At 39.9% G+C, this 143,066-nt stretch overlaps 6 protein-coding genes, 4 long non-coding RNA genes and 4 other non-coding genes across 18 annotated transcripts; 5 read left to right on the plus strand and 9 right to left on the minus strand.

The window, feature by feature from the left end:
• Positions 1–12,863: 12,863 nt before the first annotated feature.
• LOC124197404 lies at positions 12,864–13,308 on the minus strand. The gene is made up of 2 exons (XR_006876125.1): positions 13,134–13,308; positions 12,864–13,071 (listed from the first exon to the last, which is right to left on the minus strand). It is a non-coding gene; the product is annotated as an uncharacterized LOC124197404 (long non-coding RNA).
• A 430-nt stretch (positions 13,309–13,738) lies between these two features.
• Positions 13,739–14,001, minus strand: LOC124197405. The gene is made up of 2 exons (XR_006876126.1): positions 13,923–14,001; positions 13,739–13,864 (listed from the first exon to the last, which is right to left on the minus strand). It is a non-coding gene; the product is annotated as an uncharacterized LOC124197405 (long non-coding RNA).
• A 26,854-nt stretch (positions 14,002–40,855) lies between these two features.
• On the plus strand, positions 40,856–41,776 carry LOC124197456 (endocuticle structural glycoprotein SgAbd-8-like). The gene is made up of 3 exons (XM_046592941.1): positions 40,856–40,883; positions 40,992–41,224; positions 41,327–41,776. The coding sequence occupies exons 1-3, from the start codon at positions 40,875–40,877 to the stop codon at positions 41,664–41,666; spliced, it is 582 nt and encodes a 193-aa protein (XP_046448897.1). The 5' UTR covers positions 40,856–40,874; the 3' UTR covers positions 41,667–41,776.
• Positions 41,777–46,292: 4,516 nt separating this feature from the next.
• LOC124197457 lies at positions 46,293–47,727 on the minus strand. Its single transcript, XR_006876144.1, has 4 exons — positions 47,615–47,727; positions 46,964–47,525; positions 46,640–46,880; positions 46,293–46,573 (listed from the first exon to the last, which is right to left on the minus strand). It is a non-coding gene; the product is annotated as an uncharacterized LOC124197457 (long non-coding RNA).
• Positions 47,728–48,415: 688 nt separating this feature from the next.
• Trnat-cgu lies at positions 48,416–48,524 on the minus strand. Its single transcript has 2 exons — positions 48,489–48,524; positions 48,416–48,451 (listed from the first exon to the last, which is right to left on the minus strand). It is a non-coding gene; the product is annotated as a tRNA-Thr (tRNA).
• A 246-nt stretch (positions 48,525–48,770) lies between these two features.
• On the minus strand, positions 48,771–48,876 carry Trnat-cgu. Its single transcript has 2 exons — positions 48,841–48,876; positions 48,771–48,806 (listed from the first exon to the last, which is right to left on the minus strand). It is a non-coding gene; the product is annotated as a tRNA-Thr (tRNA).
• Positions 48,877–49,059: 183 nt separating this feature from the next.
• On the minus strand, positions 49,060–49,170 carry Trnat-cgu. Its single transcript has 2 exons — positions 49,135–49,170; positions 49,060–49,095 (listed from the first exon to the last, which is right to left on the minus strand). It is a non-coding gene; the product is annotated as a tRNA-Thr (tRNA).
• A 604-nt stretch (positions 49,171–49,774) lies between these two features.
• Positions 49,775–54,760, plus strand: LOC124197455 (endocuticle structural glycoprotein SgAbd-4-like). 3 transcript variants are annotated; one of them, XM_046592940.1, is made up of 3 exons: positions 49,775–49,810; positions 49,940–50,172; positions 50,275–50,738. In XM_046592940.1, exons 1-3 carry the CDS (start codon positions 49,802–49,804, stop codon positions 50,612–50,614), a joined length of 582 nt encoding a protein of 193 aa, XP_046448896.1. In that variant the 5' UTR covers positions 49,775–49,801; the 3' UTR covers positions 50,615–50,738. The 3 variants fall into 3 exon arrangements, with proteins under 3 accessions (XP_046448896.1, XP_046448895.1, XP_046448894.1); XM_046592939.1 differs by lacking the exons at positions 49,940–50,172; positions 50,275–50,738 and adding exons at positions 53,945–54,207; positions 54,311–54,760 and having other exon boundaries at positions 49,779–49,810; XM_046592938.1 differs by lacking the exons at positions 49,775–49,810; positions 49,940–50,172; positions 50,275–50,738 and adding exons at positions 53,765–53,836; positions 53,945–54,207; positions 54,311–54,760.
• Positions 52,713–52,836, minus strand: Trnat-cgu. Its single transcript has 2 exons — positions 52,801–52,836; positions 52,713–52,748 (listed from the first exon to the last, which is right to left on the minus strand). It is a non-coding gene; the product is annotated as a tRNA-Thr (tRNA).
• Positions 54,761–55,448: 688 nt separating the features above from the next.
• Positions 55,449–56,347, plus strand: LOC124197580 (larval cuticle protein 65Ab1-like). The gene is made up of 3 exons (XM_046593096.1): positions 55,449–55,600; positions 55,711–55,847; positions 55,918–56,347. The coding sequence occupies exons 1-3, from the start codon at positions 55,589–55,591 to the stop codon at positions 56,237–56,239; spliced, it is 471 nt and encodes a 156-aa protein (XP_046449052.1). The 5' UTR covers positions 55,449–55,588; the 3' UTR covers positions 56,240–56,347.
• A 66-nt stretch (positions 56,348–56,413) lies between these two features.
• Positions 56,414–58,075, minus strand: LOC124197579 (BTB and MATH domain-containing protein 38-like). The gene is made up of 3 exons (XM_046593095.1): positions 57,868–58,075; positions 57,642–57,803; positions 56,414–57,565 (listed from the first exon to the last, which is right to left on the minus strand). The coding sequence occupies exons 1-3, from the start codon at positions 58,010–58,012 to the stop codon at positions 56,499–56,501; spliced, it is 1,374 nt and encodes a 457-aa protein (XP_046449051.1). The 5' UTR covers positions 58,013–58,075; the 3' UTR covers positions 56,414–56,498.
• A 1,088-nt stretch (positions 58,076–59,163) lies between these two features.
• LOC124197679 lies at positions 59,164–61,824 on the minus strand. 3 transcript variants are annotated; one of them, XM_046593213.1, is made up of 7 exons: positions 61,648–61,824; positions 61,348–61,439; positions 61,213–61,266; positions 60,890–61,150; positions 60,615–60,813; positions 60,379–60,554; positions 59,164–60,312 (listed from the first exon to the last, which is right to left on the minus strand). In XM_046593213.1, exons 4-7 carry the CDS (start codon positions 61,064–61,066, stop codon positions 59,272–59,274), a joined length of 1,593 nt encoding a protein of 530 aa, XP_046449169.1. In that variant the 5' UTR covers positions 61,067–61,150; positions 61,213–61,266; positions 61,348–61,439; positions 61,648–61,824; the 3' UTR covers positions 59,164–59,271. The 3 variants fall into 3 exon arrangements, with proteins under 3 accessions (XP_046449169.1, XP_046449167.1, XP_046449168.1); XM_046593211.1 differs by having other exon boundaries at positions 61,590–61,824; XM_046593212.1 differs by having other exon boundaries at positions 61,543–61,824.
• Positions 61,825–91,467: 29,643 nt separating this feature from the next.
• LOC124196698 lies at positions 91,468–93,519 on the plus strand. The gene is made up of 7 exons (XM_046591868.1): positions 91,468–91,756; positions 91,819–92,276; positions 92,340–92,447; positions 92,509–92,662; positions 92,726–93,042; positions 93,108–93,300; positions 93,388–93,519. Exons 1-7 carry the CDS (start codon positions 91,528–91,530, stop codon positions 93,492–93,494), a joined length of 1,566 nt encoding a protein of 521 aa, XP_046447824.1. The 5' UTR covers positions 91,468–91,527; the 3' UTR covers positions 93,495–93,519.
• Positions 93,520–95,420: 1,901 nt separating this feature from the next.
• On the plus strand, positions 95,421–96,675 carry LOC124196703. The gene is made up of 4 exons (XR_006875795.1): positions 95,421–95,858; positions 95,947–96,270; positions 96,328–96,421; positions 96,540–96,675. It is a non-coding gene; the product is annotated as an uncharacterized LOC124196703 (long non-coding RNA).
• Positions 96,676–143,066: the final 46,391 nt, after the last annotated feature.

The raw sequence follows: 143,066 nt of genomic DNA on the forward strand, positions 1-143,066 counted from the left end.
GGGATACTAGCCTTAGAAAAATTCACATTCGTGAACTTCTCGTAGAACCATCGTCTTGAATTAATTTTTGTTTCCTTTGCCCAAATCGTTTGAAGTTTTTTCTCGTCGCCAGGGGCGATAGCGTGGTTTTGCGTAAAATTCATTTGGTTGCCGGTGGCGACAGCGTGGTCGCCCGGACTTAAGATTTTTTTTTCTCTTTTTTGTTTGTTCTTTCAATTTATTTAATTTTTGTGGTATTTATGACGTCGAAACGGGTTGCTGTAGTTCCTCCAGTAGATTATCATATTAGGACGCGAAGTGCTTCGAGAAATCTGTCCCAAGTAGTCGATTCCCCTCGATTAGTTGCATTGATCCCTGATAACGATTCAGAAAGTGAAGAGAGGCCCTCACGTCGATTAAATTTTGATATCTCGCCTGTCAGAGAAGAACCGGAACAAGTAAACGTACCGTTCACCATGGACTCCGACCTAGCCCAAGCTCTAACAAATTTTGCAAATGGCGCTGCTCAGGATCGGCTACAGTATCAGGGGCGTCACGATGCGTTAATGAATCTTCTTGTGGCCCAGCAACAAGAAAGTGCAGCTTTGCGTGCACTGGTAACTGCTCAGCAGCAACAAGCGGGTGCGGCGCGTGGACATATAAATAATGCAGTTGTAGAGTCAGTCCCTATGTTTGAGGGTAAATTAGGAGAGTCCGGTAGACATTGGGTCCGTATACTCAATCAGGTTGGTGATGCGGAAGGGTGGACAAACGCACAGAAGCGACAAGTGGCCGTCAGGCGTCTAGGAGGAATTGCCCTTCAGTGGCATTTGCAATCGGGCGCCAATTATCCAAATTGGCAAAACTGGTCCACTGCGCTGGGGACTAGTTTTACACAACGTTTATCACCGTCGGAGTGGTACAAATTGATCGAAGAAAGAGTTCAGAAAGCGGGAGAACAAGGGATCGCGTATGCAGTAGAAAAATCTCGTTTGCTTGATCTTTCCCCCCATGTCTTGACTAATGTGCAGAAGGTTTCGTATCTGATTGGTGGGTTGGCGAATTGGCAACACGTGGCGGCCATGATGAATGACACACCGGAAGACGTCGACGAATTTATGACGAGGTTGAGAAACCTTGAGACGTCCTTTTCTACATTACGGTCAAATGTGTCCCCCTTCCCTTCAAATAATCCGTTTTTTCAGCCGGCTACGTTGCCACCAGTGCCGATGCATCCACCACCAGCTCCGACACCCCTGCCTCCGGCAGCACCACACATTGATGTCGGATCGGCACTGTTGTCAATGGGAAACCAAATCGCTGGATTGACGGAACGACTGAATGGATTGACGCTGGGAGGAGGCCAGCGCCAAATGCAGCAACAGCCAGATAATCGTGGTTGCTTTCAGTGTGGAGCGATCGGACACATCAGGAGAAATTTTCCTCGTGGCGCGGGAAACGGCCTGGCCCCGTCGGCTGGCCAAGGCCAGCGCTGACGGGAAAACACATTGATGAATCGTCCCAACCAACTCAACTGCCTGTCATCCGCGTTTTCATTCAAGGAGTTGGTGAGACGGACGCCTTGCTGGACACAGGATCCAGCATAACAACAGTAAGGTTACCAGTAGTAAGACGAATTGTTAAGAATAAGAGTACTCGTATCCTTCCAGGGATAAGGGGAATAGATAATAAGGTTGTAAAAGTAGTAGATGAAATTCCTTTACAAATTTGTTTTAAAGACACTAAAGTGTCTCTTGAAAATGTCGCAGTTGTTGAAATGGCCCCCTTTCCTTTGATTTTGGGAATAGATTGGCTGGTGAAAGCCAATATAAATTTAGTCTGTAAGGATAATCAAATTATTGTTCCAGTGTTTATAAAAGATGTAGAGCAGGAAGCTGATATTGCCAAGACCAATGCATCGATTCTGGAAGAAGAAAAAAGATCGCTGCCGTCGGAAGAATTTTTTCAGGATTTGGCTAGAGATTTGCCGGCGGTGCGACGGAAAGGATCCATTAGATTTAGAATAAGGAAGGCCGTTGAAGTTCCAGGAGAATCGCTTCGCATGTTAAAAGGATCAATCCCAATTAATTTCACCAGAACGGGCATCGTGCGGTTCGGATTTTCAGCAGAGCCATCAAAAACCTGGGTGGTGCCTTCCGCTTTAGTTTCGTTCAAGAACGGGAAGGCCAAAGTTCCGTTGTTGAACTTGGAAACAAAGTCAGTAATATTAAAACGAAGAAATTGTGTAATTTTCATTGATCTTGATTTAGATGCTCAAATCGCCGTCATTCCAACGGAACAGAAAAAGAAATCGAATGACAGAGCAGCAAAGCAAGCGCGGATGGTGAGAGGATATTTACGAGCGGCCATTCGTGGAGACGTCAACACGGGACCTACTCTATCGCCAGCCGAAAAGGATAAAGTCCTCGAACTGCTGGACCAGCATCGTCGCTGTCTCCCTTCCGAAGAGACCCAGCTAGGCAGAGCATTGGGCATCCAGCACAACATCGATACTGGTAATTCTCGTCGAATCACTAGCCGCCCGTATAGAATTTCACAGTTTGAAAGAAGGATAATCTCAGAAAAGGTGAATGAGATGCTAAAGAGTGGGGTAATTCAGCCATCCAATAGCCCGTGGTCATCACCTGTAGTTCTTGTAAAAAAGAAATCCGGCGGGTATAGATTTTGTATTGATTATAGGAGGTTAAATGCTGTTTCTAAACGGGACGTTTATCCACTGCCACGGATAGACGATGTTTTTGATAGGCTCGCAGGAGCAAAATATTTTTCTACGTTAGATCTTGCTAATGGATACTGGCAGGTACCAGTTGCGGAGAAGGACCGCCAAAAAACAGCTTTTGTAACGCCCGATGGGCTATTTGAATTTAAAAGAATGCCGTTTGGCTTGGCAAATGCGCCGGCCACATTTCAGAGATTAATGGATCAGGTTTTAAATAGGCTCAAATGGACGGCATGTCTCGTCTACTTGGATGACATTCTTGTTTTTGGTAAAACTTTTGAAGAGCATCAGAGTAGGTTAAATTTAGTTTTGACGGCCCTGGGCGAGGCTAATTTAGTTCTTAATATGAAAAAGTGTCTTTTTGCAGCAGACGAAGTTAATCATATAGGTCACATAGTCAAAGCGGATGGAATAAGGCCGGACCCGGAGAAAGTATGTGCCTTGGAGAAGATGGAAGTAAATTCGGTGAAGACACTAAGGGCATTCCTGGGCCTTGCGTCATACTACCGAAAATTTATCCCGGAGTTTTCACATTTGACTGCGGCGCTCGTGACCCTGCTGAAAAAGAACGCCAAGTGGAATTGGGGTGAGAAGCAGAAGAAAGCCGTTCGTGCCCTTGTCCGTCTATTATCGGAAGAACCTTTGTTGGTGCATTTTGACGAAAGCCTTCCGACGGAGATCCATACAGACGCAAGTAATTTTGGATTAGGAGCCGTCCTTGCTCAAAAAGTGGACGGAGAGGTAAAACCGGTTGCTTTTCTTAGTAGAGCGTTGTCTGACGCTGAATCGAGGTATCATTCAAATGAGCTGGAATGCTTGGCCTTAGTATGGGCATTGAAAAAATTTCGGTGTTATGTGTATGGAAGACCTTTTACCGTCCGTACAGACAACTCTGCAGTAAAATGGTTGTGGGACAAGAAAGAGTTGTCGGGAAAATTTTCAAGGTGGATTTTGAGCATTCAAGAATACGATTTTAAAATTGAACATGTGAAAGGTAAAAACAATGTGGTCGCTGATGCTCTCTCGAGGAATCTTGGCGGAAAAGAGGAATGCCGAAAATCCTCGACAGAACATCGCGTGAGCTGTGTATTAAATCTGATGGTTACACAGCCAAGGAACTTGCATTTTTGCAGCAAGTGGACAAAGAATTACGTCCAATTACTAACAAAATCCTAACTAACAAAAAAGACCATGATTTTGGGTTAAGAAAAGGGGTTGTCTATAAAAAAAAGTAAAAGTAATACGGGTAGGAAATTGCTTTTGATGGTCCCTCCAATTCTACGTAGAGATTTAATCAGTAAATGTCATGACGAGCCGCAGGCTAATCATTTTGGGATAGAAAAAACTTTGGCTCGAGTAGTAGAAAATTATTGGTGGCCACGGATGGAGTCGAGTGTGCGGCATATGTGTTATCATGCATCCATTGTCAATTTCATAATGTTCGTCCAGGAGCCCCTGTTGGTTTTCTGAATCCCATCCCTCCACCTACTAGACCATTCGACACCATCGGATTCGATCATCAAGGCCCGTTGCTAAAAACTCCATCTGGGAATCGTCATATTTTGTTCGCGATCGATTATCTCACCAAATGGGTTGAGGCGGTTGCTGTGCCAAGTACCGTCACATGTCATGTGATAAAGCTGCTTAAGGAGATCATCAATCGACATGGAGTGCCGAGCCGAATTATTTCTGACCCTGGATCGGCATTCACTAGCCGTGAGCTAACCATGGAGCTGGACAAATGGAAGATTCGACACGTCATCGCCACTGCGGAGCATCCCCAGACGAACGGATTAGTGGAGAGGCTGAACCACACAGCCGCCAGAGCCATCGCTGGATTTATTTCGCCTGACCATCGAGATTGGGACGAGCGGCTGTCGGATGCTGTGTCCGCCATTAACTCTGCTAAGCAGTCAACTACGAAGCATTCGCCGTTTCAGCTTGTCTATGGACGACTCCCCAATAGACCGGATAACAATCTGTTCGAGTGGCCGGAAGATGGACCAGTGTCCAGGAGAAGATTCATCAAACGAGTGGAACAGATGAGAAAGGCGGCCAGATTCAACATTATCCGCCACCAGGACAGGACGAAATTGCTGTGCGACGCTCGCAGGAAGGCATCTAAGCCGTATCATCGAGGTGACCTTGTGCTAGTGCGTCGGATGTTAAAGAAAAAAGGATTGACAAAAAAGTTCCTGTCAAAATATATCGGCCCATTCCAGATCGTCAAGAAAGTGGCAGAAACCACTTATCGAGTGGAAGAGTTGCCGTCTAGAAGAAAGAAAAAAGTGGTACGAAGGTTTAACGCTCATGTTGTGCAACTAAAGCCATTTCGAGCGAGAAGTGATGAGTGGCATGTTAGCGAGATCGACGAACCGACCGGAAGTGAAAACGACATTGAAAATAGAACTGAAGCCGAAGTTACTCAAGTTGCCGTTGTTCCAGTCATGGAAGAGATTCTGGCCCAGCAGTTACCCGTCCCTGAAGTTCCCATTCACCCGCCTGTGAGAACAAGAAGCGGACGAATTTCCCGTCTCCCCACTATCTTTGAAGATTTTGATTTGAATTAAGAGTTATGATTTTGATATTCATGTGTGTCATCTGATCCCGGAATTTGCTATTCAATGGTTTTGTTTTTGTTTTTGCGCTTTGCCTCAACGGCCCATAGTTTCCCCCATCCGTGAGCTATTTTAGTTTAGTCTTGATTTTTTTTCTCCCACCCAGAAGTAGGAATTGAAGGAATACGAAGGGAATGGTAGAAATTTATTGGTTGAATGGGTTGGGTGTAGCTTAGTTATAAGTTTAGTTTATAAGATTGGTCTTTTTTTTTCTCTCTTTCGAGTAAGATGTGGCAAGAACCTTCATTGTGTGTGTTATGTGTGTTCAGTGCCTTTTGACACGGGTGAAATTATTGTTGGTGTTATGTATTGTTTATTGTGTATGTGAATCGTGCAAAAGTCGCAGGCCAGGAAAGGCCGAATGTAGCGGGGATATCCCAGATACCCCGCTGGCATTAAGACAAGCCCCTTTTCCCGCTGATAGATGTCACGACTGTGACCCTCCCCCACCCTCTTCTTGTCGTGTCACCCCCCTCTCGAGCAGTCTCTCTGGTTCGAGCTGTCAAGCTGTACACGTCTCCCCCCGTCGGCTAAGATTGTGTCATGTGGGTGCCGTTTTAGGCTCCGTCGTGTTGAAAAAGTATGAAGTACATTCGATTTCCCCCGTGATTATTTTGCATTCGTGTCTTATTCATGCGAGAGACGATAGCGTCTTATTAGAGCAGACTTTTGTGGGCGTTATCCCGCAACACGAACAAGCAAATCGTTTCGGTAGTGCATGGCCACTGTTGAATGGCGACTTACACACGGGACTTAAAGTGACGTGGGTTTTCTTCGAACTTGTTTTTTATCTGTTTTTTTCCGAATTTGGGTCATCCATTTGAGAAAACACAATTAAGTTGGGATCGATTCGGAATTAAAATTTAATATCTGATTCTTTATTTCACAAGATTATTTTGGATGAAGAGCTCTAAAGCAATGCACACGTGGAAACTGAAGCAACAACAGAGTGGACTGCATGCACACAGGTCGTCACCTGGTGGTCCATCAAAAACAAAAGCTCCTGTTCAAGCCAACTGGTAGATGGAAAAACATACTCACGTTATATTAAAAAATCCGTCGTTTGATCGTTTTATATTAAAATTCGGGAATATTACATAAAAATTTTGGTTGCTTTATAAGTAAAAAATGTGTTATATTATATTAAAATTTGCGTCCATTACATAAAAAAATTTATATTATATTAAAAATCTGGTTCCATTATATAAAAAATGTATAACAAATATTATATTTGTAACACATTTTTTATATAATTGCCATTTTATACCAGATTTTTTATGTGTTTGCATGACGCAAATATAATAACTAATGGTTCCATTAGTAAATTAAAAATTTGTTTATATTAAAAATCAGTTTGATATTATTTGAAAAACAACATTACATTTTATTTAACAAAGTGACAAAAACGGCGTTCCGTATAAATGATCCTCAATAATAGGAACATTACAAAACATTCCGTGGTTCAAAAATTTGTAGAAACAAAAGAAAAATCTGGCGTTCCCAGGTAGTCACCGTTCTTTTTTAACTAGTTATATTTTAATGGGAGTGAAAATAGTAACTTATGTGGGTTTCAGATGTATTAAAGGTATACTCTTCTTCTTTATGGTGCTTGTTCATAGACAAGAGAGTGGAGAGTGGGCGCACTTGTCTTGATTCCTCTATAACTCTTTTCAGCCTGGAATCAAAACAGTTTTCCGACGCAAGACGCGTGTAAACATGGTTACAGGGACATTCCCTACATGGATTTGTTCCAACAGGCTTTAGAAATTTTTAGCCGATTCATCCAATTTGTTCCGACGGTAGATAAAGGGATAAGGGAGACAAACTTTGGAACGATAGACCATACTCTCTATGAAATATGTCGGTAATGTTACCGAGAATCCAGCATTCAATGTCGGTATTTTTTTACCAAAATAAAAATCGGAAAAATACCGAATACTATTGTCGGTTTACCTCTGAACCACCCGAGACTTATTATCGGCTTTTGCCGTCTGTAGAATCGTGAATACAACCCCTTATTATTTCCAAGGCTCATCTGTTTGGTCCCTCTCTTTCTCTAGTCTTTTTTCCAAGGACTGTCTAGATATATTTATTGAGATGACCTTCTTTACTTTACTGTATTTAAATAGGACATATTGTGTAATAGATTATTTTAATTGTTATTTAATAAAATTATTAGTTTAATTCGATGGCATTTTAGAAATATTCAAATGGAGACTTCCTTCCCTATACCTTGTATGTACGTTATTGTTTAATTTTATAGAGACTAAAGCAAAGAGTAAAAAATAAATTTTTTTTTTGAAATGCTCCTTGTATTATTCAGTCATTGAAAAATTCATACACAAAATGTCACTGCTGCTGATTGGAGATGCCCGCGTGCTTAAAAAGCCATTTTCCGACTTCAATATTGATGCTACGGTCGCTTTAACTGAATTTAGCGTTATTTTCACCCAGTCGGGAAAAAACGCATCAATGCGACTTTTGCTCCCGCAATTTATCTTTACTATGTCACAGATTGGGAAGTAATCCTCGTAACTGGGAAATAAGTAAATATTAAAATGTACGAGCCCATTTCTAACTCATATACACTTCTGAATTCCCGAATCTCGGGCATTATTGCAAGGAGTTTCGCATTCATCACTTGCGCCACTTTCCGACGACGTATCATCAGAAATGACGACGGTAATTTTTACGGTACGACCGACAGAACACAGGGAAGAAAAATCCCCCACTGCTGCCACAGAAAAATCATCAAAATGGAGTTCGAGAGAATCAAGGGAGGTTTCAAACCCGTCTGGAACTATTAACAAAGCAAGAAATACCTCACTTGAAGTTATTTGGGATAGGATCAGCATAAAAAAAATAACTATTTACTCTTTTGTATTAAATCCAAGAGCGTATCTGCATTAAATATCCCCGTTAGTCCCCTATTTTTCAAACTCACTTTACAAAGATGCATTCCTAATATTTTTTTACTGTAATACAGTCTTCGGAGCGATTCAACTCTATCGGCGGGAGGATCAGCTACACAGACACACACACATACAAAGGGACAATTCGGACAGAGGAGTTTGCTGCTGATTTCCATAATCAACAAAGTAGATGATTGCAATTTCTTCAACGATACTAATTATTTTAGCCCGGTAATGCAGGCCGTCCTCCGTAAAACGGGCAACGCAAGGTGATCCAATAGTTGGGTGAGGCTTGTGCAATTCGGCGGGAATTGACGAATACAAATTTTCAAAATCTGTCAAAAAGGACTAACAAAAACAAACACAATTAATTCTAACTCAGTATTTTAATATTTTTCAAAATTACTTACATGATATGCTACGTCAATCGTACTCAAAAAGAAACTTGCTGGATTTAAAAAAAAAACATAAAAACAACAACGACCCTGGTTGGTGCAGCAGGAAAGTTGCGTTTTTTGCACCCACTGAGTGGTTGGGTTCCCAATTGATTTTGCAACTCATCACGACTTCTCGAGCTGCTAAACAGATCGGTCATCGTCAATGGGGGGTCTCTCTTTGCTGACTCTCTCAGAGTCCCTTTGTATGTGTGTGGTTCTGTGTAGCTGATCCTCCCGCCGATAGAGTTGAATCGCTCCGAAGAACCCAGGTCCTACGTTCCGTGTGTGTGTGTGTCTCTTCTTTTTTTCTTCCTTTCTTTCTTTCCATCCCCGTGTCCGCGTTATCGATCGCTCTTTCTTGTTTGATGGATGAGGCACACAGGATGAGAGACAGTCTCTCTCTCTCTCTCTCGGTAACCGTTGGATAACACACGCGTAGACTTATGCAACTCCGCCGAGTTGTAGTGCATTGTAACAACAGGCCGCAGCTAAAACCCGGAGCCGAGAAACGGGAAGGAAGGAGGAGCCAGGCGAAGGCGAAATGTGGGCAGTTCCGACAAAATGGAACCCCCCATTTGCGTTGGATTCCATTCCGATGGGCAGAAAAAGAAAAAAGAAGAAAACGGCGTCGTGCATTGTGGACGACGTTCGCCTCCTGCGACACTAGGCGACACATTAAAGAGATAAATAACAGATGGAAACAGCCCAAAAGAATAAGAGCTGGGGAGCGAACCAGGACGATGAAGATCTCCAAATAGTTGAGACATGTTATGTAAGCAGAAAAGTAACGTAGGAAATTTGTTTGTTTGTTTCCCCCCCCCACACCTTTTGTCGTCGTTAAACAATTCCATATTTTCTCCTGTTCAACCATTGAAAGTGGTTTTTAATACTTTGTGCAGATTTTACGCGTCACGAGAGAGAGAAGAGAGGCAGCAACCCGAAAATTGGTGTGTGTGTGTGTGTGTGTATAGGCTAACTGCTGGGCTGGCGTGAATTTATGGCCGAGGCAAGCTCGCAGGTCGGCGCGAGCTCGCCTAGAGGCATCCCAACAACAACAACTTACAGACATTCAACAGCTGAATAAATAAAAAATAGAGTTGGTCGATTATTTAAATATAATTTTATTATATTATATTAATTATAATTAATATTATTATATTTTATGTATAATTATATAATATAATATTATTTAAAGTAAGTTAAATCATTTACAGAAAGAAGTAAAAATAATAAAACAACGGAGAAAATGGAATGGAAAAACTCTTGGGATAGAAAGGTTCATTATTTTCATTAATCATAATTACCTATGCAACGTATGGCACCACCACCATCTAACCAAATATCAAATATAGAAACGGGCATAGATGGTCTTCCCTTAATGATTCTGTTACTTCTCTTGTAACGATTCAAATTGGGGCTATCTGCGAGGCTGTTATCGAACAGATAACGATAATGATTTAGTATCCAGAAATTTAACCAAATCAGGAATTTCCGCCTGTGATGAAGTGTAGTGCGGTTTTAGACGACCAAGTGGCGAAAAAGGTTATCGTTCCAGTTAGCGAAGCTCCAGAATGGGTGGCCCCATTAGTAGTTGTTCGGAAGGCGAAAACTGGAAAGATTTGAATATACTTAGCAAAGAAGCTGAGGACATATTATAGATCCTACTCAGGGACTAAATAAATTCAATAATTTAGTCAGGGGTATGAAGACCAAGCACAATGACAAATTTAATTTATTTGTGTATTTTCTGCTGTTTTTTTTCAAATTTTTAACTCCTTTGAGTTTCCAGACCTTGCTGAGTTTTGGATAGTTTTGAAGAAAAAAATCGATCGATCCTTTATAATTTCTCATCTGCAAGCAGTCATTTTTTTAAATAAATTACATTTTTATAACATGCAGAAGGGAATCTTGGTCAAAATCAAGGTTTCTTAAGAATAACTATACGGTAAAGACACACGAATTATCACATTTTTTCATCGCAGTACCACTTTAGTTTCATTCAGTTGTTATTTTGTAGTTGTTGGTTTGTTGCTATTTCTTTCTAATATTTTGTTGCCTTGTGTCTGATTTCAAAAAGTAATTCTCGTCCTCAACGCACTTGTTCTTAAATTGTATAACCTTGAAGTGGCTTCTGTTAAAGAAATTAAAAGTTACGACGATAATAACTTCCACGTCACGGTAATGTTTAATCAGGTTTGTTTATCTCTCTATAGGTCTTATGAAATTGTCTTTCATTTAGGTAAAAAAATGACAATCTCTTGCCTGATATTCATGATGCCGATGCATGCCTTCATGGCTATGTCTTGGAAGTGCTGAATTCCCTTAATTCAAGTAAAAAGTCATATTTTCAGCGGTCTCCGAACAAGACTTTACCCTATCATATTTTAATATAATAAAACAAGTATTATTAGAATAGAAGATGTCAAAATTACAGCATCTCATAAATAATAATAATATCAGCCTTCCTCCCATTTGGTATATTAAATTTCATTTATTTCAAGAGGGATATTGCTATATTTAAAACACGTTGATTATTTAGGCTTGATAAAACCTGGAGAAACTTTAGAAAAAATCTCGAAATCGTTCATGTTTTACCCACAGTTGGGATTCACCTCAAATAAATTTACACTGCGTTTACTCGGATCTATTTGTTGTAAATCTGTACAGTTCTGTTCCAAATATATTGTCACAATTCCTTCTCCCATTCTAAAAAATGAAAATGGCGTTTCTGCTCTGATGTTGACAGCGGAGAAAATGGAAGAAATATCTCCCTATTTTTCTCCTTTTGCAGTGCCGCAGCCCCGGTACGAAGATCAAAACCACGTCAAAAACGAAAATCCTGTGTCTTGTAACGCGAATGATCTGTATTCCAATAAAGAATTGCTGCAAATCAAACTTCTCAATTGACTTTTAATTTTTACACTAAAAACAAAAAAAAAGAGAAACACGTAGCGTAAACCATGGATACGCTTACCCATTAAAACACCCATTATAACACCCACCCATTAAAACACCCATACGCTTACAGGAATCAGGTCGTTGAAAGGCGTTGCGCCACCACTTTGAGGTTGCTGAACCATTCAAATAGGAACTTTCTCCAGAAAAAATTTGAACATTCCCCAGCAAAAAAGGAAAAAGGGGAGTTTTTTGTTAAAAAAGGTTAATTTCCCCTAGGACTTTTGAAGTTTTGTCACTTCCCGGTAGATCATGTTTAGTCTTTTCTCTATTTATTTCAAACTGTTTTGAGGGTGGCACCCAGGAAAGTTCCTCTCTGAAACGCCGGACCCCTTGGGGTAACATGGAATTTGGTGATAAATAATTCCCTTAGTTGTCTTTGAATTATTACCACAATTTATTATGTCACAAGACCTAACCATTTCTTTTTTCAAAATAATTAAATGTAAGAAAATTACGAAGTTAAGTAAGCTTTGTCTGCTTGTGATGTCAACTGTTTCACTAAGTGACGATAAACACAGTATATTCATTTAAACAATGGATTTGCGTTCAGTTAAAAATATCATTTTATTTTTTCCATATTTCATTTGGGATTTCTTAACTTACATATTGTTTTAATTTTTTTTTCAACTACTAGGAATATAGTTTGCGATCTGAGCGCTAGATGTGCCACTTCCCACTTTTTTTGATCGGTAGGGGATGGGTAGAAAAAGCTATAGACTATGGAAGAATAGCTCGAAGCGCCTGAGGTTAAGTAGGCCAAAGGACTGGCCGCACGTATTGTCCCAGAATGGAGTAATAGAGGGACGCCGGCGAATTCAACTGTCTTTCAAGCCAAGCCAAGGGACATTAGAAGCTAACTGCGTTATTGAAAAGGATTGGGTCTCACATTCAGATCCTTCGGTAAAGTTGGCAATTCAATATTTGATTTGCTTGCCTGCGTCAAAGGCCATATCTAAAAATCACTAATATGAAGTCAGTCCCCTAGATGAATGATAACACAATTAACATTAGAAAACATTAATTTAAACATACCTACTCGTGTCAGTTAGATACAGCCTTGATCTCCATTCCTTCCTCCTTATATATTAATTTCGCGCAAAAAACTACGTTTGCATGTGCAACACAGGTGAAATTATAATTGATGCCAGGTTGAAACGACTTGGCTCATCGAATAACGAAAAGTACCCTACAGGTAGATAAGGTAAGGGAAATGATTCAATAATGGTTTCTTTTTTATTGTTTATATTTGGATGGCTCTCAAAAAATATGTTTGCAACATCTTCAACGATAATCAAGATTTTTGCACGATAATGCAGGCCGTCGTCCGTAAAACAAGCAACGCGAGGTAATCCAGCGGTCGGGTGAGGCTCGTGAAAATTGTCTGCGGGAATTGACGAAAAGAGATTTTCGAGATCTGTCAAAAAAGACTAACAAGTAAGAACAAAATTAATTCCAACTGAGTAGCTTAATACTTTTCAAAATCAATTACCTGATATCCTACGTCAATTGGACTCAAAAAGAAATTAGCAGGATTTTCAGAAAATCCAACGACGACCTTGGTCGGTGTAGCAGGAAAGTTTCGTTTTTTATACCCACTGGGTGGTTGGGTTCCCAATTGATTGGGCTTTCCATTTGTCATTAGCAGTAGATTCGAACCATAGTCGTTGATAATCCTCCTTAACTTCGTTGCGACCGTTCCATTGACACTGTCACTAGTGAAATTGACCAAAATTCTTCCATTTAAACGTGGTCCAATGTTGACTTTTATCCATGTCGCTTCGATGATTAAACACACCCATTGTCTGCAATTTAAAATTTTTTTTATTAATATAAGGTAAGAAAATAAATTGAATTTTCGATTTTATTTAGGATGAACGTTTCGGCTTTCGAGTGACAAGATACAAGTTTTTTCAACTGAACTGTAAGGTACAGCGACAGTTTTTCGATGGAGTGTGGAGCCTGTGCAGCAACGGGAGCATCAGAATCCTCATCAGACTCGAGAGATGAATCTGAGGATGACGCCTCTTCTTGTTCATCCACCTCATCTTCTTTTTCCTCTTCGTCATCTCTATCTTCCTTCGGTATCTTCTTTTGTTGTTTTTTTCCTTCTTTTGTTTGTTGTTTTGTGTTTTTTTGTAAGCAGGTGTAGTTACTTGTTGTAATCCAACTAATTAATAGCAACTACTTTGGAAACAACCCCATGTTTTTATGTTCACTTTCCTTTTAAAAATGTTTCTAAAAATTAATTGTTAATTTTTTTTTTCTATCGTAAAACTACCGTTTTTAGATGATAGCTCTTTCATGCAATGTCGGAAACAAAGATTGAATTATTGTATCCCAGGCAATGTTTGTAAGCTGGAATATTTTGGAAAAATAAAGAAGAGTTGATCAAGAAGAAAGAGTTTGCTGGGGAAAATATTTTCTTCAGGGGTTTTCCTTTTACATGGTTCACATAGCTATAGGTTAAATGTAGAATTGATCCATATCGGTAAATTCCTCAAATGGGAACATGTATTGACGAAAGAATCACCATACTATTCCAAAATATCACTTAAAGATAATTTTGTGGCTGGCCGCTTACCCCCAACTTTCCTTGCAGTGACATTACTTTTGTCAAATCCTAGATTAGTTACTTCTCCTAAAAATAAAAATAAAGTAATACTGAGATTACTACATTTCTCGTAATTTGAATCTTAGTGAATACATACCATGCAATAAATTCAAAAAATGAACAAAAATGGTTGCTTTTATGAATGCATTTCGGTCACCTACCGGAAAACAATTAAAATGTGATTCCATTGTTATCAATAACACTCTGTGCTCACACAAAAAAATCAATCTCTCTATCACAGGGCAAGATATGCTGAACACAAATAAGAAGAACGATTTTGGAGATAAAGCGTCTAACATGTTCGTTTTAATTTAACTAGAACACTATATCACTAACACTCTGTATCAATCTTTATCAAACATGGTCAGATATGCATAACAAAAAATAAGGAGAACGATTTGGAGAAGTTTGATTGAATGAGCTGTCAATGCAACTGAAACAATACTACAGCATCACATTTGAGCATGCCCAATCCTAAAGAGCCTTTTTTACAGCAACCGACTCAACCACAACCGACTCCTTCATTTCGTATGACCACAATCCCCGGATCAGCAACAGCAAGGTTGTGGTGTTGGTGGTATAACTACCATCCCAATTCTGTATCCTGCAGGGCTAGAATTTGTATCTTCACTATGGCCATCATAGGCCATTCCAACGACAAGCATATAAATATATAATTATTTATATTCAAAAAAATGTAATTGCTATCTATAGGCTTACCCATAATTTTATTTGCTACCATCATGGTTTTTTGTTTTAACTCTTCATAGGGTTTTTTCCGTTCCCTTGTAAGCGCCAATCATCGAAGCAATTGATAACTTATGTGCTAGTTTTTGCCCTTTTATGCTAAATGTCTATAAATAGAATTTTTTATGATTTTTTATAATATTTATAGTACAAAGTTTATTGGAACATACCACAAATTCTTTTCGCAAATCATTCATCATACTGTGTTGCTTGAATTTACGTTTTCCAAAATGTTCCTGAACTTTTCCTACACATCCGACTGGGGAACAGAAATTTATTGATTTTACGCGCTTGAGAAGAATTTCCATTTCGGCAGTGTAGTCTTTGTATTCATCCCACAGTTCCTGTTTTGAAAACATATAAAATGTTAATTTTTTCGGATAAAATTTTTGGAAGGGAAATACAAGGCATCCATGAGCTGATGGATAACAAAAATAAAGAACAGCTACATAGGAACTTTTATATGTTTCTTTCTCTCTTTTTACAAGTCGTCGTGAATTCACGCAAAAAGATTTCCACCACCTAAAGTCTATCACTAGTCTTTCGATCGTGAGTGATTGTAAGCATCTGCGACCATTGCATAAGCCGGAAATTCTTTCCCCTTCACTAGAGCCACCAACTGACTTGATGGACTGACTGACAGACGGACTCAATGATCCATCATAATCCACAGATACATAATTTGCTACAGCAACAGGATGTGGTGGTGGAAATAATGGATCCCAGTTATTGTTTTCCGTTCCAGGCTCGTGTGCTACATTGTGTAGAACTATTTCATCAAGATCCAGATAACTCGAATTTGAGTTATCGTCGTTTTCGAGGGATTCTTCTTTTTCTGATTTGGAGAACCTAAAATATAAGAAGGGATGTACGAAAAATTAACTGTTTGCGAGATTAAGAATAGGTTTTGGTTAACTTTAATTTTTTACGTGGTGGTGGTTGTAGTGGACGTTTTAGTGATACGAATTATAGCATTGGCTGCTACACTTGGAGCTATGACGGGGATCCTTGGATTTGTGTTCCTTCTGATTGCCGCTTGTTCCATGTAGTAGTTATTACATTATTACATTATTCCATCTCATAGCAGTAAATAGCATCGCGGAAACAACAGACGTGTTCGTCGTTCCCCAAATTAATATTTTCTGTCGGAAAATTTATTGGCCGCTGCTAAAGAAGAATTGGAGTCATCTTGCTGATGTTACCCTTCCCCCAATCGACACCTCGTTAGTTAAAATTTTAATTAGCATTGCCCAAGTTTACGCACACAGGTACCTTGAAGTAAGAAGACCCGTTGAAGGCGAGGTTGGTCCAATAGCCATTAACACGCCTTTTGGTTGGGCAATTCCAATGGCAATGGCAACCCACAGTTCTGGTTGCCAGACCAAGCAAAAAGAAGAGCATCAACATCAAATCAATATATCTCAGGCCTTTTCCCTGTCAATCCTCACTGATTCACCTCACGGAATCATTAGGCATCGACCTGAAAGTTCCGTACCTAATTTCCTTCGAAAACTCACAGGCGCTGAAGGAACTTGAAACATCTATAAAATTCATTGGCTGCGGTTGGAGAGTCGACTTATCTGTTCGTTCCCCCAGTCTGAATTTACCGAATAATCGTAACCAGGCAAAATCTCTCTATTTTGGCATGGAGAGAATATTGTTCAAACCAGAAAATCTTGATATCTCTCCAAGCTTTATCATTCAATTATGACAAAGCTAATAAAATCCGGTGTAGCAAAACTTTCTTGATCAGAAATTGATGCACCGGAAGGACTGATTGGGTATACTCCATCATTGTGTGGTCTAACCAAACAAAACTGGAAAAATCTAAGTGGTAATTGATTGGGATGTTCAATATTCAAACTTCCTACTGAACAAGCCATTGTATCCTCCTTCATTGATTCCAAGTCTCGTCGGTATTCTATTTCGTACGCGATAATTCCGTGTGGTGGTTTCAGCAGACATTGAGGCATTTTATCATCACATTGGTGTTTTGGTCTTTTGGAACAACATCAGTTTCTTCAGCGTTTCACTTTCAAGAATTTTGCACAAAAAAACCATTGTTAACCTCCATTGTTACCAATTCACGATCGTGATCGTAAAATTAAGTGTAAAATTCATTTATTACTTTACAGTGAATTAAAAATTGAGAAATTAACTTATGTTTTAAAACTTCTCTTGAATCGGTAAGAACTTGAACAAATGAGTCATCGTCTTCACTCCCTGGGTTATTTTTAGTTATTCTATTACAGGTCGTCCTCCTCTTCTTACTCTTTTGTTAGCCAGGCAGATGGTAGGCAGTCTGTTCGTCACACTGTAAAACCTTGGGAATATTGACGATTTCACTGACGTCAAAACTGGGTAGCACTTTCATTATTTCCTGAATACTGTAAGGCTGAGGTTGCGATTTAACGTTCGTTTGATTGAACCTGTATGTATGTAACGTGAATTAAAGTTCTCTCCTTATTTTAAATTAAATTTCGCATTATCGATGAAGAAGACGCATAGGATTTCATTGATGAAATCGCTTTTGTCGCAAACACACCGAGCAAAACAAAATTGTAATATTGCATTAGCTTGATCTTCATTTTATGCAAACCTGATCTGTATTCCATGAAAGCCCCGAAGTTGAATCAAGACTGGCATTTTTCTGTGAGAGCAAAAGAATTGAGAATACTGCATCATAGGGATTGCCAGGCAGCACAAAGCAGCTACTACAAGCAGTTACACACACACAACCACCACCGCTACTCTAAAACACACACCAAAACACTCATTTACACACGCTATAACACACTATAACATGCTACGACACCGTATGGAAAGATACATTTGCAAAATCTAAGCCTAGCTACAAACAATAACCAAACTGCTGAACTTTATACGATGAAGATGGACCATAAACTCTGAACTTTTTTGTATTGTCATAGAAATCGGACAACCGATTTTTTGAGGGGTAAAAAAAGAATAAGGTGAAATGTTGGTTCGAGTTTTTTCTGTGAGGAGGGCCTTTTTCTGTGTCTGTGTCGAAAGATTAGACCTCTAAGCTGTGGCTCGATGAAGGTACTTTTTGAAACCCGAAAACAAAAAATTGAAAAAACTACGTACATGTTGATTATGATATCAAAGACAAAGTGTTGAAAAACGTCTTGTATCCGGATAAAGTAATATAATGTTCGGTGTTTCATTCGATTTAATAAAAACAACTTATCATTTGGAAAAGTTAGTTGTGTGTGTAGGAAAAAAAAATTTACGATTTCTTTCAGTGCCACCAATGGAAATTACATTTAAAAATAATACAAATATCATTAGACACACTGGTGCAGCAATGGGCACAGCCCATCATTTCCGAGCCGAATGCTTGTACTATAAATAATATGTTTCCCGCTTTGTTTGTTAGAATTTTTAAGCGTAATTTCACTTCAATAATTTTGATGTAAAGCAAGTTGGGGTTGAATGTAAAATTTGGTCTACCTTTTAGCGCGTAACGTTCTTAAAATATTTAAACCTAATTCAGTTTCGATATTAAGCAACTTGTGGGTAGAAAAATTGCTTAGCTTAATTACATAATTTAGATATTAAGCAACTTGATAGTAGAAAATTTGCTTAGCTCAATTTAGTCTTAAACGTAAGTAATCTTCTTAATGAAGAATCTTCGATTAATTAAGCAATGGGTAGAATAATTGCACTATATTTTCTTGGGTGTAGCATGAAGGGAAAGGAAAAAAATCAACAACAGTTTTAGACAGATATATATTGCTCATTTTGACGCCTTTGCCGATGCGAGACGCTCCATTTGTCAATTATATGCTAATGTTTCAAATTCCCAATCTCCCAAAATCTAACCTGTTGGATTGCATATCGGTAAAATATCACCCTGGAGCAAGGATTACAATTCTTCTTATCCATTCGGCTAACTTTACTTTCAGCCCATTTCATTTCCCAAGATGAAATTCATTTAATTTAAATCCAATAACGTTTTTAAAAAATTTTCGGGTAGATTTTTACTTCGTTCCAAAAAATTTTGGGTTCCTACCAGCTCTGTTTTCTTTTTCTGCTACGGATCGCAAGTGCAAATGGAAAACAAGTTATTTGCAACCATTCCATGCAAGACTTTCTTTTTTTGGAGAAAAAATTCTGTGTGTCTTTTCTTAGTTCCATGTAAAACCCTGTGTGGAAAAGTATACCCCAACAGTGAAAGAAATTCTTACTTCAATGTTTAACGGTAAATTTTTTTCCTTATAAATTTTATTCCTTATTGGTTTCTCTAAGTGATACTTTTTGAGACGAGCAATTTTATGTAGAATATTTTTTTTTGTTAGTCCAATTCACCTACTTTTAGGGGAAGTTACCCTGCTCCGAAAGGTTGAAGATCATATATTCTCGAACCAATCTCCATAAATGATAATTTATTTGATTCGTAAAATATGGAATTTCTGTCTTGTTTCTTCTCTGTTTTGCTTACTATTGGCTTTGCCAAACCATTTACGACCTCAGGGGCGTGATTTGTGTCAAATTTTTCATTTAAAAATGTTTTGTTTTCCTGCATTTCATCTGTCCTAATTTCAAACGGTAGATCTGTGCTTTTAATTCTTGAACAAGTTTGTTTTTTCTTATTCAGAAAAATAAATTTTATGTAGTAAAAAAAAGTGGGAATTTATGTTGTTACCCGATGGGTTTCTAGTCACGCTTTTTTGCTGGTATGGATGCGTTTAGTACTCAAATGCCCACTAGGTGGAAAATATACAAAATCATAATTTTTATATGTGAAGGATAGAGGTATAGGGATAGAACTAGGATAAATTTTTTTTTATTCGAAATTATGATTAGTTTAGGGTCACTACAGGGTGATTGATGAGTATTATTGTTTCATGAGCCTTATTAGTGAATCTGTTCATAATTCGTGTCGCTATTCCTCCTCCAGTCCTGCTTGTTGTTTCCGGTGCTCTCTGGACTTTTGTCTTCCGAACCCATCAAAGCTGGTCCGTCGTCTCTGTCATCAATGTTGCAACTCTAACGAAACATCGGATTACTTTCTTTTCGAATGCCCCCTGTACAAGGAACAAGATTTCAGCTCTACTCGCTAACAGAATGCGATGCTTGGCCCCCACCACTCTCACTGATTCCGCAAAACGTTGCAGAAACACATCTCTGCTGGAGAGACATGATGCGCTTTGTAAAGTAGTCAGGGTGTTTTTACCGTGATGCACTCTCTCTTGGATAGCTCCTCAAAATTGGGGCGTTGGGTATCGCTTATCTCAGGGCCCTATCAATCTGTGGCTATACCAAAGGACCTCATTTGAGGATCTTGAAGGATCAAACAAGTCGGGCAGGCACAAAAAAGATCAGCCTTTTACGTCATACGCCGGCTTTATAACCCTACAACTACACCACTAACCCTCTTCTGGTCTAATACCATCCAGAGAATTCGATTGAACGTTTTTTATGTTACATGAGCAATGCTTATCGTCTAGTAGCTAAGCATGGCAGGGGTAGCCCTGGCCATTTTTGGCTCTTTTGGGGTAGAGCCAAAGCGTTTGCCTAGGCCACGGAGACTGTAAAATGACTGTAAAAACACACACCACAAGATTCTATTATTCCCCAAAGTAAATGTTTGGAAAACAATTACATTTTGTATGACAAAATAGGAGGGAATAATGGTTTAAAATGATGAATCTGATTGAAAAAGATTTCACAAAATTAAGATTTGAGGTGAACCTGTCTTTTTTTATTTTAGGTTCTCGTTATCATTACTATCACTTGTTATTTCATTCAGTTTATTCCTAAAACGCAACCAACTTATTTTTCTTACTAAATATATTGATTGGTAACCAACATGATGATCGAAATTCTAATGGGATTTCCACTATTCTCATAAATAGTCGTTAAACTACTAAAATGTGTACAAAAAAACTACAATTGTTGAGAAAACATATCTGGCAAGAGAAGTGTTCAAAATCCAACTCAAGAAAAAAAAAGTTCTGCTGTAAGAACATCTGATTCGAAGAAACGCTCATCAAGTACTCCATCACCATCAAAATCTCATAATGGCTAAGTTATGAAATCCAAACTCAAGAAAAGTCTACATTGTAAGTCAACGTCAAAGAGACAAGCTCTGATATGTCTGCTTCAGCAAGACCCTATATCTCCTCTAAAGAACAAATATTTGAAATTAAACATTGATCCATGCTATTTCGATCATCAGAAGTATTGGAAAATGAGAAAATGGAAGAAGCTAAAAATATGGAGTCTGTATTGCAGGATGACGATGTATTCCGAAAATGAAAACAATCTTAGCTTAAGAAAGGTTTCAAAGAAACAAAAGTTTAATGTTGGAATATCCGAAAACATCTTTGTGTACCCAAGAACAGTAAGAATCAAGCCGAAGGATATTTAGATTGAAGTTGGAGGAGAGAATATCAAGTCATCACCATCCGTCCGTAACCTAGGATTGGTACTTGATGCAAATTTCACTCTTGAGAACCATGTCAAATGTATCTGCATGCGAGCTTAGTTTCATATTCACAGTATCATCCAAGGAAATACCACGATCGTGATTCAGCAACACGCCTGATTTCTGAATTTGTGTTCTCACCTTTAGACAATAGGAACTCCTTCCCTTTCAATTGCCTGATAAACTTCTTAACAAAAGACAGTCAACATCTAGCAGCACGCGTGATTAGTGGGCAAATGAAGTTTTACCACATCTAAGATCCTGAAAAGTCATCAGTGGCTGCAGGACCAGTTCCGTATCCAATTTAAAGTGGCAACACTGGTCTACCGCTGCGTAAATGAAATGAAATATGCGCTTACATGCCGTCGTATCATAACCACGGAAGAAAAAATGTGGTGAACAATCCTTCATACGATCAGAGCCACTGATTTACAACAACTTGCCGCTTTCAATTCGATCGTGTCACAATTTGTAAGGCTTCTGTGCAAAATGGAAGACGTAATTATTCACAAAATCGTTCAGCTTGTGTCTTGCAGAATATGTCTGTCACCACCATCTGTGTGCCGGATGAGCAATGTTGAACATTTAGTTGCATAAGAAACGCCATATGAACCAGGAGGTTCCGGCGGCAGGTCTCTCTTGTTCTTTTTTTGTGTTTGTGTGTGTCGTCTGCTTAACGATCGAATCAGAGCAATTAAGTCAATGGCTCTGATCTGGCTTAAACAAAACGAAAGCAGACGATGCTTTAACTATAGGGGGGAAGGGGTATGGTGTGAAAAATCAACGCCCCACCAACTCTTTTCCCATCCAAATATTTACACCTTCCCATCCACCCCCTGCCAAAAAAATTGACCCCCTTCCCTAAACCCAAACCTAAAAAAAAGGCGGTTTAATCGCCAGCGCTCATGATCCGCTGAACAGATCGTGATTATTTTGACATCAAATTGTTCGTCCCAACAAGTTTAATTGTGTCTTCCCTGAAAAGACAACATCTAAGTAAAAAATCCCACGAAACCTGCAAATTTTCTGAAAAAACCGACGAAAATCCATTCCTAATAACACCCCCCCCCCCCAGGATGTTCTTTGAAGCCAAGAAGAAATAAATTCATAACATTACAAATCATCACATCTTTTTTTAGAAATAAAATGCCCAATTCATTTTCTGAAGATTCTGCTTTTAAATTGTTAACTAGATATTTGTATCCAGAATCTAAATTTGTTTACAACTGTTTCTGTTGGTAGTAAACATCACACAAACAGAATTAATTCTGCTGGGATTTTTCTTCAATTTATAAATAATTTATTAAATTGTAAAATTGTAAATATACCTGCGTTGGATTTCGTCTTTGTTACTGAGTATAAGTTCAATGTCAAATTATTTTACCCTTGAAATCTTATTGGTTGAGATGTAAAAAAATATGTTCTTGCAGACATGTGAAAAGTCAAAAATCATTAAATTGGAAGCATTGCAGTTATTCGATATAATTCAATTGAATTAATCGGTAACATAACATTATTCTTTATCAATATAAACTTTTTGGAACATTCAGAAGATAGTATTAGTAAAAATAGCTTATCTGGTTCTATAAATTATATACATTGATGTACCTAGATGACTACAAGTAACCCAACCAATCCCAAAGTTAGAAAATTGCTGACTGTTTTCTGCAATAAAATGATTGATTACACATGGACTTGATCACATTCTCTAAATGAAAACTGATAATGTTTTTCACTTGTTGAAAGCATGTTCAAGTATTTCACTCACTGCCCACCAGACACCCTGTAAAATCCCAGAAACTTTAAAAATTGCCAGCTGCTATCTGCTATAACACATTTTTACACACACACTTAGGCCTTACAACATTTGGCTACGGTTACCTTGCTTTAAGGACCTTCATCAAAATTGCTCAATGACGACCAGTCATCCTGTGTATCTGCAATCACAAAATGAGAAATCGACTGCTGCTGCAATGAAGCGGCTGGGGCTGCAATGAAGCAATATGTGTTACACACGGAATAGGGGACGATTCTATTTTTAAAAGTAGCTGACCTCATTCAAAGCATGTACATGGTTGTGGCGGAATGATTACCAGTCACCATGGCAATCCCAAATTTATAAAAGGCATGTTGTTTTGCAACAAAACAATGATTTGAAAAGTACGAAATTGAGATTTATTATTAATGAAAGCTAATAAGTTTACCTGATTGTAGCATGTACAAGGATCTAGTTCCCTGACCAACAGTCACTCTCTCAAATTGCTAATTTTGAAAATATTGCTGACCGCTTTCTGCAATTAAACATGGTGAATGATTGTGTTTGAGACGAATTTTAAAAAAAGGGTGGCGTTCAGGCGGATGAGCATTCGACCCAGGTTCAGCCGCTCACAAGTAATCTCTTTTTTTAAACTTACTAAACTTAAAAAAAAAAATAATGTTTTTTTATATTTTTATTGACAGGTTTGCGAATGTAAATCCGGTTTACGAGAAGCCCTTACTGAGGCTGCATACCGCTTGTACTTCGCACTTCCAAATCACGGCATCCGACGTCTCAAACTTCAACTGGTGGCGTTGGTTTTCTGGTGACAGAGTAGCTGTGACCACCTACCAGCCCAGCCCAGCATCGAAGACAAATGGCGTTCAGCACCACAGTTTATCGGAACCAACCATGGCGCCCAATCTTGTTTTAGACATTAGTTAACCAAATTTACCGCATGGCCCATCTACTTCTACCTATCTTGGTCGGAAAGCGTGGTCCATGAAAAAAAATCAGGAATTTCACTTATGTCTGGATTATCGAACGGTTAGCAGTGTGAGTAATAGGGGCGTTTATCAACTTCCACGCGTTGACGACGTTCTCGACAAATTGGCAGGTACTGGTTTCAGTAAATGACGGTGAAAATTACACTTTCATCACGCTAGGTGGTCTGTACAAGTTTACTCGAAATCCTCAATGAGTTCATAATATGGGCCTTCAGGTTTCCAGCGCTTATTGCATATATTGTTGCATCATCTTAAGTGGTCAATGTGCCTTGTTTTCTTATATTACTGTCTTGTATTTGGATCCAACTGTGACAAATTTTTGGAGATACATAATCTTTTTACTAAAAACAATCGAAGACGCCAGCCTCACTATCAACCATAGAAAGTGTTTATTTGAAAGATCGTGTTTTTCATCTTGGCTACGTCATCAGAGCAGAAGAAATACGACTAAAATCAGAAAAAAGTTAATTACCTTTCCAAAATGGTGGTGAAATCCATGCAAACGCTGCAGAGCTTCGTCGGTAAGACAGCCTTTTCGGTATTTTGTTTCTGGGTTTTCTTTCATCACTGCAACCCTTATTCAAATTAAGAAAGAAGAATGTGCCATGGGGCTGAAATTCCAAGTAAGAGGAAGCAAAGATGAAGCTGATCGAGTTATTAACGGCGGAACCAATTCTTTCTCATTACAACGAGGATATGAAGATGGTGGTCTAGACCGAAGAAATTCAGCAGGAGAGCCAAGGATAGTGTTTCAAGGCGACGGGACGTGCCTCGGCTTATTACATCTATTAGTTTGGGCCTGAAAAATGTTGAAAAGAGGCAGCAACGAGCTTGATTGCCATGTAAACAACAACCCAACCAACTAGAGGCAGACGAATTTTGACGTCTTGTACTTATTTCATTACAAAAAACTAAACATAAAAATCTAAAATTTCTTAAACAAAAGGCAAATAGATTTATATGATCCTGTTCAGTTTTTAGGCTAACATTTCTGTAAGTATTACTATACAACTCAAGCTAAAAATAAACAGTGTGACGTGGGGTGGCGGGCGAAGCCTTCGCTTTACCAAAGTCGCACTAGTACTACTTTAAATCTGTGATCTGTGATAATTTTATGGTTTATATTGATTTCTAATCGATATTACAACATTGTAAATACTTCATTGTATATTTCCTACGGGAATTTTTCAACCCAAAGCGTTTCAAGAGTAAGTAATGCCAGTGTAAAAATCCAGTTTATTGACTAGGAACTCAAGGAACACGGGGGAAATATTGACCCGAAGGTAAGGGAACCAAAGGAATCTTGTTTTGTTTTGAATTTCAACAGTAATAAAAGTTTTTGATGGCAAAAATCAAGTAAAGGAAATTTAGAGGAAGGAATGAAAACTATAATTTCATTTGTTTGTGTGTATTCTTATTATTGGAAACACGTGTGGTGGAAGAGAGAAGTACGTTTAGAAATGTTTTAACAGTCCACCACTCAATCAGGCCAAAATTGGGGGTTTTGGGGGTTTACAATTTTCGGAAAAGGGTGACGAAGGCATCGCTGCTAGTCCCCGTATAAACCATTTTGTGCAGAATTTTACGGAAAACACAATGGTGGAATCCGCAATTTTCTAGCTAGTATAGTTTTTAAGTTATTTAATAAAAACTAAGGAACCCCCCAGAAATTCTAGCGTTTTTACTGATTTTTGACATCAGTTTTCGGGCAAACCAGCCCTTTAAAAAAATCTAATTTTTTAGAATGAAAGATTTTGCCCCCCCCCAACTCGACATCTCGCCCCATTAGCAAAATATTGGCAATTGAAAATCTTGAAAATTTTTCGTCATTTTCTGAAGATTTTCGCCATTGACAGACGTCATTTCACCACGCCATTTAGCGGCCGATTTTGAAAACAGCCAGGGAGATCTATTCTTCTCGCCATAATTTTTTTTTCGAACTCCAACTATCGATACCTAACCAAACCTAGCTGTAGTACATCGATACCATTCTTTTCTCAATCATTCCGCGCAGTCACTGTCTAAACAACAACAACAAGGTTGAAATGTCCTCGCAAGAAGATTATTCTGATTTTGAATTTGAACCAGAAAATGGGGAAAAGTTAGATGACGAGTGCTGTGAACGTTATGCAGCTGTCATTTGGAGTTCTCCAAAGTTTGTTGAGAACGACTATAACTGTGTTGACATTAGGAAAATTTCTAAAGACATGCTGTTGAATGGAGAGCTCCACGGCCCAATTGTTGTAAACGTAAACATCAATGTTGGTTGTTTACAATCAGTGACTACAGAAACGTACATTGGAAGACTATTTGCTACTGGAGGTTTAAAATATGCATATGTTATCCCATGTCAATCGTTAACATTTTTATTCTTGTGTCAAAAAAATGATAAAAAAATCCTGAAATCCCTTCTTGAGGCAGAAATTAGAAGGATGAAAACACAAGACAAGGCTAACACTGAAATGTATTAGAAACTTAATACACGCCAGGGAATGAAATTGTTGTTTTATAATATTTGAATTATCGTCTTTAGTAGTTGCCAAAGTCTGTGACTTTCATTTCCTGAATCGTTTTGAGGGGGCTTGCGTGACAAGAGGCGACACACTTCACGATATTCATTAGTAATGCGATGGCGATCCTATTGGAATTTAATGTTTTGAAATTCAGTTCATGTTGTGTTCCATAGCTCAATTTCAGAATTACCTTGTAGTGGGTTTCTTGGCTGACTGGGCAGAGCCGGGCGCTTGTGACGGAAGTCAAATGGATAGATTTCTGAGAGGATTTGCTACGGGAGCTTCACTGGAATGTCGTGTACGGATGCCGGATATCATATTTTCACCTTTCATACGAACTAATTAAGAAATAAATATTAATGGAACGTAATTGTTTTATGAAATAAGATTTTTTCGGTAATGTAAGCTGATCACGCGGAGTTGGTGCTTAGAAATTTACAAGATCCATGGAAGTTGGTCCCACTGGGCCAACCGATAATTTTTCTTTTGGTTTTTTCTTCCGTTTCTTACCCTTACCCTTTCATTTCCTTTGTTTTACGTTACCCATCCTGTGACGTTACACTTGACCAAAAAGTTCAAGGTAAAGAGGGATGGTAATAAAAACAAAAAGTAAAGTTAGTTGCCAGGCATGCTTATCCAAGTGGAGTAGAGAAATGGCAGGCCTCTTGTGTAAATGTAAATCAGCAGTTTGCGATAGTTGCAATAATTGCAGACGGTGTAATTGTGAGTGTCAAGATGCAGTACAAAGTGATGTGCCGTCTTCAATTAGGCGAAGAAATGAAGTCCCACTAGGGCAGCATAGACAGGTGTGTGAAAATGTGAATACCGGCACAGATTTTTCCAAAAATCCGCGCGGCATGTACACAGCATTAGGTATGGATCCAAATTCTCCAATTATACGGCATTTGCCTGCTAAGGCAAAGCGCTCTTGCGTTACGACATGAATGGATAACTCACCACAAGCTAAATCCATGAAAACGAGAGTATTCAAAGTTTACAAAGAAATGTTTACTTTCATTTCCAATATTTTGTGTGGCGAAGCAGCAGAAATTTCCTTGGTGGCAACTGTAAAAGAATTCAGAGAGAAAGGAGTTACAAAAAAGTCAAGTAAATCCGTTTCGCATGTCATGATTAAGACTATGTCATCAGCAGTAAAAAAAAAAACAGTAGAATTGCGGACAACCAGAGCTTTGCTTTGCTCTTCACTGACACGGGCGGAAGTTAAAAAAAATGTGTGACAAGAATGGAAATGTGACTATAAGTAAAGACGGATTCCGAAAGGGGAAGTGCGATATGCAAGAACTGTTATCCGGGAAGACACTTACACCCGCGCTACGAAGTGTTCGCCGCTTTCGATCTGTCGCTGTTGACTCGGCCATCACTTTCATACTCTCTTCCGAAAATGTTTCCTTCTTTTCATGGGGAACGAAATTTTGGAAAGTAGATGGAGTTGAAAAATTTTTTCCCGCTGTATCTCGAAAAACCACAAGAGCAAACATGTATTGTAAATACATCGCAACGCAAGAAATTCCTGAAGTGAACAAGGTTAAACGTTCAAGTTTTTTATGATCGCAGATACCCTTACTCATTCTGATGCAATATTGAGACGAGCTGATTATGTTACTGGGTTTTTGGTGAATGACAGCTTGAAAAATTGAAGGTTCCGGATTTGACGCAGCACAATCAGCTATGAAGGCTTTGATCGGCTGCGAAGAAAAGGCCATGCTTTATATGGGTCATCGAATGCGCGTCACCAACCAGCAAATGTCAATTCCAAAGATTTTTGATCACATGAAAGACGAATGTGTGAATAACGGGTAAAAATTGTGTGTGATCACTCTCGATTACAAAATGAAACTTGATCCACTTTATTTCAGAGAGAAAACCGTGGATCACTACCAAGAGAGGCATGCGCTGGCATGGATCAATGGTCCAGTATTACACAATTGAAAACTTTGAAGATACTTTAGCTCCCTTTCTCAATAAACTGTACCTGGATCACATCGTTGACAACGAAAATAAACAAGACAAACTTGCCGTTATCTCTATTTTGGAGGCTGTAATATTAGCCATCAGAAAACATCTACCGAACATCGATCAAATAATTTTACAGTCCGATAATGCGGGGTGCTACCAGAATACGATGTTGATGTTGCTGATACCATACCTATCCTATGCTCATGGTATAGAAATTTCACGCATTATCCATACGGAAACGCAGGACGGGAAATCGGTTCTCGACGCACATTTCGCTCGTTCTATGCAACGTATAATATCATGGTGTAAAGAAGGTAATTACATAATGTGTGGCCTAATTGTGAAACCTAATAACATTATTTTCTCTGAAAGGTCACAATTGCGTCACTCCTGCTCAAGATGTTGTTGCTCTCAAAGCTCACCAAAATATCAGTGAAATGGAAAAAGAAAACTATTTCATCTGCGGTTACAATTGTCCACTTCCTAAATCGTCATAAAGACATGAAAACTTATGCTATGAAAAGAGCACTACAGTTACAAGATGCTGGTGATATTGTCTTTCGCTCAATATCAGATAACGCGGATGTTTCTACAGATTCCTATCTCACGACTCAAGAAGATTATCTCGATCCTATATTCCGTTGTGGCTGGGCAAAGAGACCGAAAGTAGGGCAAGTGTACGGTACGAAGTACGTGGAAGATTATCGGAGTGACATTAAAAGCCTCTACAATTCCGGAGAAGACGACAAGAAGAACAAAAAGAGTCCTGCGCAAATGCTTGAAATTTTGGAGTCGCGATATCCGAACGAATTTTGCCTGCCATCTGGAAATGATATTCGCACCAAAAAAAACAAACTCCAAACACAAAAAAAATCAGCGGCGAGAGATAACCGGCCAAGAGGATCGAAAGATGACGATGAACAAACAAACTTCATTAAAGAGCTTGTTCTAAGCAACCCATCCCTGAAACCCACCGCTGAAGTTACAGCCCTTAAAGATCGATTTGCTGTTGTCCCCCTTACGGACGCTCAAATAAAGAACAAATTTTCCTACTATAAGGCTAAAGCGAATAAAAACACGTGAAACCTACCAACAATTGCAACACTTATTGTCCCTTTCCCAAGAATTACTTTTTATGATCGGATGAGTAGTTGAGACAGACGCGTTAACTTGCCTAATTGCGCAAAGAGTGTGTCTGTGCTGTTTGCAAGACGTTTCAAACAACATGGTAACTATGAAAGATGTAAACCAGGAAACTGGAATAGTCAGAAGAAATTGCATGGCATTTGCAGAACCTGGGCCATTGTCATCAAAAGAAATCCCAGTGAAGCAGAGAGCTAGTCAACAAACATAAAGAGATAAAAATTAGATTCTCGCAACAAGTAAACATGTCTTACAGTTATGTTACCAGAGACTCCATACCAGTGACTTCATACCAGTGACGTCTAAAACAAATCCCAGTGAAGCAGAGAGCTAGTCAACACACATAGAAAAATAAAAATTAGATTCACGCAACAAGTAAAAAAGTCTGACACTTATCTTACCAGAGACTCCATACCAGTGACTTCATACCAGTGACGTCTAAAACAAATCCCAGTGAAGCAGAGAGCTAGTCAACACACGTCAACAACGGAACAGGTATGTAGTACAGTTATAACCAGAATAATGCATTACTGAAAAAAAAACAGATCTGGAACAGATTTGTGAAACAAACTTTTACCAGATCCTGAAAAACAGAACAATTCCAGACAAATTTCCTGTAAAACAGAGCTGTAACAAGCCTATTACGGAGCTGTTTCACAAATATGTGAAACAGATAAGTTACAGGATTCTGTAGCAGATCTGTGTGCTACGTGAAAGTTTTCTATTTCCTCACAACAGATTTGATGAAATACGATATTAAGATGCGGGAAACATTGTTGATGGAGTTTGCAGGTGTTCTTCCAATGGTTAATTGATTCTTAGTAACTTATTTTGGGCTCGCCTTGAATGTTGGTAACTTTTTGAAAATGAATTTTTCTTCTGTGTTGAATACGCAAAGATAGTAGCGTTTGATGCCTATATTTCTGTTGTTGTTTTCCGAAAAAATTTACTCCATCTGTTGTAATTCGAAACAAATTTGAACATTTTTATTTTTTGGAGGGGTTAATTTGTTTAAATCTCAAATAGCGCTGTCGAAACAGGTTAGGAAGTTGGGTTCGCATCCTCGTTTACCCTCGTTTCTCTGTATTCGCCTAACGAATCCATTTTCTTAATTAACTATTACTTCAGTTTTCTGGTTTTGGTTTCTTTTTACCACACAACCAATTTTCTCGCGCGATTCTTTTATGTTGTTTTTTTTTGTTGTTTTTTAAATTGGCAAATTCAGACCCTTATTCGTCGGATGGAATATGCATGATGTTTGAAAAGAAACGAATTAATTGTAGTTGGTTGGCCTACTGTTTTTGTTTGACGGGAATAGTTGTGCCGCGGTTATCGTTTTATACGCAAAACTAGGGAAAACGGTTTTTGATTTGCAGCCTCCTGAATGCTAAATCTTCTTTTCGTGATTGGAACATTGATTTCATAGAAAAATGACCTCTTTCTCTGAAATTGTCTGTCAATGTGATTCTTAAGTGTCGTAATAGAGAAAGTAAGAATATTTATTAATATTTTTTTCCCACTTGCATCGAAATATATTCTCGGCATCCGTGACAATTACTGATTTTCTGTCAATTCTTTCTAGGTTGTTTTTCGTAAAATTGTAGGAATGTTGACACTTTCAGTTCGCAGGAAACATGGTTTATTTTCGTTTCAATCCCTTTTATTATCAATGTTTCCATATTGATTTGTAAAAATCAACGATTTTCTTTCTTTTTCCTATTTTGGGGATATGAAAGATTTTTTTAATAATTTCTTGGAGTTGGACCAGTATTGACATGAACAAAGATGTTTCTTGTGAATAGTGAAGTTAAAGAGATTCTTCTATGAGAAAATGTAATGGTTAAGAATATGTAGAACGTATTTCAATGCGTTGATTAATGGTTGCAATATAAAAGTGAGTTTATGTAGTGTTCGGTGGTTATTGGTTTCAGTATAGTCGGTAGATTTGTTACTATGATGTTGTCGTCAGTAAGCGACTTGTTTTCCTTGGAAGACGTTATGGAAGAAGACACTTTGTTGCGAAAAGATGAGTTTGAATGCGACGGAGAAATTGAAGAAGGTGGTAATGGAGTGAGCATTGAACCTATGTCTAAAAAAATAAAAAAAATTTCTGCTCATACGCATTTGATCAGGGATTTGTCTATTGATTTGTAAAGTAGGTGTTTAATTGTAGTACTGTGAATGAAAGTGATTAACTGCTGAATTGTCTTTTTCTTTTTTTAGTTAGACGACTACAGCGCAGCTTATTATAAATACATTTGTCTCTTCCAGTACTAATTATATGAATACGATTTTTCGGATGGTGTTAAAATGTTTCAAGGGGGTTGCTTATCGAAATCTGTGTAGTAAGTTAGAAATGCAATTAGAATAGGGTACAACAAAGACGTTAACCAATTGCCAACTGAAAGCATACAAAAAACCCATACACAATTTACCTGTTGGATTTCCAGGTTAATTTTTCTGTTAATACGGAGGTGAGTTTTTAATACTTTTTTCATTGATTTACAATTTTTTATGTTCTAGATATATTTGATGGATAGTAACCCAATTTTCACTCCTCATTATCCGATATCTGTCACTTTTTTTAGGCAAGCTTAAGATTTAAAACAAAACACGGTCATGGGTAAGTTTTCAAATTCTATTTTGCTTTATTTGTTTTAGTGAAATTTTGTTTTTCACATTTAGATTGCAATGAGATGTAGATTTAAGCGTGATGAGTGAAAAGACGATTCAGCAGTGAAGCAGCGTGATCTGGCGACGAACGGAGTGACAAAGTATTAGTGTTGAACGGAAAAAGCGGGATCTGTGTGATCAAACGCGGTGCTACCTGGGTGGTGCACGGGGTGCATGAGGTTGCACGTCGACCCGATGAACGAAGTGACGTCGAAAGATGAACAAGATAAACACAATGAACGGGAACGACAAGAAAACGATGAAAAAACTGGAATTGGCTATGCGCACGGCAACAACTGGCAACTGCCCAGCACTTGGTGAGCGGAGCGCGTTGGTCTGGAACCTGCCATGCGGGACTTGGATAACAAAACGCGCCAAAAATCACGAGAAGATATGGGAGCGAAAGGCTAGACGCAACCAAAAAAAGGCAACTGCGAAAAAAGAAGCGAACTGCTGTGAAAAAAGACACATAACGCGCGGAAACACAAACAGAGAAAGCTAGACACTACCAAGAAAATGGCGAACTGAGCCGCAGACCCAACCGAAATTTACGACGGACTTTCACAGCAAAATAAATAAACACAAAAAAACCATATCAAGGTACATGTATCAAGGGAGACCAGACTTAACTAAAAATGGCAGATTGCGTAGAAAAATATATGACCAAATGACAAAAACCAGACCGCAGCCTCGCTTGGCAGCAATCAAACATCACGACTTTAACGACGATCAAATTTATAAGACGAAACGTTACCAATCAAAAAGCGGACTGGAAAATAAACAATAATACAGAAAATTCAAGGGTTCTATCGACGGATGGTTTCAGAAATAATACTGATAACTGCAATGATACCATTTTGTTTCAGGCCATAGGAACATTGGCAGTAATTCTTATCGTTGAAATTCTACAAGCAGTTGATGGCAAAAAATAAGATTTCAAATAAAGAGTTAGTATTGTTCGAAGAACTGTTGGACTTGCTAAACTGAACGGAATAGAGTGGTCAGAGGAATCACCCTGAAAGCTGTGAGTCTGTGTCTTTGCTATTGCTTTGGTAAAGTTAGAACCCGACATCCGTTTCTTGTTTTCTTTAGTTAGTATTGGTCGAAACACTACTACTGGACTTGCTAAGCTGGATGGAATAGAATTGTCAGAGAAATTACCCTGAAAGCGGTGAGTCCATGTCTTTGTGATTTCTTTGGTAAAGTCAGAACCTGACAGCCGTTTCTTTTCTTCTTTAGTTCTTCTTTAGTATTTGTCGAACAACTGCTGGACTTGCTTAACCAGACGGAAAAGAGTTGTCAGAGGAATCATTCTTAAAGCTGTGAGTGGTGCCTCATCAACACTGTTATTTTCGATTTATTTGCTTGAGATGGTACTTTATCGTTACATTTTTTTCTTAACCCTACTCCTCCGACTACCTTGAGAACTTACTGCAGGTGTAATAACTTCTTCGAGTGGAAAATTTCCTAGGAGGTAGCCAAACCTTAATTATCAACACTTTAAATATGGCTTTTGAAGACATCTGCCACTTGGATGTGGCGTTTACAGGATCCAGTGACGGAAAAACGTTTTGGGGGCAAATCAGATATCTAGGATAAATTTTTATGAATTTTTCAAAAAATATGTTGGAATTGCGATAGCGTTCTCTTAGGAATTGAAGGTTAAAAATCAGTGATTCAACGTTTGTTCTTGGTGCTGTAAGTGCTTTTATGTTCATTTGCGTTGCTGACCGTCACAGATATCTCGTGTGTTTTACTTGCTTATTTGATTTTTTAGATGTTCTTGCTGTTGTTTCATCTGTGGTCATGCAAAAAATGGAAATCAAGAACATTGATGACACCATACGAGATGCCGTCTATCTTAAAGTCAAATTTGTGGATCCCAGTTTGAAAGTGGATGAAGTAATAAGACTATTGTGTACACGTCGTATTTTATTGAAGGGTCTTGGTTTTCTATTTAGGTTCTAGTCACTTTCTGGGGTCCCACTGCTAACGATGTGCTTCCCCATCCTGCTGGTTTTACCATTAAATTTAAAGCCGCTGTTGTCATAAGTCACGAAGGACGTCTTAGTTTAAAAGCTTCTCAGTTGACGGATGTCAAAGTTTGTTCAAATTTTATAGATATGTTACTTGCGTTTTTTAATCGTACATATGTTGTCCAGTTTGATCCTAAGACTGATGCTGCTCAAAATTTAATTCGTTGGTTTTATGGCGGAAAAGCGTCACAGATTTGAGTGATCGCTATAATGAAGATGTTGTATTCATGGATTCGAGAGAAAAATTTGTTTCGCTATACTGAAGATGTATTCATGGAAGGTGAGGGTTCAAGAAAAAATTTTGGTTTGCTATACTCAAAATATTATATTCGTGGAAAATGAGGGTTCGAGAAAAAAATAAAGTTTTTTATGAATCGCGTCGATTTCATACATCAGTCCTTGCGAACTATTGCTGGGTAAATTCCTGAAAGAATCTTAAACATCCCTTAAACCTGTTGACACCTCTCTGCTTCTTCGTAGAGATAAATTACTTCGCTCAGAAATTCTTAATCTATGGAATGAAATTTGGTCTAAGACTTCAACTGGAGCTCAAACCCGGCTGTTCTTTCCCTCAGTGGAAGCAGATTTTATCCTAGATTCGTCGTTTACCCCTTTTTTCTATGCAATTCTCTCCCAGGTCACTGCTGCTCCCTAAAAAAGTTCCTATTAAAGATAAAAAGAAATTCATCGCCTCTCTGTTCCTGTTTTTCAGGTGATGAAGAAAATATCAATCTTGTCATCTTTGTCTTTACCAAGTAAAACGTTTCCAGAGAGGTCCTTATTGCATGAGCAACCAATCTGATCCTGTTGTGGCCAGTCACACTTTAAGCTTTCTCTGATCGCAAATCCCGTTGGTCCTCCTAAATCATTTTTTGATCACTAACTAAACACTTTAAACTTCAGATTTGATCTCTCTCTTTCTTCCATCTTCTTTCCTCTGGCTACCATAGTATCAGGGTACATCCTAGCGGGGCCGAATCTATCTAATCGATACTGGGACGATTTATGGCGAGTACCATAACTCCAATAACTCAGACTTAACAAACTTTCATTCTTAAAATTTCGTTCTGTAGTCACGGGTTCGGCCATCTTTGGCCAGAGCAGAGTCACTCTTAAGAGAGCAGTTCCCTTTCTTGACGAGGAGCCAGGTTTGTTTCCTGGAAACGGCAGTTGTTAGTACTGATTTCGCTACGCTTGCTTTTGCACAGGTATTACAAATACCTGTCTTTTTCTCTTCTCTCTATCTAATCCCAGCTTCGCTTCGACCTGAGAGGACTGGTTGCACTAAACTGCCCAGCTAACTCCTGGACGAGAAGCACGCAAATCGTTCTTCTCTTTATCCTGTACGCCTAATCTCTACATCCCAAATCCAATCCAAAAGTTTTTCTGATCCTCTACCAATTGTTAGTGTGTCTCGTTACTTTTATCGTCAATAATCATGTGTATGATTATTATTTTGCATGTGTACACAGGCAACACTCGTCCTACGAGTATACGCCTTTTAATTTTAAAAAAAATTAATCGGGAGTGTTGGAAAGGAAAAACTCAGAGTGGAATCCTTTTTATGTGCATCATATAGATGCTTTTGGCGCGTCCAAGTTGCCTACGACGTCAAACAGCTAAACAATAGCTACCAGTAAACCACAAAAAATCCATCGCCAATTTCGATTACAAACACAATTCAATCAATTGATTCATTTTTTAATCACGTGCATTCAATGTAATTAGCATTGGGTTCGGGATCGCAAACACTTTTACTCCACAACCATACTTTACAGAAGTCCTTAGGGAACCTATCAAAGGATCCTCGACACATTGGTAGCAGTCAGACATGTGAAATTAAAGAAAGAAAATACAATAAAAGGTTGGACCTAGTGGAAAACTCGCGAGCGAAATGTAGGATAATGCATTCACCATTCACCATAGGCTACCATATCTAATACAAATATTGAAATGTATATCTTGAGTTTAATATTTCATTTCAGATTTTATTTTACTTCACATGTATTAACTTATTTTTATTCCCTACGGGAATCTCGCTCACCGTAGAGAGTTAAACATTTAAATTGTGAAGTTGTCTCTTATCTTTTTTCTGCTATAAATCAAAATCTGAATATAGTTGGCTAACCAAAGTTGCCAGCACGATTAAATCGAAAAAAAAATTGACTAGAATAGGGCTAGTCCTGGAGCTAAATGGACAGTTTTTTACATGAGTTGCTTACATTATTTTCTTTTTAACATAGTTCGATCGGGATGGGCCAAAAGCGAAAAATGACCACACACTTTTTTAAGTTAATCAATGGATTTGTCAATAAATTTTGCAAAAAATTTATTGCTTAACGTTTACAAATTGTATTTGTATACTTAGTCAAACGAAAATTGATAAAATAAAAAAATTTATCGATGTTTAAAACTCATAAAACAAACTTTAATATATTAAGATTAAGAGATAAGATATTAAGAGATTAAGATATTAAACAAACTTTAAGAAATTCCCTAAATTTCTTAATAATCTTTTTTTCTACAAGCAGTGAAACGTCAATGCTGTGTTCTTAAATGTACGTTTAGACTACAGGGTTTTGAGTGGTTTACGTTACGGCCGTGGGGAAGATTAGATTTGGAGGGGGGACTCAGATAAACAGAAGATGAACAAGACATGACGTGAACGATGAACACGGGATGACAGTCGAGAAATTTTTTTAAAAAACACCGTTCCTTTTTTAATGCTACTAGAGCGATTGGATGTACCGTGATAAATGAAAATAACTCACCCAAACGGTGAAAGAGCCAATTGGGTTAAATGTTCACTTGGAATCATTTGCGCAAAATATTTGCACCAAACGGTGCTACAGCGGGGTTGGAATCCCGCATAGTAAACGTCAACAGCCATCTGTTCCGGGAAAGTTGAGTTTAATGAGAAAATAGGCCGCATGGTGATGTGGTGATAATGGTGTGTGCCGGAAGACGAAGGGAATTGGAGAGAGCAGCACTGCAACACATACGGAAATTTATGAGCACATCAGAATTTTGAATTCATTTACATCACATCAACAGCAACAACAATTGAAAAAAATTGAAAGTCTAAGGTTTGTGTAGTCTATCGCTACAGCGTGACAAGAGTTGACAAGAGTTGTTGGGTGACAAGTGCGTGTGCGTGACAAGGAACTATATAGTTATTAGCGAAAGCGTCGCTCGAAGACACTTTTAAGGATCATCGTTCGATGTAGATGACCTAGGTAGTGCACTTGTGTAATTGATTGGCGTGCGCTGATGCACACGAAACCAAATTGACTTTCAGAAAGGCAAACTAACATTTTCAACAATTTTTTTTTAATTATTATTATTATTATTTCGTTGCACCGACGGCAGCTCGACCTGAAGTCACGTACGTGAAAGTAAAAAAAGAGTTGTCCTTTTGCCCTTTATCCATCTCGCCCGGCTGCTATAAACCCCTCGCCGAAGGAGATTTGTCTAACTCTTTACTCTCGTTGGCATTCTAACTTCCCGGTTTGTTTGTTTTTGTTTTTTCTTATCACACCCTTATAACAATTACAAATTTTTCTGATGACGTCAATTAAAAATGACAATCATTTCCCCTATTCAAACGTTGTCGGTTGTGCCAGTTGTTATTGGAAAACGTTTAACAAGCAGCGAAATCAAAGTCCCTCATCATCGCCAAAGTGAAAAATGGGAGACAAAACGAATGCAAACTAATAGACTACTAGTACTACAGACTAATAGTAATTGCCGTATTGCGGCAAGAAGCTATGATATATCTGGTGTGGAGATCTCAAGGGCCCGTCAGAGTTTTGCCGTCAATTCATTGGAATTCACCACGTGGAACACGGCTACATCTACTGGATGAGAAATGGCAAAAACAGAGGGGGGACTCTTTTCTCATTCATTACAATAGCGAAACACGGATAATGAAACCCCCCACCCCATAAACAATGCTTGGCGACGACATGTCAACATGGAACGCCATTTATAACAGACAAAGCACTGTAATCTAACGAACAAGTTACTTAATCTAATGAAGCACATCACTGCCAATGCGATTTTACTGCTGCCGGTCGAGGGTGGTGATGCGGTCACTGTTGGTCGTGGTGTTGTACTGTATGCTCGGTGAGTGTTCCGCATTCCAATGTGTAACGCCCCGTTTACAAGCGGTTTAGACTGAAGCACTGCACGTTGAGAAGGTTGGTGAAGGATGGGAAAGCTGTACTGTCTGCTCACTCTGTAGCGAGAACGTTCGGCAACATTGTGAAAGGGAAGTTTCTTTCTACGGTAACTGTTAAACACGGCGATGTTGTTTCATTCATTTTTGTCGGGAAAGGTCCAAGGTTCACGTTTCACACTGACATCTCTACCAGTTCTTCAAGCAATTTCTGTGATTTCGTTAATTGGTAAGAACGGTTATTTTCTTTAACATTGTCTTTTCTCTATTTGTTTATGTGTTTGCCAATTTTTTGCGAGCGTTCACTTCCACGGGTATAATTGGTGTGTGTGTGTGTGTTTGTTTGTGTGTTTCATTTTAGTTTGGGTGATGGAGATGGACTGGTTGGTGGTTGGCAGTCGTGTGACGCTGGCGAGCTACCAAATGAGGAACAAGTTGTGAAATGCTGAGCATTGTTGGCTGTGATCTGCTGCTGGTGAGTGTTTCAGTCTCAAAATCTGTTGTTAAGACGAAAGTCATGGTGTTTCTACTTGCAGTTGCCGTCACTGATTACTAACCACTGATGTCGACTGCGGCGACCAAGAACAAGAGACGACCAAGAAGAAGACTGAGGGTGGAGATGAACCTTCTATTCTACAGCGTTCAATTATTTTTTGTTTCTGGCCCTCTAAACGAAACGGTTTTCACAAAAATTTACAACAAAATATCGCCATTTCCTACCCCAAGGGAAGAATGAAAAGAAGAAACTATGTAAGAAACTAATAGGAAACAAAGTGGTGCGCAGGGTTCTCTCTTTCCTCTTGGCAGGATATGAACTTTGTAAAAAAGGCCTTTTTCTTAAACATTAACAATAAATATACTACAAAGAATATCGTATAGTGAATATGGCCTACTGGATGAATGCCGAAAAAAAACACTTTTGTTTATCGCGCGCCAGTCGATCTATTCTCATTGGTTAAAACCGACCATTGCTTATGCACCAAGAATCACGTGATAAATAGGCCACCTCCTGCGTTTTAGAGGCGGGTCACGGAGTCCAAACTTTAAACGTAAATAACCCGTAAAGTAAATTTTTCCCAGCTATAGTATGATTGGGAGATATTTTTTTTTTTCTCTTTTTTTTCTGTATGTTTTATTATTTTTTTATTTTTTTGCACCATCCCCTATTGATATTTTTCTTATTTTTAAAAGAAACACGACAGTTCTACATTAAAAAGTTATTTAGTTATCAATTTATTTATTTTAAAAGCACCCTGTGGGGTAAGCTGTCAGATATTTTGAGGGGCATGTTGGCATGCAGATAACTCACCAGAGGCTGAGTTGCAAGTTTTCAAAATTGGACGTAGAAATTTTGGAGCAATGGAGTATCGTCAGTAGCCAACTTACCCCGTAGGTGGGGCAAGTTGACAGACTTTTTTTTTTGCAGTTTTTCTCGATTTCACAATTTCGTGTAAATGAACATTGTAAACAAATACGAAAAATTCATAGAGAATTGAAATCTGAATCGGATTCATTCATTCATTTTACCAGTAGTATACTCAAAAAATTCAGAAAAAATGCACCTGCCAACTAGCCCCCCTCTCCCCTACACCAGATTAGCAATTGCATTCGCTAATCAAAAAGTTCCTTAAACAGATCAGCACGATTAGATAATCAAAACATCTGTTAACAGATGTTAATCAGCTAACTTAGCTAACCACGAAATCGCTGTGAAAAACCACGCTGTGAAAAACCAAAATTATCTTGCGCTGCCAGTCTGCTACTCACTTTTTTTAGCAAGCAGGGATAACATATTTGTTTTTGATAAACCTTCCCCAAAACCTTCAAAATTCAAGGAGATCAAGTAGATCCCTAGCAAAATATGATTCCTTCTCAAGCGACAAATGTTTCCTCAATTCAATTAGAGAGAGAACTGACGGAAAGAGATGGTTTCATTTGCACCTGACACCTAAGTAAAATGCAAAAGTAAAATCAAAACTTTTTTCCGTTCTTGACCCAATTGGCAAAGAAGAAACCAAATTCGAACATACCCAGACCCCTCCCAAACGAATAATTTTTGTCCCTTCACCCAACTATAAAAGCCCCGATAGGGAAGATGTAAAGTATCAGTTGTTCTACAAATCAACCGAATTCAACATGAAGCTGGTAAGGAGACGACACGCAAGGCATTTAATCAGTCAACAGTCGTCGAATTCATTTGTGCTTTAATTGCCTCAGACTTGGGACTAAACTATGTGAAATATGATTTTCTAGTTTGTTATCGCCGCTGTCTTGGCCGTCGCTGCCACTGCCCCTTCCAGCTACAAGCCGGAATACAAAGCCCCAGCTTACGCTGCCCCAAGTTACTCTGCCCCGGCTTACGCTGCCCCAAGCTACTCTGCTCCGGCTTACGCTGCTCCGGCCTACGCCAAGGATAACAAATACGCAGGTATCACCGTCACCAGCCAATCTGATGAGCGCAATCTCGACGGCAGCAGCCAGTGGAGGTAATAAAAATCAACGAAATGTTAATTCTACTTTATTTACTAGTTATAACCTTGATGGATTCAATCGGTTAATCATTTCTTGATATTGATTAATTTGTGCAGCTACGCCCAGTCTGACTACACGACCCGCGAGGAATCGCAGGTGCAGAAAAAGATGCAAGGCGTCGCCTACGACTCTTACGGCAAAGCAACTTACGAGGATGTGATGGGTAACACCAACAAGGGATCTTCTTACTGGGTTTCCCCCGAAGGCGAGAAATTCACTTTGACCTGGGTCGCTGATGAGCAGGGATTCAAACCCAAGGGCGACCACTTGCCCGTCGCTCCCGTTCACGTCTACGAACTCCCCGTCGCTCCCGTCCATGAATACGAACTCCCAGTTGCTCCCGCTCTCCCCTACAAACGCACCGGACTCGGTTATTCCGGCAACAGTTATTACTAAATTATTAAATTATTAGACCAATGGATGCATAAATGATGTCATATTTGATGTTGTCTTCGCGTTAATGTTGAGTGTGATTGTATAAAAAATATAAACCATCAAAGATTAAAGCAAGTTTTCAGAGTTCTACTTTCACTTTTTACGAACTTGTAGCCGAGACTTTATAGTGATAAGACTACTGTTACTGTCCAACTTATTTTAAATTAATTTAAAGGTTTTATTTAAGGAGAATGGAGACACACATCCGGGAAACACTTTACGTGATTCGATAAATCAATTTTGTTTTATTATATTTTATTCGAAATATTTCATTTGTTTGAGTCGTTTCCTATTTTTCAGATTGGCTTTGACTAATGACTAATGTAAGAAATTGAATAGCGCTGAAAAGACGCAATCCGACACAATTTGCCAATTTCTATTTCACGAAACGGATATATTTCGGAATGGGTTGATGCCATTCAAAATGACTCTTTATCATGGAGGCATGAACAAACGAGAAACGTGAAAATCAAAAGTTGATTTCATCAAATAGTTTCTCTCCAGAAAATTGCGATTCTTTATTTCTCATCAATAAAACGATAATCGGCTCTCCCCTACAAACGCACCGGACTCGGTTATTCCAGCACCAGTTATTATTAAGTTAAGAAATTATATTAGACCAATGAATGATTGAATGATGTCATATTTGATGTTTTCTTTGCGATAATGTTGAGTGTAATTGTATAAATAAATACAAATTAGGCTATCTACAATTAACCAAGTTCTATTTTTACGAATTCATCCGAGAATTTAGTGATAAGCTAATATTCTCCAAATAGTAGACTAGCGGTAAAGAATTTATACAAGGGACAAAAAAAAATATTCTTCAGTTCTTCCGATTTTATCTAATATGAAAAGGAAATTAACATTTAATAGCCTATATTATAAAAATAGTTTCGGTATTTTCCGATATTTTCGGAAATTTTTCTGAAGTTCTTCGGCTGTAACTGAAATCGATTGGCGATAAGAATCCTGCCTCTGCTGATGCAATCCGCCCATTTTTTAAATATTCGACCAAACGGATTTATTATGCTCTATCTGTGCGAATATTTCACGAGTGTACAACATACAATAAATGGTGACTTGAAAAAAAAGGGAGAGCGTGAAACTCAACAGGAAAGACTTATTCACCAAAGGTTCTATACACGTGTTCTTCTGGAATCTTTCTTATCGACCAATCGCAATCGACGAAGGACGTTTTAAAATTATTATTTTGGGAGTAACGTGCGCGTTCTTAGATAAATAAATTTTGGAATCCCATAATTGTATCATAAAGTCTTGCGATAAGTGATATCAAAATGTTGTTTTGAAATTGCGCTCAAGGGCGTTGTCTGACAAAGCTGCGGGGAAATGCTTGCGCATATATAGGTGAATTGGCTTTGAGCGACTTTGAGTTCGTTACGAATCACTTATAACCAAAAGAAGAAACACAAAAGAATGAAAACGAATAACCGGAAACCGGCCGCTCTCTCTTATTACTGGAATCTGATTTTGTACCATATAGGAGGACCTAATCTATTCCAGACATATTTCAGTTGTTAAACTCGTTCAACAAATAACATGAACACTCAGGTAGCCAATAAACAGGAATTCTTCATGGATATTTCGCAACGCATATTGGAACTTGATCTGCTTGAAATAATGTTTGACATATAAAACCCAAATAAAAATAAGAAATTTCCGAGGATATTTCTTTTTCATGTTTAGACTGTTTACACTCACTCCTACTTCATAAAATGTTATTTGACTAAAAGATACTGTCCCGCGGAGGCCGGAACGTCCACAACATTATAATAGGGTGCAGAGTGCTGTAAACATTTATAGTCTCTGACTTCCATTTGCTGGACTTATTTCTTCCAGTGACCTTTAAAGGGGTTGGACAAATAGTAATGGCTGAAAATTACAATATGACACATTAAACTACTTGTCGCTGTTTCAAATGTTTGAAAAATGTAGTTGGGTCAAAAACTGAGTACTAATTGATCTGCCACATTATTAATGAATTTATTTGTATTTGTAAATATTTTGAAGCTTGATCATCTGCTGTGGAGTGTAGACGCATTTTATTTGTCGCCTGGTGTTCCATTAATCGAAATTAAAGTGATTTTGTAATTTTTGTAAGAGACATAACTGTGACTGATTATGCAAGGCAACGCAGATTTGAAATGAAATTACATTCTTTATTAGTTCAAATTTCACTGCTATAATTGGTCGGTGTGTTTGCTAATCAACATCCACCAATATTGTTGTTCCTAGTACTATACAATAACACTGCGTTTCTGTTAAACAGTTGTCCATGTGCAGCAAAGCGTCGAACCCGTCGAACCATTGATGGAACTGCCGGCAAGGGATTCGATAGTCAGCGTGTTGTCCGTCGACGTGCACAGCACTGTGCCCACAGTGGGTGATCCGGTGATGATGAGGGTTGTTCGCTTGTTCCGCTGTTGCTGTAAAACTGCCCAAATAATTGTGTTTATCAAAGAAATTGTGCTGCAGCATTATTTGTATCACAATTCACCGTGGTGTACGTGCCAGCCTGCGTATATATTAGACGGTCGTACAACTCATTTGAATTTTGCTCCCAACGGCTACCGTGATGGCTAGACACTGTGCCGTTTGTGCCCCGGGAGTTCGGATGGTTTTGCACGATCCAGTCGTCGCAGTCGTCGTGGTGGAGCACGCGACTGCCAAGAGATTATAATCTCTCATTGTAGTTTTCGGCGGCGTAGTAGTTGTCGGCGTTGTTGTTGTCGTCGGAGTAGTAGTTGTTGAAGTTGTAGTTGTTGTTGGGGTTATTGTTGTGTTTGATGTTGAAGTTTTGTTGACTTTGTGGTATCCTCCTGCACGACCAAAAGTGGCGAAATGATTGAAATGAGACTCAATTTCCCGAAGGCCAAGCCAACGGACCTCAGAATCATGCAGACTCGCTATCCAAATTATCTTCTTTCGATGTTCAAATTCTCCGTCTGAAAACAATGAAATTAATCAACCAGCATTCCAAGAATTAATATATAGCGACTATTATGTACAGTGTACTAAATTTAAAGTCTCATTCAATCAACAATTTGTACCTATATCATTACAGTTCAGGTTATTATTCTCATGATGATTTAAATTCATTTCGTCGTCTGAAGGTGTTTCGGTGTATATTTGATTTCATAACGATCGTTGGATAATATTTCCAATGCTTTATTGCGAAACTTATCGAGGTATTGAATTTGTTTGCTGACAAAATTATGGTTATAACAGCACTGCTGCTGGAGGCGTCGTTTTCCCATCGCTCGTGATTTATTCGTCGCTGAGTGCTGGACATTCACAGCTAGAGATGAAGCTTGTAGCAGACCGGGGAACAGAATTTTTATTTAAATGAACAATTTGAGATAGTTGGAAATAACAGCAAGCACGTCAGTTGAAAATTGTAAGCGCGCATAATATAAAGTTAAGTTTAAGTAGGTTAATATAAATTTTAAATTACCGAGAAAGTAGCCGATTGAATAACACTATTCATTATATTGATGAACTTCTGCATTTTGTTGAAGCGGGAGACGAATTACGAGGGTTATCACCAAGAAATCTGTCGTAAACTTTATTGGTTCTTAACTGGCGATACTCATTCACGAACTGATATTCTCGTATGGTCGCCTCACCGAACGATTTTCCTTCCTATACTTGCTCATAACGAAGCTATAATAAGGAAGAATATCTGTGTCATATAGGCACCAGAGCGTATAGGCTAATCTTTTTTATACGAACACGTATACATATTATTTACCGCTACGGTCTATGGTCTATGGGCTGAATAAGTTTTTTTTTGTTAGTATTTTCTTTTTCTCACTTATGGTTACTATATGTGCTGAAGTAGACGCGCAATGTTGTTATAAAGCTGCTGAAATACTTGTGCTAATTAAGCTGCATCTGTTATAGCATATTAAGGATACAAATTATACTCTTTATAGTACAAAAGAATAATTTTTTTTGTAAAATGACTTTTATGTTAGAAACAGAAAGAAACGGCTCACTTAATTTGGCTTACATGCTACTTAATCGAAGTAGAATTCAAACGTTCCAATCCGGCAATTCCACAGTTCTATCCGGGTGCAGACGAAAGTGTCAGATTTAGCATGATTCACCATATTTATTGATAAGAAAACTATCTTGATAAGGTGGAATTGCTACCCTTCGTTTTACTGCAGTTCTTATTCAAGTCTTGGTTAACATACGAGGAAATGGTTATGGGAATGAACATCTATTTTTCTTCACAATTTCCTGAAACACAAAAATAGAATTGGTGTCTAAAAATGGGACAAACATTTTTGTCACAAATTCAGTCACGGGTCACGGTTTGCCCTGATCAGCAACAACAGCAGGGACCTGAACAGGAGCTGACAATGACAGGCTCACAATTACAGACTAAAAACGCGGATGCCTTTTTTACGATTAGACAGGCAGCAGCGGGCAGCAGTTTGTACTTTGATTGGTAAGAGAAAATTTCGAAATAAAAATGACCTTAATTTATTCGAGCTAATTAAATCGAAAATAAATTGTGAATAACCTTCTTAAGGCAGAGAACTGACTGCTTTGCATAGGTTTGTTAAAAGCACAAATGTATTATATATGTTTAGCAAAATGATTATGTCAAGTAAATATAGTAAGGTCAATCATTCATGCGAATTAAATAATGTAAAATTAAAAAGTAAAAACTGCACGCGATCACTGCAGTAAAAAAAACATTTGCATACGCTTCAGTTGGAACCGAAACTGCAGATCGATCGGCAACCGTCTCTCGGTCGTTTCCTGTTGGCGAGTATGACACTCCTGCGTCCTGCAGCAACAACATCTCCAGCTCCGGCGTACTGCATCATCCAAGTCTATACAACAAGCCAAAAAATTTATATTATGTCAATTTGACAACCTAAAACTGAATTGTGCCCAACCTCTCCGCCATCCGGCCGTCTCATCAGGAGATAAAAAAAAAAGGTTCAATGATGGAGGGCTCGCTTGGGTTGGGCTTGGGCCCCCCAAAAACTACGGAGCACCGGCGTATTGGACGTACTGCTGGCCAGCAGCTCCGTATCCAGCGGGATAAACTGCATATTGTTGGGAAGCAACACCCTGGTCAACAACAACAGCAGGGACCTGAACAGGAGCTGACAATGACAGGCTCACAATTACAGACTAAAAAATGAGAAATAAAATACAATGAAAAGACTAAATAAAATAATTTCACAGATTTACTGTATGCAAACATTTGTTGATACCTTCATTTTCAATATGAGTTGGAAGAGACGGGAGAAGAGACACTTCCAGCATATCAACTAATTTTACCGAATTGTAGTACCAACCATTGGACACTCCGCAACTGTTGAAAACTGCCACAGTTCAGACGTCAATTTCCGCCCAAGCCCAAGCCCAAGCGAGCCCTCGATCATTACACCTGTTTTTTTCATCTCCTGATGAGACGGACGATGACGGAGAGGCTGAAGCGCGACGTAAACGGCTCTCGTTGCCTCTTTCTGAAAGCGGTGAATGTTGCTGAATCGTCGTCCAATCGTATGAATCGTGACGTCCATCCGTCACAATTCCATCAGAAGGTGTAAGTGCGGGAGAGAAGGGCAGAAATCGGTCGGCAACTGCTGAGGCCGTGTCATCAGACGCGTACATCGGAACGTAGACCTTCTTGGCTACCAGAATCACTTTACGTGAATTCGGTGCTGACCTCACTTTTTCTGCTGTGTCAGATTTGCCGGACTTGAGATTGAGGAACCACGCCTCTGAAACGACGACCAACAAGCTCAACACTGACCGGCTCAAAATTACAGACTAAGAAATAAGACCATAAAACACAATGAAAAGAATAAATAAAATAATTCACAGAACAACATAAAACTTTATACAAATTCATTTTATACCTTCATTTTCAATAGAGTTGGAAGAGACAAGTTGTGCCATGGAAGATTAAATGGGATCTGCGTACCAACAGTCACGCCACGTCGGCCTTTTATCTCGACTCGTCGAATCCATAAATCACCTCGAGCTATTGGCGCTAATGAGATTTTCAAGGTAACATTCCTGTCTCGTTTTAATGGAGGTGGAGACCAATAACTAAAATCAAATTCCGATTCAATTTAAACAGATTAAAAAGTGGCGCGCACATTTGAACGGTCTGTAACCGCTATCTTTGTATACAGCCCATTTTTAGGCTGGGGAAATATAATGGCCATTGAGTTCTGCACGAAGTAACATCATTCTGCCATTTTTCTTTATTCGTGTATTATAGTGAATTCAAAGAATTAATTTACCTCAGGAAAGAACAAAACCTCTTAATGTGTATTTACGCTAGAATTTACGTTCACGTCATCCCTGCGTCATCCAAGATAATTAAGAAACGAAAACGTTATTACAAAAGAGATCCCGTTTCCATCTAATCATCTATGAAATTATAATATAATTATTTCGTTGTAAAAATAATAAATCCATTTGGATGTTATCTTTCCGTAGACAAGGGATTTTCATAAAACGATGTTTATTTATCAGAATATCACACAAAAATAAATCCAACTGCCCCTCTGGATTGATAAGATGAAATTGGAACTTGTGCAAACAGACAGTCTCATCAGCCTCCGTAGAGGAAACATAAAATAATTTACATTTGTTTGATCAGTGTGCACGCTATTTTATCAATATATTTCAATTCATGACACATCAAAATTTGTCTCCTGAGAGGTTTGAACTCTCGGCCTTTGGTTTTCTATATTTGTTCTTTTTCTTCATAATCGTTAGACGTACGAGACCAACGCTCTACCACTGAGCTAAGGAGGCACAAATGATGCGCAAATAGGCTATTTCTTAAATGGTAATATTTGTTTGAAGCGTGAATTGGAAAACATTCTAGAAGCTTCCGCGCTGCGCAAAATTCAGATAATTAAAGTGTTATCTACGATTCTCACGGAAGAGTTCATTACGTTTAGATACTCAGTCTTCTCAAATTTACCGCTATCCAATGGAATATAGAGCTTCACAAATATTTTATTTCGGGTTTTGTTTTATCGTTCACAATGTGATTACTGCCTCCTGAGAGGATTGAACTCTCGGCCTTTGGTTTCCCATTTTGCACTTATTTTATACTTTAAACTCCTACGAGACCAACGCTCTGCCGCTGAGCTAAGGAGGCACATTTTCTAGTATTACAGTTTTTATTTTGCTTTATTAAAGCGTGAAGTGGAAACCATTAAAGATTACTGGAAGCTTCCGATCCATGCAGAATTCACATAGAAATTGCGGTGTGTTCTCAAATCATCTCATTTGATTGACAATGTTTCTGTTTTTCATCACGTGTTTAATTTACATATGCATTTGCCTCCTGAGAGGATTGACCTCTCGACCTTTGGTTAGCTATATTCAATTAATGCTAACCTCTTTAATTTACTTCTACGAGACCAACGCTCTACCACTGAGCTAAAGAGACACACAAAATTAGACAAAATTAGAAAACCTTAAAAGACTGGAATATTTACATGCTGAAAAATACGATATGTTGCTCATAATCAATCTTTATGAAATATGAAACGAGAGAAATAAAAACTAAAAGAATACGATTTCACTTAACAACTTTATAATGCTAAACCGTGAGACCGATGCAAGCTCTTATTCTTAGTCATGTTTCCGACTTAACGCAACTTACGACATACCAAGATTCAAAAATCTTCCGCAGTCATTCACATCACAAATGATACCGTACTATATTTACCATTTTAAAAATAAGTCATCAAACTTCAAAGGGATCAATTAGTTCTCCTGAAAAATAAGATTCTTTCTCGGACAAAAAATGTTACCGCAATTCAATTAGAGACGACTGTGAAAGTGAATGGTATTCGTTTGCACTTGACACCAAAATAAAATGCAAAAGTAATATTTGCAAGACTTTGTTCCGTTAGTGACCCAATTTGCAAAGAAGGAACCACATTCGAACACACCCAGACCCCTCCCAAAAGTATCATTTTTTCTCCCTTCACCCGTTCCCATTCACACCCAACTATAAAAGCCCAGATAGAGAATATGAAAAGTATCAGTTGTTCTACAAATCAACCGGATTCAACATGAAGCTGGTAAGGAGACGACAAAATCACACCATTGGCATTTAATCAGTCAGCAAAACAGCAACAGCCATAAAATTCATTTGTGCTTTAATTGCCTCAGACTTGGGACTAAATTAAGTGAAATATTATTTTCTATAGTTTGTTATCGCCACTGTCTTGGCCGTCGCTGCCGCTGCCCCTTCCAGCTACAAGCCGGAACACGAAGCCCCAGCCTACGCTGCCCCAAGTTACTCTGCCCCGGCTTACGCTGCCCCAAGCTACTCTGCTCCGGCTTACGCTGCTCCGGCCTACGCCAAGGATAACAAATACGCCGGCATCACCGTCACCAGCCAATCTGATGAGCGCAATCTCGACGGCAGCAGCCAATGGAGGTAATAAAAATCAACGAAATGTTAATTCTACTTTATTTACTAGTTATAACCTTGATGGATTCAATCGGTTAATCATTTCTTGATATTGATTAATATGTGCAGCTACGCCCAGTCTGACTACACGACCCGCGAGGAATCGCAGGTGCAAAAGAAGCTCCAAGGCGTCGCCTACGACTCTTACGGCAAAGCAACTTACGAGGATGTGATGGGCAACACCAACAAGGGATCTTCTTACTGGGTTTCCCCCGAAGGCAAGAAATTCACTTTGACCTGGGTCGCTGATGAGCAGGGATTCAAACCCAAGGGCGACCACTTGCCCGTCGCTCCCGTTCACGTCTACGAACTCCCCGTCGCTCCCGTCCATGAATACGAACTCCCAGTTGCTCCCGCTCTTCCCTACAAACGCACCGGACTCGGTTATTCTGGCACCAGTTATTACTAAATTATTAAATTATTAGACCAATGAATGATTGAATGATGTCATATTTGATGTTTTCTTTGCGATAATGTTGAGTATGATTGTGTAAATAAATATAAACCATCGAAGATTAAAACAAGTTTCTCAAGTTCTACCTTTTTTACGAACTTGTAGCCGAAACTATAGTGACAATTTTCCCCCTTAACTTCACATCTAATTTAAAGCTATAATTTAAGGAGACTTGAGAAACACTCGGGGACACTTTTATACTATTTGGCAATCTCTCTATCTTTTTGTATTTGATTTCATTGGAAGTTTTTTATTTGCTGGATATCTTTCGTATTTTTACGATTCGCTTTGACTAAAACTGTAGAAACTGAATGGCACTGAAAAGACGCATTCCATCGGTCATTCTATGCTGAATTTCAGCCTTTCAGGAGACCGAATAACTGGATGATGCCCATTTCTTGTGGATTTAAAAAAAAGTTAGAACATATACCATGAAAGCATGAACAAGGTGGAGTGTGAAACTCAAAATCAGACTTTTATCAATTAGACTCTCTCCAGAAAATTACGATAATTTTTCAAAACAGCCCCCCACCCCCAAAAATGCGATAATATCACGAAAAATTATTTTTTAAATTGAGAAACATCTATGCGGGTTACTAGATAAATAAATCCTGATCTCACTAAAAGAATATTACAACCTTTTTACGAAAAATCGAATTTTTTTTAAAGGGTACTCAAGGGCGTTGTTTTACAAAGCTGCGGGGAAATGCTTCCGGATATGGGTGAATTGGCTATAGAGGTTTTTCCATTTGGTTCGTGTAAGTAGAGGGAAAAGTCGTGCGGCTAGTCGACTAGTGCGCACCATGGCGGTGGATAGCCGAAACTTGCTGCAGACTTTGCTTGATCCAAACGATAGTCACCGTAAGGCCATGTACTGTAACCTGTCAGGCTGTCAGCAGCAAAAGTGAAACCTGTTTTTTTTCTTAAGTGTTTAAAATGACAAAAGGTTTTTGTTTCATATGTTCAACTTATGAAAAAAAAAAGAGATCGCCGAAGTTTTTTCAAAGTGAAATGAGTTCTTTCTCAATTGAATTACTGTTAATGTTGCATTCTGGCACTTTGAAAAAACTTCGGCGATCTCTTTTTTTTTTCATAAGTTGAACATATGAAACAAAAACCTTTTGTCATTTTAAACACTTAAGAAAAAAAACAGGTTTCACTTTTGCTGCTGACAGCCTGACAGGTTACAGTACATGGCCTTACGGTGACTATCGTTTGGATCAAGCAAAGTCTGCAGCAAGTTTCGGCTATCCACCGCCATGGTGCGCACTAGTCGACTAGCCGCACGACTTTTCCCTCTACTTACACGAACCAAATGGAAAAACCTCTATTCACCAATTTATTCATTGCCGTTTTTTTATGTATTGAATTAAAAGAATTTGTTTTTTTCTCAACCACCCCCCCCCCCTAAAAAAAAAACTGATTGAAATTTAAGCGATGCAGTGAATCCAATTATCCAAAGATTATTTATCGATATTTATCGTGCTTAGCTTGCACAGAGGAAATCAAAAAGGCCTTTAAAGGTTTTCATTTGTTTAATCAAGAGTATGGACGTTATTATTTTATCATACAATTCGGAGTGTCTGGTGGTGAAAACGCATGACCGCGCATGACCATGCAACTGTAGAAAAATATATACTTTCCTCTCTCAGAATACAATCAAAATTTGGCCACGAAGCATACAGTAATAAAAGGCTTTTCTTTAGTCTAAATTCAAGCGACGTGATGCGATACAGAAACAAATAATTTAATTTGAAACATTTCTGTTGAGCGAAATTTTGGGTGACTGGCCTTTAATTGGGGGGCTGATTTTTTCAAAGTGAATTGGAATAAACCATTTGGGTTCACACTTCACCGGAAGCTAAGGTTCGTAAAGAGCGCAAAAATCACATTAACTAAAGTAGGAATCAATATTCATTGTATCTTTCGAGTACGAATTTATAACGTTTTTTTATGGAATCTTCTCGGACCTATTAAGAAAATGTTATCTAAAGACTACAGGATAGTCAAGATGAGTTGAAATCACAAAAAAAATTTCAAATAGTTATGCATATACCTCCTGAGATGATTGAACTCTCGGCCTTTGGTTTGCTACATGATTCCATACATTTTTCACCTTTTTCCCATTTTCTAATTATTGATACGAGACCAACGCTCTACCACTGAGCTAAAGAGGCACATTTTAGAAAATAGAACAAGTTAAAACTTTCGTTTGATTTCTAAAAGACGTTGTGATAAAAATAAATAATTAAACTATGTTTTTACTCAGATGATTTGCAATTGCCAAGGGTCCATAGTCCAATTCCCTCATCAACTCAGGCTGGACTTAAGTATATTATATAGTCAAAGTTGCTCTTAATATAGTATCACAGCACACGAATGGAATGTTACTTTGTGTATAATTAAGATTGCAAATCATTAGCAGCTCTTGTACTTCTTCTTCTCTATAAAACGTAGTCTATGCAATATTAACATTTTGAGCAATAAGTAATAATAATACAATACAGACAAACGAACGATGGTATTATCTAATATATAGGGCTGGCATTAAACTAAAAACACATATTGATTACTGAGATGGGCTTCATTATACTTCTAAGCACGCATAGCCGAACTCAGCCGAACCAAGAAAAATGAAATTATTGTAATAAAAACTACAAAATTCAATTTCAACCAACAATTGTACTATATTTTAGTCACCGAGGGACTGTGCTGATACTTTTATTCTTATTCATATAATGTTTCTCGTTAATGCAGCTGTCAAAACCCAAAGTATCTTGCCCTGCCATTCGCTTTACCAGGGATATCATATTCACTGTTATGGATGTATAAGCCTTCAAACTTCAAAAACATTAAGTAGCTAGTTCCAAAAATAAATACGATTCCTTCTCAGCTACGAAAAATGTTGCCTTACATCAATTACAGAGAGAACTGACGGAAAGAGAATGGCTCGTTTGCACCTGACAACAAAATAAAATGCAAAAGTCGAGCAAAAGTGATATTTTCAAGACTTTGTTCCGTTCGTGACCCAATTGGCAAAGAAGGAACCAATTCGAACATACCCAGACCCCTCCCAAACGAATAATTTTTGTCCCTTCACCCAACTATAAAAGCCCCGATAGGGAAGATGTAAAGTATCAGTTGTTCTACAAATCAACCGAATTCAACATGAAGCTGGTAAGGAGACGGCACTCAAGACATTTAATCAGTCAACAGTCGTCAAATTCATTTGTGCTTTAATTGCCTCAGACTTGGGACTAAACTATGTGAAATATGATTTTTTAGTTTGTTATCGCCGCTGTCTTGGCCGTCGCTGCCGCTGCTCCTTCCAGCTACAAGCCGGAATACAAAGCCCCAGCCTACGCTGCCCCAAGCTACTCTGCCCCAAGCTACTCTGCCCCAAGCTACTCTTCTCCGGCTTACGCTGCTCCGGCTTACGCTGCCCCGGCCTACGCTGCCCCGGCCTACGCCAAGGATAACAAATACGCAGGCATCACCGTCACCAGCCAATCTGATGAGCGCAATCTCGACGGCAGCAGCCAGTGGAGGTAAAAGTCGACGAAATATACTATTTCTACATTATTTTATTAATAATCGATCTGGATTCAATTGGCCGGTTAATCATTTCTTGATAATGATTAATATGTGCAGCTACGCCCAGTCTGACTACACGACCCGCGAGGAATCGCAGGTGCAAAAGAAGCTCCAAGGCGTCGCCTACGACTCTTACGGCAAAGCAACTTACGAGGATGTGATGGGTAACACCAACAAGGGATCTTCTTACTGGGTTTCCCCCGAAGGCGAGAAATTCACTTTGACCTGGGTCGCTGATGAGCAGGGATTCAAACCCAAGGGCAACCACTTGCCCGTCGCTCCCGTTCACGTCTACGAACTCCCCGTCGCTCCCGTCCATGAATACGAACTCCCAGTTGCTCCCGCTCTCCCCTACAAACGCACCGGACTCGGTTATTCCGGCACCAGTTATTACTAAATTATTAAATTATTAGACCAATGGATGCATAAATGATGTCATATTTGATGTTGTCTTCGCGTTAATGTTGAGTGTGATTGTATAAAAAATATAAACCATCAAAGATTAAAGCAAGTTTTCAAAGTTCTACTTTCACTTTTTACGAACTTCTAGCCGAGACTATAGTGATAAGACTAAATTACTGTCCAACTTATTTTAAATTAATTTAAAGGTTTTATTTAAGGAGAATGGAGACACACCCGGGAAGCGGGAACACTTTACGTGATTCGATATAAACCATTTTTGTTATATTATATTTTATTTTAAATATTTCATTTGTTTGAGTCGTTTCCTATTTTTTCCGATTGGCTTTGAATAATGTAAGAAATTGAATAGCGCTGAAAAGACGCAATCCGACACAATTTGCCAATTTCTATTTCACGAAACGGATATATTTCGGAATGGGTTGATGCCATTCAATGGCTCTTTATACTATGAAGGCATGAACAAACGAGAAACGTGAAAATCAAAAGTTGATTTCATCAAATAGTTTCTCTCCAGAAAGTTGCGATTCTTTCTCATCAATAAAACGATAATCGTCGAAAAATTATTTTTAAATTCCGGAAACATCAGTGATGCGTGTTTCTAGATAAATAAATCGTGAAACCCAAAAATAATATCACAGCCTTGCGATAAGTGAAATCGCAATTTTTTTTTTTTTTGAAAGGGCCCTCAAGGGCGTTGTCTGGCAAAGCTGCGGGGAAATGCTTGCGGATATGGGTGAATTGGCTTTGAGCTTGTTACGAAACACTTATGACCAATAGAAGAAGCAAGAGAGTATGAAAACGTATCTAGAAACCACTCTCTCTTATTTCTGGCCAGTGTATATAATCCGGTTTTCTACTAAACTTTATATCCAGTCCTATTTCAGCAGTTGTTGAACTCACCCAACAGACAACATGACCAAGCTGGTAAACTCACAGGATATTTAACGACTTTTTTATTAGCTAACTTATTCTGTTTGGAATAATATTTCATTGGCGTACACATAAATAGCTATATTTTTATATTCTCTATATAGTTTATTATCGCTGCTGTTTTGGCTGTCGCGGCCGCTGCTCCTTCCAGTAGTTACAAACCGGTGGAATACAAGGCTCCCGAAATCACCATCGTGAGCCAATCTGATGTCCGCAATCTTGATGGCAGCAGCAACTGGAGGTAAAGTTAATATCCACAACATGTCTTGGATCCTCATTGATGTCGAGACTTTACGATTTCATCTTGTTAGCTACGCTGGATCTGACGGTACCACTCGTGACGAATCCCAGGTCCAGAAAAAGATGCAAGGAGTCACCTACGACTCTTACGGCAAAGAAACGTACGGTGAAGTCCTCGGCAACACCAACAAGGGATCATCCTATTGGATCTCCCCCGAGGGTCAGAAATTCACTCTGACTTGGGCGGCAGATGAGGCGGGATTCCAACCCAAGGGCGACCACTTGCCCGTCGCTCCCGTTCACGTTTACGAGCTCCCGGTCGCTCCCGTCCATGAATACGAACTTCCCGTTGCCCCTGCACTCCCCTACAAACGCACTGGACTCGGTTATTAACTCAAATCAAATTTCATTCTTGAATTTCACACGAAATTTCTTTCTCATGTTCCTAATTGCACCAGTATGTAAATTATTCTTGGTGTGGTAATAAATATATTTGTTAAAGTCCTTGTTAAATTTCACTTCTATCCTAACCCTAGTAGCGTCTTATAGTGTAAATGATCCAGCATATTTAATACAACGCGAACTGTTTTATTTAATTACCTCAGATTGGTACATGAAACGAATACAAATTATTAAGCAATTCTTTTGGAGATCAAATAAAAAGACTCATACGATCAATGATGCGTCGAGTTACCAGTACACAGAGGTCCGGATAGTTCTTGGTGAGATCTTCCCATTCTTTCAAATGACAAACTTCTTTTCCCTGCAAGGTCATGAAAGAGACGACTGTTTGCTGTAGCTCGTCGACCGAGTGAAGATGGGCCCATACCAAGAGATTGATGGCGTTTTCTACTCGAACACAGGTAAGCAAGAAACGAACGCATTCTTCTTTCAAGTCGTTGATGTCGTACTTATCGGCCGCCACGAACAGAGGCTGAGCTGTAGCTTCTTCAGTCAGCGCTGTCAAAAGCCGGCCACAGTAGATGTAGTGTAGTAGTTGCTTGAAAATGTCCGGCTGCACGTCATCAATAACAACCTCACCAGTCGCTGCTTCCTTCATGTCGTGCTCAAACATTGCGGCAAACACGGGACTCCTAGCCACCAGGATATTAACATGACCGCCAACACGTTCGTCGCCTTTGAAAGTGAACTGGACATCGCAGTGATTCTGATGGACATACATATCAGCCAGTTGTTTGAGGACGTTCTTTTCTCCGCCGCTGAAAGTTTCGAACTCGATCAAGAGAAGACAAGTCAACGGTTTCCATTCGTCAACAGAATAAAGACGTTCAAAATAAGCGAAGCTGCCGTCAAAGTTCGCTGATTCCCAATGATGATCCGAATTGAAAGACTTGTTCAGAGGGATAATTTTTGTCATGACTCCATTGAGATTGGCCCAAATAGCCGAGGGTAGTTGATGATGAGTTGAATCCTCTTCTGGTTTTCCGTTGATGAGGTTCACCTCGTCTTTTTCACCTTCGCCGATCGATTCCTCCTCGGCTGATGCGTTTGACGACTTGGTTTCGACTTGTGACAGCGCCAATGAACCCACAATTTTCGTAGCAGACTTGGTGAAAGATGCCTTTAAGACGTACGATTGCCCATCAATCACGAAATCGACTAAGTATTTAGCCTGCTGATGATGTGCCCCGAAAACTTTATCGGCTGTCCCATTCGCACCGTTTCCCTGGGTAGAACTGACTGGGTCCACAGCAGCAACTAAATCAAGATTCAATATCAAAATTGACGCAAAAACTACAAATGAATGATTTCAGCTATGCTAATAAAGCCCTACATGAAAAGTTTTGTGGTGACGGTGATCCGAATGTGAATAGTGATGATTTTGCAGCACGAAGCGTCTGTCTGCCATTTTTTTGGCTCGCTGGAACTTGAAAAGGCACTTTATCTGCTTGCTCCTGGCAAATTGGCCTGCCAAATAAACCAGTCGGACCAATGTCTATAAACTGACGTGAATCAGTTTCTTGAAAAGAGGTAATTTGCAAATAATGTCGTATACTAACCTGATGAAAGTTTAGGCTGGACAACCGAATCCACTTGGGTGGAAGAAGGCTTCATCTCATCAGATTTTTTACTTGCACCAATCGAATCGTCATTGGATTTGCATTGCGGCTTTTCCCACTTGATGTGCATGCAGTAGAGTCCCATTCGAATCCGTTCAACGCAAACCTCTGGTTCTTTCCTTTAGTTATTCAATTGAGTCTTATGAGTTTGCACATTAATGGAACTTGGTTACATAAAAAAAAAAAAATCACCTCATTCTCTTCACGACGGATCGTAGGCAAACTACCAACGGATGCTGGCACAGTAAAAAAAGCCATGATGTTTTTAGTTTCCCGAAATAGGATCAACGAATGTGAACGGGTTTGTACGACGAAATCCTCCAAAATTTGTGAGATTTACACTATCACATGCCACCTGTTGCAACCAGGTGCGAAGTTACAACTAGAAAAGTGAAACAAACAAAAAAACACTTGAAAACTACGGACATGAACGATAACACCCGAGATAAAACGTTTGAGCATTCAAGATAAAAACCGCCTTTTTGACGAGCTTTTAATCACACTTGTAATCACACGGCGTCATTTTGAAGAGCCACTACTATCATACTTATTTTAAATATTAAAATCGTCTAACTTACACCCAAATGTGAGGGGATTTCCACAATCACTAGCCATCAACCACAATAATTCTTTAGTTCGGCGAGAGTCGGAGAAGAATTTGGCTGCAATTAACTGCGACAACGCGAGTGGACGACTGAGTTGCTCACATTGAAACGAAACTCTGTGATGTAATCGCAGGGTCTACGTTTCCAAGTAAAGAGGTTTAACAGGAAAGGAAGGGAATCCAAATCTTCCATTTACCCCGTGGGCATTTTAAGACTGGCGAAAAGATGGATGGGGGAGGGGCTTACGGAAGCTCCGCCTTCTCAAGATGGAATCGAGTCTGAGCTGATCAGATTTCTGAAATTAAAGAGTTAATTATTACACATGGAAGGTTTAATCATTCAGCCAGTTCAGATCAGAACCAGTTTTCAAAAAAAATTGTAACTCATTTTTTTTTTTAAAAGATCACCATTTGGCATTTGAGAGGGGAGATTCTTTCAAGATATATATATCTTAAGCTATTAGGGTGACGTAATGTTCCAACTTCCAAGTAATGTCATATCATCAGAATGGAATGGAATGATAAGACTTAAGAATAATGAGGGGGGTAGTGATTTGTGTTTATTTACTACTCAACTCAGAAGAGAAAAAAAGAAAATGAGTGAGATCCCGTGAAATAACCTTTAAAAAGCAGAAATTCAAAAAATCCTATTTGGAATAACAGTGATGGGGCACATTTTCGTTGTGAGTTAAGGATAAATTTCTTGAGTTATCAAGTGTTATTTGTGATTGACAGAAAACTCACAGGCAATTAATACCCGAACAAATTAGTTCTTCTTCGTCGTTCCAGGAAATGGACATCCTGTCGGTAATGTGTCGCGTTACCATCACACACAAGTGCGGATAGTTCTTGGTCAGCATCTCCCAATCTTTCAGGATACAAACTTCCTTAGCGTTCAAAACCGTGAACTTGAGAGCTAGTTGTTTGAGTTCGTCCACGAAGTGAAGGTGCGCCCAGGCCATCAAATTAATCACCGTATCCATTCGGACGCAGGTCAATAGAAAACTGACACACTCTTCTTTCAAATCACCAATGTCGTATTTGTCGGCCGCTTCAAACAGCCGCTGGGCAGTGGTTTCCGTCAGTGGTAATGAAAGCCGGCCCGAGTAAATGTATTGAAGCAACTGCTTGAAAATGTCTGGCTGGATGTCCTGAATGCTGACTTGGCCCGTCTTCGTCTCCTTCATCTCGTGCTGGAACATTGCGGCAAAGACGGGACTCCTGGCCACCAATATGTGTGAATGGCCGCCAATGTGTTGATCGTCTTCGAAATTAAACTGGACGTCGCATTGATTCTGCTGGACGTACAATTCAGTTAGTTGTTTGAGAGCGTTCCTCTCTCCGCCACTGTAAGTGTCAAACTCGATCCAGAGAAGACAAATCAACGGTTTCCACCTGTTACATTCAGAATTAGGCTGAAGAAGGAAACTGCCGTCAAAATGTTCCGACACCCAGTAGCGGTCCGAAATCCAAGACTTCTTCAAATGGCAAAATTTGTGTTGCTCTCCGTTCAAGTCGGCCCAAACAGCACGCGGTCTATTCAAATCATCGTTTTCTTTTATGGGACTCGCAACATGTTTTCCACCTTTTACCATTGTTCGGGGTTTTGATGATGGATGCGACAGTGTTAGCGAGCCAAGAATTTTCTTATTGGACCTGGTGAAGGAGGCTTTCAAATAGTACTGTTGGCCATCAATCAAGAAATTGACGATATATTCCATGCTTTCGTTTGAAGTCGAAACCGCGTTAATTATCTTCTTAGTACTTGAAACGCTTTGTGTCTGTGAATAAATAAGAAGAACTAGCAATAATATGCATTAATTCAGTGAGCGTAACTTCGTAAATACCTGCTGTGCACTCAAGTCGCTCATGTTGGCTGGTTGCGTGATTAATGTAGAAGCCGATTTGTTGGTTGTTGGGTGTCTAAAATTGGAACCTGCAGGACTTATTCCCAATAAAGAGGATTGTGTTGGCTTCTGTGGCTGATCTAATAACTGTACAAATGATTTCGTCTGCACATTACCTGCAAAATGGATGCAAATCGTAATTATTGGCATCAAAATAATACTAGTAAAGCGCTTACTTGACGCAGATAATCCAGATAAACATTTGTCTGTCATTCGCAGCTTCTCCCACTGGCTGTGAACGCAAATCAATCCCGGTCGTATCCGTTCAACGCTGGTATTTCCCAAACATACTGGCTTTAGAGGATGTGTCAGCAGATCTTCTGGTACCTCTTCACCGTAACTAAACACTTTGGGATTTCCCAATTTCCCCCCTATCTACAGGTGCATTACAAAATCAAGTTAATTAGAACTGAAAAATAATTAGAGAATTATAAACACAAAGTTACCGTACTTCTTTTCCAGAGATCAACAGCTCTACATCGTGAAGAGTGATTATTTTGTTGTAAACTTTGTCTGTCGCAGGGAGTTTTGCAATAACCGAGTTGACAGTATATCTCACGACTTTTACAACGGTAAAAATCTCCAATTTCCCATCCGCAATCAAGTGATTGAGTTGAGCTGAAAGCATCGCAAACGCGTAGGAATATTTCCCATCGGAGAGAACAATTTTATAGCGATTATTGTTAGTGGCCTGGAGTAACCCTCTACAGTCCTATTATTTTTAAAATATACACATTTAAAATTAAGCGACAAAACAAAATGTTTAGCTTGTACAAGAACTTGCAGAACGGGTGTCTCGTTATAAAGTCCATTTTTCTCAACAATGGCCTATAATTATATGTAAAAAAATAAAAGAAAATAAATAAAATTTATAATTGAAATAGATTTTTAAAAAGGAATAATAAATACTGGAATATGGCTCCGTTAGTTAACACAGGTTTGCTGCTATTCACTTTCGGTGGCGATGGCCACTGATGCATTGTTGATCAAGTAAGAAAGATCTAATAGGCAAACACAAACAATCTGTTGTTATAAATGATAATACAAATTGAGGAAAATTATTTTATAGATACAAGAAGGAAGAAGATACCGAATGCCTTATACCCTTTTTAATAAATTGTGACAAAATATAACCATCATGTATACAGTACCGGTATCTAATTAACCACGTAGAACAAACAGATATAACAGTTGTTGAGAGTTATTCACCGTTCAAGCACTTTGTCTAACGCTTTTCTGTTATTAATAATTTAACCTTTTTACTGTCACTAAAAAGATTTCTTCATATCTGTCTGTCACTCACACTGCACACCTTTTGTCACCTGACCAACACCGATCGAAACCGAATATTGAAACTTTTTCGTGTCGATGTCGCATGTCGGTAAAGTACTAAAGTAGTCAAAGGCTCAAAGCCGAAAAACTGGGCGGCTGGCACAAATAAAGAAAATAAAAAAAAAAAAAAAAAAAAAGACATTCTTTGCTTAGCGCCATTCCAACCCTTCCCCCCTTTTGCCTCTGGTGGTTATTATATACGTATGTTTGCGTTTGGATAAAACAAAAGGGAGAGGCTAGAACAGCATAAAAACCCATGATGGTGGCTTTGTGCGCTTCCATGGGTATGGAGAGATCTCTCCATACCCCTGCCCTGGCGCTTCCGGGCGCTTCTGAATTTAATTTCTGAATTCTGATTAAAATCAGAGCCATAGAATGTACGATTCTTATTATTTGTATTGTGTATCGTGCAAATATTTGGTAAAAGCAGAGGTATGGAGGTATGGAGAAATGGAGAGATTTGAGGTTCAGATCAGATTAACGCGTTTTTCGTTCAGATTTTGCACACTTGGCAGTTTTTAGTCAAAAATAAAAAAATAAAAACAGTTTAGATCTGGAAAGCTCGGGTTTAATATGAGACTGTACGAGTGCACGACGCTGGACTTTGGATAAGGGATTTATGTGGACGAACAAATAACATTCTTCTGAAGTTAACTTGAAATCCAGCAAGTTCCTTTAATAACTTTTAGCAGGGGGTATGGAGTATGCATACCATGCCCCTGCTTTTAGCCATATGACCAATGACAAACAGCAGAGTTCAAACAGAGGCGGAAATGCCTCCCGTATATTTCACGAATTATCTGTGTGAAATCACTGACATGAAGTAAGAGTTAGGCGTAGAAAAATATAAAATAATTAAATTTAATAAAGCTCAATTTACAAGCTGACACAGAAAGGTGTGACTTGTGACTTCGAACAAAGTTTGGACGTTACAAATTATTCGATTTAAAGGATTGTTTTACCTTTCTAAAGAATTAATTTTCTATTGAATATTATTCGTTAAATAAGTAAGTTAACGAAAAAACAAATTTAAAAATAATTTTGTCCAATTAATTCTCCGCAAATCTACAATTAACTTCCAGTTCGACAACTGCGGAGCAACATTCCGTCCACGAAGGGCATATATACGACCGCTTGACGAAGCGGATAATCATCAAACTTAAACTCGTTTTCACCATGACGAACTTCGAAAAAGTGAAAAACGCACTTTCAAAAGTCACCAAACTAAAACCTGATTTTATCATGATGAATGAAAAAGTGAAAAGGCTTTTTCCAAATCGACCAAATTCTTATCATCTAACAAAGAAGTGTTCATATTCCTGATGCTACTTATTATTGCATGGACCTTTTTGCTCTGTTTTGTCAAACTACCTCCTGATCTACCAGACATTAAGGGAAAACCAATTAAAGTAACATGCAACGATGACAAAATCAACTACCCGATGGCACCCATCAAGAATCCGACAGAGAAAAATGACAATTTTACATTTGAAATAAGTACAATAAGCGGTACTTGCCTCATACTAAGCTTCGCATATGTAAGAGGAAGGAGATTAGCAAATTCTGATCCACCATGCAATTCCATCATACTGCTTCTCGTTCAACTTCTACTTTGGATTTTATCGTTAATTACTGGATCAGTTTTCACCTGGCTGTGGGTAAACAACGGCCCCACTGAAACTCTGGCCCCCAACTTCCTAGCCGCCTGCAAACCCCATGGGCTAGATCTCCTGTGCAGTCCCGACAGTCATCCTGAAGATTGGAACCCGGTTGTTTGGGTGACTTGCACAACACCTCTTGAAATGTGGATCCCAGCCCTATCCAATGCGCTGCCCCCTTTAGCTGCAGTACAAGCTTACCTGACGTTTGCAGCGATAATTTATATGATTTACAACTGGAAGTGGGAGGGGCCGCTGACATTTCTTACGCTTTGCCACTTGCTAGTCTCTATTCTATGCATCGGGTTTATTGTATGCGACGTCATCTCAGATAATGTTGCAAATTTCGACCAAGAATTTGTTTCCGGCTACCTAAAATGCTTCGCTGTAGCTTGTGTGTGGTTAGCAGTGGATAGTTTTTGGCAGAAAACTAAAAAAGAACCGAAACTTCCACATTACCGGAATGACCCCACACCCCAAACTGGACCAATTCCATCTAACCTGACACCTTCGTTGCACGAACCTCCTGCAGCAACAGAATCAACAACGCGAGAAACGGAAAATGTATATCAAACCATTTATCCGGATCTGCCGCCGGAATATGAAAATCCCCCCAGTTACGGGTCCTCGGCCACCCGATACTAAACCTTCGGGACGGGATAGCTACCAATTGAGATCCATTTGTCATAAAAAAATGTTATTGTCTGGATTAAAATGCATGACGATCGAATTCAATAAATAAATTTCAAACTGTTCATTTCATTTGTTATTTCGAAATTATTTTAATTAAACATAGTATCACAAGTTCTATAGCTCTAATTTTACGCTAAAAATCAATAACTGGTCTAATAACTGGTATAAACCCATAAAGAAACATGAGCGTAGAAAATTTTTCTACGGCTCTGCTGATCACAGGTTTTCGTAAGAAAAAAAAGTCTTGATCGAGAACGAGGGGTTCACCACTAAAAAATTTTTCGTACACCCTGCCAAAAGTACGCAAATTTTAAGCCTATCTAAACACGTGTAGTTTACGCAAATTACGCTAAAATTACGCAAAATACGCAAATTTTCGTACACCCTAGACCTCAGTGGTGAACCCCTCGATCAAGAAGCCTGCGCGGGTTAAAATACATAAGATTTAAATGATTTCGTGATGTGAAAGGATTTTTTCGAGCACAAACCCTTAAAGTTAGAATTCAAAATAACAAAATTTCGGTGTCCTGATGCCAGCCGAATTTTTAGCTGAAAAATGCGATAGGCTAATAATTGTGTATGTGCTACGGCGGATTTTCTAATTTGTTGAAAAATGCTAAACACGTTTAATAAATCCCCATCAAGCAATTTTATTAATCTTAATTTTCTATTTTCGCACTCATTTCCAAGGTAGAGTGACCGACTATACGATTTGGTCTTTCCTGTTGCGTTGGTCGTAGACCATTAAATGTAATTGGAAATTGGTAGAACCAAATTAAGAGCGGTCCAATAATAATAGAAAATGGCGGTATACTCAAAAAATAATTGCGTAGAGCAAGAAAGGGTACTGCTTGGAACGCATCATATTATATATTAGGCCTACTGTACCCACGGGAACGGGAAAAAAGCGAGACTGTCCGAATGTCCGGAATTCGGATTCGGACATCTCTGGAAACGTTAATTAATGATTCCTGCAATTTTCCACAACTAAGTAATGCCAAATTGCTGAAGCTGTTCATGAAAAATAATGAAAAATGTCGTCTGAGACTGTCACCTGTCAGTGATAATGTCGTCTGTGATGAATTTTGGCGGTCTAGCTCTTAGGATGATGATTAGTCAGTCAGATGCCGACCTTTTATCCGGTAAAAGATCGCTATTTATTAAGCATTTTTTTCATATTTTCTTGATGATTTAAATCAGCTTTATCATTTACACCACCGTGTATTGAGCATCGTTTTGAGATCACTTCTCTGCCATTTTATTGAAAATTTTTCAGTTGGTTTTGTTATTTTTCAGTTAAACGAATATCTCAGAGAATGAGCCTTGTCTTATTCACCATTATTATTGTAATAATTTTGCATTAGTGTTTTCAGATTGCTACCCTTGTTTTTTAGTTGTAATCATTAGTTACTTGTTTTGTTTATGTCAATCTGAGGCAAAATGACAATGCCTTCAGAGCTTGAAGGATGTTGTTCCAATTTGTATGATGATATTTGGCTTTATTCTTTCATTGTTCTTTCTTCTTCAAACAAATTCCAGGTACTTCAATCTTGCCTTTATGATCACAACAAGAATTACCAGTAATGCACTTCTTCAATCATGGGACACCTTAGCTTCCTGCACAGATCAGTCTTCCCCAATAGAATATGTTGATGGTGGCCATTTACCACGTCCTGCGCCACTGGAACGCGGATCGACACGTCGACATCATCACGAGTTCTCCGTCTTGGCCGAGGCCAACATCGCCGAAATCGATGGCTCTTCCAAGCGTTTTAGCATCAGCAACAATTGCGACCAGAGATGTTCCAACAACGACGATGTTAGGCGGACGATACTACGATATAACGATATAACAACGATGTGATTTACGGCGACCTGGGCATTTTCATGCGTGACATTCTCCTCACGCGTTTCTTCGAGGACAAGGACGTGACCCGCAAACCGGGAACCATCATTGTCGATGAACTGGATTCGTTGACTCTAAAGTGCCCTCTACATGTCGCACAACATCCCCGAAAAATCCGTTTGGCCGAATCGAGTGACATTGTCGATAAAATTCGCCAGTTGATTGAGCCGACGATTTAAACTTGCGTTCCCAATGGAATGAAGAAATTCACCGAGCGACAAATGTCGACTTGGATAAGGAGCGCCTTCAATTCCCAAATGCGAAGAACTATATGACGCGAAAAATCTGAAAATGAAGACTTCTGTTGAGCTTGCGAAGTTCATCATTTCAGAGTTTTCCGCGTCTTCCTAGCTCTACCCGTTCTTTAGTTATTCCCCTTTAAAGTACCCTACTTTGCATGGTGCACTTTAGAGTTTTCCCAAACTTAGGGATCCATTTTAAACCTTTAATATTTTTAATAATTTTAAACCCGTTATAGGAAAAATCTGAAAAAAAATCAGCTTAATGCTACCCATAATGGCTACGGCCAAAAAAAATTTCGTTGCGATCCGACAAAAATTTTCGGATCGCAGAGAAAAAAGCAAAACTCCATAAGGTGCTCTCGCGCGTTCCCAAACTTCGGGTAGCTACTGTATATAGCGCACTTTACATATCACAGGGATTATATCAAATGTCCCTGGTTTAGAATCCAATTTGGAAGATATGTTTAAACACATCACAGTATATTTAACGTCTTATCCGTGAAAGAAATCAAGGATCCTGTCTTATATAACAGTTTTAAGACGGGTTCAGCTGGGGTTCGAAACCATAGCCTCATTGCCTTTTTCCAAAGCGTTGACGCTCAAGTCCACTACACCCCGCATCCCATTATATCCCACCATCCCACATAAGAATATATCTTAATTCATAATACAACGCCAGCAGGTAGACAAGTAGGGGAGACCGGGGCTATGTGGGACACGGGGCTATAATGTACAAGGCAATTAAAACATGTAAAATTCGTTTAAAAATTGTGAAATAAATACAGAGTATGTTAAATTACGTTTTATTTATCACAAAAACTTTATTTCTTGAAATTGTGATTTATTTTTCTTGTTATATAGAGCTTTTTCCATTTGGTTCGGGTAAGTAGAGCGAAAAGTCGTGCGGCTAGTCGACTAGTGCGCACCATGGCGGGGGATAGCCGAAACTTGCTGCAGACTTTGCTTGATCCGGTCAATACCCCCCACATAAGGCCATGTACTGTAACCTGTCAGGCTGTCAGCAGCAAAAGTGAAACCTGTTTTTTTTCTTAAGTGTTTAAAATGGTAACAGCTTTTTGTTTGATATGTTCAACTTATGAAAAAAAAAGAGATCGCCGAAGTTTTTTCAAAGTGAAATGAGTTCTTTCTCAATTGAATTACTGTTAATGTTGCATTCTGGCACTTTGAAAAAACTTCGGCGATCTCTTTTTTTTTTCATAAGTTCACCTTCTTCTATAGAAGAATCTTTTTTCGTCGTGTTTCATCTTTGGCAAAATCACCAGTTTGACTGTCCAGCCTACACTTAGCGGCTTCAAAGCTCTGAGAACAATAAGGTTGACATGCATGAACTCAATTCCTCCAATATATGAACCATCAGGTGACCAGTATTGAGTGTTGGCATCATCCTGTACGCGGTAGTGCCTACCTAGAGAAAGATAAACAATGAAGGTGAAATCATAAAACATTCCTCATCACAAATGTAGACGCAAAATGAAGCAAAAACCAAAATTTAGCAAGTTTTCACAATGACAACAATGAAACACAGAATGCCTCCACGGCATTTTGTAAGGGTCTCAAATTGGCTCAATAATGGCTCAATAATTGACACCACTTTCTAACTGATCAATAGTGAGCGCTAAAACGGGAGTATACATGACTAGGAAGTGTACAGTATCGGATTCGCAATTTTCCATTGCCAGCAGCCTATGTTTTTCTTCAGGCCCATCAATTCTGCTGGGAAATCCTTCTCCCATACAAGGGTCGATATAGCCCAAGTGCCCAACCCAAACTAATGACCCGATTCCAATTTGACATTTCACGAAAAACAAATGAATTCAGCTTTTACGATAAGGTTGATCCATGAAGATATTTTGGTTTTATTTTGGTCGATTTGATTCTCTAATAATTCTACAGTACACTGTAGAAGAGACAAGGACAATACAGTTCAAGTTGAAAACCAACTTCGTCCCCATTAAATTTACGAAGAGGCTGCTTCAAAATTTTCAAAGGCTTTTTCCGATTCTAGGAAGGATATGATGCCTTTGAACCAATAACGGATACCTTCTTCTGTGATCTGTAAGATAAATACGCATAAACTTAAAGGGGAAAACAATTCCATTTGTATAAATAAAGTTACCGGATAACTAGCAAAAAACTTGTTTGCATAGTGCATACTAGTTAATCTCATAAAAGCTATATAGTTCCCTATTTTACCACGTAACAGTATGTACTTACTACATTTAAACCCAGAAAACATTCAGTTTTCCACATTTTAACTTCATTATCATGTAATAGATATGTACTTATGTAGTTAATACTTTTACCTGGGAAAATACGGCCGAAAGTAGTTCCTTCGATCCCAAACCAAGAAAATGGTTGGATCCCGGCATCAGGCGTGCCTTTAAATACTTGTATATAAAAATCTTCAAGAAGTATTTGTCACCTTTAAACTTCTCAAAAAGGAACCAGAAGCATTTTGTTTTTTCGTAGAAACTTGTATGAATAACTTTTCATGAAGAGCAACGATCCCCTAGTGGCACTTCTCCTCCCTTGGACGTCCATGGCACGTCTGTACATCCCAGCCATATCTACATCCAAATTGAAAATTTCTGATGGAGACAAGACAGCCATAGGATGTCTAGCAATGATAGCCTTGTCTAGCAAGATGTCCTTTTTTGTCCTTGTTACCTCCAGGAGACATCCGTTAGGTCATCGTTTTTATTGTAATTTTTTAATTATAATTTTATTTTATTTTATTTTTTTATTTTTTTTATTTTAATTTTTTGTCCCTCATCACCGAACATCATTATCAACGCCCAGCGTGTCACAGCGAGTCTCGTTAACACACAGAGGTCGCAAACACTAAGCAGCCTATAGGTTTTCATATAATAAATTTCTATCCGTCTATGGTCTAGTGGTTAGAGTACTCGACTCGTAATCTTAAGGACAATGGTTCAAACCCAGAGTCAGTCAAAAGTATTTCATCATAAATAAATTAAGATACGTATGAAGAAAGACTATGGTGATGATGTGAGTACATCTCTAATAGTGTACCATGTGTATAAGCATATGTATACATGAAAATCTTTAATCTTTGGGTGATTATCGTAATATGATATCCATAGGACATCCTATGGATGACCACAGGATGTACTTTAGATCAGCCACAGATAACCTCGAGACTTGGCATGGAACGGTAATTAAGATGTCCAAAACACATCCAAAGTACATCATTTGGGCTCAAACTAAGACCATGGGTGGATATCCACAGGCCATCGTGTGCCACTAGGACGTGTCGAATCAGGTAGGTATACTCATTCCACATTTCCTTGTGAAATTGTCTTTGTTAGAAAGAGCTGCTTTTGCAAAGAAAGCATGTACAACACTCTGTTTCTGTGTCACGCAAATAGTAACCATGATTACTATATAGAAAGCTACTTACAGTTTTATTGAACTGTAAAGTAGTTTGTATCAAGACTAGCCCGTTTCTCTCTTGCAACCATTATGTTACACGCTTTCTTAAAATCATCAATTTTGACAGTAAATAACTAAAAGAAATTTTTTAAAAAATAAACTAATGTAATTTTTAAATGGAGCTTGTTTGAATGTTTTTGAACATTACGGATTACTTGTTAATTAAAACAATCAAGTTTTCCTTCTTTTCATAAAATTCTTACGAATGTTCTAGCCTTCCAACTGTCTCGGCTGGGTCCATTTACGTCGAGAACTTTTTCACAATAAATGTTTGATTTCTGAAGATTTTCGATGATAGATGCAGACAAATTAATCGTAGAGAAGTTACTGTTCACATTAGATGGAACTTGTTTGCTTCCCACATGAAGCATTACTTCGTTTCTGTTCATTACGTTGGCCATTTTTGTAATAAATACCACTTCACTTACAAGTGATTGGTAATACACAACAGACAAGGCCATTAGTGAATGACTATGTCCATTCTTGTGATCCCAGAAATTGTACATTCCAGCGAAAAGTAATAAAATAGTTAGGAGTAAAATTAACCAGAGTTGGTTGTTGCTGAGCCATCCATGAAAGAGACTATTCGATCATTGACTGAGATACTTGTTGAACCATTGGTTGCTGGACGCACGCATCTGACCAGGAGCTTCATCGTTTTGGGGCTGTTGTGACGCTTGCTAATCAATTTGAGATTCTACCCTATGCTAGATTGGTTCCTGTACAATCGGAGTCACCGTTTTTTGAATGCACATCATCTTATCTTGAGATTTTGGCACCTGCTTGCTGGACGTAGGTTGTCAGATTTGTTTGCTGGACACTTTTGATTATGAGAGATTAGGTTCCGATTGTCCACTTTACTCTTCCTGGACTTCAGAAACGTTAAACACAACCTCCTGGCAGAAAATAAGAGGGCATTTGAAAGTTGACGAAAAAGAAACAAATTAGAAAACGAAAACTACAAGAAAATAATTCTGTGGTATATGATTGTGATGTACAGTGGGTACCTAAAGTATCCGTACGGCTGAGAGGAGCAGTACGGAAAACGCGTTTTTCAAAACGCTCCCATAAATTGAATTCTCGTTGGAATGCAATAAAATTTTTTTGTAAGGTTAAGATTAGGGTGGGGTTTCATCTGATTTTTTTTGGGAATTTTTCAACAACGCGATATGTGGTTTTTATCGCGTTGCGAAAGTATCCGTACGGCAGAGAGGCCTAGTAGGGAAATGGGCTTACTTTGGAGGCCTCTTATTCGGTAAATAAGTAACATTAAAGGGTGGGAAAGTTCTTAAAAAAAAGAGCTGCATTAGCTCTATATGTGGTCATAAGATCACATTTTTTAAGTTTCATTTATAGTAATGAAATCAAAAATGAAAACACGAATTATAAGTTTTCCGTTTTCTTCCCCTCGATTCCCCATCACCAGTGTTGCCATATCAAAAAATATTTACCCTTTCTCTTTCTCCCTCTTCCGTCCAAGAGAAGAAAGAGATTTTGGGATATGGCAACACTGGTGATGGGGAATCGAGGGGAAGAAAACGGAAAACTTATAATTCGTGTTTTCATTTTTGATTTCATTACTATAAATGAAACTTAAAAAATGTGATCTTATGACCACATATAGAGCTAATGCAGCTCTTTTTTTTAAGAACTTTCCCACCCTTTAATGTTACTTATTTACCGAATAAGAGGCCTCCAAAGTAAGCCCATTTCCCTACTAGGCCTCTCGGCCGTACGGATACTTTCGCAACGCGATAAAAACCACATATCGCGTTGTTGAAAAATTCCCAAAAAAAATCAGATGAAACCCCACCCTAATCTTAACCTTACAAGAAATTTTTATTGCATTCCAACGAGAATTCAATTTATGGGAGCGTTTTGAAAAACGCGTTTTCCGTACTGCTCCTCTCAGCCGTACGGATACTTTAGGTACCCACTGTATGTTAATTAATGAAATACCTGGGGTGTTACTGGCTCAGTGTACTCGACCAATACATCAAAAGATTTCGGAGCAGTATAAGTAGCAGGAGAGCGTGGATTAATAGAAGAATTGACTGTGGGAAGTTTATCAGTGGGAATGACTACAACTGGATGAGAAGAATCGTGTACAGTCACAGCTATACAGCACACAGATCCACAAGCTGTAGCACTTTACTCCTGTAAGTTAACATTGAATGTATTGACGTGTATGGACAAAAAAAAACTAAATGAAATTGGTCGTTCAGTTCGTCGTTCTACTTGCCGTGTTTCCAAACTTAGGTTGGGCATTCTTTTCATAGGAAATGTGTTGATTATAACTTAAATACTTCTTACACATTTCATGCTTATCATTGGATGAACTGAATGTTCATATGTTAGGGTTTGGGGTTGATTATTTAGCCAAAAATTGAAGTTGTAACTTCACCAAGTTGTATTCGTGTTTCTTGTGCCATTTTTTGTTGAAAAGCCGAATGCCGGATACTGTGACCAGTGATGCAACCAGAGCCATAACTAGAGACAATAACGATGAGTTTGATTAGTTGAATTTTGTGCGTGGATAAACCAATATCTAAATCTGCTGTATTATTAAATTTCCATATAGGCTGAGAGTACAGACCCGACAATTGACAACATAAAATAGACGATAAGAAGCTCTGCTAAAACCCTCCGATGATGCTCAAAGTTAGCCCGGATAACAAAGAAGACTTAGATGACGACTCAGACGAACATCCGATGACCGAGGTAGGAGAAGCAAGACGCCGAGAAAGAGAAGAAGAACTCGACGTTAGCGTGAAGCCGCCTGGGTTCAAGGCTTCTGGTTCTCAGATCCAGTAGACAACCAACCATCAACGTCCATCGTAGAAGACAAAAAAGTTCATCCTGTTTGATGTTTTGTCAAATCTCCAGCCCGCAGCTTCATCAAGAGAATGAAGTGGATGGAACGGACAGCACCGTCCATCGGATCATCCCATAAACCTTCCCGGAAAAATCCAGATTCAGAATTTTTGGTTCGCTTAACCGAAAATTCTAGAAAATCTGAAAGCTCCAGTAAATTGCATCAAGCATGTTCTCCTGCAGAGAGGCTGTTTTATACAGATTTTAAATGTGTAATGATTTTTGAAATTTGTTATGCAGTTAACCCAGACAAGTGGAATTCCACTTACACCAAAAGTGATTGATCAAAAAGTTAAGGAACTTGTGCAGTGCATTGGCTTAAGGTAGAAGTGGGACAACGTATGGATGGGGTCCTCCACTTAAAAAGAATGAGGTAAGTTTTCCCAATCAAGTGAATTGACATTAGAACGACGAAATACATTGATTGTAGTAATATCCCTGGAGGCATCAGCACAATTTCAGATATTGTTATCAGCGATGCCGTTAGAGAAAAAAGGTAGAGCAAATGACGATGAGTTCAAAATATTGTTTGAACTTGGTGTGTGGGCTGAGATTGATGAATGTATTAATCTGAGACATTCTGCAAGGTGCAGCTAGCACGTTCTTCTGTAAAAGTAAATATTTGGACATTCAGATTTTAGTTGTGGAATAATTTGCTTTATTTTTTGTTTGTTGGAAAGTCAAGTCAAATAAGTGGAAAAAAGGTATTTTTCAATCCCAAAAAATTCCGATACGAAGATCTCACCAGCATCACAGAAGACAAGGATCTCTCTTTTTTAGACTTTTTCATCAAGGAGGCCATCAGGGCGAATCTTAGCGCAGCGATCGATTTCGTCAAACTTCAACAAGAACAGATTTCTAAACTAAAATTGGAGTTGATCAATGCCAAGGTAGCCTTCACCAACGCCAAATTCTGCCATTTAAATTCCCAGCAACCTTCTTCGGCCAGTCAGGCCCCCCCCCCCTACTCCGGGCCTCACTTTCAGGACGCCCTTCTCCCAGGCCACCAAAGCACCCTGGTAGCCAATGAGGGTAGTTTTCCCAACCACGTGAATTGACAGCGTAATGAAAAGCAACATAATTTAAAGCATCCGATTATAGATTCTACTCAACCGTTTCAGCGGCCACTGCCTGCTGGTGCTGGCGGAGTGCCTGGACCGCCTTATCCTTTTCCCTGAGCGACTTTGCTCAGGGAAATAATGGTGGTGAATCATCACCACTGGGGACCGTCTAGTGCTGGATTGATCGTGCCGTAAGCAGCCCGGTGCTAGTAGCAGTGAGAGAATCAGACCGCAAGCTTCTTCCATCCATCCAGCATCACCACCACCAACATAAAAAGGGACTCTGTTCCCTTCCTGCCGGATTTTTCGCTTTTGCCACATCGCCGCCGCCGTTTCCGCCGGCGCAAGATAATCCGTCACCACTCCACAAGGATCGGCAGCCGATTCCGTTCAGGGCTCCTTTTCGCCAGTTGGATCACATCGAGCGCGTTGATCTTCTCACGTTAATCCATCCATATCAATGTAATTAGATATTAGACCTATTTTCATTGTGTGTGTGAAAAAAAAGAACTAGTCGATATTGTCAAGGTTGGTGTTTGCTTCTCACACACCGGAATGAAACTTTCAGAGTCGTATTTTAACTTAAGTCGAATGTATTTCGGCTCGGGGAAAACGGGAACACAATTCGGGTTTAGGCGACGGGACGATAGTTGCCTGCTATACGTCCGCACGGTAAACACAAGAAAAACAAGAAATTCGGAAAACGACTCTGAAACGTAAAGTGTAGAGCGTCGGCACACGTGCGCTCTACACCAGCAAAAACGAGAATGTATCTACGTTTCGGTCTAGCTCCTCCCTTCTTCTCCAATTCCCTTACTCCGATCCAGACGTTGTCGGATCGATTGCCAATAATTCCAGTGGGTCCGAAAATTGACAGCTTGGAAATCTTGGACTTTCCAACATCGCCGGCCCTGCGCTCTGTAGTTACAGGCGCATATTCACGGATGCGGACGGACTCGAAGGGGGAGAGTTTGTGAGACGGACGGTGACGTTCGACTCCATTTAAGTAGACGGTTCCTTCCGCCTAACACGGCGGCAAGGCAGGTAAATGTAACGCTCCGGCGTTTAAGTTCGGTGGCGCGTTCTTTCCTGGGTAGGATAATCGGATGGCGAGCGTTGAGGGGAAGCAGCACCTTGTTGATTCTTCTGCCAGCGCGTAAAATCCCGTTGGGATTTAAGTATAGAGAGAGCTTGAAATCGGACAATTTTTCGATGGGGCTGCCGGCCCGTAAATCTTCCGCTTCCTGGCGGTAGACGTTGCGCTGGGTGTGCATGACGATACAGATGCGAGCGGAATCAATTCCATCCAGACACCGATTGCCAATTCCTGGCCGGAATTCCTTCCGTTTCAGTTTGCGAGCGCGTTTGTACTCGCCGTACGTGTCGATCACGCACTTGTAGATATCGGTCGGATCTTCGTTTTCAAGGCACTTTGGTTCGGGGTTGAAAAGGCATGGGCATCTCTGGTCGGCGAAGGTATTTTTCGGAAGGATTGGTTCGTTCGTCTTCCACGAAGGCCCAGATTGATGCCGGACGCCATCGCGTTGATTCGTGGTCGTTAAAATATTCCACGCTCTCTTCTCGTCTTCGCCGATAGACTGGACGATATCGGGCTTTGTATTTAAGGTGTCTGCGTCGATGAATTGCTTCAGCTGGAGATCACATCCATCTTCGAGCGAGCTCACGTGGAATGAGTTGGCCTCGGTTTCACCTCCGGTCCCAGTTGGTCCGCCGATACACCACCCGAAGGCCGTTAAATAGGCGCGTGGTGCTCGCTGGTGGAAGGGGTCTTTACGGGTTTCGAAAATATCGATGGCCGCCGGATGGTCGTGGCCAATCAATATTGCGATTTCTTCCTCCAGGGCGGAATGAATTGGGACGTGTGCGAGGTGAGGCCACCTCTCTGTGAGGGCTGCTAGGTCGATGGATCGCTTGCTGAGCCGGAACGTTTCTTTCACTTGAGCGTCGACGATGTTGAAAATATAGCGCCGATCCAGTGATATAATATCGAAATTCACGATCAACGTGTCGACTGGTTTGCCTCTCCCGTCGACTGTATTGGTGACTGCGCGTTCAATGCGGCCATTTAGTCCCAAACGATCGGATATTTCTTTCTTGACGATGGAAATTTCGCTTCCGTTATCCAAGAGCGCGTACAGCTTGATCTCTTTCTCGTTGGCTCTAAGGATAATTGGCACCATCGGCAGCATGGTACGTTTTCCCGCGTATGCTCTGCTCTCGGTGGAGGTCGAACCCGAAAATGTTGCTGCCGGTGGTGTCTTCTCTCTCGTGAACATCCTTGGGGCGCCGTGAAGAAGGGGATGATGGACGGCATCACAATCCGGTTGAGTGCAGCGTTGCGTTTGGCTACAATCTCGTCCGATATGATCACGGCCAAGACAGCGGAAACATATGCCTTTTTCCTTGGCGATGATCGCTCGTTCTTCCACCGGGAGTGATTTAAATTCTTGACAATCTTCAAGGTGATGTTGATCGGTACTGTCGCAGCAAGGGCAGCGTAATTGATTTGTTGACTGCTGCGCGGGTCGATTTTCGGTTGTTGTGTTGAATACGTTGTGGCTTTGGCCACGGCGGCCGTCCCTGTTGCTTTTCTTCGGCGGATCACCACTGGATCGGGATGATTCCATCGCTCCTGCTCTAATGGAATGTTCGGCCATTGCGACGTCGTCCAACCACTTGTCCAAATCTTCAACTGTCGAAAGCTGGGGCTGTTTGGCCCAGCTCTTTTCACCCCAGCGGCTTTTGAGTGCAGGCGGGAGTTTGGCGACCAGTTGCGCCAACGTGGCGTGACTATGAAGCTCCATTCCATATCCGCCAAGGCGGAGTGTGGCCACGACGGAATGTAGATTTGCCGAGAATGCCCGAAGGGCGTTGAAGTCGTTATCTTTAAACGGCTGCAGCTTGAGCAATGAAGATGTGCAGGACTGGGAAACGAGCTGTGGGTTGCCGTAACGTTTGTGCAGCTCGTGTAGCGCGTGATGGTAGAGCCCGGGATTCAGCAGAGCGCCTCCGATGTTCTTCCTGATTTCGGGAGTCAAGGCGTCGTGTAAATGAGCGATGCGTTCAGCATCAGAGCTCACAGCGTCGTGCACGAATATCTTGAACATTTGAATGAACATCGGCCAGTTGCTTGGGTCCCCGTCAAAGTTCGGTACTTTCATTCGCGGGGGCTTAACGCTGGATCTGGGTTTAGTCGCGAACGGTGTCCCGAGCGTGTGGATCCAATCGTCCGGGGTGTAAATTCCCGGCGCGCCATCGTGGCCGTACGGATTCGGCGCCGGCTCTGGCGGCACAGACGAGTTGGGCACAAAAGGCGGTGCGTACACATTGCTTGGGAAAGGAATCGACGACGGCCGGTGGCTATTCGTGGTCAACGTGATCGGCGGGCAGGTGTTCGTTGAGGCCGGCCCGTATGATGACTCCGGAGCAGACACACCAATGTTCGTTCCGTAATTCATGCCAGTAGAAAAATAAGTCGTTCCACCAACGCTGGATGGCATAGAGAACGTCACTGCTGTCGATGGGGGCACAAATCCGGATGATGATCCATGTCCAGTATGAAAAAAGGTCGTTCCAACGCTGGATGGCATCGAGAGCGACACGGCGGTCGATGGCGGTACGAATCCGGATGACGGCCTATGTCCAGGCGGATTTGTATGAGTGATTCGGCTTGACACAACTGTTGAAGTCGGTGGTTGTGGCGGTGGAACATTTACTCCAATAGTGGCTCGTCCTGCGTTTCTCCATGACGGCCAAGGCACCGAAAACGACGTGCTCGGCGGGTATGAAGCGGGTGGTTGAATCGGAGGTTGACTGGGAGCTGTGCTGACGTTCCTACTGGGTTGAGTAGCTGTTGCAGAAATCGGTTGATTCGTTGTCGTCGGCGGCGTGACAAAACTGGTCGTTGGCGGTGAAACAAAACTAGTCGTCGGCGGCGTGACAAAATTAGTCCTCGATGAAGGCGAAATAAACGTCGGGTTTGTCACGCTGGTTGTCAGTACGGTGCTGACGTTGCTGGATACTGGAAGAGTCGGCACGGAAGAATATCTTGTCATCGTTCTACTGCTGGGAGTGAAAACTCTCGTGGCCAAATCTCGCATCTGCGAGAAGATCCCCGGTTTTGGGGTGGACGGCGCTGTCGATATCGGCGGGACGGGTGTCGCGAATAATCGGGCCGGTGGTAGCAACTTCTGGGTCGATCCAATCAACGGGGTCGACAAAGTAGAGGGTCTTCCGGCGGGTGTGGTCATCGTGCGGTGAAATGCAGTCGCTGGAGCTACCGGAACATGCCCAGCCGTGTTGGTCGTCTGTACGTTTTCTGCCGGTGGTGGTTGACTGAGTGGCGCCGGTTGATTAAAGATGCTCGACAGCAAAGTGCGTCTCCTCATAAATCCGGACGGGGCGCTCGAAGTTGACATCGCTCGTGTTTCGTTGGCCGCGTCGTCGGCACCGGTGATGTCAGATAACTGCTGCCGCATGATGGCGCTGGTGAGTTGTTGCAGCTCCATTTCGTCCTTTAACTTCCGCTGTTCACGATCTGCATCTATTTGTCGTTGTCTAACTTGCAGCTCTCTCAAAGATTCGTCTTCTTCCGCTTGACGTTTCGACTCATCCTCTGCTTGTTGAAGTTTGAGTCGAGCTTCTTGTTCCTTTCGTTCGGCTTCAAGAATTTTCGCCTGCGCGGAAGATGCGCTGCTATGTCTCGACGATGCTCGGGTTGCGACGGAAGCTGACGATTGAGGTTTTGTAAAATTCAGGTACTTGTCGCAGTCTGCCAGTAGCCTTTGTTGATCGTAAATTACTGCTTGAATCCATTGTCGTTGGCCCTCTAAGTCGTTGCTCGAAAGGTTTTCCGCGTCGGCGGAGACGTATCGGTCGTGTCGCCTTTCTAATTCTTCGAAGTCTCGCACGTAAACTGCTCGAAGAGCCCGTATTTCGTCGCGGTCGGAGCCGTTTCTCACTGCTTTCATTAATTTCTTCCCTGACTTCGTGTGAACCGACTTTCCGCCAGTACGGAGGTTCTTAAGATGATCCGGGTCTTCGGTCGCTTCCAGATCACAATGGGCCTCCTCTTCATCGTCGTCAACTTCTTCATTGTCATCTTCTTCATTGATAGGCGGAAGGGCTATTGCTTGCGACTGCTCCATGTCAAGGCCTATTCACTCTCAAAGATGAAACGTGCGTGCTGTGGTCGATCGGGTAGATGAGATGATGTAAGATGGTGATGAAGGTGAGCAATGGCGGGCGAAATGACGTGACGAATAATAAAGAAAGACGCAACCAATAAGGCGGACTTGAAACCAAAGACGCAACCAATAAGGCGGACTTTGTAAAGGGAACGATAGGCACAACAAATAAGGCGGACTTGATAAAAGACGCAGCCTAAATATGGCGGACTTGACGGAAGAAAGACGCAGCCAATAAACGTACCAAACGAGGCGCAACCAATAAATCTGGCGGACTCGACAAAGCCAAGATGTGGCCGAATAAACGTACAAAAACGGGAGACGCAACCAATAAATGTGGCGGACTCGACAAAGCAAAGACGTGGCCGAATATATTGTGTGAGAGACGCAACCAATTAGGCGGACTTGGCAAAGACGCAACCAACGTGGCGGACTTGCCGGAAGCAAGACGCAGCCAAAAAATGGCGGACTTAAAAGACGCAAGACTCAACCTATAAAAATGGCGGGCTCCACAAACAAAGCGAGAGACGCAACCAATAAGGCGGACTCAACAAACAATAGACATGGCCAAAGGAATATATTTTAAAACGAAGCGCGATCAAAAAGGCGGGGAGTGGCTAACAAAGGACGCAACCAATATGGCGGACAAGGAATTTATTCTTGACGTCCTTCGTGCTGGGCGGTAGAAACTTGTTGATCGGTTGACTTCCTTTTGGCGAGGATCTGCTGCATAATTTCTTCGGCCTCTTTGATGAGCGCTTCACGGTTGTGAATGATCGGTACGGTCGGGTCTGGATTTCGGCCGGCTCGAATGGTCTTGGCGATTTCTTCGGCTTCCTTGATCGCCTTGTCGATGATGGCCTGTCGATCGCTTACGGGTTGAACAATGATGCGACGATCGACGACTGGTCTGCGGATGATCGCGCTCCTGCGAGCGGGCGCCAAAAATGGCGTGCGTGTGTCGGGGAGAGCGGCAGGGTTGTGATAACGCGATCGTCGGGCAACTCTTCTCTTCTCTCTCAACACTGCCTTCTGTTCTTCGTCCTTCTTCTTACCACGAGGCAGTTTAAGGCTAGGGGGGAGATCAGCTCTCCTCTGGCTCAAATTGACGATTAAGGATGACGGGGTGGTAAGATGGCGATGATACGGGCGGATGTGTTGGGATACGATGAGACAAGATTATGAACGATGAGACACGAGGGTCGACGGAGGGTTTCACGAGTGTGATCAAACGGCGAAACCAACGAATCTGCCACGCGGGTCTTTCTCGAAAACGTGATGGTGATTTTCGGTATGACGGGGTGATGGTGCTGCACGCGGACCTGTAGACGAATGTACCGGGCGGGATACAGGAAGCGCCAATCAGCCGAACGTCGGTATGCAGGAAGCGGGTCGCAGAGAGTGGTTGAGCTCAATCGAATCTCTGGGAATTTCCTGACGGAACACGTGTGTGTGAGGGCCGATGGGCCGAGGAACGTCAATTCCCGGTCGATGCACCAAATGTTTGCTTCTCACACACCGGAATGAAACTTTCAGAGTCGTATTTTAACTTAAGTCGAATGTATTTCGGCTCGGGGAAAACGGGAACACAATTCGGGTTTAGGCGACGGGACGATAGTTGCCTGCTATACGTCCGCACGGTAAACACAAGAAAAACAAGAAATTCGGAAAACGACTCTGAAACGTAAAGTGTAGAGCGTCGGCACACGTGCGCTCTACACCAGCAAAAACGAGAATGTATCTACGTTTCGGTCTAGCTCCTCCCTTCTTCTCCAATTCCCTTACTCCGATCCAGACGTTGTCGGATCGATTGCCAATAATTCCAGTGGGTCCGAAAATTGACAGCTTGGAAATCTTGGACTTTCCAACAGTTGGGACTTTTGAATATTACTCGACTTTTATGGGCGGTATAGAAAACGAGCCAACAAACAGAGAAATAGTTGGGAATTATATAAATACAGAAAGAAAATAAGATTTTCTGTTTTTTTTTGTCGAGTTGACGGGTGCTAGTATCTTCATTGCGGGGCGGGTGACGACAATTATGTCGCCGTGATTTCGCCTGTATTTAATGTAGTCGCATCAGTATGTTAATGACCGAACAGAGAAGATATTTGGGCTGGTTGTCCTGCTCGAAAGCGGCCAGCAGGTTGGGCGTCAGGACTTTGCGGGTGTGGTTGACCAGCCGGAGCAGGGCTTTGCCCGGAGATAGGGATAGTTGCGTTGGACATCGACGAGGCTGACGGACAAGTGGAGGACGAAGCACTGACGCTTCTGCAAGTAGAAAAAAATATAGAAAACAGTATATGCGAATATATCCAATTTGCTGGAGGGTGTATATGTTGCTCTCATAATTCTATTATATTCACACACCTTACCAGGCGTGGTCTCTGGTAAACACCCAGACACGCACAGTGCCTCTTCTTTTTCGGTGTCGATATAATATCGTACGCCCTCTTTATAAAGTACTCGTACATGTTCGCTCTATCTTTTGTTATATTTTCGGTTCTTCCCTATCCGAATACACATTAAACGCAGATGAGCACCGAACACTACAAAAAGTGACTTGAAAGCATTTTGAGTAGCAATCATCAGAATTAATGAAGAGTAATTTAATTTATAATTTTTTTTATTAATTGCTAGGTTTAAAATATCTTTTAATTTAATTTTAGATAAACATCAAATTAAGGGGAAAATTGAGCATGTTGCACAATGTACCAATTCTGATTTTCATGTTGCGTCATTCGTTGAACGTCAAGCAAAAAAGGAATTCTTCACCCAACCCTAAGGTCTTATTTGTTAAAATAAGGCTTGCGGGTTGGAGACGAATAGACTTATTCTTGGACTTGAAAAAAATGTAGAAAGTGTTACAAAACTGGATAAACACCAAATTATTTGAGTGGAAATGTAGCATTTTTCTGCCCAGTCCGTAGCCTTACATTAAATCCAGTTTTGTTAGTCGGACTAATTTCAAGGCAATCAAGAGGATTACCTATTTCCAACGACTTATTCGTTCGCCTTGGGAGATGGTCTTCAATAACAGAACGTAATTATTTTTTAAATTTATCATCATGCTCGATAGTTTCTTAAACATATTTTCACTTTTTTCTAGTAATTCTTAGGACTATACACAACTATATTGGTTTTAACACGATATATGATTTTTCATTTCGATGACATTTTCTTTGGATGGATTTTTCTCCAAGTCTGATATCCCATTTGGTACTTCTGAATCAGCAGAAAAACTGAATCTGGATTGTAATATCACTGTGGAATCACAACACAAGAAAGTTGAAAATGACACAACCGATTACGAGGTAGGTGAAGACAAATCCTCTTGGATATAGGTGCCCAGCCAGTACCAGTTCTGTTAGTCAATGAGGGTAGTTTGTCCAACCATGTGAATTGACAGCGTAATGAAAAGCAACATTCTTATAATTTCTCTTCAGATCTATTGTGATATCATTCCTTGAGACCTCAAGGCAGAGAGTGGAATATTGGCGTTGAGAGAAATGTTTGCCAACCACATGAACTGATTTAAATTATCAGTTAATTCCTGGTTGCTTTGGAGTTTCAGGGGTAGTCTTGAAGTATAACTCAGCGTTCAAGATTTGTGGTCTCAAATAGTGTGAGCCATTCGAAGCTAGCGCTGGAATAAAAATGTTGAGGAAAAACGCGATGCCCTGCAAAAAATGCTGCAAAGAACTATTGGGATTGAAACAATAACTGAAAAGTATCGTTGGATTAACAAAATACTGATTCTTTACCTAATACAGTAAAAAAAAAAACTCCCATAGTGCCGTAATTGGAGTTTGCATGGCTCCACTAGCTCATGAGTTAGTGGAAGTTAGTAAGTTACTTCTTTTAGAGATTGATTGCAAAGATTGCATAGCTAATTCTAGTTCATGATTTAATTTTAATTGTTGGATTGGAAAATGTGAATGAATTTATGATGAATAGTTGCAAGTAACGTAAACGTTACAAAATGTCAGGTTCAACAGGAGATAAATCGACGAAGCTAACAGACAATGAAAAAGCAGACATTGAAAAAAAAAATAATTGATCGTGAAATTAGAAAGAAAGTAAAAAAAAAATAAAGTTGTCTGTCAAAGGACGAGATAGTAATGAAGTTATCATAGGCAATAAAATATAGCATAGCTTATTCTAGTTTATGACTTACTCTTTATTGTTATACAGGAACAAAAATTCAGAAACTTCAAAGTGAACAAGAAATTCCCTGTCTGTATGTGTGTTTGTGCGTGCGTGTGTGTGTAAATTGTTGAACATATTGGTCCGTATGTGTGGTAGTTGGGAATGTCTCTCCTCAATTCATCGTAATCATCATTTTTTGTCGAATTGTTGCGCCTGCCCTACTCGCGCTCGCGTAGGATCTGGAGGAGGAGATCGAGAGGTTGAAGAAGGAGCTGCTAACTTCCCAAGAGAGGAATGGAGTCTACATGACCCAGGGAAAAAATGAGCAAATCATTAGGGAGGTTGAATCGCAGCGCAAGGATCTTGCAGAGAACGAAGAACAGCTCAGGGAGATGGAGGAATCCAGCCAGCAGCTCCGGGGACTCTTCGAAGAGCAGCAGACCGTCCTACGATTATATGGCAATCTAACTATTCTTCTTTCCACCTCAAGTTTTTATTTCAAACGCAAAAACCAAATTAATTTTTTATTGTTGGGGGACTTTGCAGGCCACTGAGGAGTAGTATAAGGAAGTGGGCACCCCAAAACCGTGAATTACGCAAAGTCGTTAACTTCTCGTCTCAATACATCGTAATCATCATTTTGTTGTCAAATTGTTGCACCTGACCCGCTCGCGCTCGCATAGGAACACGCGGCGCTGTTGATTGATGCTGACTTCCGGCGCTGCCAGTGAGTGTCGAAGTCAAATTGCCCGTTGTCGTCGTTGTCGCATTGGCAGAATAAATTCCCATTGTGGAAAACATTGCCGTGTTGGATAATCCTCACTAATAACTATTTTCATTATTCTTTAAGGTCATTATTGAATTATTCAAACCATTCTGTCTTGGGACAGAAATTGTTTGACGAGATTTGGGGTTTTGAATTGCTACAACCATTTAGCAAGAGGTACATCATTTTTTGCAAATGCTGCAACCATTAAGAATAGCTTGAATAATATTTAAAAAAAGGTTCCCCTTCAAGTGTACTACTTTGACGTTTACTTTTGAGGTTTTGGAAACAAAACAAAGGCATTTTCTTTGCTATATCCTAAGGTAACATAGCTTCTAGACGACGGACCTGAAAATGGAATATTAGGCCTTTAAAGCCTAAAGCTTAAATTCACATATTAAGAGTGTTCCATGTGGAGCTAGCATCCCCGTTGCAGCTGGCACAGCTGAAGCTGTAAAAGTTTTGCCTGATATTGCTAAGCTTTCTAATAGTGAATCCCGATTACCAACCAATTTATTCTCTGTTAACTGTCGGCGAGACCATAGGTTAAGGGGGTTTGGAGAGCCTAGATTCCCAGAGGCCAAATTGGACAAGTTGCCAGTTCAATTCAAGCGAAAAATAATTAGACACGAACTGGTAATAGGATCGGTGCGAAAATAAGGGATTTTGTTTAAATAATTATTGGTATACTCAGTTGTTCACGCTGATTGGCGAGGTATTTAATATTTAAAAAAAAATGCACCCGAGTGTGTAAAATTCAAATTTAAAGTTTGAATAAGCCACTCCCATTTCAAAACGCACCTTCCGCCATTTTCAGACGACACAAAAGCAAAATCAGAAACTTTGGAAGGCCATTTTATCCCTCCGGTCCTACTGGGAAAACACAGACTTTGACCGAGAACTGACTCTGCTTCGATCCTGAATTCTCCGAAAAAAAGAACCTAGCGGGGAAAAAGGGATCTATATCAGATCTGGCATCTAGGTCTCTGATGAGCATCTGGCTGACCAAATCCTCTTAACCTATGGTAAATTTGCCTTCGGCTACTTGACCAGGTGGAAGGGGGGGGGAGGACCGGAATAATTGCCTACTGGCTCGCGATAAACAAAAGTGTTTTTTTTCGAGTCACGCGGCATTCATCCAGTAGGCCATATTCACTATACGATATTCTGTGTGGTATATTTATTGTTAATTTTTAAGAAAAAGGCATTTTTTTACAAAGACTATATCCTGCCACGAGCAAAGAGAGAACCCTTCGCACCACTTTGTTTCCTCTCAGTTTCTTACATAGTCTCTTCTTTTCATTCTTCCCTTGGGGCAGGAAATGGCGATATTTTGTAGTAAATTTTTGTGAAATCCCGTTTCGTTTAGAGGGCCAGAAACAACAAATAATTGAACGCTGTAGAATAGAAGGTTCATCTCCGCCCTCAGTCTTCTTCTTGGTCGTCTCTTGTTCTTGGTCGCCTCTTGTTCTTGGTCGCCGCAGTCGACATCAGTGGTTAGTAATCAGTGACGGCAAATGCAAGTAGAACCTCCATGACTTTCAATTTCGCCTTAACAAAAGATCTTGAGAATGAAACAGTCACCAACAGCAGATAACAGCCAACAATGCTCAGCATTTCACAACTTGTTCCTCATTTGGTAGCTCGCCAGAGTCGCCCGATTGCCAACCACCAACCATTCCATCTCCATCACCCAAACTAAAAAGGAACACACAAACAAACACACACACACACACACACCAATTATACCCGTTGAAGTGAACGCAAAAATTGGCAAACACATAAACAAATAGAGAAAAGACGAAGTTAAAGAAAGTTATCGTTCTTACCAATTAACGACATCACAAACATTGCTTGAAGAACTGGTAGAGACGTCATTGTGAAACGTGAACCTTGGACTTTTCTCGACAGAAATGAATGAAACAACAGTGCTTCAGTCTAACCCGCTTGTAAACGGGGCGTTCCACAATAGAATTCGGAACACCCACGGATTATAAATAACCACGACCAACAGTAACCGCATCACCTCCCTCGACTGGCATCAGAAAAATCGCATTGGCAGTATAGTGATGTGCTTCGTTAGATTACGCAACTTGTTTATTAGATTACAGTACTTTTTCTGCTGTACATGGCGTTCCAAGTTGACATGTTGTCGCCAAGCATTGTTTATGGGGTGGGGGGTTTCATAATCCGCGTTTCGCTATTGTAATGAATGTGAAAAGAGTCCCCCCTCTGTTTTTGCCATTTCTCATCCAGTAGATGTAGCCGTGTTCCACGTGGTGGATTCGATTACGAATGAAACTAATTAATTGAAGGCAAAACTCTGACGGTTCCTTGAGATCTCCACAGCAGATATATCATAGCTTCTTGCCGTAATACGGCAATTACTATTAGTCTCTTTGCATTCGTTTTGTCCCCCAATTTTTACTTTGACGATGATGAGGAACTTTGATTTCGCTGCTTGTTAAACGTTTTCCAATAACAACTGGCGCAACCGACAACGTTTGAATAGGGGAAATGATTGTCATTTTTATTTTGACGTCATTTGAAAAATTTTAATTGCTGTAAGGGTGTGATAAGAAAAAACCAAAACAAACAAACCGGGAAGTTAGAATGCCAACGAGAGTAAAGAGTTAGACAAATCTCCTTCGGCGAGGGGTTTACAGCAGCCGGGCGAGATGGATTAAGGGCAAAAGGACAACTCTTTTTTTATTTTCACGTACGCGACTTCAGGTTGAGCTGCCGTCGGCGCAACGAAAAAATAATAATAATAATAAAACAAATTTGTTGAAAAGTTAGTTTGCCTTTCTGAAAGTCAATTTGGTGCCGTGTGCATCAGCGCACGCCCATCAATTACACACATGCACTACCTAAGTCATCTACATCGAACGATAATCCTTAAAAATGTCTTCGGGCGACGCTTTCGCTAATTCTGATATAGTTCTTTGTCACGCACACACCCAACAACTCTTGTCAACTCTTGTCACGCTGTAGCGAAAGACTACACAAACCTTAGACTTTCAATTTTTTTTTTCTAGTGTTGTTGCTGTTGATGTGATGTAAATGAATTCAAAATTATGATGTGCTCATAAATTTCCGTATGTGTTGCAGTGCTGCTCTCTCCACCCCCCTTCGTCTTCCGGCACACACCATCATCATCACATCACCATGCGGCCTATTTTCTCATTGCACTCAACTTGCCTGGAACAGATGGCTGTTGACGTTTAATACGCGGGATTCCAACCCCGCTGTAGCACCGTTTGGTGCAAATATTTCGCGCAAATGGTTCCAAGCGAACATTGAACCCCATTGGCTCTTTCACCGTTCGGGTGAGTTATTTTCATTTATCACGGTACATCCAATCCCTCTAGTAGCATTAAAAAAGGAACGGTGTTTTTTTTTTATTTCTCGACTGTCATCCCGTGTTCATCGTTCGCGTCACGTCTTGTTCATCGTCTGTTCATCTGAGTCCCTCCCTCCAAATCTAATCTTCCCCACGGCCGTAACGTAAACCACTCAAAAACCCTGTAGTCTAAACGTACATTTAAGAACACAGCATTGAAGTTTCACTAGAACAAATCCATCTCATGATTGATGAGACTCGTGGCTTCTTCATAGCTCGGCGGTGATTCCACATCTGGTTCACTCGTTTCCAGAGCAGCAGTTGCGTGTTGCTGGTGATGATTGACGACGAATTGGGGGGGGGGGTGGGATTATTAGACGAGTCGACGCAAATGACGTAGAGCCCTTCGGTAAAACGCTGGCCTATCCCACCCAACTGTTGCACATCTCCACTGTTGAGTCTTGGAGCCACGACTATGCCCATTGGCCTGGAAATAGTCGAGCGGCATCCAAGATCCCAGCATTGGGTGATTACAGTGGGTGCTCAAACATTTACTCAGGAAGCAGAGACTTTTCAAAATGACAATAACCACTGCCACAGCTATTCCTAAGGCTATATTAGACCAGCAAACAGGAGCTCCATTCTTGACTCGGATGAATGACCTTCATTCAAATTTCAAATTAAATGGCAACATGGATTTCAGTGATGGCAGACAATCAAGTGTAAATCTGCTGTTTACGACATTTACGTCTATGTAACAGCCCAGGTAAAAAAGTACTGCCTTGCACTGTAATAAAATGATAGTTTATTTAAGTAAACTATCATTTTATTGTAGTGGACCCAGTAAAGTAGAAGTATCACCAAGTGGGCGTATTTTTTTTTTGTTTCAATGTCAATATTACTAAAGACACACTGCTATATCACTGGTAGCCACTATTTTCCTACAGGCTTACTTTGTTTTCAGTAGCGGCCACTGTACTTTTACTGGCGCATAACTGCTGTTTAACTGCAGTAGCCACAAATACCACTCTATTTTTACTGAGAGACACGAGGCACACTGAGTTTTACCTAGTGGCCACTGTACTTCTACTAACTCACACTGATATGGCGTTTCACTGTTTTGATAGGCCGCCTACTTATGAATAACTGTATATATATTTCATGTATACCAAATTTACTAGGCAAAAAAGAATGACAAACCTGTATATATATACAAAAATGAAAAGTTTATTTCGATGCAACACATCCATTAATCTTTTTCAAACCTAATGTAGTTTTTCATACAATACATTTCATTTTCACAAAGAAGAAGAAAAGATTTGGAAATGACATCCTGTGGGATTATTGCCTTTGTTAGGGAACGAGAGCCGTTACGATTGATTTTTGATACTACAGAGCCCAAATCGTTCAAAGTGTGCTCATCAAGTATAGGAAAGTGTCTCTTAAAAGGAATGTTTTCTCCAATAAAGACATAGAAACTTTCAAGAGAATTAGAGCGGTTGGATACCCAGCAAGTACGTTCATCATTTGCACAAGTGCAGTCAAGACAAATTTTGAAAATTTTTAGAATATTGTAAGTCTTTCCATCAAGACAATTAATAACAGAGTTGTTACGTTTGAAACGCGAGGAATAGGACATACAAGAGAAGATTTCACCGTTGGCCGCAAGCCTTTCATAACTCAAGCATGCCGTGCAAATCATTTGTTTTCCTAATCTGTTTTGAATTGAATTGACGTCTTCTGGTTGTAGAAAATTTTGTAGACTTTTACCCAGCCCTCGGACTGTACGATTTCCTGACAAGGGAGCGTCTAATCTATGATACATTTCTTTAACCAAGTCTTCCGCAAACGGAATATGAAGTTTAGCGTAGTCGCGAGCGTTTGCCTTCTTCAAAACGGAAGAGAAAATTTGTTTTCCTATCTGTGTTGTCCCGTGACAAGCATATTTAAGTGTCCCGCCTATATCTTCGTACATGAATGCCGAATAAGCCCATGGGCACCCCCAATAAGTCACAGAATCTACAACATGTTGTAACAGGTGAACGTTATAACTAACTTGATCTTCCCCATACAGCAACTCAACTTGAGAAACACATTTAAAAAAAAGTTTACGAACTACTTCAACGTCTTCACGAGAAATATTTTTCTTTAACAACATGTGCATCCCTTTAACCAGAATAAGCCAATGTTTATAATACTTGTGAGGCAACAAGTGTCTCAGTACAACTGGGCTGTAAAATAAAAGCCAAACTCGAAACTCACTCGCTTTCCAGATGAGCCGGTGATCAAGAGATCGCAAAACTCGGCGAATTTCATCAGGAGGGCAAGCAGTTAAGATTATTTCGTCTATGAGCTTGCCATTTTTGATGTGAAAGGGTTCGTTGGTACTAGTTAACCAAAGATTCAAAAATTGCTTGACTATTCCAAGCAGAATGCAATGCATATAATCTGGTACTACACCTTTTATGACATCAAAAAAGGGAAGCAGATACAATAACGACATCCCTTTCACCCCACCTACATGTTGGGTGAGTGAAAGGGTTGCAGTTTGGGCTTGTTCGTAGGATTTTTCGTGACTTCTGTTTGGGGGTAAAGGATGGACAAGGGGATACACTTGAACAGTGCCGTCGCCCTTAGCAACACGTTTGCCCTCATGCTCACAAAATCCGCAACCATAAGAGCCATTGTACTGCATGAAATTGGTTAACATGGCTCTAGCCGGAGCATCGGCAACCAGCAAAGGGAAGGCTACTTTTGAAATGTGATTTCTGCCAGAAGAATCTTTCCATTGAAAGCCTTTCTTAGAAAGTCGTCGAGCTTGAATTATGAAGGGCTCAAGAAATGTATCGACGTTCGGCTTTTCATTGCCAAACCACAGGCAGCAAATAACGATATGTTTTGCCTTTTCATTATAGTTTAGTTCATTAATAGACAGTAATAAAGGCCATACAGAGAATTTGGAAGAATGGAAAATTTTCACGCCGTCGGTGTTAACTGTCACTGAAAAATTCCCGTCTTCCAATAAAAATTGTTTTAGTTTTTCTTCTCTATATAAGTCTCCCGTATATATTTCGCCTAACATTTTCCCATCAGAAAAAAGGCCATCCAGCTTGCGTGCGGATATTTTGTCGCCAACGTCATGCGAATCGAAAATTTTTCGAAATTGTTCTTCCAACGAGCCCACCAAAAAATAGCAATTTTTTTTCGCAAGTTCTTTAGTTGACATTGACAAATTACAGGTTTTACAAGTTAATGTACCCTCACTCTCTCCCAGATAACTGGAGCAGTGCTCGCAGTAGTAATGTAGAGTTGCAGCACTTGATTTGATATCAAAAATTTTTTCAAATAAGTACCGGCTTTTAGAGAGAACGGATGGCACAAGAAGGCTTAGGAGTTGCAATAAATCGGACAGAGAAGACTTAGTTAAATTGTGTCTGAGGAAAAATGCCATAATTAATGAAAGCAACTGGCCTTTTGAAAGATTGGTATCGGAAAATAGAGGTTCCTCTGACACCGGTTCCTCTGACACCGGTTCCTCGTCCCCTACGTCTTCGCTCGTAACATTTTCATACTCTTCTCTTTCTGCCGATCTCGGGGGATTCTAAGTTACAAATTACGAAAGAAATAATTAAGCAAATTTGCCGAAACGTACTGATTGCACTGTGGTGCATTAAAGTTATACTTCAGCAGAAAAATGTTCGTTAGAAGAAGAATTTAGGCCTACAAGCTCTTCACCACCCCCAAACTGAGTTTCGTCTTCCGTATATTCATTGTGTTCTGTAACATTGACAAATGAAATTTTTTATTTCAGTTATAACATTTAGCTAGTAATATGCAAGCTTACGGTGCATTCCTTTAAGTTTCCAGTTGAAAGCCGTCGATCTTGGAACATCCCTCACTACTCCGTCGATAGATCTTTTTCGCCAAAGACGATACGGCCCTCGAGGTTGATTTTTATTCATTTTTCACGACACAAATCGTTCACTTTAATTATGTTATTCGTTCGAGTTATAATAAATTTTCACGCCACGAGTTTAAAGGAGCAGACGATAGAAAACCGAATACACAAAACATGCTCATGGCTCTGATGCCATATATCACATGCGTATAACCTAAGATAAGCAATAAATTCTGGTGTTTCCATGTAAATGCTGAAATTTCTAACGATACTATAAAAAAAATTTTTTTTAATCAAACGAAGCTGAAAATTGAAATTATTGGCCGAAACATTTGATAATGTCACCGCACCGCCACCACTGTAAGCTTCCGTCCACGAAAGGAAGTCTCAAATAAACGCCCCTTAATAGTGAAACAACATGCAATTTTTCCATCTTACGTGTATTTTGTGATTAAAAAAGCGTTTCGGCGAAATTCAGGATAAATTATGCCACAGTTTGGTGAAATAAAGAAATTTATCTTGTTTTTGTACAAGGGACAAAAAACAGATATCTTGCTGGTGGGCCAAAAGGAAATGTTTTGTGATCCTTACGAAAACGAAACATTCATTTCTTTTGAAGATTCTGATTTAAACATAAATTGGAAGGGGGTGGCTAAACGTGGTAAAGGCAATATTCCACCGGGAGAAATGAAAATCAGAGTTCTTCTAAGCAACGGTATTCTATAATTTTTCAAAAGCCGTGCTAAACGTTTTGTGCTAAACTTATTTCTCTTACAGACAGTAAAGAATACTTGGAAAGTATTTCTCAATTGTTCAACACAAAGAAAATGTCCCTTGATGCAATTGTAAAGTTGCACACGGAAAATGATTACCAGATAATGTCAACAAATACAAAGATAGAAAAGGATGAGGCAACCAATTGTGAAGATGCTAACGTTGAGGGACAATGTGGAGAAAGCGACGATGACAAAGATGCCAAAGATAACGGTGACATGGACGAAGAGGATGATCCTAGGGAGCTGGTTACGACAGACAAGAATCAAAATGTACTCCCAATTAACCAACGCAGCGCTGTGCGCAAGAGACAGGCGCCATCCAGACTTAATCTTGAAGCAACACAAATTAATGTTTATGAGGATTTGACAACAAGTAAAAAAGCTAAGCCAAGTAGTAAACAACAGAAGGAAATTATGAGCATAGCCCACAAGACAGCTTCTGATCGCATACTATCTCTTGTAATTAAGTTACATTCTATACTGTTTAAAATTTACCTATGTTAATAATATTCATTTACTTAGGACCAATTAAATGACTCCTTTGATGATGCAACAACTGAAAATGACGTAAAAGGGCATAGTTCACCGCAAGGGAAGGACATGTTGGATTCAACCTTGGCAAAAATACTGGTAACTAAATTACATTTTAAAAAAGGCAAGTTACAAAACATAAGAACATTATTATACTTAGGTTGAATGCACCAACACTCCTTTGGGCAAGCAAAGCCCTGTTTCAGTGGGACGGAAAGACAACAGTTTAAAAAGAGCTGATTGTGGCAGCAGTTGCTGTCAAGAAAAAGATGCTATTATTGGCGAACTCAAGTTGGAAATCAAATTTCAAAAAGGTATGCACATATTAAACACTATCATCTGTAAACGTTCACTATGTAATATTCCAAACTTTTCAGATCTCAATAAGACGTTATCAATGCAGACGACTGTTTTGACTGACGTGAGGAAATTGTTATTGAAGTTCAGTAGCCAGCAACTAATATCTACACCTAGCCAGCAACTAGCTCCACCTAGTACGTCTAACAGCGGCAACTTTTTAAATTATGCCAACCAGTCAAGCACATCAGGCGATTTGACGGGCCATCCGAAATTTGTTGGGGGAAACTGTGCTCAGATGCCAAACTCAGAAATGTCAGATAAGATGGGCAGCGACTCATTGGGAGATACGTTATCCACGATCGAGGATGAAAGTGATGGCCAACTTTACGATCACGTAAGTTTAAAGACCTCTCTAATGCACCAATATGATACTCATTCTAAATGCCGTTATTTTTGCAGAAAAGTTTTCCGATACCTGAAACTGTAATGCGTAGGCTGATGAAGGGTCCCGTCACCCACTTTGTTTCGCACTTGATGGACAAGTTGTACACGGATCAGTACCTAGCGACCCATAAAATGACCGATATGGGAGGTAGCGGCGTGGGAAGCAAAAGACTTGCCATGAACAAACATGAGCTTCAACATATAATTGGTGACTGGCAGTTATTGGGATATTTTAGCACTTAGCTAACATCCTTTTTTTTGTATATTTTAAAAATCAATGTTCTTTTCCTTGCAGATAGAGTTCTAGATTGCGGATTGGTTAACCTGGATGGGTCTTTAGTAAATGAAAAAATGGTAAAAAATGCAATCTCTCGCAAATTCAATAATTCTCGTGCTAAGTAGACGACATTGTATTTTTCCTTTTCACTATTTCACTATGACTCTTCCGTCAACGTGCTGTTTGTTGTATTTTATGAGTAAAATACAATTAACTGAGCTATATATATATTGTACCAAGCTTTCTTTTACTGCATTTATACTACAAATTTACCAGAGTGTTACTATTGTAAAATTACATATTTACTAATATTTTATTAGCTTTATATTGCAGTATTATTGTGCTACACGCACTATATATTTACGGTATTCTCACACTATTACTGCGGAATTACTGTTATAATATTTTACATTTACTGCATTTCATTATAAGTTTACTAGGGTTTCACTTGAAATTTACTGCTTCAGTACTGTTTGCTTCATTAAAACAAATAATCTTCTGCTCTAGTATTTCTGTAGTATTTTCAAAATATTATTGTCATAATACTTGTCCCAAAATCCTTCAGTATTACTTGAGTTTTCTCATATTATTACTTAAGTACATTCTAAGTACTTTTTCACCTGGGAGTACTGGAACTAGGTCACTTGAACTATCTGCCAACTGTGGTAAATATACGCCAACGAAGTTATCATTCGAAATGAAACGAATAAATTGTGGTCAACATGTCAATAGTAAAAAATGGGGAGCTTACAAGTTTTCACATTATACGACACATCAACTTGTCTTGTTTTTCGCTTTTTTAAGGTTTTAAACTACCGCTAGATGGCGTTTTGAAGAAACTGGATTTTTTTGAAAAATTGTTAATAACTACCGCAAGATAGAGAGCTGCCGTTCACAATGTTATTTGCTTCAAAGGTTTTTGCGCTTCTCCATCCGAGCCACCAACGACTTGGGTGAGTGGAGTGTAGATTGCGCCCTGCGGACGAATGACCAAGTTAAGACGTATTTCTCGGAGGAAAATCCCGTTAGGAGCACCGCCAAGGCGGGGCCGTAACGTCTGCCAACTCGCTGGCCGCACTCCAGTTCATCTGATCTGAACGTGACAAACAGAACTTGGGCAGTTCCTTCACCTTATTCTTTCTGCCTTCGTTCGTGAATGTTGACTGTTTACGTTGAATGTTAACAATACGACTGACAGGCCTCAACACTACACGACGCTCAGGAAACAAAATAGAAATTTTTTAAAAGGAATAAATATGTGATGATGCCATCTGGCAACACGCACCCGTGGGCTCCATATATAGGAGAGGACCCCCTCCCTATGCCGGTCAGTCTCAGTCAGTCTCTCTCAGTCTCTGTCTGCTCTTCATAGAGCACTGGTCATGTCAAATACACTGATCCGAGCCGCAATCTCTCTCTCTCTCGTTCTGACTTCATCACAAAATGGACAATTTGGTAGCGGGAAGTGTAGTTGCCATGTAGCCAAGTGGTTCTTTTTCAATGCGATTTCGAATGAATTATATATACCAGGGGAATGGACAGAGCTCTAGACTCCGGTCTTTAGCTCTGGTTTCACTTCACCTAGGCTAACGAAGGGAGCTCTGATCTCAGAGCCTAGGGAAATAAAAGGGTTGAGAGCGGCGAAAGGAAAGAGATGAAGCTCCACCCCCAAGGTGGAAATGGACGAAAAAGACGCTAGTTTTCGCCAAAAACCCTAAAATTAGAATAATTAAATGAGACAAACGAAAAATAACACCTCTTGCATTGTTATACATAGCATAAATCAATATCTCCTTTATATAATTATGAAAACGGCTTGTGAAAATATTCGCAGCCGGGGAAGATTTTGATTTTTAAAGAGGGGAGGGTATCAAAACTTTGTCCTTTAATTAGTAACCTTAAACTAAATATTTTTAAAAAATAAAGTAAACCAAAAGATAGCCCGTGAAAATTTGATTAAAACTATGTATCTAAAAAAATTAGAATATAAAAAAATGTGTCTACAAATTAAGAAAAACAAAAAACCCACGGAAAAAGTGGACTACGGCAAAATGAAAAAAATCAATTTTCATTTCGCTGTATTTTAAAAACTAATTGTCCAAAATTGGCGAAATTTGGAAAAAAAATTGTTTAGGGCGTTGATATAAATTTATTTCTTTCATTAGACGACCATCATTTGGGACGCTTCAACGGGCCAGTGCACGCAGCAGTTTGCTTTCCATTCCACCACAGCACTCGACGTAGATTGGCAGTCGAATGTCAGTTTTGCCTCATGCTCCACTGACCAGTGTATTCATGTTTGTAAGCTGGGCAGTGACAAGCCAACCGCATCAATGATCTCCAAATTAAAGCAAGCCTGTGGCTTCGAGTATACTTTGAATCTTCAGCGTATGTTTCAAGACATTGGAGTCAGTAAAGATCTCAACGAACAATGTAAGCGACATCTGGCCAACTCTGCTGAACCACTCGACATCGATTTCAGTATTCAGGTTTGTTTGGTGTCAAACATAGATTTGAGAATCCCTTAATCGTTACATTTATATTTGTCTAAATATAATTACATCGCATGTGCAACAGGTCCTGTCATCTGGTTCTTGGCCGTTTCAGCAATCAGTCAATTTTTCTCTTCCATCTGAACTCGAGCGCTCCGTCCAACGTTTTACTACTTTTTACAGCAGCCAGCACAGTGGGCGCAAACTGCTCTGGCTCTTTCAAATGTCTAAAGGCGAATTAGTCACCAACTGTTTCAAAAATAGATACACACTTCAGGTTTCTGATAATTTGGTTTAGATTACAGTTATTAAAAAAATTTGTAACACCATTTATTCTTATAGGCATCAACTTCTATAGGCCAATCATTTTTGTGATGCAACTGGAATCAAAATGGATTTACTACTGCAGGTAGCTTCTACTGAACAAATATTAAAGATTTTTTTTATTCACAGATTTTTTTAACAGGTGGCGCAGATTCTCTTAAAATCGAAGCTCTTGTCGTCTGAAGACGACGAAAATGATTTGCAACAAACTTCTCTCTCTTTGTTGGATACAAAAAGTAAGTACCAATTCTTTTCCGCTGTGTTTATCAACGAGAAAGCGTTGTATTTTTTCTCATTTCATTTCTCACAAAATTGTGACTAACACTTTTTTATTTTTACTGTTCTCTCTCATAGCAAAAAGTTGCGTGTTAACATCAACATTCCAATGAAGGCTGAATTGAAACAAGAGCAAGAAGCCACGCAACGGCATTTAGAAGAGGATCGAAAGCTACTGATCCAAGCGGAACTTGTACGCATCATGAAGATGCGCGTAGGAGACTAGAAGAAAGGCTGGCGTTGATCAAAGACTCAGTTGCTGAGATCGTCCATTTTGATTGTTGTTTATATACTCTTACTCTTGTTTTGTTTATATAATCTTACTCTTGTTTCATTTAGTAATTTATGACCTGACACATGGCGTACAATAATAGCTGGGAGGAGACATATTTTACAGACAAGGAGGGAGAAGAAATACGAGCAAATGGTAGGGAAAAAGAAGAAGAAGAATGACGACTTTTGCCAGGCTCAGCCGAATCCTTTTTTATCTTTTTCTTTCCCTTCATCCGCTCCCAATGCGAAATCCTTCACGTTCGGATGCCTTTGATTCTCTTTTCATGTCTCCTGGCACAACAGAAACACATACATGGCCGATCGCAGAAACGAATAGATAATAAAAAATGAAAATAAACCAGGGAAAAAGGAAATTACACAAAAAGGATAGAATTCTCAGTTTTCGAAATTTGGAACTGATCAAAAAAAAAAATTTGAAGGAGAAAGCAAAGGAGTAGACTGGTTCCATGTTCCAAAGACATCGAGTTAACGTTTTGCTAAGTTAACGGCTTTGAGGCTATTGCTTCTTCTTGGGTTTTTCTTGAGTTTTCCGGTGAGCGTTCCTAGTTTTACGCGTTGCTGCATCTAAGATTAAATTCAATTAGAAATCAATAATTAAATGGTTAAAAAAATTTAATTATTGAATTTACGGTTTGATGCCGAAGTTATGAATCCGTCAATGGTTGCTTCATTGGATTTAGGAATCCGGTATCCATATGGGGTACGGCATTCCTCAATCCTATCAAGCATTTGTTGACCAGAGAAAATGGTGAAATTTTTGGGAATACCCCAGATTTTTCCCTCCGTTTCCTTGTCCGATTCCTTGATGGTGTCTAATCCGTACGTCATAAAGATAACGGAGGCTGGATCAATTCCAGCAATTTGAAAGTTCTTTAAGTTGGATATCTAAATTTATATGAAAAAAAATTTAGAAATTGTAGGGATGACTTCGATGAGTGATTTTGATAAATTGGGAAATACTTACATAGTTAGAGATTTTGCCGTTGTAATCTCCTGGGCAATTCATCATATACCCAATTTTCCAATTTTGGGCATAGTGATATTGGAGAATTGAGGCAGCGTATCCCAGCGGCAAATGTAAATCTGTTTTGCCAGCGCCAGCACGGTCGTGGTGTATCATGGAATCTTCTGTAGCCAGAATAGATCCCTTTGCAGCAACTTCTTGGATGATGTGTATCTCGTATTCGAGACCCGTTTGCTCCCGCAAGAATCCTCTGATTAGCCTATAAATAGAAAAAAGTCAGATTTAAAAAAAAAATTAAATTAATTATTACTAAGTTAGTGTCTATCTCGTAATGAGATCGTGATCGGGACGATTCCAGCCACGCCACGTTTCTTTTCCCAACCCCCCTGCACGGTCACCTGACCTGTCTGTCTTTATGACCTGAGCCATTAAGCGCCCTCTAATCTTGTACGCATTTTAATTCGTCTACTGAAAAGGACCTTGCTAGTTATTTCATTCGGGCGTCGGGATGTTATTGTAATAGCAAAAATGATTATTGAGGGGACGCGTACGGTTCTTGTATGTTACACCATAGAATGGGGGAGGGGATGCGTGTCTATCGCGCAAAGTCATCCGAGCAAAACGAGTCGAGCGTTTGCATCGTCATTTTTCGAATGAATAGAAAATTGGGAAAATAAAAATCAATTCAAAAATGCGATCCATTCTTCATGTTCTACTCCACCGTGACTGCGCACCGTCGATTGTCCCGAAAGTGACGTGAAGCGTTTTGTTTCATTTTGAAACGCGATTTCAATTTCTCGGCTCGCATCAAAAACATCGCATCAAAAACATTTCCCAGATTACGAGTCTACTTATGAACGATTTAAAAAATCGAATACTAAATTAATGTATTAAAAATTACTTACTGTGAATTTTCGTTGATTGAATCATGCAACGTGTTGAAGAAATCTTTGAGAATAAATTCTCCACCGGAAGATCGTGTTGTACAAACGACTAAAAATGCGTTTGCCGAACATTTGATGAATTCGAGTGGGGGGCAGGACCAGGTTTGAACAATTGATTTCATGGAAGCTCCGGTTTTGTCATTGCATGGGTTGCAGATGTCTTCCATAGTGGTGTTATCAACCTTGCCTTGATGCCCCTCTTCCTGGCACCACAATCCAAACCCGTCCTGTTGCACATCAATCGGTGGAATAATGCCACCATCAGGCTTAAGATATCCATTTTCGTTTTTCGGAAGGCGCGGAATCGGTCCAGTATTGCCTGTTATTAAAAATTAATTTAGGAATTTTAGTTTTTAATTTTATTATACATATTTTAAGCAATTTATGACATAAATAACTATAATTTATTAAATTTACAGGGACGGAGCAGGCCACCTTGACGGATAAGAGATGCCCAGTCCCCGGCGGATCATCGATCACGATCGATTTTCTCTCCAACTTCATCAACCAGCAATAATTACGTCAACATGCAACACTTTCCAGCAGCAGCAGCATCAGCTTCTTCCACCTCTTCTTCCGGCGGATATGTCCCTTACTTTAGGCCTCCGGCTCCGCTGCCCGAGACGGCCCTGCTAGAGGACCAGCAGTCGCCCTACCCCGTCAGTCCAATGCAGAGCCTGTCCATGTCGTCACCGTCGTGGCAATTGCCGGATCCGAGCGCCTGCTCCAGTTCCGTCTCTTCCACCACGGCCCAGGCCCAGGCCGACTAGGAGGAGACCCACTACGCTTCCCAGTTGCGATCCTTGATGGCCGCCCTCCTTCACGGCCACATCCGGCAGTCGTCGACGGCCTTCAACGCTTCGTCTACTTTCTCTTCTTATTCCGACGAATTCCGATCGCCCGTCGACTCGTCCACCATCGTCACCACCCTGGGCATCCCCTCGCCATCGGCCGTCGTCGCCAATTCCGCAAGGACCAACTACGCCTACAACAATCATCCGCCAGCCTCTGAAAGTGGAAACGAGACGTACGCCGATGTCGCAGATGCTACGACAATTACAACAACAACAACAACAATGCGGTCGTCAGTCCATTGATGGTGGCGGCCGCCAACTCGTCGTCTTCGCCACCTCTTCCGCTTCCGCCCGTTTGAAACGCTTCCAGCTTGATATATGTCAAGTACGAGCCGGGCATTGAGAAGCATCCGTCGTGGCCGATGCCCAACAACAGCGGAGTGACTAGCCCCTCGTCATCGTCCAGCAACAACCAAGCCAGATACGTGCTGCCCTCGTACGACTGCGACGGACGAAACATTGACGACAAGGATTACACGATCCCCTCGCCGCCGGAACGGGACATTAGTGGGCACTGGTTGACCCTGTACAACACGGGCAGCGGCGGCGGAGTGATGTTGGTCACTGACCGGCCCGGATCGACTTCGTACAGCTCGGGCGGAGACTACTACGCCAAATACGACGACATCCAGCAGTACTCCCACTCGGAAGGATATTCCAGTAACGTTCCATTCGAGTCGAACTCTTGTTCAATTACCATGGTTACCCCCACGAATGTTTATAGTTGAGCAACACCTTCCCTGTGTTCAAAACATGTATACGTATTAGATAGGTTGCTGGCCGGTTGCTGGACAGAAAATCTAAAAGAAATAACCCCCCGAGAATTAAGAGCTGCACTTGTCTTCTCCGCTGGATGGTTTTGACCCATTTTTTAAAATTCTATAACAACATCAGGTCCAGCGGCACGCTTCTTGTGTCTCTGTCTCTGTTTTTTTAATAGTCCACTTTCCGTTTATTTGAATGATGCGCCTTTTTCTTTTGGGCGCTCTCTGTGTGTGTGTCTGTTTCGGAGCGTGAAAAGAGGGGCTGTCTTCCCTGCATTTAGTACTGTTTGCGCACACAAAGGAAAGGAAAAACATCCCTCCATCATATAAGGCCAGCCGTCGCTACTTGGGTGACTAAAAAAACGTCCAGCACAGCATCAAAATGAAATGCTGCATGTGCTGGGCGTCGGGTGCTGGTGCAGACTGTGCCGTTGTTCAGCGAGGGACAGCCGACGAGAGCCGAAATCAAAAGGAACTTTTGTCTTTTTTGTTTGTTGCGCTGTCGATTCGTTGAAATGGCCTCTGGTCCGCGGGTCCCGTTTCAAATCCCAGCAATTAGCCGTCTTGTTTTTCTGTCGCTTTCTCCCTTTTGAAATATTTTTCTAGAGACACACGTCCCTTGCTATTGTATGCCGCATAGTGCCGCAGACCAATATTTATACACGCGGCCACTCCTTTGCAGAAAATTTAATTTCATCATTTTTCTTTTACGCACCATTTTGGATTCGAGGCTGCAGCGTGATATTGACACTTTGTTGACGTTGTTTGATAGTTTCTCTTTATTTGATTTGATTAGGTAACCAAGGAATGGAAGAAAATCGGCGAAATTAAATCAGTAATTGAAAAATTACTTATAAAACATTTTTTCGTGAGCTTCTATACACCCGTTGGTGCTATGGCGAAAGTGAGCGAGTGGTACTCAATTATTAAAGTAAATCAAAGCTCAATGACGCCGAATTACCGTCAAATTTTTAAGGTAATTTTTTCGTTTAAAAAATCTTGTAAATTTAGACACTAATTTAAAATTTGTTATATAGGAAAGCGATGATGAAGCGAAGGTTGTAGCGGAGCGGTTGTCGGTGACGTCAGCCATGGACGCCTATTGCCGCAAAAAACATATCATGGAAGAAGTCGAGATGGAAAGGCAGAAAGTAAATCGAAGAATTGGTAAGTATTTTTTTTGTTTCTTTTTTTTCCTTTGCTGCAGTGAGTTTCCTTTTTTCCCTTCTCCCCCGAAAGTGGATCATGATCAAGCGCCCGCCTATATTGCGGGCTAGGGTGGGGGGTTAGATCACGTAACAAATACGACGGGGGCACGCAGATGACAGCTAACGCTTTAAGGGGAATCTTAGAGCAAGACTAATACATGCCTAAGCTTTTTTGCAGTGTCAATAACAGTGACGGGCAGAGTGCTAGAGGGGGATCGAGCGCTAGGAATTGTTTTTTCTGCGCTAGACATATCCGAGTGTGTGAACTATACACCGAAGAGAAGTTCCTTTCTTCCGCTTATTTTTTAAATGTTCCTCCCCCCAGCGATAAGGTCCTAAAGTCAATCGATTTGCGTTGTTGCAACCCGACGTGAAGAAATCCCTCTAGACAAAAGAAAGTCGGTCCCAAGAATGCGTGCTGGATGGATCGGCAAATGTGCGGTGGAGAGAGAGAGAGAGGCACGAGTGAACTTAATGGACAAAAGCGATAGACCGCAAGCAGTTTTGCCATTACACGCCACAAGCCAACGCAAGTTAGGTAACAACAAAATATGGTATACAACATTTTGTTCGCTTCCACGTTCCACCAAGGGGTTGATGGCGGCTGCTCAAGTTTGTGGGGTCTCTGTTGGGGCGGCGGCTATCCAGAAGACATGAACCTTACCGGTCCGTTTGCTTGTTTGTTTCTTCAAATAACTTTGGTACCGGACAGTGCGGAAAATTTTTATTTACTCGTCCTACATCCATTATTTGAAGTCAGACAAGACGAGGATAGAAGCTATAGGGACTTTATTTATGCGCTTAATGAGTGCCCCAATTACTTAATTATAATTTATTGTACGTTATAAAAGATTAGATGATAGTTGAAGGACAAATACGAGTTATTTAATAAAAAGTGGGTGGAGAAGGCAATGGCAACGAAGTAGGAAGTGTGTGCATTTCTTTATGAATTGGAAATCGTGTGTGTGGCATTTTTCTCTTTTTTCTCTTTGTATTACTATTTTTTTCATTATTGTTATTATTATTCTGCTGCAGCTGCTGCTGTTTGGTGGTGAATGGTGTCTTGTCAGAATTTCATGTTTCTCATCCGCGTGATTTTTTTTTCTCCATCACCAATAACATGGCCCGGCCAAGGCAATTGCTGCAAGAAAAAACGGCACTTTTTAACTTGAGGCTTTAAGTTGTGCTCACGAATTTGAGCAAGTGCCTGTCGAAGGTTCACTTCCAGTTCCGCCACGGTCTCGACCGTGACCAAAAATTCATCGAAGTAGAAGTAGACGCCAGAAAAAATCACCTAAAAGATCCAACCTCACTTGTGAGGGACTTCCAGCGCCCATTTCCGTTCGAAGGCAAAACGGAAAGCGAAGGCAGCGGAAACGACCTTTTGGGGTAGCCATAGTGCACAGGTAGAACTCTTCTTTAGTCAGTGGTATCTGATAAAATCAAGACGTGGCATCGAGACTGCAAAAATGTTTGGCTTTTGCCCATCTTGCCAAAGAGTTGCTCCACTGTTGGCATCGAGAAACTTTGCCGCTCAATAGTCCAGTTTAATTCAGATGGATTGAGGCAAATGGCCACATTCCCGTCTGGCTTTCCGACAACCATCATGCGGCTCACCAATTCCGTCGGCTCAACCACCGGGGCAATGATACCGTTCTCCACCATTTGTGCCAATTCGGCATACACCTTTTCTTTTAGTCGAAACCCCTGGCCCATCAGCCAAAATCAGCTGACAACAGCTGGCGGCCATTTTTATGGTGGGTAAATTGAAATTGATGACTATCTGTTTAACCAAAACGTGCAATATAATGATGAATAAGGACAATAATTAGCCAAGATTTTCGATACAAAAAATTTAAATAATCAAGGAAACGAGATCCCATTAATCCCATTACAACCGCCATCTAGTCTACTTATTACGCGTCAGGAGTCACCTAATAAATTATACACGAAATCAATTTTTCTACAAAATGCGTAATAATTAAAATCAACAAAAATGACACAAGGGCACCTGAAAAACATTTCTTTATTTCAGCGAACTTGAACGAAGTAAAAAAATGTAATCACCAGTTCTTGATATTTCAATTTTTAAAAACATTTCGCTTTACAATTTAAAAACTTCTTGTGTTTAATTGTTTGTCTTCCTCAATTAATGTTTTTCTCTGCGCAATTCTCACAAAAGTAGATTGTTAGTTTAAAGGTTAACTGACTTAAAGTTCAATCCTTAACAACTAAAAGATAAAATGAAAACAACGAGATTAGAAATACTACCGATGTACAGAATAATTTGAAAATATTTCGCCAACCGAATATGAAACCACATTTTGCAAGAAGCTTCCATGTTTGCATCCATGTTTGCATCCATGTTTGCGTTCCCTTTGGCTAAAATATATAATAAGAATTGAAGAATACTTCAATTAATAAGTCTAAAATGTTAACGTAACCAATTTTCGTGGTTGTACTTGACATGGCTCCTCTTTCTTGGTGTCAACCTCATATTTCAATTTTTCCTTTGATCTTCTATCCAATTTTCGAATATTCTGCGGTAAAATTGGAGCCGATATGGTCGACGATGCAGAAGATTTTTTTTTACCAGCAGCGTACCAGCAGTATTTTGAGCACATAGGACTTCTTTTACCAACAAAGTCATGTCGGTCCTGACACTAACTTGATCTTTCCTTTGTGATTACATTCAATACAATCTGTAGGGACATGTAACGGGATCGAAAAACAACTATATATCGAAAAAGAACAACAAATCATCATTACACATCTAGCAACTCACAATGAATTAATATTTTCCTTTCTCTATTACTTGCCCATTCGACGGAACACATTCTGAAGGAAAAATGGGCCTTGATGAACTCTCTTTCAACAGTTCTTAATCATGAAAAGGATTTTTATATGATTCATCTAATCGCAATCTTGACAGGATTGTTCAAAGCAATTTCTACACCAAACTGCAAGATGAAAAATTTAAATTTTGCTGTTACTGCAGATGTCCAATTGAAACAGGGCTTTGTGTTTGATGAAAGCAGTGAAATATATGTTTCCCTTTTAGTATCTAATCCTGCATCAACATCTTCTTTTCTTTTTATCAGATAATATTTTTGTCAAATTTTCAATCAAAGTTTATTTATCTTTTTCACTATTCTCCTATTCTTTCGGTTCTCTCTTTGAGCACATCCAGTAATTTTAGGCAAAAAGAAGTATCTTAGTTTATCGTAAAACAGAAATAAAACAACCATAACACTAACTTGTTGCTTCTTAATGGCAATAGATTTAACAATGAATTTAACTTTAAAAATACCATTTCCTCTTGTCCCAGTGCCAGCATTAGGTCAAAATCGACTCTTCTCTCTCTGCCGTGGCTTTTTCTCATATTTCAGGTCTTTGTGGAGTTATTTTTCAGTTTTTTTAGTTATCCATTAGTCCTCACTCTAATAATTACTATAAGAATACCATTAGTAAATAATTACTAAATTAGAATAAGCAGCCAACGACCTGATTATTGTTTTGAATGTCAACAAACGTGTATCACTGCTTTGGCCGTCAGAGGCGTTATAGGGTCGGTGACACCACAGCTTCGGCGTTTCCATGTTATAGATAGGAGGAAAAGCTGGCAAAGAATGCCACCAAAGGGTTGCGTTCCACCGCGGAAACCATATTGGTCGAAGTTGTAGACTTGTAGTTCTGCCGCGAAAACGCTAGTGTGTTTGCTCAGGGTCCATGCTTCGGACATATTTATGCTGGGATGGCTACCTTGCATTTAGTTATGATGATTTTTGGGTTTATTAGTCTGTGAAGGTGCTCAGGGATGGTCCTTGAAATTGTAGTAGGGTGACTGTCCTGACACGGTTGTTGGTGGCAGAATTTTTTGAGAGTGGAAACTAGATGGTTTTGCATGCTGGAGGGCTACTGGGAGTCGGCTATTAATGGGTGGGGTGTGGTGGTATGGTATTCTTTGCCTCTGTATTTCCCTCAACTAAATAACTTAATTCGGGAGAACTTAAGCACAGGGGCTAAGCACGTTATAGTAGAGAGAGACTGAAAAGAGAGAGATGTCGCACATACGTAAGCACGATGACGGCGTATAACTCAGATAAGGAAAGGAATAAGCAGTACGTCGAATGCGGGGTTGCCATCAGCCATAGTTGGTTGATACACTTAACATTTTCTGGGTACGATGTGGCCTTTGATGAAGAGTATTGGGTCTGGTCCGGGATTGTGTAATCTCGTGAAGAAAACTGTCTGGCTGATTCTTCCGGTGCAAATTTAAGTTTACATTTCTTGCTCTAGCGATAGATCTTGTTAAGTGCCAGTTGCGGCATTTCTTTGGTGGCGGTTGGATTTTGGCTTATCATTTAGATGGAGACATCGGCAGCGTAAAGGCAAGATTTCGTTGTGAGGGGGTGCGTGGGAAAGTGGGAAAGAAAGAAGAGAGCTCAAAGAATGCGAGAAGAAGAAAAGATTTAAAATGATTCTATTTAAATTTGATAAAATATCATCCGCTAAAACTTGGGCTAAACGAACAGAAGATGTTAGTTCAGGATGGGGTGCTATAAAAAGAAAACATATATCTCACTACTTTCAACAAACACAAAACCCTCTTTTACGCTGATAGTTAGGACACCGCAGAAATTTTTTTTGTTCTTCGTTTGGTATCGTTCGCAAAGTTACACATGCAAATTTTATCGAGTCAAGATATTTCCATTGTACAACGAGTTCCATATCACGTTATTTCATTATTGAACTAATTGAATTTTGGAATATCCTCAAACACGAAACCCCGGGAACGTCTGAGCTACAGTTAGTTAAGAAAAACGACTTTGGATATTACAAGTAAATTCAGAGGGGAATATCTATAAGTCAACTAAAAATTTGTAAGTGATGAATTGATCACATCGGCTAATTTGACAGGATGGTGTTATCAATCGGACTCACTTTGGTCGTGCAAGTAAGAAATATGAATTCCTGAAAAACAAAATTCAAGAGGACATTAACTTACCCTATGAATAGCCGAGGAGAGTGATGGTGACCCAAGTTCTTTGAAAAACGTCAAAATTATCTTCTGTACTGCTTGTCGAAAACTTCCCTTTGCCATCCATTTGGATGAAAATTTCAAGTTGCTAAGATGGCTACTCACGCATCAGTAATTTAGAAAATTTGTACAGTGTAAAACAAAATGATGATTTGATTCTGAAACTTTCTTTCCTCATTTAAGGTACGACGCGTCTTCCTTGTTTGGAGATTATGTGATATCTGCAGATTCTGACGTACTGAAACATATTAACAAGATAAATGAAAAAAAAAACTCCAGCAAGGTTTTAAAATAGTTCATATTATTTAACTTATTAACATTAAATGTTTTCCTATAGAGAAAATAAAATGACAGTTGCGGAGGTTCAACTACTGCAGGAAGGAGTGATGCAGCAAAGGAAAAAATTATTCCCTAAACGGGAAAATTGATGACTTCTTGTCGGCATTTAGTTGTTGTAGGTGCAGCCAACATGGAGAGAGGAACTTTCACCATAAAAAAATGGCCTAGCAATTTTTTTTTCAGGATGTGGTTTGCCACTATTGTCCGTTTGCGAATGATGTTGGGTTGAAACTAACCCAATATTAGGTTAGTTTTAACCTTTCCAACCTTTTAGACGTTGAAAATGGATGATGATATCTGCTGATCGTCTAGTTCATCGGATGAAAACGATGAGAGCCCAGATTGCTCGTCCACTGAAGAATAAGAGCGAGACCAGGCTCCGAAGAGATTGAGTATTGAAATAATTTATTTTGAACTTTTCACCAATAAGCTTTTCTTGAAACTGGGCAGTTAGAAGTTGTTGTAGTTTCTAGAGCTACAACTAGACTCCCGTGTATTGACTTCCGGGTTGGCTATCACACTCCCTGTCGAAGCAGCGATAGTTGGCCACATCTGGTGAGTGATCGCCTTAGTATAACACATTACAAAATCTCCCTTTCCTCGAAATAACACAAATGAGATAGCGAAAAAACGAGAACAAACTAGAATGATGATGAGCGATGCGATAATTAAATGGGACAATGATGAAATGCTGAGTTTGGAGAGTGAGCACACAGAAATGAAAAGAGAATGCATGAAATGGGACAACGACGATGAAAGAAAACGGTACAATGAAACGAGAATCATGAAACGAGACACAAAGAAAGGATACATCAAGCAATGAGTGAACAAATTAACCCATTACTTAATCAAGCAATCAGGACCAACAACGGGGCGAAGTAAAAGCAGAAATGACTGGACATGACAAGCCGAGCTGTGAGAGGAACCACCGGAACTCGGGGACATAATTAATTCTGAGCAGCCGCCATGCCGATTCCAAAACCGACGCCAGACATTGTCGTGCCAAATGGTTCGAACCCCGGCAAAACAGTGGGAGCAGAAGACGACTCAGTCATAACAGGAGGATCCACCTGGGCCCCAAATAAACGAGCAGGAAAGATGTGGGGACGAGACCCACTATTGACTGAACTAGGGCTAGGAAAATGTCGAATAAATGGAGTGGCCAGACCGACGGGTGAAGACTGCGGAGGCATCCGCTAATTTTGGGTCGGAGTTTTAGGCAATGCTAGCATAGGATCCGACACGGCCAACATTGGACAAGACTGCGTGGAGCGTGCAGACAACGGCGCAGACTAAGCATCATGTGCATTGTGTGCGATACGGGGTAGCCGGTCACCACTTGAGGACGATGACACACAGTTTCTTTGTCGACGTTTATCGCCCAGCGCGTCCGCCGGAATAAGCGACCATCATTCAGGTGAACCACGTATGACTGCGGCTCGGGGCAGACCGAGTGAACAATTCTACGGAGCTATCGGTTTCCCAACAGTGCCTGCACCGCCTGGCCAACACGAAGAACGGGGGCTCGTGCGCTTGGAAATCCCACTTGAAGAGAACCCGTCTGAGTTTGACCCCCGTTATTTTCTTATTTATTACATTATTTTAAACATACGGAAGGTATAGCTGAGGAAGGTCACTTTACCTTTAATTTTTGTTCTTTTTGGTGGGAAAGCACAAAATAAATCTAAAAAGGGGGAAAGGTTTGCTTTTTAGCATATCTTTCGTCAATTTAATAGAAAAACATATAGAGCAATTCGCCTGCTCAAGAAATCAACACGAATGACTGTATAATGTGTAATTTTTACGAAAAAAAGTCAACACCTTCTGTGAATTTTCAAAATGAAATTTTGACACTTTTTTCATTTTGTGAAATTAATTAAATTTTTTCTTCGAATGCTAGGGTTACTACCTATAGTATAATAAATCTAGCATTATAGGACTATCTAAAGATCGAATAAAAAATAAAAAAATCTTTTGACATCATACCTAGCGTATAGTTTAAAGTAGGTTGGTGTTGTAGTGTCAGTTACTAGGGGGCTAGGGACTTGTCTCATCCCGCAACCTGGTGGCCGATATCCTGGGGCTAGGCCTCTCAATGCATCAGTTGAAACCAGACACTTAAGACTACATCATGGTGTCGGAAGTGCAAAATTTGTTTTGTAGCTCACGGGTTTGATTGTAAGTTTTGTTGATTGTGCACTGAATTTTGGTGATTTTATGGTGTCGAGATACTTTTATGCTTCTCGTGGTGTATTTGTGATCTTGGATTGGTACCAGTTATGGTAATTTACTGTACTGTTGGGGCGGCGAGGCTCACATTTGGTTTGCTGGATTTGTTACATCCAGTTGTATCTCTCACATTGGTATAGTCTTGTGGTCTCTGTTCAGTGTGGATGGTGTATGTTCCCGCTCGCTCAGCTTGACGGACATTTACAAATCTCGAGTTTCGACCTCCCTTCCCTAGGTGTCGTATTGATTGAGTAGCTCCCCCCTACCCACCCTCCCTCTCGCTACGACAAGTAGCTTTAGGCCTAATAATGGCGACTTTGAGAGGGTGTGAAGACTGCTTCAGCAGACAGCTTGGCACTCCCGTTAGTGGACGACGATTCAAGCTGCTCTCCCCATCTTTTCACATGTTTAAGTGCCCGTCGTGTAATATTGTGTGTGCGTGTCAGTGACTTATTCTAAAAATAAAAATCTGTTGAAACTCTGAAAGAAAGTGCATATTCATTTCTCTCGCGAGAATGAACAGTGTACTTATTTTACTTTTGATTGTGAACTGGTTTTTATCGTCATGGCGTCTCCTTTTTGTCCCCCAATCTCGCTGCGGAGTGGAAAATGTGGCGGCGTCAGTTCGAATATTACATTTTAGCCACTCGCAAAGCGGAAAAAGACGAAGAAGTTCTTGTTGGTGTCTAATTACTCTTCTCGGGGTGAAAGGCCTAAAAATCTTCGACACTTTTGTATTTGCAACGGCTGGGGATGAGAAGAAAACCAGCCAGTGCTGGACAAGTTCAATGGCCATTTTGAACCCCTCAAAAGTGAAGTTTTTGAGCGCTTTAAGTTTTTGCGTCGCCATCAGCAACCTGGTGAATCTTTTGACTCCTGGATCGTGTGTCTCAGAGGCATGGTGAAAGGGTGTAACTATGGTGTGTCGGTTGAGTCTGTTCTTCGCGATCAAATCGTACTGGGTGTGGCAGACTCTCAAACGCGTGAAAATTTTTTGTTTGAGAAATCTTTGGATCTTGCGAAGGCGTGTGATATTGTTCGGGCTTGTGAGGCGTCACGGGCACAGCTCTCGCAAATGGCATCTGATTTGAACATTTGCCGACCAGAGGATTCGGTACATCATTTTGCTGACAAGAGTGCTAAATGATTTCCGGGCGCTGGTGTAGGGACAAGACAAAAAACTTATAGTGGTGGTGCAATGCCGAAACTTTTTTATTGTAGTGGTTCCGGACGGCAGCATGCGAAAAACCAGTGTCCAGCTTTTCATGTCACGTGTTTTTCGTGTGGCGATAAGGGCCATTTCTCGCTTCGTTGCCCTAATCGCCACCAGCATTCTGGATCTCGTGCTTCACCTAATACATCTGTGATACATCCTGAAATTCATCCCGCTCAAAAGGGAACCAAGATGCAGCTTCATTTTGTGGAGGAGACAGATAATAAACCAGGAGGAGGCTCTGTGGAGGAGTATGTTTTTCGTGAATTGCGCCATGAACAATATTCGGCGTCTTCAGCGAGTGAGTGGAGTGAAATTTTGACGATGGATGGAGTCAAAGTGACTTTTAAACTTGATTTGGGAGCTTCGTGCAATGTTCTCCCCCAGGAAATCTTTCTCCGATTACCAGCCAGACGTCAACGACTTCGACCAGGACCTCGTCTTCGTCGCTACGGGGCCAAACACGGTTACTTATCGGTCCTGGGTGTCCACACGGCAAAAGTGTTGTGAAATGGTACTGTGCATATCGTAGATTTCGTCGTGGTGCATGAACCTGGCCAGTTGTCAATTTTGGATCTCCCGTCATGTTAACGACTTAATCTTATCAAGCGTGATCACTTGATTCAGCCGGAAGTTTCTTCTCGTGTTCCTGAAGTTGTCACGGAATTCTTCGATGTTTTAACGGGACTTGGAAAATTGCCGGTGGAACATACTATCAAGTTGAGTACGGGCAGTAATGCAGTGGATCCAGTTATTTCTGCTGCAGGAAGACTTCCGTTCTGACTGGAGGAGACAGTGCGCAAGAAGCTGGACCGAATGGTGGACGATGGCATCATAATTCCTGTATCTGAGCCAACTGATTGGGTGAGCCGCATGTTGGTTGTCAGCAAAGCAGATGGTGACGTTCGCATCGTCCTTGATCCTTCTAATTTAAACAAGACTGTTCTTCGTCCACATTTCTCGGTCCCTACCGTCGTGCAGTTGCTTGCAAAAATTGGCAAAGCAAAGTTTTTCTGCAGTCTAGATGCAGCGCAGGGTTTTTATCAAATTCCCTTATCGGAGGAGTCGTCCTATTTGTTCACCATGGCTACGCTCTGGGGTCGATACCACTTTCTTCGCTTGCCCTTTGGGTTAAAATCTGCACTGGAAGTGTATTTACACACTATGTCGGAGCTGTTTGGTGATCTTAGTGGTGTTATTATCTACTTTGATGAATTTTTAGTCACAGGCGAGTCCATGGAAGAACTTCAGTCGAATTTACGCCAAGTTCTTCTCCGGTGCCGGCAACACGATCTGAAACTTCAACTTAAAAAGTGTAAATTTTTTCTTCAAGAAGTGCCTTGGCTTCGGCACGTTATTGGGGATGTTGTCGTCAAAGTGGATCCCTCTAAGGTTGAAGCAATTGTTAATATGCCAGAACCCTCAGACAAAGCGCGTTGATTCGTCTACTCGGAATGGCTTTCTACTTGGATAAATTCTGTCGAAATCTGGCTGGTTTAACGCGTCCTCTTCGTGATTTGTTAAAGGACTCGTCTACCTGGATCTGGGAGGAGCAACAGAGAGCAGAATTTGTCAAGCTGAAAGAATCCATGTCGTCTTTGCCGGCTTTGCGGCGTTTCGATTTGAGTCTCCCAGCTGTATTGTCGGTCGACGCTTCGCTAACTGGACTGGGAGCTGTGTTGCTGCAAAATGGTCAGCCCGTCGCGTTTTCGTCAACGTCTCTCACCCCAACTCAACAGAGATACTGCCAAATTGAAAAAGAGCTGCATGCTGTGCAATTTGGATGATTGCGGTTTAAGCAATATATATTTGGTCAACACATCCAGGTGGAGTCTGATCACAAACCGCTAATTGGTCTTTTGGACTAATCAGTGGCCGAGTGCATCCCTCACATTCAGAGGATGCGATTACAGCTTCAAAGTTTTGATTTTCATCTTGTTTATAAACCTGGAAAAGAACTCTTTATTGCGGATGCTCTAAGCAGGGCTCACTTGCCTGCTTTGTTTACTGATGATGTAACGGAGGGTTGTCAGGAACAGGTTCATGCTCTTTTAGACCATATCATCCCTCTTCATGATACTCGTTATCGTTATGTTCAAGCAACTGATGCGGATCCTGCGTTGAAATTAATCAAGGAGCTGCTCGTGACTGGATGGCCAGAAAAGAAGAGTCATTGTCCGCTTTCGGCTCGGCCCTTTTTGAATGTTCGTCATTCTCTTATCGAAGCGGACGGAATTCTTCTGTATGGGGAAAGGCTTGTTGTCCCAGTGTCGTTGAGAAGAGAAGCAATGGATGGTATCCATTTTGATCATTTTTGGGAAGTGAAATGTGTCAGAAGAGCCAAATCTTCTGTCTACTGGCCCGGTTGTGATGATCAGATTCGCAACATGGTGGCTAGCTGCTCATAATGTCAAGAAATCGTCGTAAAAATCCGGCATTGCCTCTCTTCCCCACCCGCCTCCCGATTCATCCTTTACGGATGGTTTCTGCGGACATTTTTCAATTTGGTGGTGTTCATTACCTGCTGTTGGTGGATGAGTACAGCAAGTGGCCGTGTGTGGCGAGACTCCGTACGCTCACGTCCGCCTCCACCATTGAAGCTTGATGGATTTTTCGCCTATTTTTGGACTTCGGAGGAGATCTTGTCTGATAATGGGAAGCAGTTCGACTGTGTTGAATTCAATCGTTTTTGTGTTTCCCGTCAAGTTCGTCACGTTACTTACAGTCCGGAGTTTCCGCAATCTAATGGCCTGGCGGAGCGACGCATCCAGACGGTGAAGATGTCGATGCTGAAAATGTTCCAGGATGGCAAGACATTGTGGGAAGTTTTGGCAGCAGTCCGCTCTACTCCAGTATCGGATCAGTTGCCGTCTCCGTCTGTTCTCCTGCAAGGCCGTCATCTTCGTGTTTCACTTCCGTTCCTACCCTCTGCTCTCACTCCAAGGCTGATTCCTCGTTGTTTGTTCAGCAGCAGTTGCGCCGACGTCAAGGAGAGGCTCATTTTCAGAATGTGCGCCGCACTAATGCTCTCTCTTCTGCCCTGGTTGTAGGCCAGCGTGTAAGGGCTTGTGTAAACTCTCGATGGCAAAAGGGTGCAGTCGAAAAGGTGTGTCGAGCCGAATTCCTACTTAGTCCGTCTATCGGATGGCCGACTATTTCGTCGAACGCGTTGGGCCATTAATATCGATTATTCTTCGTCTTCGTCGCTACTGGAGTCTCATCAGCCTTTCCCGGGACCAGTTCCGGATCGGGTGATGTCTTTACCTACGTCGGAGCAGCCTGCACCAGTGTGTGGGCCGCCTCTTTCGGCTGTTCTTCCGGGGGGCTGTTCTACTCCTTTGAGGGGTGCTTCTTCGTCTCTCGCTGTGCGGCCTGCCCGTTCCAGTCCGGTGGCTGTTTCGGTTCCATCTGTTGCCCCTTTGGACAGCTGTCGTACTCCTTTGAGCAGTGCTGTTTCGACCTGAGTTTTGCAACCTGTTTGTTCCGGTCCAGTGTTAGAGGTCTTGCCGGATAGCCCGGTCGTTGGTGATGCTGTGGGTGTGCGTGGTCCAGCGCGAAATGTTCCTGCCCCGTTATTCACTCGTTCCGGCCGGCAGTATTCCCGTCCAGTCGACACCCGATAGTGGCCATTGTTGTCTTGGTTCGCTGCAGTGTGGTTCACTTTTGCTGTTTGATTTCTTTTCTATTTCTATTTCTTTTTTCTTGCTCTCCTCGTCATTTTACGCTTTCATTTGCCTTTTCGTCATCGCTCGCAATCACCGTCTTGTTCTCTGTGTTAGTCTTTTCATTGTTCGTCTTCATTACTTGTCATATTTCTTTTCATAGTTCGCATTCATGTTTGTCGTTGCTGTCTTTCTTGCCCCTTTTCTTTTTCCTTTTCCTAAGCTTTGCATTGGTTCTCTTCCTTCTATTGGTTTTGCATTTCCGTGTCGGGGGAAGATGTTGTAGTGTCAGTTACTAGGGGGCTTGGGACTTGTCTCATACCGCCACCTGGTGACCGATATGGCTAGCCCTCTCAATACGTCAGTTGAAACCAGACACTTAAGACTACAACAGGTGGTTTTAGCGTTCGGAAAGATCGATGGTGCTTCAATCTGAATCATCGGAAACTACGTGATATTTTTCTAAAATTAAGTTATTATTCCGTTAAATCAATGCGATCAATATTTTCCCCTAAATTTTAGTTTAAATAACCGAAAAATGCAATTAAAATAAATACGGTATCAGTAGGGTACGAAAAATATAAATCAATGCCACGTCCTCTTATTTTTCAAAACACTTTCGACAAAAAGTCTTATTTTAACATATGTTAAAAAACTATTATTAAAAAAATTTATTCTGGATAAAGACGGCGGCAAAGTTTGTTCGTTTTGGCGTGGAATGCTACTATATTCGTTCTGGCGTCTAATTATACGCTAGGTTCTAGCTCGATATTCAGGTCTCAAAAACATGTATTGAAGACGATCACGCTCACGTCAGATAGCTTTAAGCAGACCAACATAAACAACATGAGAGAGTTTCGGGAGAGAAAAGACAAAACAGGGTTGCAATATTTTCTAATAACATTTTCAACAAAAGGTAGGTAATTTAAGCAGAAAACATCTTGATTATCTTTCAAAACAAAATTCACGCAGCTTGTAGTCATTAAAGATGAGAAATTTTCGTTTACAATCAATGGACGCTCGACGAATTATAAGTTATAAAACGTTATAAATGACGTGCGATATATGGATGAAAATACCAACCAAATCCCTTCAGAAGATCTATGAAGGATCGAAGCCAGCAGAAAACGTGACCAGTGTGTTGTGTCTTGGTGCGATCATAAGATCGCCAACCGATTAGCACTGTACGCGACCATGGGAAATATAATTACGGAATTTTTTAAAGAGCGTTCTTTTGTTTTTCAAATAATTTTAAGGCGTAAGATGGGCAGGAGAATAAAGTTATGCCAAAATTATGCCATGATCACATTTATGCCATTATCCGTCCCAAAGTTTTCGGTGTCAAGAAAATGTTAACATTTTTGTCTAAAGTTAACAAAAAACATCAACATTTTTTTCTTTTTTTCTTAATAAGTGCATTTCTATTCTTGGAAAACATACTTATGCATGAATTAAGACTTAATTTTTTATGGTTTTAGAAAAATTTAATTTTTAAATGTAAACAACAACAAGTATATTTTCAAGTCTACAAAGCAGCAGACGACGTACTTGTTTCTTAAAATTTTGGCTCATTATTTTAATCAGGTTATTTCTTTTATTCTTCATCAATTGCGTTCTACCGCAGGTCCCTGCGCAACACAACGAAAACGAAAAATGGTGGGAACATAGTACCGAAATTGTAACGGGGTAATATACTTTCCTTTACATTTTTTGCAACCAATCCTATCGTCGACCATTAAATATGAGCAGAGCTGAACACAATTATGAAAAGAAATCACGGCCAGTTACAAACATGGAACGGATAAACGTACATATTTATGGGGTTACGTTGGTTGGCTTGGGAAAATGGGACAAGGCTTTTAATTTTTCTTCTTCGATGGTGATACCGCCATACCGGATGTTATATCTTACCTAGGAAATTCGGGATTGAGCGAAACGAAATGTCTCCTTGCTAAATGTAATTCCCGCCGTCCGTTGGGCTGAAAATGTCCGGTTGAAGCAGAGCAAGTCTTCAACCACTCTCACTGTGTTCGACAATGCTGTAAACGCAGCATCCGCTCGCCGATTATATTCGTCCCCGGAAAAGCATAATCCCATTGATGCACGAAGGAACTTATACCGACCTTACCCATTACTGGTATTTAAAGCGACATACGACGGAGATTCCAGACTCCATCGTGTGTCGCTTACAATACAAGGTAAGCTGTTTTTCATTTCATAAAGTATTTCATGTCTTATAAACCTTTGCTGCCTCATAAAATGTATACATTTTTTCTTCTCTTTTAAGGTTTAGAAGAGCTAGATGTTCCTTGCGAAAGCCGTGTCAAAAATAATGCGAAAAATGTTTGTGCGTCAAGAATAGTCAACAAACTGATTCAACGTGGCTACATGACACGCGAGTGGGGGTAATTTTTAAAAATTAATTTTTCTTTCAAATTATTAATCTACGTGTTTTTTTTTAAATTCAGTTGTGGGCCACACTTCCATTTGACACAAAACTCCGTGGATAATGAGCGTAATGCTGTTCCTGGTGGCTTCAATTTTACAGGGCAGCGAAATCGAAAATGATTCAAAAATTGAGAAAAAAAAATATTGTTCCTTCCATAACAGAACATAATTGGAAATAAAATAACACATGCTTTTTCAAGTGTGTTATTTCTATTACTCGTGGTAAGTAATTTCTAAATATTGTGTTTGAATGTAAAAGATAAAATTTATTTTATTTCAGTTTGTTGTGTTGAATCCATCAGCACAACATCAAAATCGGATGCCAACCAAATGGCCTATTTTAAGTTGGCGCAAGCTCTGTTCCGAAGAGGCATTGTGGAACACTACTCCTACTACATGGAACAGGCGGCAATTAATAGGAACAGAAATCCAAGGAACCCCATCGTATCTCCAAGTGTAGCAGCGAACAGTGAAGTAATGAAACAGTGGCCAAGAATAACAATTTTCTAAACATGTCCCTCTTGCGTCAAAAATCCTTAATTAAGAAGATATGATATGCTCTTATTTTTTTAAATGTCCCTGCCTACTTCCTAGAATTGAGCAATAGGTGCTTATCACAGTTTATGTTTATTTCATTTCCCTTGAATGTGAGCGATGTTGATCTGCTACACTTGGCTGCACGCTGTGTACTGGGGTCCCATTTTTAGGTAGGAGTGGAGAAACGCCAATAAATTCTCCCTGGTGTTGTCGATTACTCCAGCAGAGCGCGGTTGCATCACTTGTTGTGGAAGAGGATCAGGCATCATTTGTTGATCATGAGCTGTGGCCGATGCTGTTTCAACCACACCGTAAATGGGTAAATGTTGTATATTCTGATCCAAATCCGGTGCAGCAATGACGGGCAGATCAAGAAGTCGTTGAAATGTAACATTAGTTGGGAAGCCCTCCCTAGGCACTACACACCTCTTCCTGCATAAAGGACATGGTAGCTAAAAAAAAGATGAAAGAAATTGAATTGAAAATGGCAAAAATACTTAATTTTCTTAATACCTGATCATTCAAATAAAGATGTTCAACGCAGCCCGAAATGCAATCCATGCAAAATGTGTGCTGGCAAGGCAGCACTTTCGGTCTCACGTACTTTTCCATGCACACACTGCACGTCAGCATTTCATTAATGTCATTCAAAATTTGTTCCATCTTAAAAAAAAAGGAAAATTAGCAATGGGCAGCAATTTTGGGCTGGGCCAGAGACTTGAGTATGGTGTGATAAGCTCCGAAAAAAGAAAGAAAGAAAAAAGAGAGGAGTGATGAAACCAAATGGGCAAATGACAAGGTGGTCGGGTCATTTTCCATCATTTGGCTGCACTTCAATCAACATTTTCTTCTCTTGTGGTTCGTTTTTTTCCTGATCATAAAATCACGCCATATTTGAATTCGGCGCCAGTGCCAATCGGATTCAAAAACTCGAGGGAGAGCCCACCAGAAAAATTTAAAAAAAACGAAAAAGTAAAAAGAGAAAATAAGAGACAATGGCAGGCAGCCCGTTGCTGTTGCTGTGTGTGTAACCTTTCAAGTGTGAGCTGGAACTTCGTTCTTTTTTTCTTCTTATTCTTTTCTCTAAAGTCAAGAATCGTGCCCTCGCAATCCAACCCAGTCGCACAAAGGGTCGGAACGCACCACCACCTCCACACAACAACAACAAGAACCCAAACAAGACGAGAAAAAAAATGAAACGAAGTCCCTCGTTGAAATAATGATTATGGTGGTGCTTCCTTCTGGGAATTCTTTTTCATCATGAGTCCCTAGAATAAATTCATATAATTAAAATGTGAAATTAAAATATTTTTTTAAAATTCTTTTCACTTCGTTCATAATAGCTGATGACCATCTGGGGGTGACTCAAATTTACTTCAGTTTTCAAAATTTCTTCTGGCTTGGCCTTTCCTAAACTGTCCTACACAAATTTTAGAAGCCATATTTAGTTACAAAAATAATTAGATTTTGTTGGCCAGATAATTAAAGTTTTTCAATCATAAAAACAGTAGCTAATGAATAAGTGAAAATTTAAATAAAATTACCACTTCATGCGTACTTCAATTTTCCATTGCTATGGGAGGCGAACAGGATCAACTACAGTTCCCGATGGGTCAATTCTTCATTCTGTGCAAACAATATTGTTTATTAAAATTACACAATCTAAATAAAAATAAATAGGAAACGTAAAGATATCATGAGGGCTCCCTGAAGAGCACCTAAAACAATATTTTCTATCCGTTTATATATTTTAGGTAGAACAAAGGCTATAAAAGGCAGATAGAGCGCTATAAAAACTACTTTTACTTACCACATTTTGCTTTGAATTGTTTTGGCCCCTCAGCTGATCTTCTAATTCCATCAAAAATCTTAAATTCCGTAGTGGGAACTTCCCTTCTTCAATAGTTGCCGGCACCTTCATCCAAACGATCATCTTCTTCTCTCTCAGTAATTTCCGCCATCTTCAAATTTGTAGCCAACGCAGTTGACCCAGGATTTTCGGCTGTGAATTGTCTATGATTAACCAGAAAATAAATTAAAGATTATTAACTGTGGGATTTATAAAAATCAAATAGAGAATTAAGCGACCCTCTCTCTCTCTTTCATGCACGTCAGCATCAACGGCACTAATGCTTTTGCTTTTCTCCCTTCAAAAATGTTTCTACATCTTATCTGGGCTACATTTGTGCGAAAACCAAGAATATGTTCTAGCTATAGCTACCTGGCTACCTACTAGCGTAGAATTAGTGATATCGCATATTTTCCCTCCTCTGTATATTAAATTCTGGCCAACTGTCGGGGGTTTTCAGTGTGGATCTTTGCTTTACGGACATATTTACGTCCTGTCCCGGCTTTTTATGCCCAAATTAAAAATAATGCCAAGGTATAGAAAACTTTTAATTTGGTCTACGGAGGGGAGCGGGTTTGGTTAATTGTTTTTCCTTTTTTTTGTTTGTCCTTTTCCAGGTCGACTTCACCTTAACCATTGGTCGTAAATCAAACTAAGTGCTCAATCGAAAAATTCCAGACTAGGATTGCGTAGAATAAATTTAATTGTTAGCGTCTTAGTTGACAAACATAATTTAACTCCCGAATTTAAAAATCTCGTGGTCTGGTTGGAAAGCTTTAAAATAACGCTGAAAAATACCAAGGTGCTGGGTTGAGCCTCAACCCAAAAGTTGTGCTGTCCGGTAGGGGTGCAGTAAATGACTGCGTCATACGGAATAAGAAGGAGGTATTAATAAATTTTAGCCGGTTGACGTAGAATTTGTATTACCTTGATATAGCGCTCCACTACTGGGTGGAGGGTTTTACCGTCTATGACGAACGGTGGCTTAGCCGGATTGACACCCTCAATCGGTGCTTGTGACCGAATGGTTCCGTGGTCGGGTACCCAAAGGCTGGAAATCAATGCCTGGGCCGGTGGTACAATCTTAATGACCGACCGTGTGCGGGGTCTTGGAACGTCCGGGGTTCCCGGGTAATCCTCGAAAACCGGCACAACTGTGTTCGGGCAATTACTTTTGACAGCTCAAGCGCTAGTTTCAATAGCTGACTTATGCTTGCTGGAGCCGTGAGCTGCTGTTCTCAGAGCCGATATGGCCCACCGTGCTATTCCACTTACCCCTGCGTGGGCTAGTGGGTCCTCTACCCAGTTGATTTGAATTGGGGTTTCCTCGAATCTGCACCTCTTAGTTTAGAGGATTTGACGTTTGCGTTCGAGTTTGGCCTCTCCTATGGCGAATTTAGCTTCACCAAACACCAAGAGCTTCCTTTTAGCTGTTGCTTTGGCAGAGGCTTTGTATGCTTCTACGAGATTGGCGTTATGGTGCAAAATCTCTTCGCATCCACTTATTCCTTCTGTAGGTGTGGTGGCAAGTCTTGAATTTGCCTGTTTTTTGTTTTTTTTGCTGCCGCCTCTCTCCTTTCTCCTTGGGCGCACTTGGAGAGAGTATGGGGTCGTGAGCTCAAGCAACTCAAAAAATGGGAGTTTAAACAACTCGATCAATAGCTCCCAGCACGTTTTAGTGTCATGGGCTTCTACAAACTTTTTTTATGACTCCTTGATGAGTTCTATGGCTTCGGCCCACTAAGCGGCCTGGTTATCACAGGTACGGTCTGGATTCTCCACTAAAAGAAAAAAGACAAGAGAGATTAGTTTTCGGTCTTTGTTCCGGAAACCGGTTCGAAGGACCATGTTGAATATTTCCTTGGACGAAGTAAAATTCTACCCGGGTTGATCCGGGGTGGTTCAGCGAACTTAGACCGTAGTGACGGTGTCCAGTCGTAACTAGTACTTACTTTTGGATTCGGCGGACCTGTGGCCTCGACGACTCCTTTTCGTGGTGGTGCGGGTTTCGCAGCAGTTATCAGAACTCATCTGCAAAGACAAATAAGAAAAAAAAAGAGGTATGTATTACCTCAATCGTTGAGGTAATACATATGGCACTAAAATTAACCACAGCCTTGTGTGGTAAAGAAACCAAAAACACGCAATAAAGTTAGTTAAGTTCCTTTGCGGCATCGTTGATTGCCACCAGGCGATCATGCCACCATTTGCTCTTTCCAGTTGTCAGCGAATGTCGATGGCTTAGCCGAAGGATAAAGCGTTGGGGATGGCCGAATACCATCTGGGCAGGGGAAAGTCTACATTCACAAGGAGTGTTTCGGAATTCAACGAGGCCTTGCCTGAATTTGGCTGACGTCAATTCGCCGGATAGGAGAATATTTTTTACTAGTTCTTTACCGCCTTGCCGTGGCCATTACTTTGAGGGTAGTGAGTCATTGAATTCCCCCACGTCACGCCCCACGACATCAAAAATTTAGGTGCAAAATTGCGAAACTAATATCCGTGTCGTCGGCTTCCTCCGTGGTGATCGGCCGGATTGAACGCTTGGCGACATGGTGGTGAACGATAGGACGTCCAGATAAGCCTCTTCGTCCTCTTGGGATTGGTCGCTGACCGCTCACAGATGTGGAGCGACCCGGGAGCCAATTTCAGGAAAAAGATGGTCAGAATGCAACCAAATGTCTACTTTAACGCCATCGATTATCATTATAATAGATGAAGCTCGCTCATAATTGAAAAACATTTCAACCATATCTCCTGCACTCAAGCCTATGTAAAGTCTAAAGTCTGGAAGAGGTGGCAATAAAAACAGAAATTAGCTAGGTTAATGCTTTAAATAAAAATATTGTTTGTTGGTTACCGTTAGAACACAAAAGAAAGATAAAGCGAACAATTCTGTTTTAAGTAGTGACATATTCTCTTATTGAAACTACCGACGTTGCTTCTTCTGCCAATGCCACACGGAACAGGAGATTTTGCTGCCTAAATACTTGTACTAGCAATCCGATATTTACTTCTCCTTCGTTTACGTGAAAATCGTAATCTTTTTTTTTCACATTGCGCCGCGAAGGAAGCGCACCTCATGAATTAGCCGATAAAATATGGAAAAACTTCCCTTTCCCTCCCCCCTCGTAATGAGCACGTTCATACAAAATTGACTTATGACCTTATCGTTATGACGTCGTACCCCTAGGTTTCTTGTTCCCGTTTACGCCTGCTTGTTTCTCGATCGACCTGCTCTATGGGGGTCCTCCAGAGGAGTTGTGGTCAAAGCAGACTTTGAGAAATCCAAAAGTAGGTTTGCTTGGTATGAGGTGGACGTTGATGAAGAGCATTGGTTCTGTGTGGGATTGTGTTATCTAGTGAAGACAACTGTCTGGCTGATTTTCCATTGAAAATTTAAGGTGACATTTCTTTCTCCCTCGATAGATCTTTTATAGTGCAGGTCTGAGTGTTACTTCGGTGTCGATTGGATTTTGGCCTATCGTTTAGAGGGAGACGTCGTCGTCAGAGGCAAGATTTTGTTAGGAGGGGGTGGTTGGCAGAGTCGGTTAGCATCACGTTGACGCCATTATTCGTTCTGGCTTAGTTGTGACAATTTTTCGCCAACTCTGACGCAAATAATACGGCCTTTGATGAAATCTTGGAGCCAGGAGATAATAATACCCGTGATACCTAGATTGGCGTCTTTGTAGAGGAGACTTTGTGACCAGAAAGAAGAGTTTTAGGCATTCAAAATATCTTGGAAGACTACCGCCGTCGATTGTTGGTCGCCGTACCCTCATTTTATGTCTAGTCCTGGCTTTAATATGTGGTCTGCGGTGCTGTAGCATTTTCTGAAACCCGCTTGTTCTAAGTTCATCAATCCTTTGGATTCCAAGAACCATTAGATGCGATTAGATTCATCACCAGAGGTTAGTAGTAAGTAGAAATATGATTGTGGGATTTTTTTTACGTGTAATTGTTAAATTTAACTTCATTTTAGACATAATCTAAATTTTGCTTGGGCAAAAATGGATGTGGAATCCGCTTTAGCAACAGTTGTTGGTGGATTTCACAGTTATTTAGCAAAGGTAATTGTTGAAGTCAGTAGGAAGAAGATACTTCAGATCTAGTGCAGACAATGGCAGTCGGGATACTGGACTAAGGAATTCCAGTGCAAGTTGTCTGTTTAGGTTTCACTAACTTGGTATTTTCATTAATCTTGTATTTAATTTTTAGTGCATTCAACAAATTTTTACCTCAATTTCCACGCAGAAACCTAAATCGGCAAAAATAGCGATTAATAATAAATAATAAAGTGTCGGATACGGGCATCCAAAACCCCTGACCTTTCGTAGAATGGCTCGCTATCCACTACACTAACACTAACTAAATTCTTTAGCTGGTAGTTTTAGACCGTTATTTGCACGAAACAATAATTTTTTTCAGTTATAAATAAGTAATTGAATTTGAGATAGGCCAAATCATTAAGGACAAATAATTGTTTTTATTGCTAATTAGATTTGGAGAAATGCGTCGAAAATCCGAGTACGTATTTTTTGGAACAGCCGCTGTGAGAATAATGTATCCGACTCTTGCGAGTGCAAATACGGGTAAGTATTTTCCTGCTCTGCTCGGTTTTTTAAAACTCGGATCGACACAATCCATCTGCTCTGGTTGCACGGTGATCCTTGACCAGCCGATGAACTGGTGCATACCCTGTCAAGCTTGTCCCCAACTGGACAGCGAAGAATTCAAACAACTGTGTAATCCGTTTGGCCCAGGCAAAACTCACAGCAGGGAAGATAACATTATTTGAAAATTTTTATCGAATGTAATATTTATCTATTTGAACTATTTTCGTCAGATTTCGACGAATGCCTTGATTTGCACGAACGGAGTCTCCAAGAACTTAGTGGGCACGTCTCGTTGTATTGCATCCTTTCCTAAATAAGAAAAGGCCACTCCGTCAGCTCCCGTTTTAAAGGATTTTTTTTTATTATAAGGCTATTATGTATTTTTTCCTTTTATTAAAAAAAAATATTTTATTTTTCAATTTTAGCGATTGTAGGGAAAAGTGATTATCTTAGTCCCAATTTAGGCATCTTTGTCTTACCAGTCTGAAAACGAGGGGGTAGAATACGACTTAACTGCAATAAGCATCCCAATTCGCCAATGGGCTTGATCGCATTGAAGACTTTACTGAAGAAACCAGCATGAACAAAACACGCGGTGTGGGACCATAACTATTTTTTTTTACTTTAACGAACTAGATGGTCAGCGATAAGAAGGGGAACTAGAATGGAACACAATACGAAAAAATCGTGTTATAATTTATTGCTTATGTGGTTTCTCACCCAAATACTTATTGCAACATTTAATTAAGTTTTCAGTATATTCTATAAATCAGCCAACAAAAAGTCTGATGGGAAAGGGGTGTTCAATGGGTGAAGTAACCTTAAATTTTAAAAAAAGCTTAAATAAATATCTTCTACACCCTAAGGGTCCTCTTTCATTATTTCTAGTATAATAATATTTACCTTTCAGGATCACTGAGCGATCCGTATGGTAATTTGTAATTACAAACAATTTGTTTAAATGTAATAACTGGTAGATTTTTACTTTTTCTTACAGTTTCCGAAGTTTCATTATCAATCCCAAATGTTATAATAGGATATCTTATGTATAATATCAGAAACATGGTTTAGATAAAAAAGTATCACAGCTTTTCTCTATTTTCCTATTCGTATATACGAATAAATGAACTGGGTAAAGTGAGAGGTGAAAAACATAGCAAAAATTAGTTTTCAAATTGATAACTTTATTTCTACATACATAGTTCACCACAACACGACAAAAAAAATAAACAAAAACTACTTGAATGGATAACCGTCGTTCAGTTAATAAACAAATTGGTAAAAAGGACCTGAACTGAACCTAAAATCTCAGATTTCTCAGAAATTTCTTAAATAATTCATTTGTCCTCCCTTCTCTGTGGAAGATTTTATCCACTATCATATACTCTGTTTCGTAATTACAGTGTTCAACTATGTAACCCCATACACTACGCCGTTCCTCGCCCATGTCACGTGAGGATGTGATAGTTTTGATAAATTTCTTTACGCGGTTCCATGCTGTTGTGGTTTTTTGTATCATCGAGTTGAGACGGACGGACGTGTAATTCAAAATGAGACAACGTGTAATTATCGCTGAGACTGACGTTCATATTCTTATTTTTGACTTGTTTCTCTATATTATTTGTTTTCCAGGAAGAAAAAAAGGGAGGGTTGTCGATGGCGACCAAGACGGAGGAGAGCGCCGTTACCGAGGAGCGGATCGCCTACATCCTGCACGAGGCCAGCGCCCTTCTACGGGCGCAACAAGTTGACGTCTCCGGGTAGCAACATAAATCCGAGAGCAAACCGCCCAACCAAACACGGAAGGAGCCTGGAGCGTCAAGAGCAACGAAGAGAGCTCGGAGCGTGAGGCCGTCAAGATGAGGTCGGCCGTGCCGGCCAGCAGCAAATCCTCGTTCCTCCTCAATGCCAACGAGAACGGAGAGCAAGTGAACTTTGTTCTATGTACCGTTCTCAGTATTGCTAGCTAGGATTCATGTAAATTAAAGTGCGCTGTTAAAGGTTTGAGCCAAAAAAACCGATCAGTGTAACCTTAGTCTGTTTCATTTTTCAGCTTTTTTTTATCGGGTTGCATCCATAAAATCACGAAAAATCGTGATTTTTTCGTGATTTTAATTCATAAAGCCAGTTCTATGAGATATTTTTTATTGCTCTTTTCACATGTGTTAGACAACTATACTATATATATGCTGTTTTTTTTAACTTAGTCGGACTAAAATAAAATCACGCGCGCGCGGAATTTGTATAACTAGCATCGTTTTTTTTACGTCTAAAGCAGGCAGTAGACGGCAGACTGCAAAAGATACAGATTACAGAAGTAATCTAAGCTGTCACTCATTGATTTCGTGATTAATGTTATCTAAGAAAAGGGTTTTGTTAATAATTCGTAATGGAAACGCGAAGACAGCGCAGCAAAGTAGATTGGTTAATCGGTAAATTAAGTTTCTCTTTATTTGGGCAATGCAGAGAAGACGCACAGAAGAAATGGACAATCGCTAACAATGGAAAGGAACAATCGGGACATCAAAACATCATCTCCAAAGATGTCAACGAAGGAGGGATGAGTTATTTAAATTGAAAATATAATAACTCAACCTAAGGGGAGGCTTTCCTTTAAATGTTTTGTCAAACGTACGTTCCTTTCAATTTTTAAATGAATTTCGAATAATCAAATTAATATACCAAATGATTTTGGTGCATCGCCTAGTATTACAATACTAGGCGTATTGGTTAAAAAAAATTTCATCGCTAAACGATAAAAAGTGAGCTTCAATCACGAAACAGGAACTATCTCACAGACAAGCAAGAGCCGTGTTCGACACGCCCTGGCGAACAGACACGCGGTCGTCTGTTTTCCATGTTCGGCAGTTTCTGCCATATTTTACTACTGCTATTGCAAAATCACCGGGTCTCTTCCTGGCCATCTCCCTCTCCTTTCTCGACTTTGTTTGCCCCTTTTTCCCCAAGACATGTGAAACAGCTAATTAGGTCCACGCTATGGAACATCTGGAGTAAAGAGTGGGCCTCCATATTGACTAATTTAAGTAGCAAAGCCTTCTTCCCAGCTGTGCGGCTGCCAATGTGCTGATAGAACGAAGAACTAATGCCACCTCCACCCACTTCATCACCGGCCACTGCTTCCTGAATTCATATCAACATCGTTTCAGCCTCTCTCCTTCCGCTTCCTGCCTATGTGGTGCCCCCTCCGAGACTATTCCACATTTCATTATTCACTGCCCTATCTTCTCATCTCTCAGATCGATTTTAGTCGATGTCGTCTCTTCCAGTGGTCACCCCTGGCCACCTCCTCTTCATATCTTTCCTCAGTGCAACTTTCTATGGAGCGCCCTTGCCGTTTTTGTTTCTCGAACCAAACGCCTCACCCGCAAAAAACGCGAGTGTTGGACGCCGACTATGTCTTTTTCCTATAGGCCACCTGCATTTCTCAGCTTTTTATCTGTCCAGTTTATTGTGGTTTGGGCCCACTGACTCCTGTCACTTGTGACCTCAGTCCGCAGACGGGCCAACTCCAAATCTTCGCCACTCTTGAGGAACGACTCCCTTCACAGACTGGTGCTGTGCAAACGGGATGCCGTCGCCGGCAATTTTGTGGGCAGAATCTTACTTCTCTTAGTCCGTTTTTAGCCTGTCATTCACCAATCCTCCGTTGTCCGAGTGTTCGTTTCCTTTATATATATATATATTAATTTCTTGGCTTGTTCATCCAACCCCCCCCCCCCAACCATCATCTTTTCTCATAAATTCGTCTCTACATTTACTCCTGCCTCCTCTCTACCCTCAATGCTACACCTATAAACGTTGGTATGTCTTGAGGGGCTGTTTCCCGCCGCCACGGGCTGCCGCACCAAAATATGCGGCTCCGGGCCGGCAAGGACAGCAAGAGGGAAAGCGCGTTCCGTTTCCGTGATGCCACTCCCCGCCTCCTCTCTACTTTTGATTCTGCACCTAAAAATGGAGGTATGTTTTGAAAGGTCTTCTTCCCCGTTTCGGGTGTCCGCACCAAAACATGCGGCTTCGTGCTGGCGGGGAGGGCAAGAGGAGAGGCCGATCAGAATTTTGACTATATCTGAAGTTAAAAAGAGATGATTCCAAAGTTTCCTTCCGTTAGGCTCAAATTCCCCTCTGGTCGCTTTGTTTATATGTCTAATGCACATCGTCCCTCCCCCTGCCAGAGCAAGCAAATCAGCGCTAGCACGATTTTCAGGGTTGCCATATTTTTATTTTGTTTATGTTCAAGAGTCTACATAAAGACCAACGAAAAAGAGGGAAAGTGTTTCATTCTTCTTTGTTGGAGTATTGCAGTGTATGGCGCCTTTTTATTTTCGGTTTTGACATAACAGATAAGAGGTTGAGTTGGCAAATTTTCTCAATGAGTCTTTAGAAAAAAACACCTTTCTTCCCCTTTCATCGCAAGCACTCAAGGTACTGACATGAAAGGAAGCATGATTTTGCGTGCGCTTAAAAACCTCTCATTGGTGGAAAGGGATTTTCATGTGACATTTGACAATGCTTATTGGGCACAACGCCGTGATTTTTCGCGTTGTCACTTAACGAACCCCAGTAAAGTTCCGTCAGTCTGCAAAGAGCCTCATTCATATTTCATTTGTCTGGCAGACGGCCGCTAATTCCGTCTGACAAGATGGGCCGTAAACGTAGACAAAGGGTGTCGCAGACACAATAGATACGGGTCTTTCGACTTCCGTCGGAATAAGAACCCCAGTTTCATCGTCGGGCCAGCAGCTGATGGTCCCTTCGGCTGTCACATTGCGACGTTCGTTTCAACCATTTAATTCGCGAGCAGTGGAAATGCCACCCACCTGTCCGTCTCTGACTTGCGTGACCGTCCCGAGGGTTAATACTCCTGCTCCGCCAACACCGGACTCGAGCCACATCAGCCTACAGGGAGACCAACAGTACAGTGGCGATCTTAGAAGCTCGAGTTGGCTAGTGGAGGGCCCGTCGAGAGTAGTCCCGGTCCGTCTATTTCTAACCGAGCAGCCAGCGACAACAGAGGTGCCACCCGGCAGTTCTGATCCCATCCCGACATCGTTGACTACATCCAAACCGGTCAAACACACTACATCCGAATTGGTACAACGCGGTCAGGTGTTATTTTTGGCATTGTGCATGGTTAATTTATCCCAGAGCGTCAGTGGTACTGATTACCTCTAAAACATTTATTTATCCTGTTTATCTGTTGTGTGTTTCTCCCCTTGTGCAAGTTGTTCATGTCTTGTTCGTCGTTCGTGAATATTATCCTCGTGTGTACCATCTGTCGCTATGTGTTGGTTTACGGGGCTTTTTTGGGGAGTGGAGCCAATTGGGGGTGTAAAAGTATTAATTCAGAAGTGTGCCGTTCTTAATTCAGTAGTCGTAATCATCGTCTTGTGTTTATTGTATTGTTTATGGAAAGGGGAAGATGTTTTATGGACTTGGTATGTCGAACACCAGAGGGACATTTCCGGTGGTGAGACATACGAACACAGACCACAATACAAGGCAGTTCTTACCTCACGCTTGGGACTACCACATCACTCATTCCATTTAAAAAAATAAAAGAAAAAACGATGGCCACTCCTAAGAGTGGCACTTGGGATTCCTTCAATTTTAGGCAAAATGCTATTTTTAGTTCAAGCTGTTGTGATTAGTTTTGCTGAATTGCTCAAATTATATTCACTTCGATTGTTCTTTATCACACGATTTTTCATCAGTAGATGCAAATGTATTCGAGATTAGGGGCAGTTTCACAAACTCAATAAAATGCCGAGGGTTGTAAGTGAATACATTAAGTCATGTATTATCTTGAAAAGGCTCCCAACTCCTCGCTGTTACACTCCCTTATATGTAATTCACATGGGATTCTGCTTCATCTGCAAAAGTTAAAGCATATTATTAACAGTAAACCTAAAATTTACATGTTTAGGTATACTCACTTGGTTATCTCTCATTGGATTTCTAATGCTTTTTCCTCATCAGAAATTTTTTCGCTTCTATTTGGTTCTGTGGAAGTCTCTAAAAAAGAAATTATTATGTAATGTTACTATTATAGCATTAGAAAATAATAATTTACATCTTCAGTTTTAGTCATTTTGGATGGATAAACGAAACGACGATCAACAAAACAGGATATCGCCAAGGATTTCCAAATACTTCTCAGACGTGAATTTTCCGTGGATACGGACGAAGTCACCGGCGTCACTTGCGGAAAACCACGCCCAGAGTGGGACGGATTTTCTTCTGCTTCGGTCTTTAACCTGGACGTGGTTTTTATCAAAACGGGTTCCATCACGCCGATACACAAATACTCGTCCATACTCGTCCTATCTAATTTGTAATTAATTATAACATACAGTTTACCGCTATTAGTATAATTGAACTTAAGATTACCCAAATGTTTTTTCGTCGGTAAAAATTGCATTTTGACAGAACGCGTCGGTTTCGTTAATGAAGGGGACGGCAAATTCAAAACGTAAATTTGTATGCGCAGCCTATTAAAAACAATTTGCGCGCAGCTTGGCGTGGATTAATTAATTTCCGTTTCAGAATGCTGATGGGATTCACATCCACATTAGCAATATCTATAAAACAATCCCAAATGGATCACTTATAAATCTAACTGACTTTCCTTCGTTTGAATAGGCAATGATAGTCCCGCGTTTATTTTTTTTTTCGTTTAAATGTTTTCTGTCGTGATCGGCAAACATTTCGACTACTTTCAAAGAATAGAAATCCTAAGACCTATTTTTTCACTCTGCATGCATTTTATTTGCATACAGCCCCTACCTTATTGATCCGCCAAACTTTAGTGTCACTATGTCTTGGTCACGCTTCCAATCATGTTTAATGAAATAAGAAATCCTTTTTCATAACCATGGCCATAGTTTTTAAGTCAATAGTTATGAGTAGCGATGAGTAATCTTGGGGCTTCCGGTGACGGAAAATATATATCGTTCTTACCATGTCACGGATAAGGTCCGTGGGAATAACAAACGGTATATTGATGACGAGAACGGTTCCTTTTTATTATAATTACACTCTCGTTTTACAGTTCAGAGAAGGGAAATTAAAAGCTTGACCAGAGTTTCGGGCCATCGTATGAATGGTGCTGGAACATATTCAGGACCCAATAGAAAAGAGATAGAGAAGATGGGTGATCCACCTACAGTTTTTCTTCCAAAATCTTTTGGTGGAGAAGCGCGAGTGCAATCGTCGGACGGGTTATCTTCACTGCGGATGAAGTATGTAATCAAGTACCAGTGATCTAATTCAGAAAGGGAAAGAATAAATCGGTGTAATAGTCGACAGCATAGATGGGTATCCCGGAGAATCCAGGTCCTCTCTTGGAAATTTTAAGTTAATTGCTTTCATTTTAAACAGTGGTCCATGTAAATCCAGGGGGTGTGTTAACATTGCATTCATGAGATGAGTGAACCGTCAAGTATTCACGGTTACAGATGTTCAGACTGGTAGGGAACATAATTTTTTTAAGTTGGAAGGCCCGTGCAGTGGGAGACAAGATTTTGGGCAGATTTAGTTCTGCATCAGATAGTTTGAAGATTTCGTGATAAATTATATTAATTTGTTTTTTTCTGTATCCCATATTCTTAAAGTCATTTCTCATTTGTTTTAATGGTTCCGGAAAATTAATCTATTTGAAGAGATTCTACGAATCCGGAGTAATTGAGAATAGGGGGTTGCTTTTAATTGTATGGCAAGGATGTGTTGAGGAGGGGTGCAGATGCGGTTTCCTTTGAGTATGGTTTCAGAACGATCCTATTATTTGTTATGGTGACAATGGTGACAATGGTGTCAAGAAAATTTTGTGTGTTTGCTGGGTCGACGATTTCATATCGTATAATTTGATTATAAATATTTTCAACCGCGTTAGAAAAATCCTGTTGGTTCGGTTAACAAATAATAAAGAACAGATCGTCAATAAATCTAAGAAAACATATGAGCCATGTGGGTGGGGTAAGTACGAGAGGTCGAGTGACAACAAACATATAACAGTTGGCGAAATAGACAGAAATACAACAGCCCATAGCTGTACCTTTAATCTGATGAAAAAATCGTTTGTCTTTGAAATGGATAATAGAATTGGTTAAGATTAGCGTAAGAATACGTCTGAAGGTTTTCAGTGTAAAAAGCCGTGGAGGCATCGATACCGTCTGTCCAAGGAATATTAGGGTATAAGCTTGTCACGTCTGCCATAAAAAGTTGGGAGCAAGCAGAAAGTGTACCAGTGGGTCGAGAGATAAAGTCGTGAGTATCAATTAGAGATCCTGGGATTTTTTTCAGAAGATGACTGGTAAGATCTTTAATATATTTATCTAGAAGGTAAGGGATACAGGGAGACAGTTCCGCTCCTCCTTGAAAACCCATCTCTGTCGTGTTGCTTTCGAAAACTGAAATTTATATGCTTCCTCTTCCCCAAGTCATTGCCGTGCCTTTGTCCATATTATTTGTAAAAGGGCACGTTAAATATGTATTACATTATTATTATTAGGGAACGGATGTAAAAGTAGCAAAAATTTGGCGTCCCGGGAATGTTCTACTAGTTTTTTTTTATATCCTTGTGGATTTTTGGAAGTAAAAATATAGCTGATCCAGCCGGTTTCTATTTACAGATTTCTTCGTCTTCAATCGGGTTGATGAGGCCGAGGGCCAGGAGATTTTCAGAGATTTCACAGCATTGATGTTTAATTTAAATTTTTGAAATAGGTTTTTTTGTCACTTAATTGGCGATAAGCTTTAGTTTCGAAATCGTTGATTGGTCATCTAACAGTGTTGCGTCCTTTGTCTGATTTCAGAATGTGGATATCTTTTCGTGGGCTAGTTTCACATGGGAGATAGGGTAGCGGTTTAAATCTGGATTGGCTATTGCTTTTAGAATCTCAGCGTTTTGATCATTATTTTTCCAGGTTTGGGGAGGGTTTCCAATCACTTTGGATATATTGAGTCAGCCAGCCTTTTTTAGTGAATTTATATTTTTGTTTTTTTAAGATAATGGATGTGTTGATTTCTCTAACGAGGCAATTGATTGATGTAATTAGGGAGTTGTAAGGATTATCTGAGATGGGATAAAATTGAGGCCGAGGCATAAAATTTCAATAGCCTCATTGATAAGTGGAACAGTAGACTGGTTGATTAAGATTTGGTTTTCAAACAATTTTTTAATTTCTTTTTTGGGAGTCAAAAATAATCGGAGTGTAATTTCCATCGATTTTTGTAATACATTTTCTATAAGGGACTAAAGAAATAAAGAGTTAGGTTAAGAGTGTATTGAAAAGTGGATCCCTTGAAGGATTGCAAAATATTTTAAGGATTCATACGTTTAGGTGCATAGAGAAGGCCTTCAGGTTGTGGCTTATTCCCAGAAGTAGTGATTACGCTGCCGAATTCCATTGAATCTGTAGTGGAGGCAGAATCAAGATAATGCTGGAGATGAGCAGCGAGATTCCAGTCTTATTTTCAGGATTCCCCCAAATTTCTTCGGGGTCACCACGGAATTGTAACATTTTAAAATCGTTTCCTTCACTCGTTTGGCCGGACAGTCGACCAAGTCAACCAAGAGCTGCAGTCATCTTCACTCAGATGGAAAGCTGCACAGGGATGGGGAAAATGGCGACCGTTCAGGCCCAAATTCTTCGGTGCTTGTACATCATTTTTCTAGTGAACACGGTGAAAGAAGTGAGACCAGACATTACTAGAACCGTAGTTTTTAAAAATGATGAAAGAAAGATTGTAAAAGATTTGGTCGATTTTGACAAAGTCTATGCTAACTCGGAAACTCATGGTCCTAGGAAAAAAGAAGGAAAACAACAACAACAAACATTTTTTTTTTAGAATCAGCTGGCTTTATTCAATTTGTTTGTGCAATATTGGTGAAGAATTGAGGAGTGTGGAATGTGGATGAAATTCAAAAATTGAGGTCAATCGGCATAAATACAGTGCCAGTGGTTATCAAAAGAAATGGGTCGGGACATAGTATTGGTAGTGGGGCAAAGATAAAATAGCCAACAGGGCCAAGATATGCAATAGTGTGGTGCTGTTGTCGACGAAGAAATAATCCATTCAAGAAAATCGTGCAATTCGAGGGGAGTAGTAGCGCAGAACTATGCCAAGATAGTGAGGATGGATTTCTGCATCAATCTTAACCCGTTTCGAATGGGAAATCATACTAAAATAAAGATCAGAGTTAGAGATTTTTCCTGTTGTGTTTTTTTAACAAAGTTGAAATTATGGTAGGTTGAGACTTGAAATCTTAAACTTAGTTCTTATAGTAAAAGGAGTATTTAATTCCAGCTCTTCATTTGATAATCCAAATTGTTTATACCATAGGCATAAACGTAGAGTTTCGGTCCTTAAATCTCAATACTCTAATTTGAACAGGGCTAAGGGATGACTTAGAAGGAGCCATTCTTTACTGGATACAAAAAGATTTAAACTAAAGACTTAAAGTTAAAAGATTTTTTAAATAGGGGAGAAAAGAAAGTGAAAGCCTGTATAAAGTTTAATTTTAACCTTATATAGCCCCAACCCCCATACGCTGCGGTTAAAGGAAGGGGAACCCTGCATAGATGTGTGGCTAAAACGCCGAAGCTCGTCTTCGCTCATCATTTCTCCTTCCAAAGTCCGTCAAAATGACAGAAAGACAATTGTACGCTGCCCAATTCAGCTAATCTTCTTTTTCCTTTTGGAAAAATTGTATTTTTATTGGTGACCAGAGATTTGGGTAAGTTAAATATTTATTTTATGTTCCTTTTTGTAAGTAACTTCTATAATCATTTTTATTTATTTGTTAGATTAAATCCCGTGGGAGACTTATACACGCTACCGCTACGAAGTCCCCAGCGAAGATCTGTTCTATTTACCGGTTGCGTGTCATACAACTTCCATAGGACAATTCGTTATGTCGCTGGATCACTCAACATCGACCAGTACACCACGGTGTTGGAAAGTGTGGCCGCTCCTGGAAGAACTATCGTCTTCTCCCACAGTCCAGTTTATTCCTCAACAAGGCTAAAGGAATGGATTTCAGCCCACAAAATGCCGGACATAATGCCCATGACTTCTATTTGGCGCCAATTCATTCACGAATTCAACAAGTTCGGTCCATTTATCGGGACCGTTAATGAATTGTGGGGGGAAATTGAATATCACTGGGATAAGTTTATATTCAATCAATTTCATGTCCTGACGTCCACCGTCCACCGTTTTTCAAAGCTAAAAAACACAAAGACCGTTTTTGCTATATTCATGGAGACCAGCGTTTGCTATCATTTTGATCCTTCTTTTTTTAAAGTATAATTATTGTTCTAACTATTGGGTCATTCCATCCCAACTCGAATTTTTTCGTCGCGGAAAACAATAGAAATGTCTGATTTTTTACAGTATGTTCCTTATATATTAATCATGCACTGTGTAAAATATCAGATTTTTAAAAACAAACCGAAAGCTGAAAATCAAATTCAAAGTTTCTGGTTCAGCAATAAAATTTTAAACCAAAATCGCGATTTTTCCCTTTTTTTACCGTTTCCTTTCACGGCAAGGAAAAACGAAATCAATGAAAAAACAGGAAAAAATTCGCTCTATCGAATGGTTTATTTAAAACTTTTATTTTGTTTTAATTTGTTACCATAAAGTTAAGTTAAAGTTTAAAACTTTTAAAGGCCCTAGCAAAAATCTCGGACAAGGCAGAAGCTTAAAATTTAATACTTATATCGGGACCCATAGTCTGTATAAGCATAAAAATTTTCAGCGTGGGCAAAGTATGCGTGAATTAGTTATAATTATTTTAAATTTTCAAGTTCTGCCGTATCCGTTTACACGGGAAAACCATTTCAGATCATGAGACTCCAGGATAACAGAAGCCGCGACCCCCATGGGACTTTGCGTCTTGGGAGATGACGCAAAAAAAGAGCGGGGACTTCCTAAAAATTCTTAGAGCTCGTTATCTCATTTCACTCAATGTTGCCATTCTACAAGGTTACCTAAAAGAAAAATGTCTTACGCTGAAGCGTTTTTACTCAGTAGTGTTCTTTTCATCATGGCAAGCAAGAGAAAAACAAAAATAATTTGAAAAGATACAAATTGTGTTAATTGCCATCAGCCATAAGACTATAAAATTTATTTTCAATCACATTAAATTCAGTTTGATCAAGTTTAAAAAGTCGACTACGAATAGTAGTGGTTTTAAGAGAAATGATTTTGCATAACATATTTTTGTTAGTAATCCAGGATGATTCTTTGGTTATCTTATATCCTTTTGCAAATCCGGTGTGACCGTCGGGAGAAAAAAACGTGACGTGAAATTCTCTGTTGACTTCATCAATATTGGAAATTTTTTAGAGATACCAGCGGCCATCAGTTTCATAAACACACGCAACATAATCATCAACTTTACAGGAATCGAAATCAAAAACAGGATTAGGCTCGGGATGAACATTAAACACTTTGAAGTCAGAATCGCCTCCAGAAAGGGACGATGCTTTAATTTGAAAAGAATTGATTGGTACGTAACAGTGGAATGAACGAGTGCCTTTGATAGCCATAGCTTCATTCATTCTTTTTTCAATTGATTTTTCATTTGAAATGACTGATTGAGAGTTAACATAAAAACATTTTATGCCGCTGACGTTTTCTGTTGCCCATTCAAAAAGATCTTGCGGCGTAGTTATTTGACTATTTACATTGCGCTGTAGACTTGCCAATCTAGCTAATCTTTTTAAAGTCCCCCCTATCCCATCGCATGCACTTTTACCATGACAGGAGGCGAAAAAATGCCACTCAGCATCGAGACCATCGAAATCCAAATTATGCGCGCACAGGTTGGCGAAAATTTTTTTGTTTTTGTACTGCGCGCCAGAGCCGTCGGTAAAATATTTGATTTTCTTCAGAGACGGATTCAATGTTTTCAAAAATTGTAAGACTGGCCTTAAAAAGGAATGGACAGAAAGAGTATCGTGCGTCAAGTGATCACTAATAACGGCCATGCTGACACTAATGTCAGTCCCGTCGAACATTTTCATGTATCCTAAAAACGGTAAGAGGGTAGCCTGGTCGTTAGCCCAGTAGTAACCTTGAATCGAATCTTGAATTATAAAAGAAAAATTTTCCGAGAAGTCGCTAACCAAAACGCAAGTTTCATAGTCGAGCTGCTCTTTACATGTTACAAAATGAGCACTTTGATTACGGGCAACGTAATGATGAGTAGTCAAGTTGCCAACGGCAATAACAAGAGAATCAATAAAATCATCTCTAGACGTTTGTACCGTCTCAAGTTTAGTTCCGTCAGTTTGCGCCCATTTTTTGTACGTGATTGTGTCATCTGTTTCATCGCTAATAATGCCTTCGAGATATGTTTCGAGAGAATCAGCTTTTGGGTAAGACGGGCATCTAGTCATCATGCATTCCTATAAAATATGAAGTCAATCAATAACGAAGTCTATGCAAAGCAAATTTGTATAATTAAACCGAGAAGCTAGCGATTTTATATTACCTTGTTGTAAACTGAGCACACTAATTTATCCATCAAATGGTGTCTTTCGTTCATAAATCCTGCGGCATCCAGCATAAGTTTTACGTCTTGGTGGTAAAGACATACACACACGGAGTGTGTACCGCTAGCTCCAACATTAATAACGTATGCAGGTCTATGGTCAAAGAAGACGGAAAGCTTGCAAACAGCGCCAACGGAGCTATATTTTTTTTTGTACTCGGCGTACAGCTCTTTGATGTTGATAAGTAACAGACGCTTTTGGATTTTTAATCGTTTTCCGCAGGGCTGCTTTACACTTTTGACATTTTTCATGCCAGGGAGCTGGCGACTGTACTCATCGGAAGTATAGAAATCTATTATTCGCAATTTTTCCTCTGCATTGAATAATTTTGAAAATTAGTTTCAAAATATGTGCGACTTGGGAGTTACTGAAATTTTTACCGTCGCTCAAACAATGGCCATTCTTCTTTTTTGGTGGATGCGCTAAAATACCGCTTTGTATTTTCAAATCATTTGCTTGAGCGGCTTGATATTTTGAAACTCCAAAATAAGCGCTTATTTGCTCGTGTGTCCAACTGCTGGGAGCCAAGGTTAACAATGAAAGTTGGTTGGATCGATTATTTGTTGAGTTGACCTTAGGGAGAAAAATATAAGAATCTTGCAAGTTCACTCTCAATTATATATAAATATATAATACCTTTTCACGCACGCTATTCAATAATTCACTGTAATCATTAGCATTGAAAGACGACAAATCTTCACTTTGAAGAATGTTACGCTTCACTGTGTCAAGGACATCACTACAGATTCTCAAACGGCGCTCTGAACCACTTCTATCCAACTCGACAATGGGACTTATAATCGACGCATTCGAAAGAGCACTAATAACTCTCCTCGGTGTGATTACTTTCTCCTTCGGGCTATCAAAATATAAAGCTCCACTAGAATTTAAATCCTCTATAGTTGGAGTAGTTTGATGTGATTGATTGAAGTCCTCGGATTCCAGAAATTCTAGACACCACTTACACAGTTTTAATCCAGGAATCAATCGAATGTTACTAGTTGCCGCAAACACATAATCACTGAGTTTAAGACTTATTAATTTCTGACCGCACACTTGTTTTCTGTGTTTCTTTAATGGATCACAGCAATGCTTCGTCTGAAATGTCGTGCTTACAAAGTAAGTAAAATAAACGCATTGATGGTGCAAACAAATTGACTTGATGTAATCACTTCCAACTCGCAACTTAATAACACGCTGATCGTCAACAGGCAATTCGTCTAACACGATTAAATTTTTCACAGTGCACTTTGCATAATATTCCTTGAAACAGTCTTTTTTCGTAAATTTTCCAACACTACTGAGTAAAAACGCTTCAGCGTAAGACATTTTTCTTTTAGGTAACCTTGTAGAATGGTAACATTGAGTGAAATGAGATAACGAGCTCTAAGAATTTGTAGGAAGTCCCCGCTCTTTTTTTGCGTCATCTCCCAAGACGCAAAGTCCCATGGGGGTCGCGGCTTCTGTTATCCTGGAGTCTCATGATCTGAAATGGTTTTCCCGTGTTAACGGATACGGCAGAACTTGAAAATTTAAAATAATTATAACTAATTCACGCATACTTTGCCCACGCTGAAAATTTTTATGCTTATACAGACTATGGGTCCCGATATAAGTATTAAATTTTAAGCTTCTGCCTTGTCCGAGATTTTTGCTAGGGCCTTTAAAAGTTTTAAACTTTAACTTAACTTTATGGTAACAAATTAAAACAAAATAAAAGTTTTAAATAAACCATTCGATAGAGCGAATTTTTTCCTGTTTTTTCATTGATTTCGTTTTTCCTTGCCGTGAAAGGAAACGGTAAAAAAAGGGGAAAATCGCGATTTTGGTTTAAAATTTTATTGCTGAACCAGAAACTTTGAATTTGATTTTCAGCTTTCGGTTTGTTTTTAAAAATCTGATATTTTACACAGTGCATGATTAATATATAAGGAACACACTGTAAAAAAATCAGACATTTCTATTGTTTTCCGCGACGAAAAAATTCGAGTTGGAATGGAATCACCCTGCAGCCAAAAAAAACTGTCAAATTTTTTCTGCCAGAAGAAATTGACGAATTGTAAGGCACTTAAGTTCAAGGAAATCGGTCGCAGTAATCCATTAGAATATTATTAAGGTAAAAAAAAATATTATTGTAGCATTTATTTACGTTTACCGAGGGAAAAAGGGAGAAAAGGGAGGAAAGGAAAAAATGAAAAAAAGAGGGGACCAGACTTTCCTTTCCTCCCTTTTCTTCCTTCGGTCACGATTAACCCGAAAAGCCTATTACCATGCCACATGGGGCGAGCCAAAATAAAATCTCCTGTTCACGGCACCCCTTCACACTGCAACGCGCTGCTAAGGAGTCGGCTTGACCCATACCTTTGGATCTAAATAAGGTCTATACAAAGATATTTTGAAATTGATTTCAAAATTTACATTTATAGACAACAGTTACTTAGTGTGTATCATTTAACACCATTTTGTGTTTTTATATTCGAACTAGATCTACATGGTGATCAAAATGAAAATGATTTGTACTGAGGCAATTGTTTTATAATGTAGAGGTAAGTGAGTCAACTGTCATATGTAAACATATCATAAAAGCACCCTCAACATGACATGAAGGAATGTATAGGGCTCTTCGGGGTCGGTTTTATTTAGCCATTTTATCTGACAACGTTGCGTGACGAAGCAGATACGGTAGGTCTCTGCAAAGGGCAAGGAATAGAAAAACATATACCTGGCAACCGTTCTTACTAAGTATATTCATCGGCATCCGATAAGATGACGCTGTTCCTCTCAAAGGTATCGAGTTAACAATAAGAATCCAAAATTATTTTATGAAATCGGATAACTTAGAGAGAAAAACTCGCGAGCCAAGCGAAGGATCGGATAAGGCATTCACCATCCAATATTTACCAAACCGTATCCGATTCAAATATTTGAATTTTATATCTGTTGCTTAATATTTCATATTTTACTTACTGTTTATTTATTTTATTTTGATTTCTTACGGGAACCTCGAAGACCAGAACGGGATGATGCCAGCATAGGATCCTACGAACTATGCAAAAAAATTTAACTATGCTGCGATGGAAGATCGAAGAAGCGAATTTAAATTCGCAGAAAGCAACATTGCCCGATTTTCGTATAGCATGGAATTTATTGGATTTGTGAAATTAAGTGAAGTCCAAAGAACCACTAATATAAAAATTTATTTAACCTTATTCTAATTGCATGGATAAAGTTCATTAATTTATTTAAATCAATGATAAGAAATAAAGAAATTTTAAATTCCTAATTCTTTATGCGAGTTTTATCACATTTTTCAAACAAAATTCAATGTTTTTTTCTGTGGCAAGGACTTATGGCCTCTTACGGCACTACGTCCCCCTTTTTTTAAAATTTCTGGATCAGCCGTTAAAAATTACCCAAATTAAAAAAATGAGCATTATCATCGATAAGTGGGCTATCGTTTGATGTGTGACGCATCTAGGTGAATGTTATACACTGAACGGTGTATGTGCATTCAGGTGTACAAAATTTCCCCTTTTCCCATTATCGCGCCGCCATTTGCCTTGTTTGTGTACCCCCTTAAAATGTCCCTTTTTCCTTTCTTGATAAATTTTTACCCAAAAGTCAGACGAACTTCTCATTTTTCCCCCGTAACAACAATAAGCTAAACTTTATTCTTGTATTATCAAATAATTCTTTACCCTACATTTACTCCCTAAATTTAGTCGATTTCTACCACCCAAAATTTTGTTTCCCTTCCACGTAATACTTATCATAGTCGGACAACTATATTATACTATATTGTACAACTATACTATATTGTTTTTTTCAACCGCTGGGGGACTAGGGTGTGAAATGACTAGCTACATGTGTAGTTGTGGGACATGCACACATCCACCCCTTCTGATTATTATTCACTGAGCCTTTGTTGTTGATATGCATCCTCGATTTTTAAGAGGAAATAATAAAGGAAGATATTTTTACTATAGGATCAATAATTACCTCAATTTGGATTTCTTACAAAGTGTCAGTAGGTGAAGTGGTTATAGAGCGTTAGATTGAGATGGATCAAATGTTGTGTTTTAACATGGCTTTAACTGGACTCGCTATTTGGTTGGATTTTTAATCCGTTATTGAAACGGAGTATTATTTTTTGTAGTCAGCGCCCTTTTTTTCTAACCACTCCCCTCAAAACCAGAGAATTCATTCCAACGATGAATTTAAATTTTGATTTCTATGCATGTGCTGATCAGACCGTAACACACAATGCGAAAATCCTTCTAAATTTATATAATTAATCATAAATATGTATTTATATACAATATTAAAAATATAATATTTATAAACTTAACAATTTTAAACTCAAACAATATGCTCTCTTCGAATTATTATTTGTAATTAAGGTTAAAGTAGTTACAAAAAATTGCGTTTTTAATTATAGACAATAATTCAAAAGTAATTTGATGTCACATGTTCACACAATACAAATGAGACTGAAAAATAGTGATTTCTTCATCATCGACATAAATCTTAGTTGAGTTTTCCACGTTTCATAAAGAACTTTTTTTCTCTTTCACATACAAGACAAATTATACGGAAAAAATTAGAAGTGTTGCAGTAGGTAAGCCCACTGAAGAATCGGGATGCTTGAATTGCAGAAATTGCATTTTACCCAATTCTACGCATTTTATCCCCCTTGTCTTCAGACTGGTAACACAAAGATGTCGGGACTAAATTAATCGGGACTAAGACAATCACTTTTCCAGACAATCACCAAAAAAGGAAAACAAACGTTTGTTTTTAGTAAAAGGAAAAACATACATGATAGCATTATAATAAAAAAACCTTTAAAACGGGAAACGTAGGTGTGGCCATTTTTTATGTAACTAACACAACAGAGTTTTTATATAGCTTAGATGTTTTTATATAGCCATTAGTTCTTTATGTTCACCCCTGACTCTCTTTTTTTTACGTGAAATGAAACCATCAAAAATTGTCCTAATGTTTCAAACCTCACATACACATTAGTTTTCCGTCACTTAAAAGCGGAGAAATTTGCTTCTGTGTATAGGTTTTTTAGAAGTAGCATCGGCTTAAAAGTCCAATCAGTTTGAAATATCACCACCGAGTGTTAGTTGGTTAATTTTGTCGTACACACAGATTTTAGATTGTTGTTTGAGTTCTGATTTAATTTGTTGCAATCTTTTTTGTAATTTCATTAGCCTGTGCACAACCATACAATAAGTGCAACACCCATCACAACTAACTTGAACTGACTCTCTCTTACATCTTTCCACAATCCACAGCAATGACAGCTTTTCAATTATTTCTCCTTTGGAAGACGATTGTGTATCGATAGCTATACATTGCAATCCTAAAAAAAGCAATAAAAACCGTCCCGTACCATTAATTATGACATTTAGAATATCAAACCGTGATTTTAAAATATTTTTCCAGGCATAAGCTTACTTTTGATTTAGTAGGTTTTGATCTGAAATAACTAAGTATTTAAATTTAATTTTCTAAAAATCAATGCATGTAAAAGAGCAATAGGGCACTTAAAACCGGGAGAAACGATTGACGGCGGCGCCGTTGTGGTCTGCTTCAGCATACGAATCAGTTGGACAGGTCAAATCCCTATTTGAATTGTTCTTCTGCAGAGACAACATCTCAGCCATTGTTTGATTATAGGCAAATTGTAGAATGGATGTCTCTTGGCATCAACGCCAAACCACAATACTATATCCTCCAGGCTTGCTCTCGTCATGATTACCTCGTTGAGCTTTTTTGAAGAGAAAAATAAAGTTATAATTTGTGAAACATTACTTATTAGTCTATGAGTACACATAATCACTGTACCTTACGGCAATCAGCACGTTTCTGGGACGGAAGCAGCTATCCACAACTGGATTGACCGCTGACTCGTCCATTTGACCGACAAATCGTTAGTTTTTTTCGCTGACGTAAAGAACCTGCAAGAAAAAAATGTTCCTTTCTATTGAGTTAATTTAAACATATTTTGGTGTAAAAGGGTTTAATTTAAACCGTTCTTCATGACAC

This window comes from Daphnia pulex, chromosome 7 (genome assembly GCF_021134715.1).
Source record: "Daphnia pulex isolate KAP4 chromosome 7, ASM2113471v1".
NCBI classification, from domain to species: Eukaryota; Metazoa; Arthropoda; class Branchiopoda; order Diplostraca; family Daphniidae; genus Daphnia; species Daphnia pulex.

Bases quoted from the DNA above. Each gene is read 5' to 3' on its own strand.
- LOC124197455 (XM_046592939.1), top strand. The intron at 54,208-54,310 runs GTAAAAGTCGAC...TAATATGTGCAG, and splicing joins GACGGCAGCAGCCAGTGGAG to CTACGCCCAGTCTGACTACA.
- LOC124197579 (XM_046593095.1), bottom strand. From the start codon at position 58,012: ATGGGACTCTACTGCATGCACATCAAGTGGGAAAAGCCGCAATGCAAA. The intron at 57,804-57,867 runs GTTAGTATACGA...GTCAGTTTATAG, and splicing joins CCAGCCTAAACTTTCATCAG to ACATTGGTCCGACTGGTTTA. The intron at 57,566-57,641 runs GTAGGGCTTTAT...ATCTTGATTTAG, and splicing joins GTCACCACAAAACTTTTCAT to TTGCTGCTGTGGACCCAGTC.
- LOC124197679 (XM_046593213.1), bottom strand. From the start codon at position 61,066: ATGCTTTCAGCTCAACTCAATCACTTGATTGCGGATGGGAAATTGGAG. The intron at 60,814-60,889 runs GTACGGTAACTT...ATGCACCTGTAG, and splicing joins TGTTGATCTCTGGAAAAGAA to ATAGGGGGGAAATTGGGAAA. The intron at 60,313-60,378 runs GTATTTACGAAG...ATTTATTCACAG, and splicing joins GCGACTTGAGTGCACAGCAG to ACACAAAGCGTTTCAAGTAC.
- LOC124197580 (XM_046593096.1), top strand. The intron at 55,848-55,917 runs GTAAAGTTAATA...TCATCTTGTTAG, and splicing joins GATGGCAGCAGCAACTGGAG to CTACGCTGGATCTGACGGTA.
- LOC124196698 (XM_046591868.1), top strand. From the start codon at position 91,528: ATGCCACAGTTTGGTGAAATAAAGAAATTTATCTTGTTTTTGTACAAG. The intron at 92,448-92,508 runs GTAACTAAATTA...TATTATACTTAG, and splicing joins CAACCTTGGCAAAAATACTG to GTTGAATGCACCAACACTCC. The intron at 93,301-93,387 runs GTGACTGGCAGT...TTTTCCTTGCAG, and splicing joins TGAGCTTCAACATATAATTG to ATAGAGTTCTAGATTGCGGA.
- LOC124197456 (XM_046592941.1), top strand. The intron at 41,225-41,326 runs GTAATAAAAATC...TAATTTGTGCAG, and splicing joins GACGGCAGCAGCCAGTGGAG to CTACGCCCAGTCTGACTACA.